Here is a 116,212-nt window from a genome sequence, read left to right as displayed (position 1 = left end):
TTTAGAGACCCTCGCGGGTGTTTTTAACCTGCCTTCAGCCCACGTGTACACTTTACCTGCCTGGGTCTCTTTCAGAAGCGACTAAACAACAAAATGCTTAAAGCTTAATTTGACTTTAGGTTTATGTAACAGCTGTTGTGTTAATTGGAGACACACAGTGTTGCAAATCCAATGTTTCTTTAACTCGTTGGTAAGAAAATCACACCTTTGGAGTTACACAGCTGTAGAAAGTTAAAAACTGAGCACTTTTGAGTGGATGATAAAGAGTTGGCCTGGTCGTAAAATACCAAGCGACAAAGTATATGTGTTTTTTTTTGCTTGTTTGCTTGGTGCTGAAGTCCCACCAAGAGCACACAAAAAGTCATTACAAAAACCATAAAATACCGTAAAAGAAGCTTTTGTTAGCTTTAGAAAGAGCCAGATGAACTGTAAGAACTCTGTCAAACTACAGTACTGTGCTGTAACGGCTATCAGGCGCATAAGTATAATGCTGTCAACTGTTTAGCTGCTAGATTCCCAACTGGAACATTATCACATTTTCACAAATGCCTTGTTTGATGATTTCAATTTGAACATTTGCATTTACATGACTTAGTTTATGGGACCCCATTACTGCTGTTGTAGGCCGTGACGCTGGAGGAAGGGTACACCAATTTTGATCTTAATTAGTGATTTTTGGCTTCTCAAAATTAAGCGAGCATGATTTAGTAATACTGGCTAACGTAGTTGAGACAGACAGTCTGATGTGCTCACATTTACACCTATAGGTAGTTTTAAATCACCATTTAACTGATATCTTTGGACTTGAGAAACCAAAGTGCTAACCACTGTACCACAACGCAGCCATTTCTTGATGTCTGTGTAGGTTCTCAGGCATCCAGGTTGTGTTGGTCTTAGGAGCCTGAAAAAAGAAGACAACTGGACTTCTTTACGTTTGTGAAGATGCTTCAACCCTGATCCAGGAGGCTTCTTCAGTTCTAAAACAAAAAGTGGCGACACCTTGGACTCTCCAACCCCTACTGGGGGTTAAATACCTGGGATCTTTTGTTTTGGATCTGAAGAAGCCTCTTGGATGAGCATTGAAGCATTTCACAAATTTCAAGCTCCTAATATTTCTAAAAGATAAATGTTCTTTTTCATAATTTAACTCAGGATTGTCAAACATAAAGCCTTGGGGCCAGAATTGGCCAGCCAAAGACTCTAATACGCCCCATTGGATGGCTTTGGATTTTGCATTTGCATTTTCTTGTCATGTAGAAAATACTCAACATACTGATGAAATTGCTCTTCTTTTTCTTATATTAAGGCATCTCACTGATTAAATGTGTAGCTAAACCTTGTTACACTGACAGAAATTGGAATTTCACTGGTCCGGATAAAATCAAAGTGCGTTGTATGTGGCCTGCATTATAAAAAGACTTTAACATCCCAGTTTTAAATGTTATCAGCACACTCGTGTTTTCTTATGTTTTTGTCTGAATGCTTTCATGTTGTATGGAAAGGCTTATAGAAGGCATAATTCTCATTATCTACCCATGATGATATATCCCATAGCATATAACATGAGCCAAGCCTCGTGCCAAAGGTGCAGTATAGACATGAGCAGCGTCTATGAGAATTTTATTAAAAAGTTCCAGACAGAAAATGATGCTCTGCACAAATATGCGTGGGATACACATAACATCTTGTGCATCTGTTCAGAGTGCATGTCCGCCAACGATTCTCTTTGCAGACACATTAAAAAAAACAAAAAACCAGTGAAGGCAACGGGCCTGTTGGCAGCCATATTGGCTGAGTGATTTATTACTTTTCTCACATCCACCTGTTGTTTTTCATGGGGCCTAATTAGAAGCCTGCTGTGTGTGTCATATTGTAACGTCAGTCAAACAAGCATGGAGGCAGTTGTGCAAAATTTGCTTACGCCCAAAATAAACAAGGTAAGAAATATTTGCCGTCTTAAGCCATTTGAGGTGGGGAATATTAAAGGCTTATCTCGCTTTTTAATGTCCTAAATATATCAAGAAAGATATTTCCCTCCTTTTCCCCTCTTTTCTGCCACTGTCCTCTCTCTCAAACAACCCATCTTTATCGCTTCGACACATCTCTCTTTCCTCTCCTTCTCTCCTTCTCTCCTTCCCTAGGCCCTGCAGATTGTCACTGTTATTTACCAAATATAGTCTGACAAAGAAGTGGGATTTTTTACTGATTGAAGATCAAAGTAGCAAAGTCTCCTCCTCGAAGCCCGCCCCTTCTATTAGCCGCCCTTAAGAACAGAGGAAAACATCAATTTCTCGCACATCAATGGCGGCTTCATAATCAATTGAAAAAGACACTTGTATGGGGATGCAAATCTTATCTTTGTCTTATTAGAGCTTTTAGAAGATGCATGTCGGGATTTAATGTTATGAAATAAAAGGGGGTCGCTTTTTTTTAATCTAAAGATGCAGAGGCGTTAGTAATGGTCGAAATCAAAGCCCAGAGACTGTGGTAATTACTGGAGGAGTTTGGCTATCCTTATTAATATTGATCAAATATTACTGTGATCTGATCTCTGGGCTTATGATGAATTTGGAAGGTGGTTAACGAGCACAAAGAGGAACGTGGCAAAGCAACAACGAACAGATGTCCATTTTCTTCTGGTTGGGATTATGACCATAAATGGTAGAAAGACCAGCAGAAAAAAAAATCTTATTTTCTTTTTAAAGTAAAATTATTTTCACTCACATTTTTCTCTTATTCCTGTATTCCTCCATGTTGCCTTAAGTCGCAACAAGGTGATGCACGCTCAGGCTGGTTTGAAAACTGGAAAAAGACAGTTGTGTCAAAGGGAATTCAAGGTTGCTTTTTCATTGACCTGATGATGATGTGCAGAGCTTTCAAATGGCCCTAAATAAGCTGATGTCCTCTAGGCAAACGGGATGCACAAAACACACTGATTCATCCACCAAGAATGCTGCAGATGATCACAGAATGTTAAAAGATCCTCATTTTGAAGTGTAAATAAGGCCGGCTCAAAAGTGTTGCCGGTAAGGGCACAATTTCTACAAAATATATCCCAATTCTAGTAAGCTTTTTTTTCACGTTAAGTCATACTTAAATGAAAACCAAAGGCATGATTTCATGCCCTGGAATATACATTGTAGATCACAGGGGATTGTGAAAGGTGGAAAATTCATTAATGTTTATTTCATTTAAATTCATATATCGAAATCCTCCAGCTATGAACACATAAACAAAAGAGTGAGGGGGCTTTGGAGCCACCCATGTGGAAAGCATTGATTGCTGCTTGCTTGAAGCCTTCAGGAGTCTATTGGACATAAAACTTGAGGCCAATTGATTTTTCTGCATTAATTTCTCAATTAGGATCTTCGAGAAGACCACGAGGGCTGCAGCCAAAACACTCCAGTTGAGGCTAAAGCATGAAGCTTTGGGGCCTTATTGTTGTGGATGTGTGTTTGTGTATGTGTGTGTTGGCACTGTATCTAATGTACCTACCACAGAACTATCTGTGTGATTATGAAGGATTGTGGGATCAATTTTCAGGAAAAATGAATACCTGAGAGGTAATCAATATTTGAACCAACTGTGCCCTCAAACTTCATACACTCACATCCCTCCATCATAGTCAAACATTAAAACAAAAGACCGACAGACCTTTAAGAGCAGCTGTGAGCGTACAGTATGTGTCATGTTGACAACAAAGAGCATTTAAACAAAGAGAGGAATTACACAGCTAAATATGTACTTTGGTATATTTGGTTGCCCTTGTTTCTTTTTTACCTTCTGTCATCTGCAAAATAACAACTGTTGAATTATGAGTGGGTCTTAACAATCAGGGATTTCGTTAAACATCCCTGTTTGACTAATGCAGTGAGGTCATGATAAGTTAAAAAGAAAAGAGATGCAGAATGTGAGTGTTTTGTTTTCTTTACAATTGGCTTTAGAGGTTTAGATTTTACTTAAATGTGTTAAAAACTTAGAACCAGATTAGTGCCTGCTTTAACTCTCAACTCTCAGTACTGTACTTTGAAGCATAGTACTGTGGAAAAGTCTTGAGCTGCCCCTCATTTCTTTATATTTTACTAAGAAAATGGGAACTACATGCAGGGATTTGCTGAAATGTGTAAATACAGTATATAAAGGAAAAACAGTTTGTACAATTCTAACAAGCTTGAAAATCAATATTGGTATGACCACCTTTATTCTTCAGCACAGCTTGAACTCTCTTAGGCAAACTTTCTTCTAATTTCTTTTCTTCAGTCTTCAGAAATAGTTCTCCAGACTTCTTAAGGATATTCGAAGCTCTTCTTTGGATGTTGGCTTTAGTTCTGTTTTCTGTCTGCTTCAGTAATGTTAAGGTTCGAGGCCAATCCATGACTCTTAGTGTTCCACAGTGTGTTTTTCTACGCAGCTATGCTGCTTTTACTGTGTTTGGGATCATTGTCATGCTGAAAAATGAAGCTGGTGTCAGTCAAACACTATTAGGATGGTACATACATGGTAGATTTTAAGGTCAAAGCAAAAGCATCCGTGTTCACAATTCTATCAAATTCGAAAAGATTCCCAACACTTTTCTTTAGACATTCAGTTTTCTGGCCCTCTTAGGAGATTTCCAGTGACCTTGTACATATTGAGAATGATTTGACCTAATCACTCCATAAGACCTATTGCCACTGATTTTCAGTCCACCTCTTGTGTAATTTGGCATAACTCCCTTTTTCTCTTCCTCAAGAAAAGCTTTATGACAGCCACCCTTCCACTGAGACCATTACTAATGAGGCTTTGGAGAGTAGTAGATGGACTGAAGGGTAACGTGCATTTCTCAGGTCCTATGTCAGGTCTCTGGTCGATTTTTCTCTTCAAATTTTGCACAACATGTCAGATAATATTTTCACGGACCGGCCTTTAAGGTGTCGCGATTCACAGAAGATCCAAAATCAAATGATACAACCAAGACAAAAACTGTGTTTTTTTTGTAAATATAATAATAAATGCGAATTCACTGTGTAATTGTCTAACTTTATTAGCAGCATCCTCCTGAAATGCGCCAACAACACTGAGAGTGACATCCTCCGCCCTTAACCCTCTCTGGTCACTATGGTAGCGCGTAAATATTTCTTTCAAAATAAGACGCACAACTACAACACGAGAAAAGACCCAGGGAAACCGAGTTAACGATAAAAACCCTGAAAACCATAAATTTCACACCCGTGGCTCAACTCTCACGGCCCGGTACCAAGTGACTCACGAACCGGTACTGGTCCGTGGCCTGGGGTTTGGGGACCGCTGGTCTAAATTATAATTATAAATTATATAAATTATAATTATTGTGTCAAGGTTAAATGGCTAAACAAAATAACATCTGTCTGAAAGTGATCAGGTACAAGGACTGGACTAAAATGAGTGAAAAGCAGCCAATGTCCAAAGAAAAAGTTTGAAAAACTTTAAGAAAGCCTGGAGAACTATGGAGAAAGTCTGGCTCCTTATATGTAAGATATTGTATTAAAAAAAAACTAATGGGTGATTCATGACTTTTGCACAGTACTGTATGTGTAATCTATATTAAGATATTTTTTGACAGCGTGGTAGTGCAGTGGGTAGCGCTGCCACCTCAAATTAAGACTGTTTCTTGATTTGAACCTGCTGGACAGCTGGGGGGCTCTCTGTGTGGAGCTGGTGGCTGCATGGTTTTTCCTCAGGCGCTCCGGTTTCCTCAGGTGTAACCTGTCTCCGACGGCTGGGATAGGATCCAGCTGCCCTACGACTCTAGCTGGATAAGCAGTTAAAAAAATGGATGGATAAATGAGACTTTAGTGCCATTTTATGAAAGTTTACTTTACAAAATATACATGACAACAATAATTTCTAGAGACAAACACAATATATGGTAATGATCAGTTTATTAAGTCAAAATATTAACATTATAATATGGAAAACCACTGAAAACTTTGCATAATGAGTGCTTTTACTTTAATTGCTTGTGATTTTTAATACAGGATTAAAAAAATTGTTTGACATTATGCTACTTAGTAATGACCTAAATACTTAATGCAGTTGTCTGGCTTATGTCCTTAGGAACAGGCACACATAATATAAGGCTCTAAAGTGTTATTTAGGTGTATAAGATTTAAATTAAAAGAATGAGTCTTATAAGTTAGACTATTACTGAAGTCAAGATAAAGAGAAGATCAAATCTTTTATTTGCCATTTGCACACATACACTGGGTCTGGGAACACAGGAACTCGGAGTCAAATAAATACAGATGTATATATACACAAGTATAAAACAAAGGACACACTGAGGTAAAGTAAGGTGTTTTATTTAACAGATAAAGATACGAAAAACAACATGTCAAGTAGTTTCAGGTAAGAATCTGGAGGAATGAGATGTAAAATGTGTGTTCCAGTGTTAGATAGGGCACAAAGGAGTCCAGTGTAATTACATAGAGACTAGTTAAAATGGTAATGGTTTGTACAAAAGCTTCCCACCCTCTACTTATATTACTCACAGTTTTAAACAGTCTAATAAAGACTGGATTTTAGCGCATATATTTTACAAAGCGAATGCAACCTCAAGTAAACAAAAGGGGTTTGTATACACGACAAACAGATTTTGGCTCAGACCTACATGATATTCTTGCGGTTCTCTTGTTTTGTGTGTGTAGATACCGAGAGCAATATGTGACCACCAAGATATGAGCCTTCGCATCAGCTATAACCTGCTCACAACTTAACCTTGGATGATGTTTAGCTTTCTTTTGACTTGTATTGCACAAAGAACGCAGACTGATGTCTCATTAAGCGGCTCATCTTCCACTCTGTTAATGAAAACATAGCCAAATGAACACGCCACGGCTCTGATTTATACCGAGAGGCGACTCATTTCACACAAGGTCACGTCTCCATTGTCTCGCTCGTTAATAACGGCGCACGTTAAAGATGCAATGGGTTCTCTGTACTCAAGCTTTTTCCAAGAATTTATAGCATTGAAAGAAAACCCGTCGCTTCTTCATAACTCTGCAAATGAGCAGTAATGTCAAGTTCAAATGGGCGCTCTTTATGTGGGTCTGTGGGTTGGTTTACTGCAAAGACGTTTAGATAATGTGCTACCAAAACTTTGTCTTCAATGAGCATAAGTCCCTTGGATATCTTAAAAATAGCATGCATACACAAGACAACAAAAGTTTGCTGAAAACTCGCACGCAGTCACACAAAGGCACCTGTTTCCATCATTTACATAACCCCCAAAAAAGGTCAACTTGCCCTTACTGTGATTTTAATTAACGTCCCATTGTCAGGAACATGAAGAAGGCACAGTTCCCTCTTTTTCCTCCTCTTACAATAAGGCCCTCTGCTTCCTGTTTGAGGAAGCACCTTCTATGAGACTCTCCCTCTCTTAACCAAGAATCAGAAAGAGTTTCTCCTCATTAAAAGCGCAGAGATGTCAACGGTCCTGCTTACAATACCATTAAAGAAGAGGGAGTCCTGGTGTTCTTCAGAGGGATAAAGCAGGACTCAGCAGGGAGATACTTTCTCCACATTTGTCCTCTTTTACTTTTTCTTTAGTGGTGAAAAACATGAAGGTCACAGGTTAAATTTGTTGTCTGACTTTTGCTTTAGCAGCTCGCCAGCTGACAAGGTGAACACCTCAAATTCATCAGGATTTTGCCGCCTGAGTGCTTATGTGCATCGTTGCAGGGAGGGCCGTGCTTTTAAGAAGAATGCCAGTGGGCTTTACCCATCTGTGATTCCTTTATGCAGGCTGTCAGTGATTTCTGTGTGACAAAGGCTACTACATGTTTGCTTTGCATTACATATAAACTGAATTCACAGAAGATCCATTAGGAAACACATGAATGACATGAGTCACCTGAATCAGCCTATAAACATCTTCTTCGGCTACCTAAAGCCAGTCTGAAAATATTACTTAACCACCAACCGATTGGCTCAAACACCACTGACCTTTAAGCAACATTTACCAGCCAGCAGCGGCTTGGCTTGCTCCTCTCTGCAAGATGCTGCTCTGATGGACAGGTGAACAGTGTGTGCGTGTGCATGTGCGTGTGCATGTGTGCAGCACAGTACATAAGTTAGCTCGTCTAACAGGTGGATTCCATGTTTAAAGAGTTCAGGCCCTGCCTCGGACCTTGATTAATGGCTATCTCGTCCATTTCTGAAAATCGCTCGGCTGTTTGTTTTGAAGGCGACAGGAGACAGCTCACGTAGCTGGCCTAATATAGTTCCCATGATGCTGGCTGCGCGGATGAGTTCTGGAGACGCTCAGCTCCTGCTTGAGTCCGGTTCCTCCAGTAATATGAAGAGCAGTGTGCCTACATTCAGCACACACGTCCAGTCTGTTAGCTTGCAAACAGACTGGACGTCTGTTTGCAAGCTAACTCCTCGTCCAATTTTTTTTTCTTGGCAAAAATAAAAATGAAACTTTTTTACATCCTCAGGTTTGACCTGTTCTGATAATTGAGTCACAAACTTTTAACCTAATGAGACGCTCGCCGAGCTGTTTCTTTTATTACTCTCGTGGGGGTAATATTGATTTGGATGAGTGCAGAGTCACAGGCAAATTCATTATGCTATTATTCTTGTTCTGTGCTGTCATCACTGAGATTTGTAATGTGGGTTATAAACACAGACAGAAATTGAATGCATTAAAAAACAAAACAAAACATTGTGCTTTTTATACTAATATGTTCCTGCAAAACACGTCCCTCAGACATCAGTGACCTTCAGTGAGCAGACGCACTGGATTTCTTCTTTCTACATTGATAACAGGTCCTCTCTGTGAAAAAGACATAACCCTCAGCCCTTAAAGCTTTGGTCAATATAACTCTCTGAGCGTTTTCCTTCTTAAATTAATTTCTGAAGGATTTATGAATGGAATTCCTGTATACAAAGCTTTTTTTTTTCTCTCAAATAAATTGTCCTATTGTGTCAAATGATTACAGTGCTGAGGGGCAAGGGAGCAGAGAAACTCCTTTTGTACATTTACAATAAGAGTGAAAATAAATATATAAATGTATATATCGACTGTATATACATTGTGCACATGAAATGACTTCATTTTCAAGAAAGCGGCTCTTTCCTCATCATTTGCCACGTTTTGATGTATAGAATATAAACCCCCCAATCCATCCAGTGAGTAATTAAAAGACACAGAAATGCTTAGACAACAGCCATGCACTCAATCTGGCGAGCACAATGAGAGGAAGAGTGTTCAAGAAAGCGGGCTCAACCATTTGCACACAAATGCAAGCGCAAACTAGATATTTGTTGTGTGATTTGGCTTTTAGCCTAAAATAATATACAGCATTAGACATGGTTTTCATAATCAGGTAAAACAGACATCTATTTCTCCATCCTGTCCATTCTTTAAAAAGAAAAAAAAAAACCCCAATGAGGACTATTAGTATAGATGTAATTACGGCTAACTGCAGTATTATCCCGGTGATAGAATTCATGTGAGCCAAATGCCAAAAAAAATGCTCCGCAGCATCTTTCTCAACAATAGAGGGAATTTGCAAATGCACATGAAGTTAAATGTTAAGTCTGGCTTATTAACAAGTAAACAAACCTCGTCGCAGGAATAAATAAGTTACCATAAAACAGCCTGCTTTTTTGTGCAGGAAAAAAAGGAGGAAAATGTCCAGCGTTAATATGTTAATCAGCAACGAGAGACCTTTTAGTGGCAACGCAGATGCATGATGGGAAATTAACCGTTTGACAACGCAGAGCATGTTCGCTGCATGTTGCTCGAAAGCAGGCGACTATTTGCTGTGATGTCTGAGGATTCGAGGACTCTGAATCTTTTTAACCCTCCTCCTGTTGTGTTTTTAAGACTGGGAACAGCTGTAGACAAACTTTATTTAGCCGCGTACATGTGAACACAAAACCTATGGGATATTTTTGTCTGTGCAGGCTGTACATAAACCAGTACAGCCTAAACACATGTCAGTTTTTACTTGTGCAGCTTCTATTTGCTTTACACAAACATGAAGCATATGTGCAGGGTGGTGGTGGGGATTGAGAAGAATTATGAGATTATAGTAAACAGTAACTCCTCTTCATGAAAGCTCTTTTCACCAAAGACTGTTTGGACTGGGTAGGCCATTTAATTATTCAAGCCACTATTTGAAAGCAAAGGAGCAAATTAAAAGCAAAATGTGGACTACTACGTAAAAAGCTTCTTGTGTGTGTGTTGCAAATATTGCTGCATGCGTGTATATTTCAAAGCAATGTCGTGTTTTGTTCCTGTAAAGCAAAAGCAAAATGATCAAAGCATGCATTATATACTTTTAATTTGACATTTAATTATATTAAATGTGTGTGAGGGAACATTAGTGTGATTAAATCTGGGCCAAGTTTCATTTCCAAAAGTGCCAGTTCAAAAAAAAAAGAAAAGAAAAAAGGTCAGAGTGCGATCATGTGATCAGGCGCAGGTGATGCTTCTGACTTCCTCCACGCGCTCAGCCAAAGGAGGATGAGGCAGTCTGCGTCTGCACTGAACGACAGCCACAAGGATGCAGAGGTGAAGATGCCGGTAACAAAATAAATAACAGCGACAGACACTGAGTGTGCTCCCGCTCCATCATTCAAGGCAGCGGCGGCAGCAGCATAGCCTATCATTATGATATTAAAGGGTCCTGTAGATTAGAATCACCAGGGCGGCATCAGAGGCAGGTGTCCCCACGGCATGCATGATAACATGCTGCCAGCCCCCAGTAAACTCTCAGGTACCTGCTGAGGCAATCCGGGGAGAGGCCAGCTTGGATCTCCTCTGCTTTGGTCTGGTCTGTGTGGGCTCAGGTTTGGAGGGCCCCGAGCGGCAGGGTGCCTCTTCTTCTTCCACCGGCTGCCTAAACACAGACACACTGGATGAGAACCACAGACGGCAATGCCTTCCCCTTTTCCTCCTCGCCCCCTAACACTGCTGGCTGGGCTGCAGCCAGCTAACACAATCACAGCTTTCACCGCATCCAGATAAGGCACATCAGTGATCACCGAGCGGAATCGTCTGCTTTCATGGTGCTGCCTGGTCTAGGTGAGTCAGGCAGGCAGATTCACAGCACAGTGGTGCTACGCTGTGCACATAATTCCCCATCAGTTCTGTTTGACAACACTGCTGAGAGCAGATACAGAGGAATTAGCGTCATAATATTTGTTTTTATGCGTCTTAGAGCGTGATGACATGAAACAATATTTTTTTAATCAGCAATTCTGTGGCTTGTTTTTTTTTTTTTTTGATCTCACACTCTTTTATTTTTGCCTGAAAGGAGCCATGTTGCAACAGAGTGTAAGTGTCACCTGGATGTATGATGCAGCTCTGTTTCTTGCAGCTATATTTAAATTTTTTTGTGCATGTGTGTGTGTGTTTGTGTGATTACTCCATCAAATATTGGCTGTGAGAGAAAATGCATTTCCTGCCTGATGAGGTTCACCTCCCCCTCCTACTCATTTACCGATATGCATATATATAGATATATATATGTATATCTATATATTTATATATAATATATAATATAATATAATTTCTTTTGTTATTTAACGCATACCCTTAATGAATCAATTTTATTTTGAGAAAACTGGTAAACATTTTTCTCTTTTTTAAAAAACATTTTTTATAATAATTTTATGCAATGGCTTTTAGATGATAAAATCTATAAAATCTAAAAAAAATATGTATATCGTCAAATTATAAGCAGTTCTCTCAACTTTCTTCCTAATATATGCATATGTGTAGTCTGCAGTATCATATAGCTGTCTGTGGTTGATTTTCTGCTAAATAAAACGCAGAATTGGAGCATCTAAATCTGCATCAGTTATTTGTGTCCAGCCTGGGTGCTAAAAGAGAAGAGAGAGAGAGAGAAAAATAAATAAATATATGTAGTCAGTCTGTGCTGCCAGTGAGGAATTCAGGTTAGTCCCAAAGGACATCACACCTGTCAAGAAAGCAGGATGCAATAACACCCTCCATCCCAAAAAATAGATCTGAGGAAACATTATCTAATATGATGAAAAATAGATCTAAGGACCTGACAAAGCAGATAAAGTAGGAAAACAAGGTCGGAGTAATAGCTTTTATTCTGCCTTGATGGGCCTCTAGTAGTTAGTATGCAAACTAAGGACAGATCCAAAAGTAGGTTAGAGAATCTGAATGTGAAAGGATAGGATTGGAGGGGATAAAAAAATAAAACTTTAATTTCAGCTATGATCTTAACTTTATTTGGCCCTAGTGTGGCAGACTGGTCGGGAACAGAGGAGTCAAACTGGTTGCAAACAGCCTGAGGAAGTACCCTCTTTTCATTTTTTTATTTTCATTTTTTCTTCCTCCCCCCTCTGGGAGACCGCCCATATGTGCGTTTAATCCACATTTGCAAGCAACTCCTATCTTCCTCCTATTTTACCATCACTGTCCTGCTCCCAAACTGCCTTTTTCCTCCTCACATGCTTTTTTCACCGCAGTCGTCCGCCGGCTTCCTCCAGCCTCCATCTCTCACTATCTCTCCCCTCCCTCCCTCTCTCTCTCTCCTTTTTTTTCCTCCTATTTATGAAAACGTCACTTCAAGTCCCTCCCTGTTTGAATCTCATTAGTTTCTTGTGTGTTTCTCCCTGTCAATAATCCTGAATCCAGACTCTCTCTATTTCCATCCCTCTCTATCTGTCAATCAGCGCCGCCTTTGAACTGAAAACCACTCCGACCAACTTCAACTCACTCAATCCGAGCGGCTCGGCTCCTTCTCCGGCTTCCTTTTTCTGCCAAGATTCCCTTCTTTTTTAGTTTTGTACCAACCGCCAGAGCTTTGGAAAACGCCAATACAGACCCCAAACTTAAACTCGGACTTTTCTAGATCACCGAGATCAAGGTTTTTTTTAAAAACTTTTTTTTTTTGGTTTTTTTGTGCCCCCTTGTCTCTTAAAAAAAAAGAAAAGAGAAAAGATTTTTGCTCGGGAAAAATGCCGCAGCTCAACGGCGGTGGAGGGGACGATCTGGGCGCAAACGATGAAATGATTTCCTTCAAAGACGAAGGGGAGCAGGAAGAGAAAATTTCGGAGAACTCCTCGGCAGAAAGGGATTTAGCAGATGTCAAATCTTCTCTTGTAAACGAGTCGGAAACAAATCAGAACAGCTCGTCGGATTCAGAGGTGAGTTCAGTCTGTTTCTTCGCATGTTAGAGAAAAAAAAATCGGGGATCGATCGTCCCCCCGGCGCTGTTTTTAAGTTTAGGGGCCTACATTTACTAACACTGTAACAGCGGGTGGACTTGGAAAGAAAGTTAACTATCGCCCTTCACCGTCCGCTGTGCTAACTTTAACGCAATCCTTGTGTTTCATTGCATTTCAAGGCGGAAAGACGGCCTGCGCCTAGATCTGAAACTTTCAGAGACAAAACAAGGGAAAGTTTAGAGGAGGGTGAGTTTCTGCTTTATTGTTCACTCTTGTTTTTTATTTTATTTCTACCTACAACATGACATTATATGTGCCTGTGCCTCCGCCTTTTATTATGCAATTGCAATTTTTTTGCAAAAAAAAAAAAAAAGTTCTCAAGGCCACTTTATAAAAAAAAGTTTTCTTCTCTCCCACAACCCCCTCTTCCCCCCCTCGCCATGTTAGCTGCGAAAAGGCAAGATGGAGGGCTGTTCAAGAGCCCACCGTACCCGGGCTATCCATTTATAATGATCCCCGATCTCACAAGCCCCTACCTTCCCAATGGATCACTTTCTCCAACAGCACGCACAGTAAGTTCATTTATTTACAGCTTGTATGTGCACACACACTCGTCACACACACACACACACACACACACACACACTGACTCCCCGGGTTAGGCGCCGAGGCAAAGGCAGACGCGGAGTGTTGTCACCCTGAAGTGCAGCCGATAAAAATGCAGAGCCAAGTTTTGCAAACTCCCCGTGAAGTGTACAGTACAATGGCATGCATGCGTGCCCGCACGCGGCTCCCAGCCCGTTTGCCCTGGTCAGAAGCTAGCATGCTAACAGTGCTAAAGAGCTGCAAGTGGGTTAAAATAAAAGGAGAAAAGGAAAAACAGAAATAAGTAGGTTATTGTTATATGTCAGCTTTACGTGCACGGCATTTTTACCAATATTTTAGCAACTTTTAAATCAAATGCACAAGCCCCTGTGAAAATTTTATTCTCCTTGTTATAATTTAATAATGATTATGACATTATTATTGTTGTTATTATCATTATTACTACTAAGGGTCTGCGTATTCTCCAGGCTTACAAGTGCATGTTTTTACTCTCCTGAATAATGCAGTTGGCTTGTGTTTGCATGGCCTCATCAAAAATGCCCTTTTTTCTAAATGCAACACCATGCATGAGCATTCAGGCCTTTATATAGCAGCTTTTCTGACACACTGTAAGCAGGGGAAAGCAGTGTAAAACCACACAAATAAAATCAATATGCAAATTGGGTTGGTTTTTTTTGCAGAGTGATTTGCACGTGTCAAAACCTGTAAAGACACTATGTAAAAGATGCATGCGTGATAGCTTTCCCCCCTGAAACATCAAGCAGTGCATTTTTTTCTTTTTAATTTAATTTTTTACTTTTTCTAAATATTCTTTCAAATGCGTGTGTATATATATACATATACAGACATATATATATATATTTCTATATGTTTGAATGTATGGTGTGATTTACTGATAGGAATTGTGTGAGACTGTGCTGTTTTGCATCTGCACTGCCTTTGCTCCCAGCGAGGAATCCATGGCAAACATGTGCCATGCAGTAAACCCATATTTATAAATAAATTCATGTTATTTATTTAAACACAATCAGCCATGCTGTAATTATGCCCACTTACTCATTTGCTCAGCACCTCGCCGGTCCCACTGGGCGATGGCAATCCTTAAGCAGCATAATTTTCTCAACCATGGGTGTTTTTTTTTTTTTTTCCTTTTTCTTTGCCCCCCTATTTTAAACGGTTGCAATTACAAGTCTGCGCTTTAGGACCTGTCATCTCATTTTACAAGGTTAAGGCAAAGACCAGGCATTAGGAAATGTGACCCTCCAACACCCCCCCGCCGCCACCACCACCTCAGCTCTGCCTAACGAAACTGATATTTGTTACCTCTTTTTTTTTTTTTGTGTTCTCCGCACACCTTGGAAATCAACGCACATCTGACACACAATGCCTTCTTTTGTGTTTGACACAAATTCTGCTTTTGAGTTCAACATGATCACCCATGGTTTCACATGAAATATTTCTTTTGCTGCTTACACAGGTTCTCTCTTTGCGTGCGTGCTTCTTTTGCACATAGGAGAACATTTTGCCATTCATTCTCTCTTAGTCAGCCAGCCTTTTTAACGCTGCTGGCTGGTATGTGGAATTAGTCACTCATTATTCTCATCAGCACTGACACAAACACACATTCACAACAACACGCATGATTTGAAGTGAAGCACTTCCTTGTTTCGATGGCAGAGTTTTGTAGTTTGCTGTCACACACTACTGTGTGTGGAGCGCTCGTTTCCTTGTGCTTATGCAGCAGTTAGAAAAGCAGTAAACTGTGTGGTATGGCTGGAGGATGCTGCGGCGAGACCGTATTGACCTTTGCCCTCTTAATGATGCCCTTGAAATACTATTCTCGGACATAATTGAGGAAAGGAAAGATTTTTAATTTTTTTTTTTAAAATATATGCTCCCAGATTTATTTATTTATTTTTTTATCTGTTGTTTTCCTCTCTGTGCCGCTTTCCCTTATTTAAGGAAAAGTCATTACAAAATCTAAAAGAAGGAGGTGCTCGTTTGCAGATGATTAGGAAACCTTTATTACAGCTTAACCTACTGATGCACCTGGACGTGGTTTTTGACTTATGGTGGTCTTCCTACTGTACTGCCTCGGCCCCCTCTTGTCTGCAGCGCGCTGTGTGTCCAGCCATTAGCGCTTTGAAGTCAGCGGTCGCTGTAATATAAATCTATTAGACTTAAAGCTGGCATAAATAATTCACCTGGACATTGATTAGCTGTCTTGCTCCCTAACATGTCATGTAAGGCACTGAATATGACTGCTAGTATCATTAGAATGAGACTTTCTCCTTCATGGCATGAAAGGCTTTGATTCTCGCTGCTTTTACCTTCGCCTTTTCTTTTTCTCCACTCGGTTTTGGTGATGCTGCGATGCTGGTTTTTCCTTTTGCCTCTTTAAAAATTATATAAATGAATACAATTGATTGGAAGTCTTACAGGCTAAATTCTGATGGGTTTAAATGTTTCCCATCAGCTGGCGGTGATTCTGATCTCCCTGGACGTCTTAACTTGCTTCACTTATTTAGTGTTTGCATGACTTAAGGAGGGGAAAAAAAGATTTCTTGCATGTGGCTATTACGATAGTTTGTCTGACCTCTGGGAGTCATAACCAGTGAAAATTTGTTTTTCCTACCACCTAAGCCCAAGGAGGCTCACAATTTAGTATCATTTAGCAATTTGACATGACGCTGTGCCCGGGCTTTAAAAGCCTTCCTGCCCTCGTCTCCTCCTCTCCTTTCCCTGCCGTCTCCCTCCTCCCTGAACCTCACACAAAGGCCTACTGGATCACTCGGTGCAGGTTGAATTGCAGAAGTGGCCTGGCTAGTTCACCCTGGGTTTTCTATCTCCTTTCCCCCTGTTCCCTTTGCTCTCTTCCTTTCTTCCTCACTACCTTTTGTTTCCTGCCAATGCTAACACTAGGCTTTTTAAAAAAAGGCGGCGGGTTAACTCCCGGTGCTGTGGGCTAATATCTACACCTCAACAGGTCTGTGGATGCAGAGGCTGAGGGAGGGAGAATGGGATCTGGGCGGCCAGCTCCCCTGCATCGGGGCTGCTGGGCCGTAAATCCACTGGCTTTATTTACTGCCTCGCGGACTTATGAATGTTAAGATATTTGACGCCACCCCTGGCCCCATAATTCTCCAGGCCTGGAGACTTTTGGCGGAGGTTTTGAGTTTCGACGTATAATTACGAGCAGTTTAAAAAAGAACGAGAAAGTGCACGGGGTGGGGAGCAAAACGGGGGATGAAGACACAACACTGTGCATCCAATACTGTGTTTAGAGTGGGAAGGGAGGAAAATAAGAAAGACTCTCCGAGAACCCGTGATGATTCTACTACAGGGCGGTGAAAAGGCTTTGTGTGGTTGAAACAATAGTTTTCTCCCCTTTTTTTCCTCTTTTGTTTCATTCGTCTAGTCACGCCAGGACTGCTCATGTTGCTGCACATTCACCTATTTTTTTAATAAAAAAACATAAATCTACTTTGATACGGGGGCCGACTCGGTCTTTTGTCTTTTTTTATTTTATTTTTAAGGAAGAAATAATGGAGGATTTTCTGGTGAGATTATTATAATCAACACGCATAAGTGCACACCACCTCCTTTGTGCTCACGTGCACACATTGCTGTGGCCTGTTATCTGTTATAAATGACACAGACAGTATCTTTCCTAAACATGGCAGCAGCATAAGCATAACAATGGTATATCATATGGATTATGTGTGTTCGGCTGTTGTAAAATGGATTTTATTTTTTTGTGGCCGTGACAAGGGGGGAAGATAGTTTAATGCGGATTTAAGGGATAGGGCCCACACCTTATCAAATTGGCTTTACATGTTAATAGGGCCTAATTGGTGTCCGTGGGGGGTTTGGTGGCACGACGTGGCCGCATTTTGTGCCTCAAGCTGCAGAATGCACTCCGAATTTAGTTGGAAGGTTGCGCTCCTTTTGTCTTGCAAATCACTTTTGTTTACAAAGTATGGCGGAAGCGGCTCCCGCTCACTCTCTCACTCACTCTCCCCCATCTCTCTCTTCCTCTTCTGCATCTACTCCCTCTTTTCCTCTCACTCGCTCTCCGCTGCTTCTCTCATCCTAGGCAAGGAGAGGGGGAAAAGGAAAAAAAGGTCCTTATTTTTCTTCGACTCAATAAACACTCATAAAAAAAAAAGTACAATCTGCTTTGGATTTGAGGAGTTAAGTTAGAGAAAAGGGGGAGGCGGGGGTGGCTGGGAAGCAAAGTTTGGCACCATTAAACTAAAATTGGGGTCTGCTAGACATTAGCGGTGCACAGCACATTCTCAGAGCTTAATTAGTCCGAACTGTAATTGTTCATGGTCTGCCAATAGGAGTAATGCTCAGAAAAAGTGGAGTTGCACTAAATCGGCCCGGGGTTTTTAAAACAATAAATCACTCGCATATTTGTGCCGTGATTCAAATGGAGGCTCGACCTCTCCCATCTCGACATGTGGTAAATTGTAAAGTCAATGAATCGCAGATGTAGGGGTGGGGTGGGGGGATTGGTGATGGTGCTGAGGACTCAGAAAGAGAGCGAGAGAGAGGGAGTACAGTAAGGTTTTGTTAGTGCCTGGTGAATGAATGGAAAAGATTTGTGCAGTAAATATTTACCTTTTTATATATAAAATATAAAAAAAAAATTCTCCCTGCTAGCGGGGCTTAATTGTCTAATGCTGATGATGTTGGCAGGCTGAGCCGTGTGAGAGCTTACGCGCTCGTCGATCTGTCACTCCGCTTGAAACACCACAGAGGCAGGAGGAAAAAAAAATCAGTCAGTTTGTGGGGTGTGTTTCTAATCAGATTTTAAACTAGTGCGAAGGGAGTAGTGGTTCCCTGGTGGCAGTGTGAGCTGGGTTTGGGTGTAGCAGCTGCAGTAAAGTCTGGTTTGGAGCTGAACCTTTTTTTTTTAAAATTAAATCATCGACTTTATTGCTTTTAATGTAATAAAAGCTAATCTGAGGCCTAATTTTGCCTTCGATGTGACATTATGCCTGTTAATCATTATCAATCTGGATATATATATGTATATGTTTATTTTTGCTTTTTATTCTTAAAAGTGAATTAATCCATTTATCCTAGTTTCCGTCAGTGAGCCACCAACACTCTGCTTTTCTGTGTCTGAGCAAAGAAAAAAAAAGGCATTAGTTAAGCAGCTGTGCACTGGGGTCCCTCTTACCCCAGCCCCCTGGTGTAACCCCCTTCCTCTCCCAGTTTACCCCCACCCATCCAGCCCCACCTCTTTCTCCAGTGCATTTCTATAGAGCTGAACACAAAGATACTACTGTACATCTGGAATGAAACTTGTGTCATCTGTTTAAATATATGCTAGCTCCACTCTTGGCCCACAGGGATTAGGGCTCCCTCAAACATGGAAATTAAATTATTGTGTGTGTGTGTCCATGTAGCCACACTTAAAATCTCTTATCTGTGTATGTTACCTTATTTTAGCTCAATGTACCCCGGTGAACAGCTCATCTTGCACATCCACAGCATTGTGGGCAAGTTCATGCTTAATATCAAAAGCAGTGTGGAGATATATGCTTGAGAAGCCAATATTTTCCCATTTTACTTCTTCCTCTTACAAAAATATTTGCACTGTTGGAATATGTTACCAACAATATACGCCAAGTTCCTTTAAAAAAAAAAAAAAAAGCAAAGAAAAACAAAAAACCTTTACTGCCTCTTTATGGATTTTAAATTACTGAAGAGCAGCAGGGTACAAATGCAGGTGTTCCTAGGATGGAATGAACTTCTGAACTTATATGGAAGTGGCGATAAGATAATTAAAAGTGGTTGCTGGAAATTTTCTTAGCAGTGTTACTTTGCTGCATCCAGCAAAAGAAGATAAGGTTAAATGACTATTGATCGCATCTTTTTAGATATGAAGGTTATGGGTAGGGCTAGGATTAGCTGCTTTCAAGAGATGATTACCTAGAATTGGTATTTTTATTTTTTTCTATTTTTTAAAAGCATCGTAATTACAAAAAAACATTGGAAATGTCACTTTTTAACAAGGCGGTGGATGCTGTGTATGTGCATCCAAGAAGGAAGCCACAGATTGTTTGTCATATTCCTTTTCCTCTAAGTTCATTCATAATGGGACCAGAGTGCTCCAGTAGTCAAATGAGTTCACCAGTAGCTGAGTGGGAGGGGAGGGAGGGGCTCAGAGAAAAGCGGGAAATGTGTGTTAGGCCTCTGTCTGTGTGTGTGTGAGTGAATTGGGACGGTGGGGGGGCCTGGGGGTCGACCGCACAAAAGCTGTCTGAATAGAGCGCATAATTGCTGTTAATGCCAGGGCAATGAGAGCAGCGACAGTTCCTGGCTAGATGTCCAAACAATAGTGCCCCTCGGCTTCACATTTATCTTCCCGTTTGGAGGAATGAAAAAAAAAGGGGGGGGGGAAAGAGAGGAACACAGATTGGAACAGGAGAGTTTCAGTTTTCATTCACGCCTGACGAACAGGCATGTGTTCATGTGCGTGGTTCGCGTCTCTGAATAAACCCCCCTCCCGCCCCGCCGCCCTATCTCTCGGCCCAACCTCCACTCCACGTTTTCCCTTCGTGCTTCCCATTCTCGTCGTCATCAGAAAATATTTGCCTTAAAAGCTCTGGGTGAGAAGGCCGCCGTGACGCTGGGAGGAATTCTGGTTGCTGTCGACCTTCTGTTTGGATTGCGGCATGTGTTTGGGAGGGGTCAAAGTGCACTGGCTCTGACATGCTTTTCGTTGACGAACGAGCTTCCCCTCTCACCCCCTTTTTCTTTCTGATGGGGAGTGCTTGAGTATCCATTGGAGGTTGTTTTGTTTTTTTTCCGTAATTCCAGCTTGTGTGTGTGTGAATGCAGGGAGGAGGTGCCAAACTGCCATCACAGCTCCTAATGATCACGTTGGGCTAGATAATGACTAGCCGTGCCAGTGTGCAGTGAACACCTGTGGTACACCAGCCTTTTATGGATGTGGTACAATGTCCTGGAATGTACCACAGAAGAAGAATTTCATTCATTCATTCCAGTATCTGTTTTAAAAATACTTTCCTCACTTTTTCCTCACAAAAGTGGTGGCAGTGTGATTTAAATATTCACATCTAGATATTAAACATTAATTATACAAAAGTCTTTGTCCGGTGTTCATCCAGCCACGCGCAATATATTATGCAGATGGTTGTTTTTCTACCCAGTTTGTATCTGCAGCCTTAATGTAGTCAAGGGAATTTCAGTATGCAGATAATCTGTTCAAAATGGCTCAGATGGGAAGGAGGCACTTGTGTGTGCTAAACACATAATAGAGGAGTTTAAGGTGATAAAAGTCCAGTCAATGTATTTTTAATCTACTAATTAAACTTTTAATTGTAGCGGGATAAGCTCCAAGGAGCGTGTGTTCGTGTGATTATGTGTGTGTGTGTGTTTTGGAAGCGAAGCCGGTCCGCTAATGAGGTGATCGTCTGCTTTTTTTGTCGTCAGGAGGTGGTGGATTCATAACTCCTCGCAAAAGGTGAGGGAGGGTTTAAAAGTGTGAGCGAAATAAATGCATTTACTAATCTGCGGATTATGGCGGGATTTGTGTAAAAAAAAAAAAAATGTTGGCAAGATTATTTTAAAATGCACAAGGCTAATAAAATGTAACCTCCATACCCTGCGATGTGGTGCAACTTTAGAGTCTTTTTCTTTTTTTTCTTTTTTTTAGCTAGTTGATGAAGCAATTCCAGTGGAAAACAGATTAAGAGTAAATTCCCATGTTAACTCTTTAACCAGCTGTTAGAAACCTATTTACACACAATAATAATACGCCTCTTTTAAAGAGACAGCTGTTGGCTTGTGTACAGCACTAGATAACATTTCATGAGAACAGCTTGTCACATCCACACACGGCCTGCACATGGGCACTGAATTGCCAGTCATTGTGCAGGTGATGATATTTGGAAGTGCATATATATATATATAAATACATATAAACTTCTGCTTTTGACCAATTTTTAAATAATAAGATGGATTTTTAATTTTTATATGGCATAGCATATTTTTTCCCCATTATTTTCTTAATGGCTTCAGTTTTAAAAAAATAAATCCCCCCTCCCATCCCTTCCCTGGCATTCTCAGTATTATGTATTCATCCGGGCTCCAGTGAGAGGCCAGTGTGTCACCAGTGTTCAGGGTCAATTCCAAAAGTGCACAAATTGACTGGTGGAAGTGAATTGTCAATTGTCTTTCTCCCTCGAGGGGTCAGAGTGAATGGAGAGGCTTGTTTGGACAACTGTCCCGAGGTGAGATGTGTGGCCCTCTCTGTCCAGCCAGAGAGGATGGACTGATGAACGGACAAGAGAGCGGGGAAACGATTGAACAGCAGATAGGCAAGACGACGCTGTGGAGGTAGAAAACAATGCAGTCTCGTCCCCCTGAAATCACAGTTTTGATTGAGCGGATTTGGTTGGCAACTCTTGATGGTATCCAGTGGAGGCACTGACACAATAGGGAAGTAATTATCACAGTCTTCCTATAATAAAACCAACACTGAATGACGCCTGGTCTCTGTGTTAAATATTAAATCTATTCCCATAACTTAAATGTACATAGTTCTGCACGGATACTGAAAATCAGGTTATTCCAAAAGTTTATTTTTTAATTTTGATCCCAGTAAAACTCAACTAAAGTCCACAATTCATTGATGGATCAACACGTAAGGCAAGATATGTCTCTAACTATTTGGATAGTCATATGTATGACTTTTGCATGCTCTACTGTGTGGGTTAAATTGTTCCGCTAAAGCGGATCTTTACTGTGCGATTATTTCGAGAACTATTCATTTTATTCTTAGATGGAACCTAGTTTTAGTTTACTGTCCATTGGCATGCAAACCAAAGGTTCATTTTATAGATTAACTTTGAACCTGAAACCACCAGTTCAGCCATAATGAAAGTTGAGATTAGAGGCAGGCATTACTAAGCAGGTTTGGCCTTTGTGTCATGTGATGCACGTCACAGTGTACTTTAGAACCAGAAGGTGTTTTATCTTCACTTTACTGCCTCCTCTATCTTTATTGGCAGCCACACTTTTCATATTTCGTGTACCAATAAAGATAAATTTCCTGCTTTATCATTACAGATGGCGTCAAATGGTTAAGGTCTGGCTCGGCGATGTTATTATTTTAGCTCTCAGGGTGGTCAGCTAGGACTACAGCATTCAGCAGCATGGGGAGCATTTCTGGAAGATGCAACCTGTTTTGCATGTTGTATAAAAGCCCTTTGTCTGTTGTGGATGACCCTTGCTGTTGTAAGGCCTGTATCTGTCTCTGCTCAGGCAGGCAGGCAGGCAGGCCTGCAGTGAGGATGCAGCAGCTGGCCTGGGCCCAGGCACAGGAATGCTGTGTGTGCTGTTTAAACACTGGCTTGTCTCAGTGCAGGCCTAGAGGACTGGAGGGAAGGAAGTTGCAGCATGTTTACATAGCTGAATTGTCCGTTGCCCCCCCCCCGCCAATGGCTGATACACTTCTGTTCAAACATCCACAAGTGTGGAGATGACCCCCGTTGATGCCGGTGTTCACAGCTCTGCCTTAACACTTACTTCTTTCTCTCTGAATGTGTGTGTGTGTGTGTGTGTGTGAACACTGAACACTCATAGCCAGTACTTTCTTCCCTGCTGTGGGTGTTTGCTGTTTTAACCTGGAGGCTTGGATAATAGATAAAAAGTGTTATAAGGGAGCATTTATCACACTGAGAATGGCAACAAGAAGAGATATTCAGACAGATGAAGCGATAGAGGGGAACCTCATTGCTTCAACCAAGGTCCTATCCAAGCAGGGAGCCAGCCATTGACATACGGTGGAATTGTCATCTAATTGTTGTTTGAATTACCTGTTATGATCCAATGACAAATCTCTCACACTCTTGCCATCAGAGCGGAAAATGCATCCGGGGATTGGCATGATCTTTGTGAGTGTGTAAACCTGGCTTCAACAAGATGGATAAATGCAATTACTGGACAGACCTGGAGAGGAGAAAATCCATTTAAAGCCCGTAAAGCTAAGCAGGGGCCGTGCTTAATTCATTTGGCCAATTTACGGGTGATGTACGAGTGTCAGGGCACATTAGTCAGGCGGGGGGAGAGGTGAGTGTATACTGGCTCAATGGGTTGGGTGTATTTTCTTTCTTTTTTGGGGAGGGGGGGCTTTTTGGTAGCAGAGTCTCCTTGAGACCGGGTTCCATGCTTTCCTCCAGACAAAGCCAGTGGAGCCTGGACATGGAAATGACAAAAAGATGCACTGAGTGGGAGGGAAGCGGGATTGCTTTGCAAATGAGGTGGGGAAATGTTGCTTTGGTCTGCTGGGCAGCAGAGTGAGTACCGGCATGCTTTGCCATACCAAGAGCTCAATCAGGTGCTGTCAGCAACCCTCGCGTCCTACAAGTTAAACGACTGATTTTTATATAGAAGTGTAAACGCTTGTGACCAGTGTTGTTGCCTAGTTTCTGTTTTTTTTTTTAGTTTATTAATAGTGCCTTTGCAAACACTTTCGCAAACACTTTAATTTTAGTTAAAGATAATGAAGGAAGAGCAGACTAAAGCGTTAGAGGGCTCTGTTCATTTTGATCCCTGCTGACTTTGAAACTCTCTCTCAACTCTTTACTTTCAAAATGAGTTATAATTACATTGTTTATCTAGACTGCAACCGGTTCACCTGAGAAATCTTTGCTTTTGGCCTGTGCAGTGTTTGCCTCAGCCGCTGGCAGTCTCATCCGTGTTACTGTTATTATTTTATCCTGGAGGCACTTTAGTCTCCCAGTGCTTACATTTTTATTTCGTCTGTGCTTCTTGCGCCGCGTAGACCGACTTCTGTTTATCAACTCTTCCAGTGCATTGACATTAGACGTCTTTACTCTGCTTAGTCTGTTACGCAGCCATTGTCTTGGTGGAGCAAAACCACTCAACGGTTACACAAGCTGAGTGGTATGCAAAAACAGTGGTTAGAGCCTCGCCGGGCGGGTGAGAGGCGTTGAGGGAAGCTTTGGTTTACGGCTTCAAGCCGCAGCCTGAATCAGGGCAGGGTTAGCTATCAGACAGAGAGACATGTGAGGCTAAGACCTCACTCACTATGATGCAGATGCTTTTTAAGTGGTTGGGATCACACTTAAGTGCCTCTTGGGTTAGTAGATTTGGATTGCCAGAGTGTATGTGTGTGCACTCGGTGTCAGGGAAAGTGTGCGTTAGCATATGTCACCTGACTGCCAGGCAGCCGGCCTCGGGAAACCAGAGTTAGTGTGAATGCCGGGGCTTGTCAAAGACAGGTGCCACCACTGCGGCCCATGCCTGCCACACAGCAGCTGGGAAAAGACTGCAAGGCCCACGGTCAAGTGTGGGCCATTGGGAGATCGCATCAGGCTAGAATTCCAGATCAGTGGGGGGTGAAATGGGCATGCCTCCCTGCAGTACTGTGGCTTCAAGGGTGATGTATGCATGGTGCATAGGCTTCTCTGTTCACTTTCTGCAGCCAACACTGTTTAAAGTAATTAAATAATTTGTAGGTCAACTTTCCACTTCCTTCAAACATGTCTGTTGCATTGCTCTTGATGATAATCTAACACCGAAAGACATGCAGTGGGTATTTGGGGTATAAATTTTGAGTTGCACATACTGGCTACCATCATGTCCCCTGCTCCTCAGCCCCTTCTGTAAATGTCTCTCGACTTCCTATAGCAATGTGAGGATTGGTGTAGTGTTGTGGCTCAGTGGTGCAGCTTCTTTCCCGAGCACGGCAACTGGAAGCCTCCCCCCGTCATCTCGGGGTATCGTGGGGTTGTGGATGTGCCTGGGAGTCATCACTGTAAGTCCTCTGAGCCTTCTGGGGGAAGTTTCACGGACCCTTTCTTCTCATTTTCTGCACTTGCTTTTGGGATGACTTTGAGTCCTGAAAACTCAAAATCCTGTGCTGTAAATATGCAGATGTAGTCATCGTTTTTCCCTGATCCGCCTGCTCGCTTCTTCCCAGATGCCTGCCTCCCCCGTCCTCATGGGAGAACAACTGCTGGTTGCCATCTATAGGCCAGTGGAATTCCTCACCCTGACTCAAGAATAATAATATAAAAAAAACGTGGAAGTTTTCTATATGCTCCTGCAGATCATTTTACAGCAGTGCCTCTCAACACAACTGTTCCTAGTTAGTGGAAACTTCCAGACTTATTACAGTCACCAACAGGGCAAATTTCTTCACTACCAGTGCTTGTACGTTTAATGCTACATGGCTTGGGGTGACATTATTTAAGCCAATGAGCCAGTCTGTCCTTGTATGATATGTTAAATTTAGAATTAAATGCTCAGCTGTAAATTATGTAGTCTCCTGGCATGAGACAAATAGTTTTGGTTTAATCTGACACCCACAGGCGTAAGCGGGAGTTACCCCAACTAGGCTGGAGAATTTATGATCATGCCGGCCAGAAGCCATACCTTTTTTGGCCCAGAACCAAAGTTTGGCAACCGAGTTTACATCAGTGGTTGCCATTGCACATTCAGAAATGATCTCAGTGAAAGCATTTTATGCATGACATTAATGAGGCCAGTCAGCACAGTTAATTTGCTGTTATTTAGCTCTGCGGTCGTGTTAAATCATAAACAGGCCGAGAGAGGCCTCACTGCTAACAGTAAGTGTTGAATAAGGGGTAAAACTCAGACCTGAACTTGAGGGGAATCTTGATTCTTGGCTAGGTAGCTCAGTTATTGGAGCTTCCTGGCCAGAAATTGAGATTCTGCGGTTTCAGACGCTGGGAAAGTTAACCTCTAATTGTTCGCAGAAGCTATTGGCAGGAGGAGCTAAGTGATGATGAGTGAGGCATCGACGGGGAACACGGGTTGGATGCTGAGATGAGACAGCTCACACTTCCCGGTCAGGGTTTTTTTTTTTTTTTTCATTAGGAAAGAACTTGAGCCCAATGGGATTCTCCCCAATGACAAAATGGTAGTCCTAAAGGGGGAAAGAAATGAAGAAAACCCAGCTCTTTCTTTCTTGGCTCTGTTTTAAGAGACAGACACTTTGTTCACGTTTTAAATTGGCCTTGTCATGCGGTTTCCTCCACTGGGCTGCTGGGAGCTGACTGTTTCCACATAGGCCAATGTTCTGTACCAGTTTTGGTTTCGAGAAAAATAAGCGTCTGTTTTTTGTGGCACTGATCGCTGTCGTATTAAACTTGGGTTTTTTGTTGCTTTTTCCCCTCCCCAAAAGCTAACACAGCCGTGCTTGTATTCTTCACGCCTTATATATTTTTTTTAGTATTATTATTATTATCTCAGTTGCAGTTGCTTAACAAGAGGCACATCAGCCTCTGTCCTAACACGGCCACGACCCTGTAACCTCACCCCCGACCCCTCTTCCCGCTTGTACTACAAATCTACTTTTTGTAGTGTTTTTCTGCGTGCCACATTTTCGCAAATAACATCAGTAATCATTCAATTGGGCATAAAGTAATTGAGAGGCGGCCTGCTTGCCATCTGTCTGGTGAGATTACTACTTTCTGTGTAATTAAACGTGTGACCTTGCGGCCATGGAGGGAGGTGCCAGCGGGCGAGCCACTGCCAAAGAGCCAGGCTGTCTTATTTGAAGTCAGAGGGAAGCTGTTGGTGAGGGTGGGAGGGAGAGAGAGTTGTGCGGTTTTAAAAGTTTAGCCCAGCTGCTAAAGATAGCACAGGTTGATGTGAGTTGAGCTTAAGCGGCAGCCTTTACATGGCTGCGTCCTGCGTGTGTCGAAGCCCAAGCCTCAGTCAATTTTGCAATTCTACAGGAGCCTTGTTGAAGTCAGCATGATCCCTGTGTGCATACAGTGTAACCAGGAGAGGATAGAAAAGCAGGGGTCAGAAAAGTGTGTGTATGTGTGTTTCTGTGTGTGCTTGTGGGGTCAGGATGGGCTGAATAGAGACTGCTGTTTTAACTCTGATTTTATGTGTGGTTTTGTTTGGACTCCTGAGGTTTGGTTTCCTTTGGACAGTGTCCAGAGACTACAAGGCCTGCTTCTCCTCAGCTTTCTTGTGAGGCCGACGTGAAGAGCCCTGCAAAGCCCTGTGATTGGATTTCAGCGCTGATCTGGTTGATTTGCGTTGTAAACAGGACATTAAAGACAGGGGAGATGGCAAACTAATGAGTCTTTGTGTCAGTGTGCATACTGCAAAAGGGTGCTTGTGTGGTTTTATCCTCTGCATCCTGCATCGCGGTGTCACACGCCCAGTTAAGAAGAGGAACTAAAACTCCTGTAGATCCCTGATGACATTCAGTATACTCATAGACGTATACATAAACACCAAATGCGCAACTGAAAGAGACATCGGCATGGTTTAGTCAGTGTGGGCTGGATGGTGTCTTGCAATACTTCCGCTCAGATCTGGAAAAAAGAAAAAGTCTCTCTTGTTCCCCCAAACAAAAATAACCGTTTTAATTACTATGGTTGTGCTATGGTGCAGCCACAGCATGGCTGGTGGGACCCAGCTGAGGTGGCACTTGCCACTGGGGATGGGGACAAGGTCTGGGCCGGCCTCCAGGGAAATTACAGGGTGGTGTGGAGGATGGGGGGGAACTGTATCCGTCCTCCAGTCCCTGCTGTCAACCCAGAGAGCTCCTGTTTGCAGCTAAGCGAGGCTCTCTCCGTTTCATCTTCACCCTCTGGAGATAATTGGAGTTGTACTGTGTGTAAACATGTTTTTGGTTTCAAAGATAAGTTTCAGTCTGAAGACCTGTATATCTGCCCGGCATGCAGGGGGAGGAAAAAAATCAGTTTTTAATTTTTTTTCTAAAAAAAGAGCAGCATTTTTAAACTGAACTTGATTCTTATTTTCTGTTTCTTACATTCTTCTTCTTCTGTTTTCTCCCTAACCTCTTCAGCCATCTCCCTTTTCTCTTTTTCCACTACCCCTCCCCTCCCCTCTCTCAGTATGTGCTCTGATTACCTCTCCAAACTGGCAATAAGTTGATTGCTTTACAGAGATGATGTAAGCCTCTGCCCTAGGGTACATCAGGTTGGATTTCTCCCGCTTTATCTTGTAAAGCCTAAATTAACAGCTGGTTTGGTTGGAGTTCTCCTGGATCTGACTAAAGGATTAGGCTTGGTTCTCATGCAAGTCAATCCGGTTTGATTTATTGCAGGTCTATCAAAAAAGATCAATGGGAGTCCTTTTGAAAGTAAATCCTTAATCGCTCTTTGCACTTACGTGTCATCATTGTGAATTTTTTCCCTCCCCTCTGTTTCTTGCTCCCTTCTTTCTCACTCCCTAATTCTTATTCTTTCCTTACACCACTGCCTGTCTGTTTTTATTTTTTTATCTCCTCCTATACCCCACCCAACCCAATCTGCGGTAGCGTTTTGCACTTGTCGATGGTATCATGGTGAATTGCTAGATAGATTTTCTCTCTGTTCTCATTAGTTTTCCATCGGGGCAAATGCTCGCTTTTAAAGCCTCAGGTTGCGATTGCGAATGAAATATAGCCAGTATAGCTTGGTCTTAACCCAAACTTGCCCCAAGTTTTTTTCTGTATAAGACCCATCAGTCACCTTTGGCCATAAGTAACAAGGATGCTGAAGAAATCAGTGTTTGGTTCTCATATTCTCTTACCCATCTGGGGTTAAATTGGCCATAGATATAAAAGTGAATGACAGGTGATTTGGAAATTAAAGCTCAGTCGGACTATTAATCCCATTTGCATGTTATGGCTGCTGTTTGCATTTGGCACTTTTATTATATCTGACATTGCTGCCTGGTTCCAGCTAATCATCAATGCTTTTGGCTCATTAGTATCCAGGAACTGAAGATCAGAAACGCTTGAGATGTTTTTAACTCAAATAATGACGTATCATCCTTCACTTCCCCTTTGGATCTCTCCTGTCTCATGCTAGCGTTGAAACATTTGCTAAACTGAATGAATTAACTCAATCCTAGCTCTAATTATGGAGCACTGAATGCATTTTTCCTGCATATTCACATACGTCTGTGCTCACAAAATGATATGCGAGTCGAACAACACCCTGCAGCGTGCGGCGTATTTTCTTCCACACTTACGTAAATGGACATGGCAGCTTCTGCTATTTTTCCGCCCAATCTCTCTCCTTCACTTTCCCTTATTTCCTCATTAACAGGGCTCGTTATGTATTAAATATCATCCTCCTCCTCTTCCGCTAGGCTAATTTTCCCCTGCTCCGCCTCCATCGATGCCTTGGCTCTCTAGGAATCTGTATCTTGAAGGATGCAACCAGTATCACTGACAGGAAGACTAGATGGATTGGCAGACCCCCTTTGATGGTGCCAGTGATATGTAGGCCTTCTCCTGGCCAACATTCACATTTATCTTGAGGATTTTCCATGTCTTTAAATATATTTTTGCTCTGACGTATGACTGATGTGATCAGTGTCAAATTCAGGTGTATCTGCTTGGCATGCTCTGTGGCCTGGTTGGCTGTCAGACCTGGGTATGGAGGTGTGGGAGGGGCTCTAAATAAGGGAAGGGGGTGGGGGGTGGAGGTTGGTGGGTGGGTGGGGGGAGTTGGGTGAGATCGACGGGATACGTGGGAAGGAAGGGCTTGCTGTCAGCCAGCTGGACCTCTTAATCCTACAGCCTTGGGGAAAGGGTGTGTGCGAATGTGTGTGTGTGTGAGTGAGTGTGTGTGTGTATTGTGTTTGTCTCGTAGAGATTTGTCAATTTTAGCACACCTCTGCTCGACTCTTTGGCCCAGCTGAGCCCACAATCGCGCGTGCGTGCGCTTGGTAGTGTGTTGTGTGAGTGTCTCTGCTCCAGTGAGACACAACCAGGATTTCATGCACGCTGTGTTTACTGTAGTCTTCGCTTTAACAGCACACTGTATATTTATGTCAAGACGACACAGTCTCTCACCCCCTTGATGTTGGAGAGGAGCTGGTGGTTGGTGCAGGGTGGAAGTGTCTGTCTGTGTTTGCACGTACACGCATGTGTGTGTTGAGGGTAATTTTTGTACTGTGTTGCTGGTTGAGGAGGAACCCGTGGATGGGGGTGGGGGGGCAGGACACTGCCAGCGCCACTCACTCCAAGCCTTTATGCCCAGCCCTGCGAGCATGAAGCATCTCTAAAACTTGTGCACGCGCGAGCTCCATCCCGCTCTACGTCATTTTGTAGCTCGCTGTCTGATTGCGTCACCCCCTTGTCATTCATTAGACGCAAAACGCGCTATTTAACCAAATTCCATGCAAGCTTCCTCTTTCCCGAGCACCCTCTCCTGCTCTCTCTGCCCCACTCTCTCGCTCTCTTTTGGCGTAGACTTTTGCATATATAACAGGCTGGCAGGCTAAGAGCTTGGGACTTCCCCACGCCACACTCCAAGCCTTTGATCCTTTGCTTTGGAGGTAACATCAAAAGGAGAGGCATAGAAAGGCAGCTACTACTGTGAAGTTCAATGTTCAACTTGATGGCTTGGCTGAGGGCTTTTTTTCCCTCTCTCCTCCTCCTCCTCCCCTCCCGCTTCACCTCCCTCCTCCCACCGCTCCCTCGATCCCTTCGCTGTATCCCTCAGCTGACAAAAACACACAGTTTGTAGCCAAGGGTTTTTTTAATTTATTTTTATTTTTTTATTTTTTTTATTTTAGTGCCTCTGACCTCACCTCCATAGAATGAGAATCTGACATAAAACAAGATCTCAACCCTATAAAGAAAACAAAAAAACTCAGCTGTAGAGAGGGTGTACACAAACATTCAGATGTTTCCTTTTTGACGCCGAGGTAAAAGGCGCTTTTCCAGCGCCAGGTCCTTCTTTTTCCTCTCAGTTTCTCCCACTGTCTGTGTGGGTAACATGCAGCAGCAGCATCCCTGTATTGCACCTTGTTGCGTCAATGCCGAGCTGGGCTCTTTGCTGCTAGGTTAAGCAGCAGGATGAGGGCAACATAGCGTATTGTTTTCTGCACACCCTCTTTTGAATGGATGCATCCTTAAGCTTGATTTAGGGTCAGTGCGAACTGCCTTTGGATAGCTTTGAAAACCACTCCCCTGCAACTTATAAACATTGGACAGTGGTTGTCAAAGTTGCTTGCTCTCAGGACATGGGAGAACAGCCGGGCATTTTGCTTATTTTTTTCGTCTTACAGCTGTTTCTTTTTGCCCTGCCTTTGCATGCGTCTGCCAGGGATGACTTAAAACACATTTGATTTCCAACAGCACGCCTTGAAAACTTGTTCCGAGAGGTTATAACCTGACCCTTATGCTCTACCTCACTTTTTCTTTCTGATTTGCAGAAAAAGAGAGTGCCAGAATAAGCTCAGAGGAGGAGAAAGACCTGTTTTCTGCTTCTTTCTTTTGGTTGTTTTGTTTTTTTCATCTTCTCCTTTGCAGCGTTGACATGTGAAGCTTGCAATCAGCCGTTCACGGAAAAAACAAACGATTTTCATAATGAACGTCTTAACCGAGTTTCTTATGCAAACTCTGTAAATTAAGGAAGAATCAGACGAGGCCGTGGCCTTCCAGGTCAAAAGCGGGCTTTTGCTGTGCTATTTGCAACTGTATTTAAATGACACAGACTTGATAAAGGCGATCTAGAAAGCTGAGATGCTTCACTAAATGCTTTTTCGTCCTTTATGAGCTTCGTTGTCTGACTGTGCCAATTAGCAAAGGCGTGTGGCCTGCTTTCCCTCTCCTCTTTTTCTCTTTTTCCCCCCTGTGCTCCATCTCTCTTTCTAGATAGATGCTTTCTCTATCATGCTCCTGCACACACACACACACACACACACACCAAGCACACATTTGGTGTATCATTAGCTTAGTGTGCGGGGAGGCGTGCGAGCCTGGGCTCTCTCCTGCCTTATCTCCATGTCAATCACAGCGTGTGTGTGAACATCAGTTGTAATGATCTCCATCCAGCCTGTCGGTGCGTGTTAGCGCCTGGCTTCCCTCGCCCCCGGAGCAAGCCGTTCCCTAGCTAATAGATGCAAAATTAAGCTGATCAATAGATGGCCTCAGCTCATTATTGACACGTTATCGTGGTGTGGGATTTTTGTGTTTGTGTGTGTGTGTGTGAGAGTGTGTGTCCAGGGGTTTATATACAGTCAGAGATGCAAGACAGGATGAGCCCACCCCCAAAAAATTTAAAGTTAGCTTTCTTCTCCAAATGGCTCAGACCACTTTATCTCAGGCCTGCAATGATATTGCATTAAGCTAATTTATTCTTACTCTGTTTTATGCATTTTTTGGATGCTAAAGCCTCTACTCAAAGCGTAATCATCGGCTCAGTGGTAGGAAATGAGATGGAGACTTTGCAAAGCGCCATATTAAAGATTCATCAATAATTGGCATGTGTGCTGCTGTTTGTGTTGCGGGGGAGGAAGGTGGAGGGGGCTCTTATGGACAGATCAGCACGTGATTGAGCTAAGTGGTAATTAACCATGAGAGAGGTGTGTATGTTTTGGTGTGTGTGTGCACATCCTAGAAGATGTATGCGCTGTTGCGTGTCAGCGAAGGTGGGAATGCTGAGGGTAAGGTTGGCTGACAGAGTTGATTTGGAGGTGAGCGTTTGGGGCCATGTGGTCAGGTCATTGAGGGATGGGGTGTACGGAGGTGGCGAGGGGTGTGTGTGACACTAGCCCTAGTCACACAACCGCCTCCCCTGACCCTCTTCAAGTCTTATTGTCTCGGAAGCATCCCCCATTTTAATGAGCTCCAATAACCAAGTCCTTATTACTTATTTATTCATTAAGCCACTGTGGCAAAGCGGCAGTACCCCACTGTGTGTGCGTGCATGTAATTGCTCGTGTGCATTTGTCTTCCGTGCACAATATCATAGTAAATACCATGTTTCAATGGCAATAATAAGTTTGATTAAAGCTAATTAAACCTAAAATAGATTAGATGAAAGCTAATGATTTTCCCCGCTTGTTTGGGTTACGAATCTATAACCTGAAACCATATTTGAGATTTGAGTTGAAACCTTAAAATCCTGGGCTTTAGCTCTGCTGAGGGAGTATGTCTCATGAATATGGAGGCTGAACCGCTTCAAGGTGCGCAAGTGTGAAAGAGACATGAAACAGACTAAATGTTTGTTAGTTTCAGATGATTCTTTTGTGAGGATTAATTGCCTGTTGGTATGTGCGTGTGATGCCTTCAACATAATGCTTTGTGATTGATGAACGCGCGTAGGTGGAATTGTGTGATAGCGTGTAGTGTTTTCAGAATATCGGAAGTCTTTGTGAAGCCTGAGAGTGTACACACTCGCTCCCTCTGAGGCATGTTTCATAGCTTCCCTATATCCAGTCTGCCGTTTAACTAATTCATAGTGAACTCTCGAAGAACAAAACCAGACACCCAACATCAAGGGCAGCGTTCAGCTCTCCTCCAGCACAATACCAAATACAGCATTCTCCAGCAGAACGTGGGCGCTGCAATCAGCTTACTTTTCTCCCGTAGCAGAGCTCAGCTGCTGTTCACCTTTTTAACTCTCCCCTCTGCAACCTTAAGCCTGCTTCCTGCAAAGGTAACATATGAGTTGCCCAACCTCTTCTTCTCCTAGCTCCTGCCCTGGCCTTGCGTAAGGGGCTCAGACACACCCAGGCCTGCAGACATGCCCGTTCACCTCAAGCAGCTTCTCAGTAGGTCAGCGTGTATGAGACTTCAACTGGCAAGGCCCTCATTGTTTTGTCGGACCATTGGCCCCTTCTGCCACTGATCTTCAAGGGTCTTCAACAGATTACTATTAGAAAATGATGCTAAATAAGTTACAAAGAATTCCTGGTTACTGGAACTATCTAGACTAAGTTAATATTTACACTGGGTGTTTACATGGGTTTCAGCGAGGTTATGTTGTCTTAGGTTTATTCACAGAGCTGTGTTTTGGTAACTGGACTGTTTTGAAGTTAAAGACACATTTAGCCTTTGTCTTGTCACTTGTTGGCTTGTGAAGTCCAGTTTGTATGAATCTCGGCCTCTTGGTCTGCTGGAGCCTGAAGTGAACATATCTTGTAAGTGTGGGGAATAAATTTATGTGGCGATATTGTATCGATACAGAGACAACAAATATCGATATTTCTTAAAATATATTAAAACACTATGGGAATACTAAGGACAGAAAGACTGTTGCCATCTGTCTGATTGAGTTTTTGTCAGCGAGCACAACTCAAGGGGACTCGACTCAGCTGGCTTCCAGCTGGTTGTATTCTTGTTATATTCTTTTAGAATAAAAGTGTAATACTAAAATATGAATTTCTGTCCTTTTAAACAGCTACAAATGTGTGATTTTCGCAGATTTCAACAATTCAGTTGTAGACTGATAGCAGACTGACTCCATCTTATGGCAACATTTCTGGCAGGGTTGAGTGACAGTGTTGGTATGCTTGATAAATGACAAAATGACAAAGTTGGATTGTTTAGTTGTTGTTATTTTTTAACAAGAAGTTTAGCTTTGAAGAAATAATTTAAAATTGATAAAAGGCGATAAACAGCTATATACGTATTACAAAACTCAGCTAAATGTTAAAGGGAAACAACCCAGTTTGCTTGCCAACCAAATGTGTTAACCACTAAACTTTGGAACCTGTATGTTTTTGCTGTAAAGTTGAGCATCTTAACTTTGGAGTCTTCGGAGCTTGGATCCAGCCTCAAGAAGCCATTCAAGGAAATCCAGTTTTCCCCACTTACGTGTTTGTTAGTTTCATTTTTTTTCGCTGCTTTGCTAGTTGATTCATCAGACATCCAAGATTATTTGATCTTCAGCTTTCAGGAGAACACAAACCTGTAATTCCAGTTACCTTTGACTTTGTACATCTGATATGCCATTACACTGTTGGCTAATGTGGAGGGACTTGTTCATCGTGTTGATCTGATAGGGCGCCCGTCGTTTGCTGTTGAGGTACAAAAAAACCATGCTTGACGTATACTGCCTAAACTGAGCATTAAGGTATTCTTTCAGCTTCTACGGTGTGAACTCTAGAAGATATCAGTTCTTTCTAGTCTGCCTGAATATCCCACTCTGTTAATTGATTAATTTAACAACCCTAATAGGAGAAAGTAAAATAAATCAATTACGATTCATTCACTGAAATAATCAGAGCTTCCAGGCTCATAACAGTTTGTTACCCCAGTGAGTCTGGAAGTCAATGAAAGCACCCTAGAGCCTATTTGTGTCCAAGCAAAGGAAACGAAAAGAAGTGGAAGAGTCACTGAGAAAGATGAGCAGCAGGAGGAACACCTGAAAGAAAAGGCATTCTGTCGCAGAGCTGGATGCTAAAGGTGCCAGAGTACCTGTTCATTAACTGGCCCGATGGAAGACTAGCCATCTCCTGCTGGCCTTCACCCTTCATGCCACTATTTATAGAGCAGCCAAGAGATACTCTTAATGACACAGGACAGTGTTAACTGGGGGGGAGGGGGTGCAAAAGTCAGAAATGGAACGGTGTTTACTTTCTGAGAAGAGCTGAGAAGTTGGCGTATTTTAGAATGCTGTCATATCATCCTCACACTTCCTTTGAGAACTTTATAGTTTCATCCAGGTAGTGTTCGTGGCACACTTTCCCCATCTAATTAATTGAATGAAGTGAATGTAACTATATTTTCTAGTCTTTTTCTTATGTCTTCTCCTTGTTTTTTCCACTTGGAAAAATATGTCTTCTGTGGCTTGTGCAATCCTTTGAAACTCTGGTCAGTCAGCTGGTGTTTGAACAGCACATTTGTCCACACCTGCTAAGCAAACAGTGATGGAGCATAGCCATACTTATCGCGTGACCCAGTGTTTAAAAAGAGTGAAACAAACTTCCAGGACGGACCTGATAAAAAGAAAAAAAAGACGAAGAAGAAGTGTTCATGGACAAAAAAAAAGAGTGTTAAAAGCTGAGAAATGCTCCCCCTTTTTCCATCATAGACTACAGTGCTTTCTGAACTAATATAGAACAATAGTAGTTTCTCGTTTCTACAGCTTCATTGTAAACGGTGAGCAAAGTCTGAGCTGGGTAGAGAGGCAGGAGAGGTCATGTGCACATTCTACCCTTGTGGGAAAAAAGGCTTATATTAAAGTGTCAGGGCGAGTTTTTCTGCAAGAAAGAAAGCGAGTGAGAGAGAGAAAGAGGAGGGGAGTTTGAGGTTTAGGTGGAGATTGTTGGCAAAGGGGGTAGGAGGTAAGGAGAGGAGAAGGGAGGTTTTGGATCAGGTCGGCAGCCCCTGTGCTGTCAGGGCCAGTGGAAACCCCAAGCGGTTCTGGCTTTGGAGTAAATATGGGCCCAGCGGACCCCTTCCCGCCCCAGGGCACACAAACCCCAGGCCTTCCCACATTTCACTTTTATTTTCCTGGTTGCAAAATGCCTCTGGCTATCAGATCAGGTGGGGTGCTTTTTTTTCCCCCTTTAATATTTACTCATAAAATGTGCATTAGTAGAACCAAAGCAGCCATGATGGACCCTCTTGTGTTGGCTAACTTTCTCTCAGTTTTGTCAAGGAACTCTTGCGCAGGTCTCTTTACAATAAACACGTTCCTCCTGAAAAGACATGTGCTGTATGCAGAAGCAGACACAACAATGGATCATGTAACAAAGTGGGCTGGTGGGTTTTCTTGGTTGTTTTTTTTGTTTGTTTTGTAACCAAAACTATTTCAAAGACTCTCCTTTAAGCTTTTCCTCTCTGTTGCAGAGAATCACTTTCTCCCCCTTAATAAATTACGTGTGAATAAGCGTGCGTTTGCTTCTTCTCCTGCACCTGTGAGTGAGGACAAAGACTGCCAGCATTATCCGCAACAGATCAAGACAATATGCTCAGCTCTCGTTTTTAAAGGGATAAAATTGTAGTCAAACTGGATGGACTAATCTTTTAAGCTCAGTGCAGTTTACTCTGTGCAGCTTTGAATGGGCTCCTCTTACTAGCCTTGATCATTTCAGACTTAAATAAAGCTCTTTATAGTAAGGGGTCTGATTGGTGTAATCTGCAAGCTGTCAATCCCATCTCTGAGCGCCCTCCCCGAGGAGCTGCTGGCCCAGTCGAGCGTGGCATGTTCAAATATGGGTGAGCTTTGTTTTTCAGGTGTGAATCAGTGAATAAGCATGTACAGTATGTTGGGATTGGAGGTGGGGGGTCATGTATATCTGTTATCTGTATATGTTCCCCCCTGATGTCTGTGTAAAGCTGTCATATTTGTGAAATGAGGTGGCCACAGATGGTCTGAATATCTGCTGGAGTCTAGAGCAACACCCAGCATCCATATGCTGACACTAAAACCCAGGCTGCTGCCTTTCTGTCTTTTACATTACTCACATGGCTGAAATGCTCGATGGATCCCCCATTTGTCTCCTGTTCCCCATCTGGAAAGTAGACCAGCGTTTGGGAGCCACATTGGCACATAAGGACCTCTGTTTGTTTGATTGGTCTCGAGCCCTCTGCTCTTAATCCAAAACAAAACGAACAAGCCGTGCAGTGGCATGTGATAAAAACATCAGATGGGGGGGGGCTTTATAGAGAAGAAGCTGGTTGTTGACGAGAAACAGACAGAACAATCCTGCTCGTTCACACTAAAAAAATTATGAGTAAGACTTCCTCTTCTTCTTTGTCGATATCTTATATTGGCGTTGGTCAAATTTTAATGGGCTGTAGTAAAAAAAAAATGTTTTATTTTCAGGAGGATTTGGGTGTCTGCTGTGGGTACTGGGAAGTGGTGTTTGAGGCCAAATTGCTTCTGTGCCAGCTTGTTGAATTGGTAATGACAGTGGTGGAAGCTGGTGTGAGCTCAGGATGCCCGTTCATTTGTCTCTAGGCTGCTTCCTTCCCCACTACCATGAGCTGTGACACGGTACCAGGGCCCTAGCTTGTTTTCCCTTCGATGACAGTCAGATCTGGGTTAACACTCTGTAGCTCATAACATGTCAAACCTGGGTGTAGTTGCAGTCAGTCACAGACTTGGGTGAGTGGTTCAACATGCAAGTAGGAAACACCTACTCAGATATAGTATAGTAACAAAATATAGCTAAAACAAGTAAAAGGTTATAGAATTAATCATTGTAAACAAGGGGGGGGGGGGGGGGGGGGGGGGGGTTTCCTCGGCGGTAAGGATATTTCAGGTCAGGTCAGGTCATGTGTATTCAAAAGGAAATTGTTATTTCTGTTTAGTGCAACTTATATTTGGCAGCATGACTGTTTTTACCTACAGTTGCACATATGCGGTAGGAAAGAGAGAGACAGCTGCAACAACACAGAATACAGGAGTCCTCGAGACAACAGAGTTGACTTTGTTTGAGACAGAAAGGGTATAAAAAAAAGAGTTGCGGATTAGGTGGGTTGCAAAGAGACTTGCAGATATGCAGCGTAATAGAGCTTAAAAATGTTCTATGTGTGATTTACATATTGGATTTGAAGGGTATCAGCTGAGCTGTCAGCTGATGTGGGCTTGAACCCCACTTTGACTCTGTGGCAGGTCTAAATCTAGTGCTGTGTTTGGTGTTGGAGTTTCGGAGAGTCAGACATCAGCCAATTTCAAGGTTCTTGGACTCTGACAAGTTCTGGCAATGAAATGTTCCTGTGCTCTTTTATAGACTAAACCTATAAATTGATTGCATTAAAAAAAAAAAAGCTTACCTAATAAGCTTACGTAATGAAATTAATTGTAAGATGTAGCCCTTGCCAACACCCTCCAGCCCCCCCAATTGCCAATCACCAATTGCCTCCTTGTTCTTAGGAAAGCAGCAGACGACCGGAATATCGGGACAAGCGAGAGTGAGTTCATCCCTCTGTTAGGATTTAGAGGACTCCCTTGTCTTTCACTTCATCAGAGACAATTGAGTCATTCAGATCCCATTGTGGGGCTGGCCAGCTGAGGAGGGGTGCAGGGTAGTGAGGAGAGAACAAGAGGGATATTGGGTGGGAAGACTGAAAGGGAGAGAGGAGAAGCCGTATGCTGCATAACCCAGAGCAGGAGCACAACGGCTAGGATGGCTCTTACAGGGTGGGGGTCTGTCAAAGGGGGGCTTGCTAGTGTTTGTATGTGTGGGAGGGAGGGGAGGAGAGACAGACGAGAGGAGAGAGTTATCCTGGAATGGAGCAATTTGTCACATTGGAATGGCTCTTGAGTTACACGGGGGGCCCCCTCATAGCAGGAGAGTTTTCAGGTCGCAGAGTTGGGAACAGGGAGGGGCTTGGAGTAGCAGAGAGGGGGTCAGAGGTCACGGCCTACTCAAGCCCAGGCAGCGTGTCCGTTAGCAGGGCAGACGGGCCTGCGGAGAGAGAAAGAGAAAGAAGGAGAGGGAGGCAGGAGGCCAAGAAGGGGGTGGTCGGAAAGTCTGGTTCTTGCCAAGGCTCCGTTTTCCTCTGCATGCTTATAAAATCTGCAGGAGAGATTAGTGTGTGAGAACATTTGCAACAGCAGAGCTGAAGTGGAACCACTTGTCAGGGCATGCACTCCCAGCACCCTCCCTCTCTCCCTGCTAGACTTTTGGTGTCTCACTACCCCATCACCCCACTCTGGAGTGTCACCTTCACGGTCTTTACCCACCTCCTCAGAATGTCCCCTTGTTTTAACCTCCCCTGGCTGCAGCTGTGTTTGAAAATTCGAATGTGTGACCACATGTACACATGCGCACGGGATGGCAGGACTTTCCCATGACTGGATTCACAATTCCTCCAATTTCTCCACCACTGCCCTGTCCTCTCGCCCCTCTGGCACCACTGGACGCTGTCTTGAATTACCTCATACATGACAGCAGCCCCGTCACTCTCCTCCTTCTACTCCTTGCCTTTTTTTTTTTAGTTTTTCTTTTTTTTTTTTTACTGTTACAACACCACCCTTCTCTCCTACTCACCCCCCTTCATGGCAATTAATACCCAGTGTAGGGGGTGCATAAAAAGCTCACAAGACTTCGGCTCTGGAGTTTTTATAACCATTCCCTTTTCCACTCTGAGGACATACAAACAAGCATAAACAAACCCAGCTTTTTAGCAGTAAAAGCCATCTTTGGGTCATAAATGAGTGTTAGCTGTGGAGAAAGACCAGGCAGCAAACTATTTTTTTTCCCAGTACAGGCTATAACCGAGGACATGGAGTCAATAACTCCCTCCAGCGTCTATCACTGGCAGACACCCCACAGTGAACCCTTCGCTAATTACCACTGATTTAGACACAGTCTCAGGAAGGGTCGCGACACGCTCACTCTCACCAGCACCGGCACACTCTCGCACACATGCGCACGCACATATCCTCAGACGTGCCTGAGCCGTCACTTCTGCGAGATGGCAACACAAAGAAAGCGGATGCGTACCTTCGTCGCTGTGCGAGCGCTACCACACAATTAAGCTCGATCTCTTCCACTCTGCATAGATTGTCCTCGAGGAACAGATAATGCAAACTTTTTGTCATCATGTGCCAACATGTGATCATGGGTGTAATAATTATATATAAATATGGAGAAGAGACTGGGAAGAAGTGTGATTTAAGAGTGTCCGTGGCACTGAAGTTACAGCATTTGACTGTTACTCCTCTTTGGTGTTAGTTAGTCCCAATCCCAGTGATTTCTCAATGGAATTGAAGCAGATATAAAGCAAATATTCCAATGTAACTGAAATACCCGTTGTTATTATGCTGCGTAGAGCCCCTGTTGTTCCTTCCTTCACAGCTGAAACAGTTGCTGTGACCTCTTTCCCTCGAGCTAGGTGGCTGTGACATTGATAAGCAGAGTCAACACCAAGCAGTTGGTGGCTGAGCAAGCCACAGTTTACTGTGTGGTCAGCAAGAATTTATAAATTTCGTACTGCTCTTGCATGTTTGAGCATTTGCAATGTTTTAATATGACTAAATATGCACATGTCCAGAAAGTTTCCACGGTCATTTTGCCAACAGGTATGAGCTAATACTTTTTAAGGTCAACGTATGTCATCAAATTACAAAGGATGCCACCAAGTTTATTACCCGGACAGATGTTTCTCTTGACCTGTGTTTCTGCTTATCTGTGTGCGTGTGTGTCAGAGAGAGAGAGAGGGTGGGAGAAAGAGACAGACTGACTTCTGATAGAGGCCAAGTCAATCATTTATAAGTGCAGTCAAGAGGTTTAGTCTTAGACGAGCGTGGTGGTGAGACGCCATGCTCTATCCACTTTATGGGTTCTAATAAAATGTCTGACAACAGTCACATTTATGACATTAGGTCATCTTAAAGCCATAAGCTGCGTACAGTGCCAGCCCTAACTCGACCTTAACTCCAAAAATGTGTCACTGAATCATGTGTCTGCTGCTTAGTTAACATAAAAAAAAAAAATTAAAGATAAGTAGAGCTCTAAACCTGCGATGGAGCCTGGTTACCACATGTGTGCTATGTGTTTCTGATATGATTTGGTTTTGCTGCTGCCACTGCTGCTGCTGTGGACTCTCGTGTGCATGCTTGACCCATCCTCACCACCTTCTACCATCCGCCTTTAGATCTTTATTTGCGTTTCCATGTTTTTAAGTTACCACATCCATACACTTGTCAAGAAATGTCGTCTCCCCCTTTTTTTTGTCTTTTTTTTAATTTGGTCTTTTGGTTTTTGCTTTCTGCATTGTTAACATGTTTTGTTTCTTTCTTTCCATTCTGTTTCCTTTCTGCCATTCAGTACCTACAGATGAAATGGCCCCTGCTAGATGTTCAACCAGGAAGTCTTCAAAGTAGACAAGCACTTAAAGATGCCAGGTCCCCTTCACCGGCACACATCGTTGTAAGTAATACGCCGCTCGGTCCTTTATCTCTTTCTTCCCTCATTCACGACTGACGGAGCTGAACAGAAACAAACCCTTGGACTTGAATACGCATAGCTGTTTGCATTTACCCTTAAACACAGTCACTAACCACCCAGTCAGTTTTATATCAACTTTTTCTTTTTTGTGCGGGTGCACGCTTTGACAAGGGCAGTTTCGTGGGTCCCAGAAAGCAGAGGTTTTGCAAGTGCGATCAGGGGCGGCCGCTGTGGCAGGTGCTGTAATCTCAGGGAAAAATGATAACTCCCGGGGCAGGCTGAGCTGGCTGATGGTGGAAAAACTGGTCTCGTGTTGACAACTTTCATGAGAATAGGCTAACGCTGGGCTGCTAATACACCGCCTTTGAGAGAAGTGTGGGCGTTCCTTCAGCATTGATTACCCTACCCATGTAGTTGGAGGAGTACTCTGGAGTTGGCTGGACAGCCATAGGGGCATATTCAGTACATGCACATAACAGAGCATCTATCCCAGGCATGTCAATATCTAAGAGGCTAGCAGTTCTAGATTGAACAGTTGAATATGAACTTCATAGTTAGCCAAAGGCTTAAAGTTTTCAGGAGGTCAGCGGAGAGGTTGAACATGGGGAGGTGTACGTATGTGGTCACAGGGTTAGCGAGCCAAGAAAATCAATGAGAGTAGGGATTGAGCAGAATTAGTGAGGTGGCCATCAACGCCCTGGGCCGTTATTGGCACAGTTGTTACTTTTGTTTGGAGTGCATTAACTGTTATGAAAATGAAAATTTAAGAAGGAGAAACCTTCCAAGTTTGTATCCTCGTGAGTATCTCCTGTGGTAATGGCTACAGAGTAACCCCCCCCCCTTTTTTTTTGTGTTTGCTGCACAGTTGTCATCATGACTCTGGAGCTCACGCCAAACTTAGTAAGGATTTTTGTCACGCAGATTACACTGTCAAGACACAGTGTCCCTCTGAGTCACATATGACATTTGATCAGTTCACTTACATTTATGGTGTGTAGTAAATACGTGCTCGAACGCTTGCTGAAAAGTTGGCAAACCAAAGCCTCTTTAGTGTTTTTGGCTATTTAAGTTAAGCACAACATAGCTTAAAAATAGCAGGACTTGACAAGGCTTTTTATTTAAAACAGAAACCCTGTCAAAAGTGGTCTTCAAGACAAAGAGCCAGTGATGACAGTGTTATTCTGAACAAAACAAGCCCAGCTAAGGCCCTCCTTATCTTCGCCTGCGATGCTAGTGTTATTTTTATACCAAAGAGTTCAGGGGGCCTCTTCTTACTCTGTTATTTTCGGAGACGCTGAGAAAAAGAGTCCCAACTTCTCTGAAGTCATTAAACTGGTCGTAGGCAGCAAACGCTGCAGGTAAATACTTGAGGTTTTATCCTGCTATGAGTCATATGGCTGTAAATACCACCTCACATACGCATCAACCCGTGCAGCACAATTCACGTTTCTTCCCCGCATGAAGAAGTTTAAGGACAAGAAAAAGCGCTGCAGCTCTAACTTTGGAGACTCTGGGGGTGACGTCATGCTGCTTTTCTTCTGTAATAAACTGCTTTAATTAGAGACCTCATTTGGCTGCTAAAATGATCTATAATTGCAATTAAAGCACATTTTATAAATGTAAACATCTGATTTTTAGAAGACAGAGTAAGCTCCATTACAACGCCACACAGTCAGTCAAGCATGAAACAGTAATAGGCTTGGAACAAAAAAGGCAACACCAGCTCAGAAAACAGAAATTGGCTATGGGGCAAAAACAAACATGAAACAAGAAAGATGGACAACCAGACTGATGGAAGAAATAAGCTCGCAACAGTGAAAAGTAGAGACCGTACCTATTGAGTTACACCAAAAGATAAGAGACATAAAGACATAAATTGGTCATAAGTAATAGATCAGGGAGATGTAAAAGCAAAATGCATGAAGAGAAGCGAAGCCGTGGCCAGATCAGTTTTCTCCCAAGTTTAATAAAATCCTGGATCATTTTATGCCAAAGGACACTTTAAGGCAGTAAAGTGGGATTAAATGTAACAGAAAATTGCTTCTTTAAAACAAATAAAGACGAATAAAGTTATGTTAAAAATAGGGATGCTGCAGTTGTGACATTCTGAAACAGGCCGTATTTTATTTTCTCGTTTATCTCGTTTTCTTTTAAGCTGGTGGGCGGAAAAGAAATCCTTATTATAAACATTTAGCTCTTTTACATTTAGCCAGTACCACAGATAAACATTGGACACTGTAGGTCATCTAGTTTGCAGATAGCAGCAACATGTACATATGTTCATCCAACATAACCCCTAGTAAAAAGGAACCGTTAAGCCTAGTGTGGGCACAGATGGGCTTTGAGCATGGATACAATTTAGTTTGGGACTAAATAGGTGATTTCTGGCCAAAAATAATAGTGAGCCTAAGCAACCTTTTCCCAATTCAATCTCCTAAATGGGTTTTTACAGGGCTGTGAGTTGGATTTGATAATTAAAACCTCATCTGAATTCTAAATAAACCTTTTGGTGTGCTTTTTGCTTTCTTTGGGCTTTACTTGTAAGCAGAGAGCCAAAGAAATATCACATTGCAATAGTGAGAGCGCTCTTAAACTCTTAGTGTGATTAGTACCGACAGTGATCAATATGGGAGAATATATTGTAATATCTGTGGTCATATTGCCCAACCCCAGTGTGATCTGTTTGATAGAGTACACAGGCTGGTAAGATCAGAGGCATTGCAGCATGGCTGCATAGGCACACAACTGGCTGTTAGTACAAGTGATGAAATTGAATGTGAACTGCAGCTTGTATTGTTGCCACTCCTTCCATCCTGCTCCAGCATCCACCTCTGACTGAGAAGGAAGTGTGATTGAATGTTTCCCTGGTTTGCATCATATCGGCTGTCATACATATAGAAAAGACAGATAACTGTGTACAGCGTAGTGAATTCCAATGATAACCCCACGCGGACTCCCACAGGTGTCACTCATCGGTCAAGCCCTTTTTTCCCCCTCCTTCTTCTTCTTCGTCTTCTTTTTTTACATCTACAAGATGTAGGTCTGCAAGATCTAGTACGTGATCCCCTTATCAATCAGTTGGGCTATAAACGGTAGCTTCTTTTTGTTTACAAATGCAAAGAAACATTCAATCACCTTGACTCTTCTTATCCTGCTTCGACAGTGATAAGAACCTCTTGATTGGCCTGTCGATAACAGCAATCTGAAGCCTGAGTGACCCAGAGACAGTTAAAACAACAATATAAAGACGGAGAAAGAAGGAAAGACATCGATGCCTGCAGATAAAGCCTCTGAGAAAGTTAAGGCACAGAGAGATGGGCAGGGACAAAGATGCAGACAGATGGTGTCATTTCTGTCTGGAAGGCTCATTCGAGGTGGAGCACTGGAGGATCAGCCAAGAAAAAGAGGAAGTGACCTCACGCCGGCTGGTCTTTCTGAGGGCACGGTGTATGCCCCTGTTTACCATGCCCTCAAAGGGGGGCACGCAGGACTTTTTGAAGTGCCTGACCACCCCGCAGGCAGCCTCAAAACCTGCCGCTGCTGAACTTTCATGCCATTGGTTGAAAGTTATTCAATATTTATCTGCCTATTGATGTGTATTTCTAGAGGGAGAGACTCCAAGAAACATTTTTATGCCTCACACAGCTCCTGAGGGAAAGATCATAAACAGTCCTTACTTTGTCAACTTGCCTTTTTTATTGTGAGGGTTTAATTTGACACTGTGGTCTTGAAGACTGTTTGTGCACACTTGGCTAGAGGAAGTAGCCTGAAGCTGGTTGATAGGTTTTGGAGTAGATATGCGTGACTTAATCAGTCTTATACTTTTATTTAGATAGGGATTATTGCGTTAACTGGTAACACAACATGTCACAACATGAGATTGTTTTGGAAATCCACCTCTTACACAGCATGTGTTGATGGCATAACAGTATTGCCGTAGCTGAAATCCAGGCTCATGTTGGTAATGTCATGGCATCATTTGTCAACTTTCAGAAAGTTTTTTTCTTCTTTTTTCTCAATTTTAATTAATCCAGTACCAAGAAACCAAGATATGCCATTCTAATTGAATCACATTTCCTAATTTGCTATTCTGGGAATGGTGGGTGGGCATGTCCATGTTAAGAGCATACGCACACAGTCTACTTTCTGACATCCACGTGCACAATCATGCACACGCGTACACAACCCTAGAGTTTAGAGTCTAGTCCTGGACGAACAATGTCTCCATTGTTTTGTGGGCTTTCACTGGCAGCAGGGGACGGCTGGAGTGTTAACCATTTCCCGACTGCACCTCGCTGTGTGCCATTGTGTGCGTGTGTGTGTGTCAGAGGAAGTGAAGCATGGGCTCAGGGATGAAGAGAAGAAGGGCACTCGCTCCAAGTGTATGGTAATTAGTGTGGAGGAAGTGATGGAATCTGGGCATTTTTACGGCTTGTAAGACCTCCCACCTGAGCTTTTGCAACTGTTGAACATGCGTATTTTACTCCCATTCGCTCTCACCGGTTCTATACTAGAAGGAGGCTGGGAAGAAAATAATACAAAGTGACATATTTTTGATATTAGGTTGGGGGGGGAAAAGCAGCTTTAGCCATGCTTTCAGAAAAGACAGACCACAGTGGATTCTTATTATAGTCGTGCGACTGCTGCTCAAGGTCAGCATTAGAAAGAGACAGGATCACATTCACCCTCCTTGACCACTTCTCTGTCCATTTTGAGGGAAGAGGGATAAAGGGAGCTTCCTGTGGTCTGAATGGGCCATGCACCTGGGCTGTCCAGACAATCGTCCAGGCCTCCGGGAGGCCTAGCCTTCTCTCTTGTTAATTAGCGACCCCGTGGTCAGCAGCCACCACCCACAAACTGTCCATAGGCTTTACCCAGCGCACTTTCTCTATCCTGGCTTATGTCAGCCTTAAGCTGCTTTTTCCTTCTGCATTTAAGCCTTCTTCTAAATAACCTCTTCTACTCCACCCCACCTTTTGTCTTCTTTTTGTTCACGTGCATCAATCCTTGTCCTTCACTGCACATCTCAAACATAACAAGTAATTTTCATCTGATTCTTTTATGTGCAAGTATTTTCTTAGTTGAGTTTACTAATACTAATACTGCATTTTGTCATTCTATACACCAATATGTAAATCCAACTTAGCACGTGACACCACTGAAGATTCCATCCACATAGGCTAGTTCTTCTTGGCGGTGCCGTCCAGCTCTCAGATTAGAGACAGCTGTGACTGTCCGCTGTCACTCGCCGTCTTCTCCAGACAAGGAGTTTGTTCAAGGGGTCACGCTTACATCATCGGCTCGGGCCAAAATCTGAGGCAGTTGAGACATGGCGTCAGGCCCGGGAACTGTGACAATGAAAATGAGAGCACCTCAGTCATTGTATCTGTCCAGCAGTCTGGATGGTGGCTTGTTCCCACAGACAATCCACTCAGTGTTGGCTTAGTCAGCAACAACACCACAACAAAGCTCAGAGTCTTCGTGCTCCTAGGATTTGGAACATAACACCTTAATGTGTTAAAACACCTGATAACTTGTTAACAGGCCACCTAGTGAGAATACAAATTGTTAAATATTTAATTTATTTTGTCAAGTGTGTGTATTAAATTTAAAGACATAGTTAAGTGTCTCGCCCTCTTGGCTCTTTATCTCCAGCCCTTATTTTCTTCTCCTCCTGTCCTCCATAATCCCAAACTTTAAGGCAAATTATCGATCTTTTTAAATGTGCCAGTTTAACCTCTGAATGCCTCTTAAAGAAAAAAATCGGTATTTGAAAACCTAGTAATGTAGTTCACAATTTTAATGCCTATATCAGAGAGGTAAAAACACCTGAAAATTCTGCTCTGGGGACTCAAAGTCGCCATCATTTTATTTCAGGCGTAATTTGTTCTGCCATCAGTAAAAGCACGACTGGTGACACCTTTCATCCTGTCGCCTGTTTGCAGTTAAAATATTTTGAGCTTTTGCCAAAATGGTGGCGACGCTAAGTCCCCAGATCAGCTGACTGCTGCTGAACATATGTGAAGGTGCGCATGCTGAGGAGATGAAATGTTCTACCAAAGTGAAACACTGTTTGAACAACCAGCCAGCCAGTACTGACAACTGCGTAACCCCGTGCCGAGCCAGTGTTCTCCCATTCTCTCCGAGTAAAATTAGTCATAACGGGGCCGAGCGTGCACCCAGGAGAAAGCTCAGCCAGCAGAGATGAGGCAGTTGCTTAAATAACTAAAAGGCCAGGGGGATGCGTTATTTCCAGGGAGAACACGTTGCTTTCTGCATAAAACCTGGCCGGCTGGGATTGAGTGCAGATATCTGTGTGTTCGTGTGTGTGTGAGAGTGTACGAGTGAGAGAAAGAATAGATGAGATGGAGAGCTGATATAATTGTGTGACTTGGGAACGTCCATCTTTGCCTTACAGGGGCCCTTCCGCTGGGAATTCCCCGGACAGTCAGATCTGAGCCTTCACCAATTTCATTTGGTGAGAGACCTTTGAATTCCAAAAATATCTTCTTGGATTTTATTTTTGGTTGATTCCACACACAAATTAACAACTGATAATTGATGATTTAAAACAACAGCAACAAAAATAAGAATGAAAAATGAAATCCTGGTGATGATGATGATGATGATGATGATGATGATGATTATGCTTTGCTGTTTATTGCGCTAATTCAGTGCTGCTGCTCTAATGCTAATGTGCTTTTTGAATGTCTAAAATGCCTTCATCCAGGAGATGGTACCGGAGGGACGGTGCTCAGGCTTCATTCTTTTACATCCATTTAACTTCTTGGATTTTCTTTTCTTTTTCTTTTTCTTTTCAGCTTTGAAAATGTTTTTGCATGTGACTGTTTTTACTTTCCAGATCTTTCTAGTGATAACATTTTTTTAAAAGAGGAGTAAGAAAAAAATAATGCATGTTTTAATGGGTAACGTCCTTTTTAGATGTGTGGCAGGGTAAGACCTTTTTTATGGGGGTAGCCAGGTTGAGACTAGTATGCAGACTACCCTGCATACTTTTTATTGTTTTTATTGCTGTTTCAAATAATTTTTATAAGGTTATTGGAGTTGAAAATATGATCAATTGGATGAAATTGCAGTTCTGTTTGTATATGCAAAACTCCTTTGCCGGCTTCATTTTTGCTTGTGTGGGTTGGCTAACTGTTTTAGACACTGAGGGCAGTGGGTACCCCTGGCCACCCTTAACTCTGCCACTGTCTGTGCACTTGTTTTGAATATTGAGAGTTTTCCTTATTCCTGGCATTTGGGTCCAGATTTTATCAAAGAGCAGCAACTCATTGGTTACAACTTCTGTGGAATCTTTTTTAAAGCTCACAGGTAAAGTTAGTCCTGTTTCTACTGCAATGCTGACATTCTGAGGACATCGCTAAGCCTTGTTTTGATTTGCTTCAGTCGGGCATTGGGAAGTCAGAAAGAGGCTGGCATTACGAAGCCCATCAGAGACGTCTTAATCTCCTCTGAGACGTCCGTGGCTCTCTAGATTGCTTACTTGAATTGTTTGACTAATCAATTGCTTGTTGATTTTGCACACCATGTGCAGCCTTTGTTGTTAGGAGGGAAAAAACCCCAAACATAGCCCCTTTAAAACAGGCCGAAGGGAAATCAGCTGTTAATGTGGTTAACATTCCTCCGTCGACGTTGACACGATTCCCCCCCCCCCCCCCCCCCCCCCCCCTCCCCTCTTGTACAAGTGCCTTTGCTAGAACTTGTTTGACAAGGTCTGTAAGGATCACTGTTGGGTGTGCCTGTCTGTCTTTTTCTGTGTGTGTGTGTGTGTGTGTGTGTGTGTGTGCTCGTGTCTTACAAACAAATCTTTGTCTACAGGAGTGTGTGTGCGTAGTGTCCTTGTGTTTAAGGTGTGACTTATTTAGATGATAGATAGTCAGGTTATGATATAACTTTTATGTGAGTGCATTCAGGAGTTTGACTCTATTTAACCCTGAGCTCTGACTTTCAGGCTTTCAAGGAGTGGATCGAAAGCCCCTAACTAAGTAGGCTTTGGAAAAACATGACAATCAAGTCAGAGTTTATTTGCACAAAGAAACAGGGTCAAGGTTCAGGAGTAATATTAATGAATAATCTTAATTTACAACAAACCAATCCTCACATGCCGCCAGTCGGGGTGTGCTGGCGTTTGAGACATGTCCTCAGATAGGACGATCCCTGGTTGCATTTCTGTGGTCAGCCTCGCGAGTGACAACAGACTCAGCGTCTCGGTACGCTACTGTATTAACACTGGAGGCCGTTTCACAGAGAAACTTGTTTTGACAGAGCTCCAGGTGTCTCATTGTTAGGGATGACATGGTTCAACAGATTTACCAATTAGCACCGGGTTGAGTGCGCAGGGTGGGTGGTAGCAAAGAAGAGGGGAGGGAAGAAATGAAACTCGGAGCGGTGGAGGGCGGAGTGAGAGTCGGACGAGGCGGATTTGGCCACAGTGATGGAATGAGGTTTTAAGTGAGTGGGGCGGGGGGTGGTGAAGAGGGGGTGACCATAGGGGAGGCAGGCCTGAGTAAGGCGATCCTTGACCTCATTTCCCCCCCCCCCTCCCCGCAGTAGTAAGGAAAGGCCTGAGGTTTCAGCCGAGCCACAAAGAGGAGGGAAGAGGCAGTGGGAGGGTAGCAGTGGCTCATGGCAACTTTTCAGGAGTTTGTGGCGTTTCTCTTGCAGACAAACTCCTACCTCTTACTTCTGCTGCTAACACAGGTCCATCTGCAGGAGTGGCAATTTCTTTTCGCCGCACCGCCTCGCCGGTTTGCTGTTCTCACTGTGGTACGAGGCAGAATTGTGCGGGATTAAACAAAATGTTATTACTCCGTGCTGTTATTACTCTCACTAACCCTCTTTGTGTTTCCTCAGAAAATTCTGCTCCTTTTTTTCCAGGAAGTTTGGAAGTGAACTTTAGAGAACGGGGTGAAGAGATTTAGAGAATATATCCCAGGGGTGGCCTGCAGAATTTAGTGTTTTTTGGCTCTTGATTGTTAGCACATGCACACACATACACAAATTCTTTGTAGCATGCATGTTGTGCAGGTATCACTGCCCTTTTTTTAGTTTTAAAAAAGCGGGCGGTTGAATATATATATTTATATATTTCTCTCCCTCTCTCTCTCTCTCTATATATATATACACACACACACACAACTAGTGAAGGTGTGTTTGCAGTATTGTGCTTCTTTCAAAATGACAGCCTTCTGTAGTTGAGAAAAAATCACTTTTCAGAGGAGCATGCCTTTTTTTTTGAGCCACAACAAAGAGAAGTCAGGCTTTTTCTTTATGTAGGAAACTGTCAGTTTACAACAACAACCAGACTACAACAGGGGCAAGTAGCAAAGTTGGGGAGCAGCTGTTTGTCTGATCCTTGAGTCAGCACAGGCATGGTGTTTAGTATATATTACTGTTTAATATCAAAGACTTGGACGTACACTTAAGAGAAATCTGGTAACTAGAACCTGGATCTACTGTCCTTTTCCTTATATTCTCTCATGCTGTCAGAATGATGGACGCTTGTATTTAAAATGGCCAAATTTTCAAATTGTGAGGGTAGCGTATGGACTTCAGACTGCTCCAGAGGGTGGGTTTTAGACAGTTTTTTCCACTCTTATCTGTCAGTGATGTCAATGAGATCATATATCCCAGCCAGCCCTGGCGCTTTAGGGCTGTGGAATAGCCGAGGGGCCGGACCAAGGCAGTATAAAGCCTTAATCACGCAAAGTTACTGTAGTAGAGCCTGCAAATAAAACAATATGGCATTGGAAATTAAATTTAGAAATTATAATAATAAAAGCAGTGGTAGGCGTATTTTCTTGTCTCCTAAACATATACCATTTAATTTTCTTACTAAAGTCTTGAAGTAAAATTTAAAAACTTTGGAAGTTTTGCCAGTTTTTCCCGCCCAGATATTTAAACCCTTTATTAGCAGTGCTGATGCACATAAGTTGTGGCCTATAGAGCAGAAAGACAGAAGGCATCTGAGACAAGCAACATGTACTTAAAAGATTTAATAAATGCAAACAGTAATCAGAAAGCAATCAATAATCCAACTACAGAAGGTGCTTCAAGGACATAGGCAATGAGTTATTGTTGCCTTCGTCTTTATAAGCCCCGGATCACTGTTGTGGCCTCACAGATATTTCTGGTTTTATAATGATTTAGCACGGAGTGATCCCACAATTGCTTTGGCAACTGTCTGTTCTTTACATATGAGCAAGCAGCTTGTGATTGAGAGTGATGGAGACAGCTTTTTGGAAAGGCCAAGGATACAGGGACTGTAGCGGGGAAAGATGGGAAGGGGTTGTGGGGTGTACGAAGCCCCGCCAAATTCCCCAAAGAACAATTTACAGTTATGGATGAATACACTGTCGCAGTCAAATTTCGACTCGGTGAATGTGTATGTGTCGGAGACGGTGGAATGCTGAGTGATTCCAGAGAGCACTTAAGCTGCCTCGAATTCAGTTTTCTCTCTCCCACCCGCGTTATAACAGGAGAGGGGGCTTTTCTTTTGGAGTTTGCAGGGGTAAACACGGGGTATCTGCTTTCTGAGTCATTTAGCATCGTCCTCCGTCACCTTCCTCATATATCCTAAACCGTGTTTCCTGGTTTGTCGGGGCAGCCTGAACGAGACTAACCCCCCAATTTATTTGATTTGTTCCTCTCTGCGGTTCCAATGAAGACCTATCTGAACTTTTCTTGGATTTGTTTGGCTCTGGTTTTGATGTGCGGGTTGTTATTTTTTTCCCTCCGTCTTCCAAGTGCGCGCAGTCGACAGTGTCTGAGTACCAGGCCTCGCTTTTGTCTCGGCCCGGGGAGGGAATTTGATGTGATGCTTATTTTCCTACTCAGTCAGTTTCTTTGAGTGTTTTTTTTTTATTTTTCCCCCTCTGCTCCTGTTTTCCCTTTTTTTGTTGTTTTTGTTTTTGTTTGTTCTAATAGTCCTCGAAGTTTGGGACACTTCTTTGAGGCAGGTGACGCTGTGATACGACTGCTTTTTGCATAGCTATGCAGGTGTGAGCACGCTTTTGTATTTATTTATCCAGCCATTCTGAAACGTCTGCTCTAATTGAACGGCCCGTTAAAGACGTCACTGGAATCAGTCAAGTAATAGCAGGAGGGAATGATGATGGGGTGAAAAGGAGAGCTGCATTGTGGGAGATTAAGGAGGATCATCTTCCTGGAGGTTTTTGGATGAAGCGAGAGATGGCTCAATACTCAGGGTATTGGCTGCTTTTCATGGGAGAGAAGTCTAAACTAATGTGTCAGACCGCTTTTTCTCATCAGCGAGATGTGCTATAGATGCCCAGCGCTGGCTAGACGGTGCCTTTCGAAAGATGCAGAGAAGTGCATGCTGGGAAAAGAATAAACAAGCTTGTCACCAAAGTTGGGAAGAATCCTTAGTGCAGCGCTACTGTCAAAAAGCAGCTTCCAATTCATACATTATTAACATTACCTAAACGCATTATTTGTGTATTTATTCATTCATTTGTCTTGTTAACATCCTCCTGGAGTAAGATAAACAGCGCGGCCAGACTGGCTGCGTGACAGTTGTGTGTGAGATTTGAATAAAAAGCCCGGCAGCGTGATTGGAGTGAGACAGGAGCCCATTCTGTGGACACCAGACTTCCTCTCCAGGCTCATTAAGGGACAGTAAGGCGATGATGTCGAATCGGCGCGCACTTTACCGGCCTGCCTTTTTCTTTGAACAGCATCGCCCTCTTATCTGCAACATGCTCTGTTCCTCCATAACAAGACGCTCGTACTCCCGTGCACGCACACGCTCAGTCCGTCTCTCTCCCTGTCTCCCTCACACACACATTCTGCCTACATACACACTCTTCGTACTTATTTAGTTTGTGTAGACAGAAAACTCTTAAGTATGTGGCTTGTCCACAGAATTTTGGCAGCTTTTGTTGTATTTTCTCCTACGCTATCGAAAAAGCCCGGTCCTTGTTTTCTTTTTCTTTTCTTTTTTCTTGCACAGACATCACAAATGGATATTTTAATTGGAACTTTTGGCACTGTCTCCATCTTGTGTTGGAATGGCAGACAAGTGAGTGGCTGGCGAGGCCGGGGCTGGGCTGATTGGTGTGTAGCGAGGCGTGCCTAAATCAACTGGCAGCATGAATAGCTTGCTTGATTCTCACTGGCATTCACTGGAATCCATGCCTTCTTTCCTTTTTTTTTTTTTTTTAAAACAAGATCCTTTCTTTGGAAAAAAAAATAGTGTGGAATAACCAACAAGGGAGAGAGAATACCTCCTGCTTCCTTGAAGCATGACTTCCCTTTTGTTTTGCTGGTGCAATTTACTTGCCTTTATGCCGACTCACTCCTTGAATCTTTTGTGCTTTTTGTCAGATTGAAATGGCTAACTCGTGTTGTTGCTGCTCCCTGGCCATAGATTCATTGACTTCACAGCTTCATGTGAAGATTTTTTTTTAAATATGTGATAATAAAAACAAACATTTCACTGCAGCGAGATATCACTTTAGTCTTAATGGTTTCATATTTGAAGTCTAACTCAAAGGAAGTGGCAAGCCTGTTGGGATTAGTGTTGTTGCAGCCCTGATGATGATTAAGAATATCTGCTTTTTCAAGTGGTTTTAAGGCTTCAGACTGTTGCAGAGTTTGTTATGACTCCGTTACGCTGCTTTGTGAAACTGTGACGTCACGCTGCGATCTCTGCGCACCTCTGGGTTCAACGCCGAGGATTAAAGCAGTTAAATAAAACCGATAAAAGCGCTCAGTGTGGTTGATTGTCTTGTTATTTCTTTACTTGAGCAGTGCTAAACCCATTACTCCCATGCATGAATTCAATTACAACAATTCGGAAATAATTAAAGCAGTCCACTCACAATTCTGAATTATGCCGGAGATTAAATAAGCATATGTTTCTAGCGTCTCGTTTATTCATTTATATTGGAATTTGAGGAAGTGTCCACTTCCCGAATTCATGGAAAGTGAATAGATCACCAACCCCAAGTGACAAGCTGGGCTTGGTTCCTGCTCCAGCTTTGGCTTCACTGCAGCAGCTAATGCAGACCACATGTTTGAGCCTTGTTGCATCTGCATAAGTATACACCTGTTTAAACTTTGGACAGTCTTTTAGCCCCAAACAGTAAATTCAGGGAGACTCACGCCAGAGGTAGAGCGGCTGCAGAGCCGGGTCAGGTTGGAGTCATTGTAATCCTCCTTGACATAATGTAGTCTTTGTATTTGGCAGGGACGGTGTGCATGTGTGTGTGTGAGGGAAGAGAGAGAGAGAGAGAATGCAAGACAGATTATGTGTGTGTGTGCAGGTGGGACTGTGTGAGCTGTATACTTTGGGCATGCAAATAAGTGTTTTTGTGTATGTGTGTGTGGTATTGGCCCTTTCTCTTCGAGCTGGTAGTCAGTGCTGTGTAATTACCTGGCTGTCTGCCACCGAGCCCCACTGGAGCAAAGACAGAAGTGAAGCTGGGTCTTACACAACGAAACGCAGCAGCTCGCCCTGAACCACAGGCTCTGAGTTTGTTCATTTTGGGTTCTGGACACATTCTGTCTTTTGACACGCAGATGACAAGTCAGGGGTGATTTTGAAAGACTACACTTAAAATAAAAGCCTATGAAATGAAACATTTTTTAAAAAAAAAACACTTAAATTTCCATAAAATATGTTATGTCAGAAAAATCTCCACCAGAACTTCCCATAGCCCAGGATGGCACCTCCAGATTACCTGTTTACCCAAGCTATTCAGTTTTAATTAATGCAAAACAGAAAGACTGCAGATTCTTAAACTGAAGATGAAAAGAAAAATCCAACAACAACATGGAGGATGTTTTTGCTTTATAAATTAATTAAATAGTTCATAAATAATGAAAATTCTCGATTAGTTTAAGCTGCTACAGGCCAAAAAAAGGTTGTGAAATGTTGCTACAGGGGAAAAAAGCGCCTAACTGACAGACACAGACGGAAACGAGGTGGGGGGAGCAGCCAATATGAAGCCAGGAGAAGCCACAAGACAGATTTATAGCACTGGCATAAAGAGCATATCTGAACTTGCATGTGACTTCTCATTGCTCCAGCAGGCTGTGGTGCTCCCTCTATTTGCAAAGGCCAGTGTCCTAGGCGCACAGGTGGGCACATGCCTGTGCAAGCACGTGCCGCGACGTCAGCCTGTCCCGCCATTTTAATTGTTATATCTCCTCAGCCTTGATATGAGCAAAAAGGGAGGCCTGATGGGAGACTTCCGGTTTGGCGGGTCGTGTGATGGCTGTGTAGGATAGTTGCTCCCGACATTTTTTCTACCCCAATTTACCTAACTCGAAACATAAAAAGTTTGGATTTATCTTTGTGGGGTACTATACCAAGGAATAGAAATGCCCAGAAAATCCAAGAAAAAGGATGTAGGAGAACGTACTGAAGCGGAAGAAGATGCTTCGTCGCAAGCTAGCAGCAATATGGAAGAAGACCAGCAACCCGATGCTAACGCCACAGCGAAGGACCACCCAGCTACGATGGACATGATATTAAAAGAATTACGTGCTTTTAGAAAAGACACAAATGATCAGTTTAATGCTATAAGGGAGAAGGTCGTCGGCATTGGTATAAGACTCGACGAAGCAGAGGGACGCATAGACGTAATGGAGACTCGAATCCAGGCCTCGGAGGAGCTGCTAATTGAAATGGCAAATTTTCAGTTGCGATGCGAATCTAAGCTACTGGAATTAGAGGGACGGTCACGTCGCAAGAATCTTAGAATATATGGCGTGAGGGAAGGGGAAGAGGACAAATTTCCATCCGTTGTCAATTTCGTAGAGGTTCTATTTGAAAAGACAATGAGTCTCTCCCGCCCCACGGTGTTGGGAATTGAAAGAGCACGTGGCAAAAAACCCCCGGAAGGAGCCCCTCCACGCTCAATTGTAGTTAAACTCGCAAGTTATCGTAACAAAGAAGACATTATTAAGAAGGCCTGGCAGGCTAAGGGCTTCAACTTTATGGATTCTAGGATATATGTGGACAATGACTATGCCCCGGAGATACAAAGAAGAAGAAAGGAATATGCGACAGCGAAGAAGGTGCTTAAAGAGAACAATATTCGCTTCCAGACGCCTTTCCCGGCCAAGCTAAGGGTGTTCTACAGAGAGGGAATTGTGACATACAACACGGCGCACGAAGCGACTACCGATATGGTGAAGAGGGGATTATCGGTAGAAGTTGTGAAAGACAGAGACTCATTCTTGGATCAAATAAAACAGCACACTTGGCAAACAAGTACGAAGAAGAAAGGTGGAAACTCTACTCCAAAGCTGGGTTTCAAGGAACGCCTTCAGATATTTAGGCACCAAGATGACAGTGGATAAACAGCAAGTGTGTGACGGAGCACTATACTAGAGGTAAACTCAAGAATATTGAGACCTAAGATGAACTGAGAATATGAATTTTATTTCGATTTACTTGTTTTGTTATATAATTAGTTAATCTTATAAAGAGGGCATATAAAATTACATTAAAGTCGGGTCATTTATTTGCACAATAAGTTGGACCCTACAGACCACTGGGCTTTCGGCCTGTGTGCCGGAGAGGGCACTCTTCCACAAGTGGACAGAAGAGTTTTTCCCTCACCAAATATAGCTAATATAGCGATTATGTTTTTGGAAGTCAACATGATTATATGTTTTCGTTGTATAATGTTTTTTTTTTTGGGGGGGTTTTTTTGTTTTTTTCTTTTCTTTTTTCTCTTTTCTTTTCTGTTTTGGGGGAGTACCTTTCGATCTTTGGCTATGTACAGAGATTGGAATTATATAAGGTCGTACATCAATGCCCTGTAAGGTAACTAAAATAGTGTCATTTAATGTAAATGGTCTGGGGAGCCATATTAAAAGAAGTAAAATTATGTCAAAAATAAAAAGAGAACAAATAGAAGTTGCCTTTATACAGGAATCTCACTTATCGAAGCTCGAACATGATAAATTAAAGAAATGGAAATTTAATCAGTATTCCTCTTCCTGCCCTCAGAGTCCTAAAAAGGGTGTGGTAATTCTAATCTCTAGTAGGTTAAATTTTGAATGCATCCAAGAAATCAGTGATAAGGAGGGGAGGTTTGTGTTAGTCAAAGGGTACCTGGAGGGTATACTGATTACTCTTATATATGTATATGCTCCCCCAGGATCAGAGATAAAATTTTTCAAAAAGGTTTTTGAATTGATTGTTGGAGAGGCACAAGGTACTCTGATTTTGGGAGGAGATTGGAATGTTCGCCTCAACCCGTCCTTGGACTCATCAAACCCACACGCTCCGGGATTGAATAAAACAACCAAAAACATCAAATTAATCTTAAAGGACGTAGGGCTCATAGATGTATGGAGAGAACTAAACCCCAACAAGAAGGATTATACCTTTTTTTCTCACCCTCATTCATTTTATTCTAGATTGGATTATTTTTTTATGTACCAAAAAGATTTTAGCAGGGTGATCAATTGCAGGATAGGAGTGATGGATTTATCAGACCATGCCCCATTGTACCTGGAAGTAGTGCTTGGATATGAAAGAAGAGTTACATCCTGGAGATTAAATACAAGTATTCTAAGCACGATGAAAGAACAAATTAGTCAAGATATAATAGATTATATAGCGGAAAATAATAATGAAGAAGTTTCCCCAAGTATTCTATGGGACGCCCTAAAAGCAGTGATAAGAGGAAAACTCATAGGTTACAGCGCTAATTTAAAAAAGAAGAGAAATGAGCATTTAAGAAAACTCCAGACACAACTACAATATCTTGAAGATGCCCATAAAATAAGCGCAGTTACAAACTTACAATTAGAAATACAAAAGAAGAAAAACGAAATCGATGAAATTTTTTCAAGTGAAATACAAAAAAATATGTTTTTTTTAAAACAAAGATACTATGAGGTAGGAGGCAAATCTGCTAAATTACTGGCTTATAAATTAAAAAAACAACAATTAGAAAATACAATATATAAAATAAAGGACCCTCAAACAAATAACATTGTGTATAAACTTGAAGATATACAGTCAGCCTTCCTAAAATTCTACAAAGAACTATATACACAACCTAGAGTGGATATTAAAGGTATGATATCTTTTTTAGATTCATTCGACTTACCAAAGTTGAATGAAAAACAGAATATAACCCTAATCAAGGACATATCTGAATTTGAAATTAAAAAAGCTATTACAAAATTGAAACCGAATAAATGCCCAGGCCCAGATGGATTCCCATCAGACTGGTATAAAGAAATGAAAGAGGTACTGATTCCTTTGATGAGAACATCATTCAACTATATTTTAAAGACGGGAGTAATTCCCCCATCTTGGAATGAGGCTTCTATCTCTATAATAGCTAAAGAAGGAAAGGACAGGCTTGACTGTGGAAATTACCGCCCCATTAGTGTTCTTAACCAGGACTTTAAGATATTTACATACATTCTTGCCAAAAGAATTGAAAATATTCTTGTTCAGATAATTAGTTTGGATCAGACTGGTTTTATTAAGCAGAGACAAACGCAAGATAATGTTCGCCGAACACTACACGTTATTGATTATGTTAGGAAAAATAAAATTCAGATGGTCCTTACGAGCTTAGATGCAGAAAAGGCCTTCGATCGGGTTAATTGGGAATTTTTATACAAAGTCATGGATAAATTCGGATTCCATCAATCGTTTATCAGGATTATACAAGCATTATATAAATCACCAAAGGCAAGAATCAAAGTTAACGGGGCGTTTTCAAATGTTTTTAACCTACAGAGAGGGACACGTCAGGGTTGTCCTCTAAGCCCCTCACTCTTTGCTCTCTTCATAGAGGCCCTGAGTCAAAGTGTAATACAAAGCAATACTATTACTGGAGTCAAGATTAGGGGTCGAGAGCATAAGATTTCCTTGTTTGCTGACGATATTTTGATTTATTTGACAAATCCAAACACTACTTTCCCCAAGCTATTGTCACTTCTGGAGATCTTTAGTTCAATATCAGGTTATAAACTAAATATATCGAAGACTCAGATATTAACTTTTAACTATGAGCCCAATTATGAAATTAAGGCTAAAGCCAATTTGAAATGGGAAACGGAGCAGATGAAGTATCTTGGAGTAAATATTACTAAAGATCTGTCTAAGATATACAATGCAAACTTTAATCCTTTAAGTTATAAAATAAATGAGGATATTAAAAGATGGAATTTATTACCATTTTTAAATTTTGAATCACGTATAGATACAGTTAAAATGAATATCTTGCCCAGGATGCTCTACCTATTCCAAACACTCCCTGTAGAAATAACTGACAAACAATTTCGGGAATGGGACAAAATAATCTCTAGGTTTATATGGCAGGGGAAAAAACCACGGATTAAGTACCAAACTATTCAGTTGGCTAAAGACAAAGGAGGGTTGGGGTTCCCATGTTTGAAAGACTATTATATTTCTGCTCAATTGAGGACATTAGTGTGTTGGTGTAATGTAGATTATCAAGCGAGATGGAAAGAACTAGAAACAGTGACCTTAAAAGATTCTCCAATTCAGGCAATTCTAGGGGATGTGACACTTATTAAAAAACAAATTCATCAAGGAAACCAATGGATTAACCTACCTTTAAAACTCTGGTTACAATTTCTTAATAAGAATGATTGGATTGAAGAGGTTAGGATTTTAAGATGGTGCGCTTTTGACAGTGATTTTTTACCTAATGAATTAGACGTAAGATATAAAAAATGGTCTGGACAAGGTTTAACGGCATATTGTATGTTTTACGATAAGGGAATTCTTAGGGACTTCCAATCAATAAAAGATCAATACCAGTTAAGTAAAACGGACTTTTTTAGGTTCTTACAAATTAGGCATCATCTATATAATTTTATACCTAAGAGAACAGATCTTTTTTCTTTACCTGTTCTGAGTATATTTGTCAAGGCTTATCAGGCTGACACAGGCCTTAAGGTGATTTCAAGATTGTACAAGGGTATACAAGAGGTTAAGAAGTGGAATACTACCTACATCAAAAAAAAATGGGAAAATGAAACAAATATAGCAATATCAGATAACATTTGGTATGAGCAGTGCGCTTTTCAGTGGAGAATTTCTAGTTCTAATACATGGAGATGTTACGGTTGGAAGAGTATCTGTAGGTTTTTTATTACCCCTGCACAAAGTAAACATTATTTTAATCACTCTAATTGCTGGAGAAATTGTGGGGCCCAAGGAGTAAAACATTTTCATCTGTTCTGGTCTTGCCCAAGGATCAACATTTTTTGGGTATTGATCCACTCTGAGTTGCAGATTATTTTTGGTATGCAGCTTCCCTTTAATTGGGACGAACTTTTGTTTGGATATTTATACTCAGTAAATGTAGATAAAATGTCTAAGCAGTTGTATGGTATCCTGAGTTTGGCTGCCCGTAAAATTATTACCAAGAAATGGCTTAGTGTGAAAATTCCATCACTGGGTGATTGGCATGAGACTGTACATGGGATGTTTAAAATGGAAAGAATTACCTTCATTAAAAGACTCCAGTTTGATATATTTAGTGAAATTTGGGGTAAATGGAAACACTACATCCGGTTAAGGAGACCCGATCTTGTTTGAATCTCTGTAACTATATATGCCACATTTCTGAATCGTTATGTGTTTATATGTATATGTTAGTATGTATGAGACTACAAGTGAACACATATGTAAGTAGGTATGTGTATGTATGCTTAAGAATATGGGTGTGTGAGTGAATATGTGTGTGCGAGTACATACACACTAGAGGGTACACCCGTCTGTTTTTCTTATTTTTATTTATTTATTTTTTTATTATTTACGTCTGTTCTTGATTATATGTTTATTTTGGATTATTTGTGTTTATATAGGTTGTTTAATAAAAAGAGAATAACAAAAAAAAAAAGGGAGGCCTAGGTAAAACCTGGCACATCAAAGGCTACCTCCCCTAGTCTTACAAGTTGCCTGTCTCTTTGGAGGAGCGCAGGCTTTGGAGAATCAGAAAGGGGTATTGGAGAGGCGGTGTGGATCCCCGGCTTGAATGAGTTTGATGGACTAATTGTAGCCCCCAGTGGACACAGGCACACATCACAGAGGGCTGGCTGAGTAGGGGAGCAGAGGCTGCTGCTGGAAAGTGTTCCTGCTTAGCTTTTCCCTCCATATCTGGATTTTTGCACTGTGTCACCTTTGATTGCGGTGTCCTGTCTTAAGTAGATGGATGCCATGGATATTCCAGTCCCTCTTTTTCTCCACTGTTCCTCCATTTCAGTCCTGCCTTTCCTTCCCTTGCTATAAACTTAAAAACTTTTTGTGTTACCTCACACAGCTGGAGTGTTTTGTGTGCTCACTTTGACATCCTCCATTGGAATTAAAACCTTTTTCTCTATGATTGCATCCATCAGTGATAGCACTGCATGCTGGCCTCTGCATTTAATAAGCCTTCTGGCTGAACTGTAACACACTGCACAACAAAGCAAACATTGCACACACAATGCCTTACTACCAACAACATTACCAACTGGCTCGACTGTAGTGGTGATCAAAACAAGGGCCTCTCTGTAGCTTTGAACAGTTTTCTTTATTCCCTATCTGCTTCAAAAAGAAATCAATAGCCAAAACTTTTGAGTGCATTTATCAGCTTTTCCTCCCATTGCTCTTCCCTCCCTATCACCAGTTTGGCAGTTGTATATTATGCCAAGAGTAAAGCACAGTTAAAAGGAGAAAGGCACAAGGAGATGACACCAGCAAGGAAACAGCTTGTGTTGGGTAGGGCCTTGGCTGGGAGAAAATCAATGGGAGGGAACACTTCCATACACGGAAATGGCACAATGGGAGGGAGAGGAGGGAGTAAAGATTCTTTCTTTCTTTTCTTTTTTTAAACTGAAAAATGAGGCATTTGTTTTTCCCAGGGAGAGAAAAAGCAAAGACGAGGAGATAAAAAAAACGGAAAAAAAACCACTCTTCTGAACATCTTTTGAAAAAAAGCCAGTTCTTTGGTGAGGTTGAGTTGTGTGGTTAAGGTGTGTTTTATCCAACTGTGCGGAAGCGTGTGTAGCTGTCTTTCAGGTTTCTTTTTAGTTGAGGCGCAGAAAGACTACTCATGGCATGTTCAAGGGCACTCAGTGGACACAGATGCCCTGCAGGAGGCGGAATTATGAATACAACATGAGTAAACAGACACCTACATATACTATTAAAAATAGTAAGGCTAGCACTTGGCAAGAGACCATCTTTAAGTAGTAATTTGAGCCGGTCCGTAGCATTTCAGCCTTACTCTTCCGAGGGTCATTGATAAAGACTTGTTTTAAAATAAATAAATAATTTTTTTTTTTAAATCGTCTCTAATTTGCCTGATAGTGGGATGATTTGCACATTGGCAGTAATGTATTCCTGTGTGCATTCCTCCAGTACAACCGTTTTAGTATTCAGTTTAGTGATAAAGGATTTTTTTTTGTAACACAGCAGCTGTGAACAAAGAATACAATAGCACACAAACTTGAAACACAATTCCAAGCCTGAGCCTTGAATGCCATTCAGACTTCACTGTGACTGAGCAAACCCATTCAGTGGGAGTACGCGGCGGTTGAAGAGATGGTATCAAGTTGCCTGCAGATGGAGGTCAGTGTGACTGGCACAGTTGGCACCTTGGCAGAGCAGCAGTGTGCCGCAGCACTCAGCTCCGCAAAGGATGCGTCGACTGAAGGAGGAGGGGTGGGGGTGGGAGGGGGGGGGGGGGGGGTGACCGGGGAGCGAAGCGTTCTTCTCACTTCTCCTTTTTTTTTATTGTCTGCGCTTCCTGTTTTGAAAGCCATTAAGGAGCAAATTTCCTCACAGCGAGAGGGGAGATGAAAAGGCCCGGTCTTTTGAAACATGTCCAAGCACAAATGTGAAAAAGAGGGGGAATGATAGCTATCTGTAAACATCTCTGTCGAGGGGTCGACGGAAAAGGAATTGTGAGGGGGGAGAAAATGATACATTCATTTGTGTTCTTCTTCTTCTTCTTCTATTTTTTTTTTTTTTGATTTGCTGATGAAAGCGATGCTGCAGTTTTTGTTCCAAGCCAGCTGTATTGCTCTTTTCACTGCCACACTAATGTATCAGGGCAGAATCGCATAACTACACAGCCACCCCCCCAACCCCTTTCCGAAAATGCTTTGTGACATCTGCATCCACACATGTCTGCATTCACTGTAGCCAGTGAGTATTTATAGATGAGTTGGTTTTGTCATCCATTGATCCTTGCAGGTTCTCTGATCACAAAATTGCGCTTCTAAGCGGCGTTTGTGCGCCATCACAATGGTAATCTCTCTGCATTTGAACAGAGGTTACCTGCAGAAGCGGACTTGATCCGGTGCTTGGCTTTTTTAAAAAAGTCCAACCTAGTCATAATTGCCACAGCTGTCCTGTTTAGTTGGCATACAGTGTATTTACACCAGTTTCCCCTCAGTGGTGCTTGCCTAGTTTCTCAAGAGCAGCGATAGCTTGGTGCTGCAGACTCCTCCTCCCTCTCCTCCTCCTCCTCCCTCCTACCCCTCACTGCCCCCGAGCCTGGCCAGTCTGCGCCTCTTAATAAAACCGACAGGCTCTAATTGGGCTTAATTGCACCCTTCGGGCGTCGTCAAAAGGAGTGTTGCTAAACAAACTGCAGGGTCTGCAAGCAGGCCAGCCAGTCTGCGGCTGCACATTGGCCGCTGAGCTCATGCCTCCATGTTATGCGTACCGATCGCCAGAGCTCGCTGCATAAAATGCACAGCGCATGTGAGCGTTTAATGGCACATTAGCAATGTGCATGACTAAGCATCAGATTTAATTGCGTGGGTGTGCGTGCATGCGAGTTTGGAGCTATGCAGCAAGCCATTCATTCCTCTCGGTGAGCCAACTGAACAAGAGATCACAAGTCTGAGAATCTTATGCATTCAAGTAGGCAGCGTCACCTGACTGTGAACCTCTCAGCGCTCTCTGCCGCTAAATCGACACCGACAGTAAAACAGAGTACGTCTGTGTCTTTGAGGAAGTGTCTACAACTCCAGGTGTCAGAAAAGCCTTTTAAATCCCCGCTATTATGAAAACCCCTACCAAACAAATCCCTGTCTGCCTTTCAGCTATGTAAGCAAAAAGATGAAGTAGTGCTCTACATCCCGGTAGCACCACCTCCTGGTTAATGGACAGGGGCGGCCATGATACTGATTTCCTTTCTGAATGTGGTCTGATTCGGAGAGGTGGAGCAAGGCGCTCGCCACATGGGCCTTTGCTGGGTCACTGACCACAATCGATGGAGAGCTCCAGATGCGATTGAGTCATTGAAACGGCAAAGCCTAACCTGTGTCTGTGTGTGTGTGCGCGCGCGCGTGTGTGTATTAGACGGCAGCGACCCTAAAGCTGCAACCCGCTAGGAGAGAAAAGACAAATCAGTGAGCACAGCACAGCGCTAAAATCCTCCTGGCTATTTGTTCCCCTTCTACCCTTTGAGCTATTTACTCATTACAGCCTTTCACAGCCTGTTAGTCTTCCCGAAAAGTTTCGGAGTTCCAGTTTGTTTTGAAGGCGTGCAGCTTGAGACGAAAAAATGCCATAAACAGGATCGCTTCTATTATGCAGCGTTACGCCAGGAAAGACACGGGGAACAAGGCATCCACTGTGTTTTTGTCCAGAGCTTAAAAGTCGTGTAATGATGCAGTGGCTGAGCTGGAGGCCCCATAAAGACTGGAAGGGCCTCATTTCAGTGGCCTGCTGCTGCTCCAGTGCCTGACTGGCAGACTCCATCACCGCTTCTTTTAGGAAAAGAGGTAGAGCACATAATTAAGATATACAGCCCAGGGTGGACTGAATATATAGACTGAAAATATAGAGGAGCAGGCCAGTCTGCCTCAATCACAGCCTGTGGTTTAGTGTTTGGCTGCAGATGGTGCCCAGACCTGTGTGTGTGTGTGTGTGTGTGTGTGTGTGTGTGTGTGAGTCTGAGCAGTGTGAGCAGCATGCTATAAAAGGCTGGTGAGTTGAGCCATAGCCTCTCTGTGTGTCGGGGTCACAGCGAGCCAAACTGTTTGTGCGTGTTTGTGAACACGTACACATACTCTGTGCGGGTATTCTGTGTATTTATTTGTGTGTGTGTGTGTGTGTGTGTGTGAAGGATGCAACCCTGCTCCCTGACCCAAAGTTCTTCACCATCCCATCTCTCTGTATTCATACTGTTGTAATATACAATCCTGCTGTCTGGGGCAGCAGTGTGCATCAGAGAGGACACCTCTTCCACTGCCGGTGTGCACACAAACGCACACACGCACTTTGCTGCTCACGCCTCAGTTGTTTCAGTGCTTTGTCACTCTCTAATGATAACTATCCATCAATGGTAGGGGCGTTGCTCTTGGAAATGAAGATGGATTGAATTAGCGCTGAGTGTGCTGGCCGCTGCGTTGTGGCGGCAACCCGTAATTACACTGTCAGGACCATTGAACCCCCCTCAACAAGACACTGAACTTAACACATTTACACCAGGGTTGATTACAAGGTCTTTTAGTCTGGGCAGATTCAGATCATGTAGTTTCTAATAGCAAGTGAAAGGCCCAGTCATTTGCAGGAGATTAGTGAAACGGTGTGATGTGTGTGTGCGTGTGTGCAGCGGTTCCCTTGCGCTGAAGTGAAGGCAAGTTGCTGCGAATTTACCCTTATGGTTTGGGAAGTTATAACAATAGCAGAAGCTTCATGCAGTTTCATTGTCCCGTGATGAGCAAACACATATGGGAACGATCATGTTCTGAGCTAGCCTGCATACTGGAGTGAAAAACCTGATAGAAAAGCACGCAGCTGGAACTGAGCCTGAGTGGGAAAGGGGAGTCCAAATTGAAACTGCTGCATACTTTGAGGGTAAACTTGATATGTGTACATGCCAGGGATGCTGATATTGAACCCATTCACTGCCAAATAGCATTATATTTATCAGTAGCATATTCTTGTGTCTTATCAATTATACGCTGGCTAAATGCTTAAAGATTGTGTTTCTTCTGGCGCAAAAGATCAAATAAATAACAACAAAAACCCAATAAATGCAACCATAGTTTTCCCAAGGTTGTTTATTTTAAACACTGGCATTGGTGCAAGCCTGACAGATGCAAAAAGTTGAGTGTTTTTTCTTAACCACAGTCAAGGCTGAATGCCAGAGTTTGAGACTGTTTGCAGTTTATGGTCGCAAATATTGAGATGTGCAAGCGTGCATTGCCTCAGTAAACATCGTGTTAGGAATATTAGGGATATTACGCCATAGATAAATGCAGAATTAGCTTAGACGACAGATGAAAGCTCTTCTTACACACTGTTGGAGAACAGAAAACCAAGCGAAACCCAACTGTGGTCTATGTGACAAGCAACCACAGTGAATAAGTACAGTGTGCAGCCTCATATGATTTCAGATTTTTTTTTAAAAAAAGAAGCCGCAGAATAATATTTTGCTGGTACTTAGCTTTTAGGTATCTGTGAAATACACAGCAATAATTGCATTCGTTAAGTTACACACTGGTCTCAGAAGAAACATAAACACCGATGGCGTTAATAGTATAGGCAAGTAACACAACTAAAAACAACCAACCTCCACCCCCTCCACACAGACCTTCGCCAAGCTTCACTGTATTTCTCCCTGCACCCTGGAACATGAAAATTGGGCTGAAGTGTTTGTTATTAAACACGTCCGGGGGAAACTCCAGGAAATGGACTTCATTTCATATAGAGGCACATGACTCAGAGGATCTTAGTGAACCAATTAACCTTACCTCAGCTCATTAAAAACTCTCCTTTCATGGCCAGAAGCAGCAACTCATCTGCTAACACGGGACATGAAAGCACAAATTTGTCCATCCAAAACTCTTAAAAGTAATTGGGAAGGTAGATACGAAGGGCCGGTAATCTAGTGACACAGCCTAAGTTGAGTGAAGTGAAAATAGAGGTGATTATAGGGCGAGCCGAAAGATCACGCTCATGATCTCATAAAAAATCTGAATGTAATTATCAGCCTCGGAAGTGTGCAATAGATCTTAAAATTACCCTTCAGGATTAAGGCTGTTTCGCTCAAGGTCACAGCGAGGTAGAGGGGGCATCCTGAGAGCAGCGGAGGCTGGAAGGACAAAAACGTCCTCTTCACACAGTGGAGATCAGCTGTGCCTCAATTATGCTGGTGCCAAGAGAGAACTTAAACTTTAGACATAACATCATTACTGACTGACGATATTACACATTTTCCTGCTGTTTTTCTGCAAGATGTGTTCCTATGAAAGCACGTAGTCTGCTTTGATTTGTTTTTAGGGGCGCAACAAAATATTTTTTACTTCTGTCAAGGTAAGATAGTGTTTTTACCACAGCGGTTACATGTTTAAGCTTAGCTCAACACACGCCATTCTTGTCCGAGGATTTCGCTTTCGATCTCATTGAAAGTCCATTTGTGTTGCCCAGCAAGAACATTAATTTTTTTCCCCCCTTGCACATAAAACATTATTCTCAGGCCTTTGTTGAAATTATCTAATGGGTTAATGGCATTGAGAGTACCCATTCAGCTCTTTCCACGCTCGCGTGCCTGCCTGAGAGTGTGTGTGCATGCCTTGGCTCACACTGTGCACACTCATCTAACCACATGCAAACAACCAATCTCTGTCATCTGCATCAAAATAATTACAGAGAGATAAACACACCATTTGACCATTTTCACAGTGATCTAATCTGAAGCCGGGCTGTGAAAGCGCACGGGGGAGATGATCAAATCCCCGCTTAATGGAACTGATCACTACTGTGTGTTCAACATTCAGCCGACAGCCGTGTTACAGATGCATCGCCTCGTTTTCCTCTGCGTTTAGCATGCCGGCTTCGCCGCTTCAGCCATGTCTATTTAGAACAGAAATAAAGATTAAAATGACATTAGGAATAAATTAAAATTTTGACTCCGCATCCCGTTTTTCTTGGCCGTACATACCAGTTTAGTGTGAGAAAACAAACGCAAGGCCTTTTGTGTCGAGGTCAGGATTGCGATGAACTCTTAAGTATACTGGTTACAGCCCTATTGCTCCAAGCGTTTCCATCTCCTTTTAGCTAGAAGGCAAACGGCATCCGAAATCTGATTAGCCTCCATTACAAAGAGTGATATTTTCATCCCGCCGATTCTCGGCACTGCGTCAGAGCATTCGGTCACTTTAATGCCGGGAAAAGCCTACTCTTCTGACAGATAGTAGATATTCCCAACATCACTTGTTTGGACATTTATGTCTTTTATGACATGGAATAAAAGACGGGCAAGAAAATAAAAAGCTACTAAATAATGTCAAAAGATCAGAAATCAATGGGCCGGAGGAACGTGATACGCACATCTCCGTAAGCGACTGGCCCGCTCCCCCCCTCGCATTGCGAGTGTCTTTCCACAGCCACTAAAGTTGCTTTTGTTCACCCCCTCGGAGATGTAACTCAAGCATGAGGAAGCCGTCTGACAATGTTTGGATATCGGCAAAAAAATAGCCTTTTACTTAAAGGTTACCGGCCGAGGTTTATTGAGTTACATGTTCATCAGTGATGGGAGGCAGAGGAGTTGAGCCATGAGAGAGCTTCTTCATTAATGTGTAGGTTTGTATTTCACATTTTGATGTAACTGTGCTGTGGAGTAGCAGGAAATGATCAATGAGGCTGTGGATAAAATGGTTGTGATTTGTTTGTTTTTTCGTTTGTTTTTTTTAATCGAAATTTATTACATTTATTCAATGTAAGTCTATTTTAAAATATAGTTTATAAAAAAATGCAAATGTTACTTACGTAATTATGCTACTTTATTGTAAAAAAAATTATTTAATTGTAGTATTATTATTATTATTATTGTTGTTGTTAATATTTAGATGATGCATTCTTAAATTTCATGATAAAAATTGTTTTATTAATAAACAGCGATTTTAAGATTTCTTTAAAAATAGTCCTGGATGTATCAAAAATATTTTAAAATCAAATTTTATAATTTTTTTGGCATAAATGAATATAACTGCAGAATTCGTGTGACAATGTTGCTGCAGGACAAACAAAATGTAACAGCACATTTTAAATGGTGCCGTGTAAATTAAATGATAAATGCTCGTGTGAAGATTGATTTTGAGAACTGATAAATACAAAAGAAAAGCCCTAGCGTTTTTTCCCCGTAAAGCGTTTTATTCCTTTAATCTGATAATAGCTCCCCTTGTAGGGTAAAAAATAGATACTGCATTTATCGTCTAGTATTTTTGTTGGATCCGTAGGTCACGGGCAGGCTACTTTATCGCCTTCTTTTTTCTTCCCAAAGAAATGTTGGACTCCTTTTAAAGTAATTTCTACGGGTTAGTCTAGAGGTTACAGTATAGGGTTTCAACTTCTGTGGGAGTTGTGATCTGTTCTAATGAGAAAAAGAAAATGTAGCACCACAATGCTTTGTGTCACCCACTGAGGCTGAGAGATAGACACAGGATTTAAAAAAAAAGAAAGGGAAGAAAAAAAAACAATTTCTGGACATTTCTAGGAGATAAATTTAATTTCTTTGCTATTTGGAGGTCTTCTTTGAAAACGCAATTGTAATGAACACATTCAAAACTGGAGAATAGATTTACCCTCGGCTTCAAATAAGGCTGCGTTATCGGACTCTGTCATTCGCTCCTTCCCATTTTCGAGCTGCTAATTGATGTTTTTGATGTTGGCGAGAAAATTGAAGAAAATGTCATGAGTGAACCGGCGCGGAAGTTAATAAGATTGACTTCGTTGACTGAATTCACAATGAGCGAAGGAGAGGCGTGTAATGGGGACTGCTGCGAATTCGTCCGTCCATCTGCCGAGGGATGAAATTGACACCGAGCGCGAATGGGCCCGTAGAGGTCGATGTGGAGGGAGGTAGCATTTGGGATGCCCTGTCTGTCTTCAAAAAAAAAAATAAATGAAAAAAAATAAATTTTTCCCCTCCCTTCGTAGCCGTTGGGTTTTGGTTTGTTTGTCTACTGAGTGGAGTGCATAAGCAGCTGCTTTTCCAGAGGGCTCCTTGCCCCAGCTTTTCTGTGGCGTCGTCTCCCAGGGCTGTTCTTTCCTCGCACCAAACAATGCTACTTCTTAATGCTGTTTTGAGTCTGAAAAGCTGCACAGCTTTATAAAGGTTAGATTAAGATCTGGCTAAAAGATGCACCAATATCAGTTAGGGTCATTGCATATGCTTGGCCAATGTGTAGCCGAGCCTGAACTTAAATCCCCTTAAATAAAAGGATAGAAGCACCACTGGGGTCGCGCCATCTTGAGCCATTTATCGAGCACTGGCTGATAGCCGAACGGAGAAGGATAATTTCTCGTGTTGTCTCTCCTAAAGTGAATTTGCGCTAATACTCCAAATATTTGTCAGAATTTGGCAAAGTTTAATCAATTTAGCCGTAATTTTAAGGTTTTTATTTGTCGATGCGCTAATGTTCAGTGTAATGGGTTCGCCGTTTTTAATTGGAGTACGGATTACTTGAGTTTGGTTCAGTGCTTCTGATTATTTTTCCCAGCCTGAAGGGGACTGAGCTAAACCCCTAATACGGCCAGTACCCCTAAGCGCTCGTCTTTTTGAAGACACCAAACAAAAAAAAAAGAAAAAAAAGTGGCCTCTGCTAGCGTTCGGCCCTCCGAGAATCGTGGTTAAGGGACATTATTCTCAGAATAGGCAATTAATTCCGCTGGCAACGATCGGTTCGAGCGACTTCCCCCACCGCCCCTCCAAATGCCCTCCTCTCCACCCTCCACTCGCCATTTGAAATGCTAACACAATGAAATATTTTTCTATTGGTCCATGTCCCTCGGCTAAGCCACCGCCGCGGGCAAAGAATTTCATCGACTGATGAGACCACAGGCATGCCCGATAAAAAGGTTAACTGTACGTGACACGCACTCCAAGTAGCCCGCGCTACCTTGAACTCTCAAGTTCTGTAACTTTTATTTGACTTTTTTATTGTTAGCGAGTGCGGGCTGTGTGGCCCGGTGAAGCAGTTTGAAAACGGGGATAACGTGACGTTTTTCAACAAAGTAATTTTCTCGTTTTTTGATTGCGCTTTTTCTGGGTCGGCATTTTACAAGCAAGCTTCCATTGTCTGGTTATTCTTAGACAGATTGTTGTTGGGTTTTCTTGTTTTTTTTAATGAAACGGAAACGAGCTTTAATCAAAGACAGGATAACTTTACTTGTAGTGTCGGACAGTAATTATTCCCTGTGAAGATTAAAAAGACAAATTTAATCTATTATTATTATGATTATTATTTTTATTATTGTTATTGTTTTTATTGTTGTGGTCTTCCATTGTTTTGGATTTTACCTCAGCTTGGCTTTGCTGTGTGTGAGAATAAAGAAAGATCCAAGATGGCACATTTCTTCCACCTTCAGGGGTAGGCAAGGTAGACTGCCAGAGAGTGGGAGGAGGATTCCAGGCTGTTTTCAAATTGTTAGTAAAAGATATATGGGCACAGAATAGGCATGGCTGCTGAAATACCCCCCAAAACCATCTTTCATGCACATAAACACACATGCATACACACCGCGCGCACACACACATACACACGGAGTGCTGTGCGAGGACTGAGGCAGGTGGCTCCCCATGGCTGCAGCTTCATGACAACATGCCATTAGAAATAGCAGGCCTGTTGATCAATCCTGCCGACATGACAGCTTCGCCGCGAGGCCTGGCTCTTTGAGTGCCGACGCCGCGGCAGCTCCCTCTCCCGTTTCTCCCCACTAATTGGTGAAGGTTTCTCTTATATATGCTTTTGGCACAGTGCTTTTTTTCTCCTCCACCTCCTCCTCCTTTTCTTCTTTTTCTCTCTCACTCTCTCTTTTTTTGTGCTTTTTTAGCTTTCCATTCTCTCTCCCACCACCCCTTCCACCCCATTTTATCTCTTTCTCTTTTTCTCTTCCCTTCTTTAACATACTGTGATAAACAGACGCTATATATTACATAAACACACGCACACAGTATAGGTAGAGTATATATTCTAGGTATGTAATATTTTTTTGTTTTTCAGTTTAACGTTGTCACAGTGGAAACGGTAACTTTGGGTGAGATATTGCAAGTGGGTTGAGTAAAAGGAATGTGTGTGCCGCGGGCACTGTTCGTTCTGTATTTTTTGCGGGACTTTTGGAGCTGGGATTTGACATTGACTCTAGGCAATGTGCATCAGTACGAGATACACAATGGGGATAAACCAGAAAAAAAAAATTAAGTCTTTGTCAGGTGAAATGAAGGAGAAACTAGGCCTTTGATATAGTTGCATTTTTAATTGCATGGTTTGTTTTGACAATTTAGGCAATGATGCTAAAAATACTTTATCCATAATCGAGTTACGCTGTCATTTACGTTGTCCTCCTTTTTTTTTTTTTTTTTTTTTGCTTTTCAGAAACAGCTGTGTAGCAGAATCCATATTTGTGTTTATTTGATTTATTACCTAATCCCTTTCTTTCCCATCAAACAGAATTAAGTTGCAAAACGTCAAAACAATTGTCAGGAAATGGCTGCGTGCTGCTTGCTGACTTCTCGCGGCGCACGGGGCTGCGTTCTAATTCCGCCAGCGTTTCGCCGGCACATCACTCTTAAACGCCACCCACTCTGAATCTCTCCCAACTAAATAAATGAGGGGGGAGATAAGCACACATTAAATGTTTAACTGTCTCGCATTTGTCATCTGTTTTACCCCTCTTAATTAAACAGACGCAGCTTAGCCCCGGCACTCCAAGTGCAGACACACTCGCGCGCAAGCGCACACACACACACACATACACACCCCTGCCTTTGAGCACTGGAGCTTGAGTGCAAACACTGTCCTCCCGATGATTAATTTAGCCGTTAATATTTATTTTACTTGATCCCGCTAAGTTAGCAGCTCAGTGGAGGGCAAACCTAAGTTTTGTAGGCTGTTTTGTTGCAAAATGATGAGAGGAAACAAATAGGATTTTATTTAGTTGTTGCTTTTTTTCCGTATTTATTTCCTGTATTTTGTCCTGTAATGTTTTTAGTTTGTGGAGATGAGGTGGTGTTCTGTGGGCCGGCTGTGGTTTGTGTCTGCTTCGGTATATTGTAGTGATAAGAGTGCATGTTGAAAACATTAACTACTACCTCCACCCAGTGGCACAAAATGAAAAAAAAAGGCAGGTGTGATTGGCAGCACACAATATTTAATGTAGTGGGAAGACTTGCCTTAAGCGAAGAGGGGGATGTATTCACCACACAATAGTACCGCTATCTTCCACTCTGCATTGTCTCTCTCATCGTCGACCTTATTACATGCCGTATTTGGCATGAAGAATCCCCTTCTTATCGACACTGAATTTTAATGCCATTGCGCTTAGATGGCCGCCTTAGTCTAGTTGTTGTTTTGACATCGTATTGCATTTTTTGGTGTTCGTGTGTGTGTGTGTGTGTTGCTTTATTATGATTTCTCAGTGAATCAGAAAAAACATCTGTCTGCACCACTGTGCACTACTGCGTTCTCCATTGGTGCGATTGAACACTGTGTGCCAGCGGTGCTTTGCCGGTTCTTGGGGCATCAACAGATGTGGAAAGGGAAAGAGAGAGCCGCAGCCCGGGCCCGGGATGAGTGGGAGAAGAGAGGAGAGCAGAATTGGGGGTTCCTCTGAAGCCCCCTCTCCAGATCCGAGGAGCGGAGCCGGGATCAAAGTGGCTTGTTTTATGTGGCTGGTGCAACACTTTGAAGTCCCAGAGTCACCTACAGCACTCACTTCATCAAGTTCACTAGTGTCTTAATAGCAGATCAATAAATTTCAAAGTCAGAGAGTTAATTTGATACTAGCGCTGATGTGATCACGCTGGGCCACAGAGCTGGCTGCTCCGCTCACTTTCGTCTCTCCCTTCCCTTCTCTCCTCCTCACCTAGATTGGACCTGTTTTAGGCTCTCAACTTGAATTAATTCGCAGCGTTTGGTGCCTGTTTTCATAGACGGCCTTGTGTGAACACTTAATCAGTGTCTGTGCCCTTGTCACAACAATGAAAAGATTGTTTTATTAATTGTAATTTAAATTTGAGTCATTCCCTTCCTTGCACTTATTTGAATTTAAAGAGATGTATGTTTAAAATCTAAATTTGTTATGTTTTTAATTAGAAATGATTTATTAGTGATGCACATTTGAAATTTTGATTCTTTGATATTTTTAGCGATACGTGTTTAATTGAGATAATTATTTAAACCCACAATTAATTAGATTTTTTTTTAAACTAGGTTAGCTTCCTAATTTTATTACATTTACAATTTTTAGCCGGTGAAATCAAACATTGAACAATCTTGCAAATTAAGAGTTTCACATTTTTATACTAAATTATATGTATGACACACATTTAGTTAAATTTCAGATTTAAAAGTAAATAAACTGGTAAAAAAGAAAAATCTAAAGAATTATTTCCAGTTTTTTTTAAAAGCGACATAATTTAAAAAATACAATAAAATAAGATAATGCCGCGCCGACGGCTTTTAGAGATCGGGCGATTCGGGATGAAGCAGCGCTTTCTCAAGCGCGCTATTCATCTCAGAGAAAACCAGCACCATCTGCATTCGGTGCCGTGATACCAGTGAGTTGGTGAGGCCGGATCAGCTCCTGGAGAACAAAAGGCCAATTTAGTATGTTCATCTAAGGGTTACTAATGGTATTAGGTAGCCGGCAGGGTGGTCGGCAGGGGCTCGGCGCTCCAAGGTGAGCCCGCAGCTTGACCCCTACACTCACACCAATTCACTGGGCTGCTGGCATTAGTGCCCCACATCTGCCATTTTTTTGTGCGACTGCTTCTGTGCCTTTTCGCTTTATTTTATGGTTGTGTTCTTCAGACGACAGAAAGTAACAGAAAATAAGTTTTAATTGGACCCGGTAAGAATTTGTCCGTTCCCCCGATTGAAATGATTGAAAAGAGAAGAGAAATCAGATAATTGTGGGGAAAGGAAGGATGCTGCTGGGAAAGCTGGGCATGGTGCCGTTCAAAATTTACAATACTAAGAAAAGTGTTTTGTATTTTTTTTAAAATCATGCAAAAGGTGCTTTGGATACAGAGGAGTAAAGAAGATGATGCGTCATCTGCTTAATTTTTCTAGACACGTGTTAGTAGCAGTGATATTTGTTGAGGTAAATATTTCAACGAGAGCTTTAAATTTACTAAATAATTCCGATGAGGATTTTCATTGGAGAAATGAAACCAGCATTATTATTATTATTCAGATAATAATAAGAATTGTCACACGTTCGATGAAGGTTTGGAAAATTGTGCCGGGAGCCGTAGTTGCTGGTTGTGATGCCGTTTCAGTGGAAAGCGGGCGGCGAAGCAGGGGAGAAAGCTCCGGGATGGAGCTGGTGCAGCGGGTGGTGCTGATGCAGGCTGCCTGTGTGGTCCTCAGCGGTCGGCGATCTGCCGGGCTCTGCCGAGAGAGCCGGAGGTCCCGTGTTTTAATTATTGTTTCATGTTAAATTTATCTCCAGCGACGCTTACTCTGAAGCGCACGCACGTCTTATTTTTTTCTATGATCAAAAGAAAAAAAAAAAGGTGAAATCCAGCTTTTATGTATTAATAAAGATACCTGAGAGAACAAATGTTTTTCACTCCAAAAAAATATAAATCTTTGAGGTAAAATTTTGTCTCCTGTCATCGAAATTAGTTGTAATTTATAAATCCAGTGCTTAAATGATTGTAGAAATTGAGCCGAAATATTTCTATATTCCTCTCTCCTTTTTTTCTCGAGGTTCCTGCTGTTCGTGCACCATGAAATCTTGCTTCATTAAAAGTGTATTAATCTTGTCTCGTCTCATGGGAGGTACCTTAAGATGATGTTGTGTCTTTTTCTTTAAATTGTTGGAGGGGAAAAAAAATCTTCCAGATTTGGTCCCTGTCAGTCAGAAATAATTGTGTGCTTAATCTTGTCCCTGATGGATGACTTGGAGTTCAGCAATGGGCCAGCTCCAATGACAAATACAATATTAATATTCATTAACTGCTTTGACAATGCTAATTTTGATGCAGTAGTAAAGGGCCTTCCAAAGTTAGCGGCCAAAGCATCAGAGCTGAGCAAGGTGGCAAGATAATTTGTGCTGCTTTACTGAGCTGAAGGCTTTTAAAGTCTTAAGCAGGGGGAAAAAAAGGCTAGGTACCACAAACAAAATAAAAGAGAAAGGGAAAAAGTTCAGACGCATTGGAAACCAGGACTGTGGAAGTAATACGATCAAGAGACGGCTACAAAAATTTGACACCTCCAATGCTGCATCTTTGAGCAAATATTTTTTTTATTTAAACAAAATCTTGCAACAAAAAAGGAGCACAACATGGTAAGTCAGCACATTCTTGATTTTTCTCTCTTTTTCTTTTTGTTTAATCTTTTTGATCTTTTCAATTATCGCCATTTGAAGATCAATAGTAATTTTTTTTCTGCTGTGGTTAAAAGGCTCACAGCGGTGGTATAGCGGATGGTCGGATCACGGCTTTAAGAGTGGGCTTCCTCTCTTCAAGCCACCAGTTGGCCGGGTTGAATTTACTATTGCCAGCTCTCCTGAAAACCGTCCACAGCTTGTATCCATTTATTTGTATTTTTGGGTATTATTTTAACTGCCGTTGTTGCCTTGTTGTCTGGCAGGTTTGACTTTGGAGTTGGGGCTCCTTTTCCCCCCTCAGTTGTCTTAAGAGAGTTCAGGCAGGAGAGTTGGAGGTGCAAAAGCTGTACTACAGTGACAGGCTCTTTTGGTGATAAATGTCTGTTTTTTTTGTCTTTTGTGAGACTGGTTTTTTTTTTTTTCTTCCCGGGGCTTCCTACATCAAAAATTGGGGCTACCGACGGGCAGGACTTAGGGGCAACGTGGCTGCAACACCACACACCCTTTGCCCTGGATCGGAAAGCTTTCTCTAGCCTTTTTTCCCCCTTTTTCTGACACTTCTTCTGCCCGGTGTTTGTGTTTTTGATTTTGCATTTAATTTAGTGTGACTAGCAGTGAATGGAGCGTGGCTAGTTTTGGGGATTAATGACATGACGAGAGACACCCCGCTGCTTGAGTTTAGCCAAGTTAGGGCAACTCCTATAGACAGCACTCCACTACCTTTATGTCTTCCAAGCAAGCTGAATGAAAGCTTTTCTTTCTCGCCCTCTTTTTGTTGTTCTTTCAACTTATCAAAGAAAGAGAGATGGACACAAAAGAGCTTATTAGGGGGGATATGAAGATGGGCAAGGGGTAAAGAGGGAGTCCCGGACAGACGCGGAGAAGAGCAGCGCAGCCTCTGAGTGTGCGTTTGAATGCGTGAGGTGGCTGAAAGTGAACAGCCAGCTCTGGCCGCTCGCTCGCGGTCCTTCCCCCCCGCTCTGGGACCCGAAGGGCTGCCGTCCTAAATTCGCTCCAGCATTACCTTGGCTGTCGCCCGGTCCTCCGGCCGCTGTCTTATCGGCTTAACCCATCGGGCTTTAGCGAGGGGCTGCCGTAGATGAGGTGCTGCCCCCCAGTGGATTAGTGGCTGACATGGTGGTGGGAGTCTGCTTGGAGTCTGTGCACTACCATGAGTGCCAGCATGCTTGTTTTAACCAGGAACCGAGCAGCATCTCAAATACAGCTCTTTTAAATGGTAAGACTTTTCAACATTTTAATTACAGCTGTGCTTAATTTTCTGGTGCTTGTTTGACTTTAAATATCATGTTTTGGTTGAATCTATCCGTGGATATTTTTCTGTGCTCCGTTTGGCAATTTATAACACTTATGTTGCTAAGTGACAGATTGACAATTTGGATAATGAAAGGCACTGTTTGATTGCTTTGTCCTGACAGCCTGACAGGGGTGCATTATTCTAACACATCAAACCAAATACGATTCTTATTTATTGTGTGCTTTAAAAAATAAAATGCTGCTATTTCACGTTTTAATTCATGCATGCTGTTATTCGTATCGAATCAGTTTTAAAATATATATTTTATTGACGTTTTAATTTAAGTAAATCTGATCATCGCTCACATCAGCTGTTCTCATTCTTCTGGTAATATTAAAAAAAATCTGAGTCAATATTTAATTTGGATTTTGTGTGTTTAAAAGAATTTCAATTGTTTTTACTCAAATAGAATTTTTTGGAAATATCATAATTATACTGTAATTATTATAGTAATTGCTGAGGACTTTGAAGTTGGTGCTCGTGCATTTTGCCTCCGATTGTTGTGATTTATCAGAGAAAACAATGAACTGCTAAGGTCATAGGTTGTTTCATTTCCTTGTTTTGTAAAACTTTTTGTCCGTCATTCTTTTTCTTTTTCCCCCCTCGCACACTTTTCGGTCTCGTGCGAACATCTTAGACCGTCGAATAAAAAAAAGAGGGTTTTTAAAAGTTTTTTTTATCCTCCCTGTGCTCTCTTGTGTTGTGGCGTTGATGCCATTGTGGCCGGATGATTGGGAGCTGTCCATCACTTGCTGGCAAACTGGCAGTTTACTTAAGAAAGTGCACGTGGGACAAAAGGAGATGGCAGGAGTGTGGCGGGGCGGCTGAATGGATGGAGGGCAGGCAATTAGCCACCGCCTTGTCGGAGCTCTTTTACTTGTCAAGCTGGAGCCCCGGCGCTATTGTTCAAGTTGTGTAAAGGACATTCCCAGGGCTTTGTTTTGGCTTTAAGGGCCTCAGGAATGCCTGCTGCAGGCCAGGGGAAGAGCAGGGTCCTAACAGCAGCAGAGAGGCTGAGCGAGTGCAGGAGGAAAAGAAAGCGAGAGCGTATTTTGAGGAAAACAAAGTCTCTGTTGTATTAAGAAAAAAAACTTTGCAGTTGTTTCTGTTGCCAGCTTTTAAAATGCTGTAATGAGAAGCATTTGTGTTTTCATTTCTCTGACCTCACTTCCAAAAAAGAAATTATTGCTTGTTTCTACATACAAATTTTCTCACTGTAGTTAAACTTTATTTTTAATTTTTTTATTGATATTCTTATTTAGGTCATGTTAAAAAAATTGAATAAATGTGACATTTATTCTATAAATATTTAATTTGTCATGGTTCTTATTCAGGTCCAGGTGTTTAGATAATTAAAATAAGGCAAGCCTAATTATTATTATAGAACGCAAAATTTAAAATCTCTTTAAAAAGTGTGACAGCTTGACTTATTACTTTAAATAATTAATTTGTTGCACTGAAAAAGAAGTTTTCCTCAACATGTAGCATTTTTTTTGTTTCTTCTCAGTTTACTAAACTAAACTTTACTAAACTTTTTATATTTCCTCTTCTCTTATTTTTAGTCATGTTAGGATAAACAAAATATTTTTGGATATTTCATTTATTTATTTATTATTTTATTGCTACACCCAAAACTAAATAAATAAAGCGAACAAACAGCATTGCAAAATTCTGGAATGTTTTTATTTTCTTTTTTTAAATAATAAATGAAAAGTCTCGTTTGAAGGATTTCCCTTTTAAATACATCTCGTCTATTTCTGCAGTGGATGGCACATCCTTTTGAATTGCTCGGGGGGGGGGGGGAAATCTTGACCACACAAAGCTTATTGTTTGGTTTCAGTATTCAGACGAATAATGGTCTTGAAGGTGAAATAGTTGCAGAGAAAAAGGAGAACAGGGAAGAGAGGGCAGTGAGGAGGGGCTCGAGGCCTTGTTCACATGAACCTTGAATTGAGTTGGAAGGAGGGAGGAGGGGGGTTAAAAGAAGAATTGTTCTCCACTCTAAGGTATTGTTTAGAGGAAAAAAAGTAGAGCGGGGTAGAGGACAGGAACCAAAAAAAAGAGAGAAAGATTGCAACGAAAGGTGCCACGTCTGTGTCAGAGTGAAGACTTTCTCTCCCTCTCCTTGGTTTCTCCCCTGGAAAGTGGGCATGAAGAGGGGACTGTCAGCATCACACAGATAAAGTGACTGTTGGCCACACTTTGCTGAGCCTGCCCTCCCTTTGTGGATGTTGTTGTGTCTTGTTCCTTTTTTTTCCTCCACTTTCTATCTCTCTCTCTCTCCTGCTCTCTCTCTCCTCTTTGTCTCCATCTCTCGCTTTGCTCGCTTTACCTTGTAGCCAAAGCTTTTCAAACTGCCAGTTCGTCTCTGGGCATCCTGGAGGCACAGCAGAGCCCACACACATACACACACATACTCTTAAGAAACACATACACAGACCCAACGTACAGCAGGGATTTGGGTAATAACTGATTTTGTGTGTATATGTATGTGTGTGTGTGTTTGTGAGTATTTTTTTCTGGAGTATAGCTAGTGGGAAGACTACTGCGGTGCTGAACAACTGCTCAGAGTAATTTTTCCTTCTCTCTGTCCACATTCTGGCTTTCACTTCTTATACTTCTTGTCACCGGCATCAAAACTTTCTCTGACAAAGAAGAGGAGACTGGTGGCCGCAAAGAGCAAGTGCTTCTGTGGTTAGAGTGAAGGATTTTGGGGGATTTTCTTTCCTCTTTTTTTTCCTCCTTTTTTTTTGAGCAGGCAGATGTGGGTGGGTGGGTGGGTGGAGAGGATTTGGTGACTGTGTGTTTATGGGGGGGGGAACTAGGCCTCAGACCCTGAGCCTGCTCTAGACACGTCAGGAGACACGCACTCTAATGTCAAAAACCTGAGGGAACAATGGTCAGCTGGCTGCGGCACCAAACGCAAAGCGAGGGGGGACGACAAACACATATGCACGCTCGCGCCACACATGCCCGGCAATACACTCGCACACAGTGGAGGAAGGAGTCAAGACAGGAACAGACAAAGGAGGAAGAGAAGAAGTGAAGGAGAGGAGCGGCCAAGGAAAGTGAGAGGGCTTTTCCCCGGCGTAGACGGGGAAGGAGGAGCTGGGGGGGGGCCAGGTGGAAGAAGAAGGAGGAGGAGGAGGAGAAGGCAGGGGCGGGGGTGGGGGTGGAACCGAGGGGGTCATGTACCCGCGGGATGGAGCTCCAGCCGGGCCGGAGGAGACGGGAGCCAAGGCAGGAGTCCTAGGCCCCGGGCTCTCTCTCCTCCAGCAGGTGGGCTGCTGGCACCTCAATCTGAGCAGCTGGGTGAGTAACGCTGCTCCCCTGCTTCTTCACTGTCTCTGCTTTTTCTTACCACTGAAGGGTTTTAACATTGTTTTGACAGGTAGCTGTTGTGGTGCAGGCCGGTTGTAGATAGGTGAGGGGAAAGGGAGGAGGGGAGTGTTTTTTTGGGGGGGTGGGGGGGGGTGGGGGGGTGGCTGAGAGAGTGGTGGTCACTTGATTTTTAAAAAAAAAGCCTGTTAGAAATACTTTGACGTTAAAAACTCGTGCATGTTCGTGTGCTTGTGTATGTGCATGCCTGACCTTGATCCAAGACCAGTATCCCAAATATTTTTATTTATTTATTTGTTTTTTGCCACACACTTGTGAGCATAACTTTAAAGCCCACATAATAAACGTTATAAACAATGTGCTTAAATTAATTAAAAAGGCAATAGACGTGATTCTCTCAAGAGGAGAATTATTTACTTGATAATATTTGATCAAACTCATGTCTTAGCTGTGAAATGTAAAATAAGATTTGGGGCAACCTCACAGATTAACATATTCTTTTGTTAATGTTGCCATTCAATTCAGATTCTAATTGCTCGGCTTTCTGATGAAATTCTTAGGGACTGATTGCATTTCAAAAGGCACAGTTCAGTCTGGCTCTTAACGCCGTCATACAATATCACCTCTCAGAGAAGCCTCCTTTAACTCAGGTATGTGAGTTCAAGAGGCTGTTTACACTGAAAAGGAAGAGGGGGAAAAAAGCTTGAACACACGTGTGTCTAAGAGGATGATTTGTCTTCACAGAATACAACAGCTCTACCAAAATACCACTTCATATTTAAGCTATTTGTGCGCAGTTTTATTTATCTGTGACATATCAGAACATGTCCTTTCTGCGATTCTATTTGATGTGCCGACTATCAAAGATGGGAAGCAGAAGGAAAAAAATAAATGATGACGAATGACTTGAGTGTTAGTGAAGAGAGCAGGAGGAAGGGGAGCAAAGGCTCTGGCCCACATAATATTTTTGTTCAGCGCTCTGATCAAGCAGTCAGCATGTCACTGCAGCAAAGTGAATAGATTAACTTTTAAATATACTGTGGTCTCGGGAGCCTCTTGCCCTCGGAGATGCATCTTCTCTGCAAGAGAAAACTGATCAACACCTCCATATCTGCTTTTTAAATCACCCCCCCTCCCCCTTACAATCCCCAGGTTCTTAATATTTTGAGGAGTTTTCTTCTTCTTCTCCTGCTTCTTCTTCTGATTAACCAAAAAATTATTATTTTTGAAATGTAGCAGAGTTTTAATCAGCATGTTATCCTGGAAGGTCATGGCTTTGATAAGCCTGTAATTTGTCAGAGCATTTCATATTCCATCGCTGCTAATCTCTAAGTATTCCTTTAGATTGTCTGCTTGAATCTGAGGATTGATTTGGCTGAGTGCTACGAGGACTAGCGTGTGTGTGTGTGTGTGTGTGTGTTTGAACATTCATTGGTATGATATGGCGTTTGCTTAGAGATTAATATCTGTAGCCTGGAGGGGGCACTCTATGCCTCCCAAAGGAAAACTAATTCTGTGTAAACAGATTTCAGCAGGACAGCATCGATTGATACCAGATGATTAGATTAGTGGCAGCACCGTTTGTACTTTGTTTGTTTTTTTTTTGTTTTGTTTTGCTTTATATCAAATCATGCGCACACACATCTCCCCCCTTCCCACTATTGCTGTTGTGTTGTTTTCTGTATGGTGTCACTCCATGTGATTTGGATTCCGGCCACTTGCGTGTTCTGGGAGAGGCAGTGTGCTCTGGCAGCTTTTTCTGCTTGCTTTGGAATTTGGAGGACCCCAATCCATCACGCCACTGTCATCCCCACGTCCCTCACCCCTCTCTTCCCGGTCTCCCTTCCCTGCCCCGGCCTCACTACAGCTCATTAGCGCCCTGCAAGCTGTTGTGACAACTCATCATATTATGACATGAAGCAGGGAGACAGAGGCTCTAGCCCCCTGCCCAGCCACCCACTGGGCCCACAAGGTCGCCACCTTCACATTTGGGGCTCAAATTGGCCCTGCAAGGTCCCACCAGGCGGAAATGCAAGGCCAACAGCTTTTTCCTGTCTGGCCTCCACCTCTCTGTCCCCCTCCCTTTGTCTTACTCTGTCCTGCTGTCACTTTATTCCCCCCCTGACTTCTCCTGTACCCCATCTCCCTTCCAAAAGGTCTGACATCTGAAAGGCTTTTCACTGATGGAAGTTACCAGCTACTATATATATTATATATAGTTTTTATTTATGCACTTGCTGAAATGGATTGAATTTGCAGGAAGAGGCTGATTATGACCCTATTAAAACATGCAGGCTTCCTGTGAGCATTTTAACCTCACATCTGGAAGAAAGAGGAGCGGATCAGAATAAAAAAAAGAGCCAAGGCGATATTAATAACACAATCAAACGCCAACAACTGCTGCTTCTGTTTGTGTCTGCTGGGTGGATTTCAGCAGCAGGTGCCATATCTGTGTCCTGGATGTGGAAAGAGTAAACGTGCTCACTGATGTTCGCACAAGAGGGTGCCCTTAAATTTTACTTCAGGCTGTTTTGAATGCGAAATCTCTTTCTCGAGCTTGCGAATCAGCTCGTCACATCTGCAGAGCGGCGCGTCCGTCTCCTGCTATATTTGTTTATTTTCACGACATAGGTGGTGGGAAGGATGCGAGTCAGCGGGGGTGTAGGGGCAGGAAATGTTCTTTTCTTTTTACCCCTGGCTTTTGTGGAGCAGGGAGAGTAAAGCCTCCCACGTCGCCTGCTTTTTGTTTCCCTGTGTGGGCCCTGTGCGGCTCAAGCACCCAGCAGCCTGCTAGACGAGTCCTGGGCCTTGCATTGTCCCACAGTGGGCCACAGGGCAGGTGCTGGGCCTCTTTTCCGCAAGGGACCACTGGGTACTGTCTTGACGTCAGCAGGAAGTTATGATGATTGCAAAAAATGCAGAGTGTGCGTATTAGCTGATGGAAGAAGGTCGATATCAGCTGACTGATTGATGTAAGCAGGATGTAGATAACACAGTGGGGGCTAGTTTGACCAATTCTTGAGTCCTCAAACTATAAAGGCTTCTTTTAAAGGACCTACCTTTAAAGTCTTGCAACAAACACCAAAACTTGAGTTTATGTTACAGTGTCCTTTTTCTGGCTTCACGTTTTTCCACCTCCAGCAGGCAGTTCAGCCTACTGCTATTTGCATCACTCTGAGCTTTTCAGGAAAAAAAAAAAGAGGACACTCTTATACCACAAGTGACTGTGATGTAAATCGTCTGCCCTCTACTTCTCTCCCTCCCTCTTAGTCCCATACACACCCTCTCTAACACCCTCTGTCTAAATGTGGACTCAGTGGATGGGCATTTTGAACTGTCTTCTCAATGGCTGGGGTCCCTGGACAAAAGAACTCATTTAAAAGTCCACTAAAGCTTTTTCAGCGCAGAGAGTTGAAGAATTGACAACATTCTTTCACATCATTACCCGAGGGAGGAGCGGAGAGACGTGAAGGAGGAGGTTAGGAGGTGAGCGATGAGGTGGTGGGGATGGGGGGACAAAAAGAGGGAGAGAGGGAGAGACCGAGGCCGTCTTCTAGCATTCAGCTGCCGACTCATCGGCCACATTCAGCAGCTGCCGTAACCTCTATCACGATTGTTTTTTCCACCTTTTTTTCATCCCTGTATTCTGGGTGTGCAGATCAGATAAGGATTCCCTAAGCAACAATGAGTGCCTTCGTTTGTGTTTCTTTTTAACGAATCCCATTCCATCTATTCACCCCTCCAACCCTGACACACAAACACACACACCCGCCCCAAACCCTCTCTCCCTTTTCCCATCCCTAGCCTTTTCAGCTCAGGGCTGTGAATGAGTCCCAGGAGTCTCTCTCTGCCTCCCTGGAGTTCTGCTGGGGTTCATTAATCTTTCATTGGGACCACGGCAATAGGGAATGCCCCCCACCCCTCTTCCACACACACTCTTCCCACTCCCCCAGCATTGCCATTATAGAATAGAGGTCTAGATGGCCATGCTTGTACCAACCATGCAGATAGACAGCTTTAACTACCCAGTGAAAATTTAGCACGGGACTCTGAATGGGCTGTTGCTGCATCGGGCTCTCACACAGACACGATATTAACTTCAGCCTCAAACAGACTGGGCGGATGATTAGTTTGCAGCATTAATCTCTGCTCACATTTGTCTTGCCCTGGGCCTGTAGCTTTGCATTTGTATTGTCAATGAGCACTGGGCAGCTGTGTATCTTATGCATGTATCCCCCCACACACACTCCTCCTCCTCCCCTGCCAACATCTAGTCCCATTAATGTTTTTCAAAGTCTTTTGGAAATGTGCCACAGTGGAGCTTTTTTCTCTTTCTTTCTTTCTTGCATGGGTTAAAGTCACTAATGAGGGTGTGTGGCCTACGAGAGAGCAGACTGAACACACACATACGCACGCAAGCAGCTTGGTGTCTCACTCCTCTCCCCCTGAACATATCATCCATGTTATGATAAGCCTGATTAGTGCTGCTTCTTTGACTGCTGAGGGCAGGATAAGGATGTGTGGGTAAAGAGGCGAGAGCAGCCTCTGCCACCAGCCTAATCTACAGCAGAGCTCTAATCTGGTTATCTTGTGGTTGGGGACTGTGTGTATTAGTCTGTCCCCAGCCCTGGCCTGATGAGAGGGGGGCTGAGCTCCGGTTAACACAGGGGCCCACGGCAGCACACCCCTAAAGCTCAACTGTAATCTTTGGGTAATTGAAAAAAAAAAAAGGGGGGCCTGCGCCACTTAGAAGCACAAAGAGAAGATTACATAGCTAAAACTAATTTGGCAAAAATGCAGAAATGGATTTACGGCCCCACCTCTTCTCTCCTAACCCTTTTATTACAATACACCCATACCCTCCGCGAACTGGGGCCCTGGGGGAATAGATAGAGGGAAGGGGATAGCAGAAGGAGGCTCGAGAGCTGAGCGGAGAGCTGCTAATGACTGTGGATATACGCGCGTGCTCCCTTGATTTTTGTGGTTTACAGATGATCGATTACTTCACTTACAACCGTGGTTAAAAGTGCCTCATCACACATCAAACTCAAATGTGAACAGGCAACCCCACAAGCCTCTTAGATTGTGTTACCGAATTCCAGAGTGACACCACAGAAGTGTTTTTAATTACAAACCATGCTATTTTCACTGTGGTTTGGTGGTTTGGCGCCTTGAGTATACCCAGAATTTGATAGCTCTTCTTTGGAGAACTTTCAAGTTGTAACTCTATGGCAGGCGCCTGCAATCTTTAACTCACATCCCAAATATTAACATCCTCGCCTCTTTTTTTTCTCTCTCTCTCTCCCCTCCTTTCCTCTTTCTTTATCGCTGTCCATCTTATCTTTCTCTGTATCCTCCTCCTCTCTCTTGTCTCTCAGTCTAATAAGGTTCCAGTGGTACAGCACCCCCACCATGTGCACCCTCTCACGCCTCTGATCACCTACAGCAATGAACACTTCACACCGGGGAACCCCCCACCTCACCTACAGACAGACGTGGATCCCAAAACAGGTACGGTCCGGAGTGTTTTCACACAAGTTTAACTGGCGTGCGGAGACGGGCGTGCTTGATTTCTGCTCGAAACACCTTCAGAATTAAGTGCACTTGTTTTCCAAAAGCGACAGGATGAACCTCCCGAAAACCCAATTATGTTCCGAACAAATTAACAATAAGTCTCAAGGGGTGAAAAAACACATAAGCTTCTCTTCTTTGATAAGGAACCACAGCTCTTTGAACAGTATGTAGTCGTGTTCATGTCACACTTTCAATGCAGGTAACGTGAAAAGGAATGAAACAAAAAAAAAAAGCTTATTTTATCCATTAATTGCTCATTTGATGACTTCATAAACATGACTAGCACTGTTTACAAGATACTTAATGTAGGACAAGGTCAGCTCAAGTGCTTCTTATTGAAAACTGCTGCTCTAATTTGTTTCTGATTGATTCAGCTATCATGCTCACTAAAATTGTTTGGTTTTGATTGAGGGGGGTAAAAAAAAAAGGGCCTTACATTTCAGAACAACAACCTTGCAGAGTGCCTCGTAAACTTCTCGTTAAACGTGGAATTCAGTAAACAGCCACCGCTCTAATTGCCAATGCTCAAAATAATACTGCCACTGTAGTGGGAGCTCTTTACTTTTAAAGACCAGCAAGCACACAGTTTTCAACTAAGTGAACAAAACCCCTCGGTATGAAAGATTTACACAGACTTTTACAGGTTTTCTCCACGCCTGCTTTATAGCCTGTTGATCCTGCAGTCAGTGTCCATGTTTATACTCACAATTCAGTCTCCTACATTCATTCAGCGCACTTTTTTTAAGGCAATTTCATTCATTTCCACGAGCATCTTGACCCAGCACTTAATTTTGCTAACTGTCATTCAGCCCGTCCTTTCAGGTTAATGCATTTTCAGTGTGCTGAATAATTTCATGCTTTTCAGAGGTCTCTGGTGGATTCACTTAGTGTTTTAGGTAATAATGTTCCCTTATTATGATGGCCCTTACAAAGGGGAAATAATGTGCCAGCTGCTGTTTAATGTAGTGCTTAATGGGGCTGCTTAATTGGGCACAGTGTTTAATTAATTAATGAGCTATATTAGGTCTTGAGCGTTGGGTGGCGATGGGATAATTTTCCACAGGCTTTCTTTTTTTTTTTTTTTTAATAGAACTCACTTTTGGTATAACTGTACTCCCAAGAAAAGTTTTCTGCTTTGGAAAAAAGAGTCCATACGTACCATAATTCCTCAAGAGTCAGATCCTGGATGAGCTAAATCAGCTGGGAACAAACACCAGCAGAAGCCAACGTCTTTAATCTATGAAGATTCATCTGGGTTTACGTTGGCTTTGTTACCACAGGCCAAAATACCTGAAGCATCAGCTGGATGGGCAAAAAGCAAGCTGTGTGGAAGAAACGCACATCAGCCAGCCAAAAAAAGAAAGAAATAAAAAATGTCCCCCAGTTCCTGGTCTGCTGCACATAAACCCCTCCCTGCCACACTTTTACACTTGTCTAGTGTTCCCTGTTTGAAGTTTGTCATGAGAGAGAAAGTTATTTTTACTGCTGGCTGTGTACGAGACCTTTTCAAGGCATTCGTTCGGGGCAGCTTGTCGATGCAGCTCCTTCGCCTGTCAGCTGCCACAGAGAGTAAAGGCAACACCGTGGATGCTGTGATTGCTCGGCGATGCCCTCAAAAAGAGCTGTCCTTAAATTGGATATCTTTGTCACCGTCGGTGGGTGAAAAACAAAATTTGCTGCTTGTTTTATGCTAAATCTGAGGATCACTTCAACGAATGGAGACTGATGATCGGATATTGGGGTTTGATCGTCACTGCGTTGTACTTCTGGTAGCATCGAATGTAAAGCTAATTGACTATTAATCTGATTTAAATCCAGAAATATTGAGGTGAATTTGAAAAAAAGGAAGCTCTTAACTGCTTTGTTTATTCACGTATGTAATAACTACGCCCATACAGCGAGGACTGTCAGTGTAAATCAGCGGGCAGATTCAACTGCTAGCCTCATATTGGCAGCTCTTTGATCAGATAGAAAGCTTTAATTATGATACTATGTTTTGTTAACTTCTAAACCGCAGTCATTTTATATCATTAATCTTCTGAGTCACCAGACAAATGTGACAAGAATCGTGTTGGTGTTTTTTCCTCACCTCTCTTCCCCTCTGCCTCTTCCAACACACTGTGCCGCTGTGCCGCCTCAAAGGCCTTTGATCAGGAAGTGTGATTTAGCACTGTGTACATTCGATGCAACAAGCCCTCTTCCTCCCATCTGCACTCCTGTGATGTCTGCCCCGTTCATATGTGAAACTGAACAAAGAAAAGATCCCAGCACTGACAAAGATTTTGGTTCTCCTCTCTCTGTCATCGTCTCGTCCTGTCCACCTCCTCTCTCCTCCTGTCATCTTCTTTTTCTACTTTTTCTTCTTCCACAGGAATTCCAAGGCCTCCACATCCTCCAGATATATCTCCTTATTACCCACTGTCACCTGGCACTGTCGGCCAGATCCCCCATCCGCTGGGATGGTTAGTACCACAGTAAGCAAATCCTTTTTTTACTTCTCTTTCATCTTTATTCTCCTGTGAGTTGTGCGGAAAGGCTAGAAACATCTTCATGCTGTGATGATTGCTAAGCATAAAGGTGCGCATCAAGCTAAACCATTAAAGAGTGGCACTGTAAACAAGAAAAGTGGATATTACCTTTCATACATTTCATTTATGGATTTATGGACACAGTTTTAAAAGCTTTCTCTGTCTCTCACTGGCCCACCAACTTCCACACTCGCTGCTTAACCATAGCAGCAGCTCCTTTAAGCCCTCACCAACCTCAACTTGCTATTTTGTGTCAAATACTATTTTGCATGTCTGTGTATGGTTCAATTAGATTAATGAACTGTGATTGCCCGTATTTTACCCACAATTCCACATAGGGGCTCTCCCCTGGTAACTCTTGTCAACACTTGTTAATATGACAAAAGGCTACAAATTAAGCTCTGTTAATTTAATGTTTTCTCACCGCGATCTAAATACCGAGAGAGGCCTTGAGCGCAGCCATGGCGCCCTTTGATTTGCTGCACTTTATTTTGGTATAAATTTACATTCATTATTGTTTGTCTTTGGATGTGTAGACCTCAATTAGTGTGATGGCTCCATTAAAGAGACCCGCGCTTCGTCTTTAATTATCACAACAAAACACCTAGTTCCAGCTTGGGGAGGAACGGGGCCCCACTCTGTCGACACAGAGGGAAGGGTTATGAAATTTAATTAGCCATTGCTATCAAGATTTGTGGCATTCAAATTGTTCAGAGTTTTCCTCCCTTTGATCTGCGCTCTACAATCCCCTAGATTTTTGTCCTGATCAAATGAGAATAAAGAGGCCCACGGTGGGGAGAAGTGAGAGACAGAGGGCTTTAGCTTCTCCTCTTCCATCAACTCTGTTCCTTTACCTTTCTGTCTTTCTTCTTTTCTTCCCTCTTCTTAGGCAAGGTCAACCTGTTTATCCAATCACAACAGGGGGTTTTAGACACCCCTACCCAACTGCGCTCACTGTCAACGCATCCATGTCAAGGTGAGTTAAGCCCTAAGAGCTAAACACGCTTGTTCTCATTTGCTTGTACCTTCACTGGTGTGTGTTTGTGTTGGCTGTGAGGGCAATGCGCAAGCAGCACACACACACACACACACACACACACACACACACGCACGCTCATGTGCACAAACAGTGAGCAGAAACTTCTCCCTTAAGGAGCGCTCCCACTCCCCCATCTCTGTTCAAAAGGCCAATTCTCCAGTGTGGGGCTTCAGCTAGCATGCTCAAATATTAATTATATTTATCATTTTCTAATGAGGCCCCTGAAGAACATTTACCCCCGCTGCATGTCAGGCTGATGTGAAATGAGATGGGGCATGTCCTTGCTGTGAGTTTAAGCAGGCAGACAGATAAACAAACAGCAACACTTTGAAGAGGACTACGTAATATAAGCTGGGGTCTGACACTTGGCCAGTGCTTTGGTCCAGTTCATCTGCTGCTCTGGACATTAGTGCACCCATGGGAGGGCATTGTGTGTGTGTGTACTCGTTGCCATCTTTTATACATGTGTATCTATTTGTCAGTCAGCAGTTAGCTACTTATTGTTCCCCTGAGGAACGCATGTCTTCTCTATTGTGTGGGAAGTGACTGTAATTAATTTAGGATGCCTGAAAACCCCATGATTTGTGGGTCTGGATGAGTCAAAAAAGCACCAAGACAGAAAAACAAACAGCCTCCCACTCTCTCCACTCCCACTGCTCCTCCCTCCTCCCTCTACATGCCCCTGCAGCAGGGGACTTTGGACGGCGCTGGTTTGGAGTCTAGGGATGAAGCCAAGCTTTAGTTTAATTACAGCCTGATTGGAAAAGCAGCTCCTGAGGGCGGCTTGTTTAGACCTCTGTGACATTGATGGATCATGTAGATGCAGGAAGGGAGCAGTTTCAAGAGGGAATTATGTTTTGTGAAGCATAACCCTGAGAATAAAGGGTAGCTTCATTTATAGGCTAACCTAGACGGTTTACTTCAGTTTTTTTGCATCTGGTTTTTTAAAATTCTGTCTTGCACCAATTTTGCTTTCTCGTTGGAACGATGTCTGCATTAGAGTCAGATTGGGCCCCTCACAGCCCATCCCCAGCAAGTCTCAAGTGCAAAGGGTCAGATGGTGGGTCTATCCAGACATTGGCATCTGGCAACAGTACCCAGCCAACTTGGGCTTTAAGTGACTGCTAATTTGGTCCCTTAATGACAGCCTCTACATTGTGATCATCTTATTTCCAGTGCGGCTAATTGAATATACTGGCTGGGGTGTGGGGGGGGACTGGCCATGGGGAAGAGCTAATGCCCTGTGATGAGGCCCCTAATTGAATTAGTATAACTGAATAGATGGAGGGCTCTGGGAGTTCTCTGGTGAATGGGAGGGTTTAGTACATCACCCCCCTCAAAATGAGGGGAAAAAAATGTACTAGCTGACAAAATCTAGTAACAATTTGTCTAATTGTGTCAGCAGCATAGCAGAATCCCTTCATCACAGCCTGCTTCAGCTTGTTGGTTTTGTTTAAAGATCAGGCCACACTGCTGTGATAGAAAATCTGAGAGAAAAGACATCCTGGCTTGTACTCTTGTCGGGAGTTAGGTCTTTGCAGGAGAGCGCTGCTTCATATCAGTCCCGGGTGCCTTAGCCCGAACTGAATTAGGATTCAAGGAATGAATCTGGTACCTCGTAGTCCCCCCCCCCCCCCATGAGCACCTTACACCTAGGTCCTGTTAAAAAATACATTCTTGTAGGAAGGGAGGAAAAAGAGCCAAGGAGAGTAGAGACAGTCAGCGGAGCAAATGAAAGACATTATTTTGATAATAGGGTTGGAGCCAGTGCAGGTCCCCCATATTGTCTGTGTGCGTGTGAATGTATGTGTGACAGGTGGGTGGATGTAGAGGCCCCCTTGCCCCTTGTGCTTAAGCCTGCCCTTTGATATGTTCCCCCGTCATCCCACTCCCTCTCTTTTCCTGGTTAACGGGAGAAGCGCACCGGCCGGATCATTATACATTAAACAGGCACGGGGGCTATCGCTTCACACTGGCAATTAAATGGCACTGGCTGACACTGGGCTTGCTGCGCCGGTGACCCCCCCCCCCCTTTCCCACCAGCCATTCTTACCTTTGAGATTGAGACGTAGGAGCCCCGGGGTTGGGGTGGGTGGATGGGTGGGGTCTCCAATGCATCTCCCTCTCTGTGTTGGCTAAATTGGTCCAAGGCGCTGCTTGCTGCTGATGAGCCCGATGATGGTGATGATGATGCCCCCATGCTTCAAAGGGATGGCCGTCATGTTTAAACCATAACCTGGGCCGTGCGGTGGCAGCAGGAGGAGGGGTGGAGAGAGGAAACGAAGGAGCGTGGAGGTGGTGAGGGGACAGGGAGGAGTAGAGAAGAAGAAGAGAGTAGAGAAAAATAGATCTTGGAACAGAGGAAATTTTAACAAGTGCACAGAGAGAGAAGGAGGGAGGGGTGAACAGGGAGAGAGGAAACGGGGTGAGTGAAGAAAATGCAGCAGCCTTAATGATGGGCGATATGCAGCCACTGCTGCCGAGCTCCCCATCATCGGATGACATGGCACAAACACCAATGTGTCAGTGATGAAGGGAGAAGAGGGGAAAGGAGAAAAAGAGGGAAAGAGTTTGAGGGGGAGCACTGGCACTCCCCTGAGATGGCCTCCAACAGAAACTAGTTGTTCCTGGCGAGTTTATCCTCATCATTATATTCTGGCTCGGAGCCATGCAGCCAGACACTGCTGGATAATGAGCTGCTTTAAAAAAAGAATTATTTCTCCTTTTTCTTCTCCTTCATCATCCTCTCTTCTCTTGAATTTGTGTGTGGTCACGTGGAACTAAGGCACCATGCTGTAAACATACACATGAACGTGCATGTTCAAATAATCGCACACAAATAATTATTGTCATACATACACTGGCGCATACAGAACAGCAGAGTCTTATGGCTGTTCTAGCCGGTGCGAGCGATTTTTATAAATAAGAGTTTTTGGCCTCGATATGTGGCACAGTTGGAGATGATGAAATGATGATAGGAGTGCAGAGGGATGAAGATAAAAATGTCAGTGCTGCTGACAGTGCTGAATAGGCAGAAACGAATGGGGAGGAAATAAATACAGACCCAATACCGGAGTGTATGATAGAACATTTTCATCTAGTTTGCAGAATTCCTTGATAAGAGATAACACTTCAAGCTTTACCTCTCCCAAATCTGGCATTTTCATATCGTTTAACTGGCAAAATGCAATAAACTGAAATCTTTGATCGCCCCTTGTTATCTACAGCTGAATGATGGAAATAGTAATTGCCAGTAGAATCGTATTTGGAAACCATGTGCACACCTATTGTATATGTCATTTGTTATAGATGGCAATGACATGTGCGTGCTGAGAAGTTCTCAGCTATCGAAGGCATTAAACTATGAAAACAGGAGTTCAAGGAGCCCTCAAGTCCTAGACGAACAAATTAAATTGGTAGCTTAACATACCATCGGAAATTAAGAAAACAAATGGACAAGACTAGCTAAAGCTGCGGCTAATAAGCTTTTAAGAGATAAAATGTGTTAAGAATGACATGGCCCTCAACAACAGTCCCAGTTTCTTAGGGAGCCATTGGGAAAATTAATTGCACAACACTAGTTAACAGTATTAATAAACAAAGATCATTTTTAGCTAACATATAAAATGTTAGCTAACATATAAAATGTTAGCTAACAGCAAGCTAAGCTGTTAGCTAAGCTAAATTAGCTAAGCCTTTCCTCTAAACCTGTGTTCTTTCTGTTGACCAGCAGGAGGCGTTACAATTTTTTTTGATTGTCTCACATTGAGCTGTGGCCTCAGTAAAACATCAGTTACTGGTTTTATGTCTTACTGAATTCAGCACGATGTTTATTTTTTTTCATGTTTGTCCCAGTAGTTAGAGACGCATGATAAAGCTACCATATAAAGGATCCAGTATCCCATCAAAAAAATGGACTGGGTGTAGTGTGGATTTGTAGTAATTAAGCAACAGAAAATGACCTTTTTACTATTTTTTAAGCTTTAGTGACTGAGTAAACTGTCATTTTGAGTAGATAAGTCTATAAATGTTTATTAATACTTAGGAAATTTTCATGTGAATGTTTGTATTTAGTGTGGCTAAGGGTCAATTCCATTTCTGTGAAAGAAACTGAAAATACATGATGTGCTTTGACGTGTAGTCTTGTGTGTACATGTGCTCCATCTTCTCATTTCACCTGTGTTCATTCTGACGATTTACACAGTCTTCTGTCCTCTAGGTTCCCCCCACACATGGTGCCCCCTCACCACAGTTTGCACACCACGGGCATCCCTCACCCAGCCATCGTAACACCCAACGTCAAGCAGGAATCCTCGCACAGTGACATCAGCTCTCTCGACAGCTCGTGAGTAAACTTTCTCCTATTACTGACTTTTGGTGACCACTTGGAGATAGACTCTGCTCATCTCACTGCTCTCTGCCCCATCACAGGAAACAGACAGACGGTAAAAAGGTAGAAGAGAAAAAGAAAGAGGTCCACATAAAGAAACCTCTGAATGCCTTCATGCTCTATATGAAGGAGATGCGGGCCAAAGTGGTGGCTGAGTGCACACTCAAGGAAAGTGCTGCCATCAACCAGATCCTGGGGCGAAGGGTAAGTCCTACCAGCTTATTCGCACAAGACATTCAGCCATGCTGATTTCAATCACAACATGGCTGTAAAGGGCCTAATGGGATGGAAGAAAAGAGTCGTAGTTAATGATGACATACTTTGGGATTTACAGAAAGTACACAACATGCACACATTCTTCTATTTTTATCTCTGTTCTGGGTGAAAATCTCTTCTTTCTGTGCCTGGTTTCTCATTTTGCAGTGGCACGCCCTATCGCGGGAGGAGCAGGCCAAGTACTACGAGCTGGCCAGGAAAGAACGACAGCTCCACATGCAGCTGTACCCAGGCTGGTCAGCACGAGACAACTATGTAAGTTTTTAAGTTTACAAGTCGTATTAGCCTCTTCTTTCCCCCCCTTTTGCTAGGTCACATATTCAAGGCCATTTATTTTTGCTTTTTTTTTTCCTTTCTTTGCCCCACAGATCAAAATCTGTTCACAAAAATGCTCTGGTCTTAAATCCACCTTATCATGCTACAGATAATGACAGTCCAGTAAGGAATAAATAAAGGATGCAAAGTACCAAGTCTTAGTATTAATTTGAGTGGGTTTATCAGTATAGAAAGCATTTAGAACACAGCCCCCCCCCCCTCCCCCAGGGAACAAAGGTCATTTACAGACATATGTGAAGTCAAACTACATTATATTTAAAATATTGTGCAGTCTGTAAATGCCCGAGGTCCCTGGTCCATAGTCATCAGCAGATGCTTTGTAGCTTCCCTGGTGGTGCTCTCCCTGCCCTTTACTGCTGCAGCCTTCACCTCATGACTGCTGCCATGCCTCTTTGCCTTTCCAGTGTTCAGAAAGTGGAATTAAGCCCAATGTGATTAAGATCAGATTACTGACCTGGCCGTTCCAGGGTGTTTAACTTCTTCCCCCTGAATTGCTCTGGGGTTGCTTTGGGTAAATGTTTAGGTTTGCCATTCTGAACGGGTTTAGAGGCATTTCGGAGAATCCTACCACACTAAATGCTTTTGTATACTTCGAGTTGCTTCTATCTGCAGTGAAATCATCAGTAAATGCCACTGGCCAGGTTGATATTTTGTCATTATTCCACAGAACTTGGTTGCACAACTCAACCTGTTTCTTTTTGCATGTGTTTTTGTGGATTACCGAGGGGTTCAACATCATGATTGCTGGCGGTTACATCCTGGAAAGCATCCTCGGCATTCAAACATTACTTGCTGACATTTAAAGTTCGTGAGCAAGTAAATCTTACCTCATAAAAACGTGACCAGGGTGCTCATTCACACCTGCTTGTCTAATAGGGGCTATAAATTAGTCCTCCAATCTGAAAGAGTCGTAGTTGGTTGTTGGCGAGTTTTACCTCTGTGCACATGGGTTTTCAAAATATACACATGTGATTTTGGAAAGACAAGTACCTTAAATGCCACTTTACATGGATACCTCAAACCACCTTGAACTACAATGCTCGGTAATGCTCAGTGAGCTTTGAGCCACGTGAGCAACACATAGCTGCCCAAGAAGTGCAGTATATCCCACATAGCTCTTGCTATGTCATTGTAAAACTACTCAAATTAAAGCTGAGATTTTAAAGTGTGAAATGTTTTGTAGCCTGGATAGTTCGCTCTGACCCACGCATACCTGATTCTCATCTTGGGATCAGTCTGACCACTGCAGTCGCCCAACAGCAGCCTTGAGAAATCCGTCTTCCAAATAAGAAGTGCGTCGAGATGCCTAGGCATTCACAAAACAGAGGAAAATGAAACAAAAGATTAGAGAACAAGAAGAAAAGAGCCAAAAAATAGGGAGAGAGAGGAGGGAGAATTCTGGTCTTGGCCTGCAGTGGCTGCTGCAAACCGGAGGGCAAAGACAGAAAAAAGGCAGAGAAAGAATGAATGAATAAATAAGTAAACACGAAGATGAGTGCTATTCTCTGTTTCATGTTTTGGGCATTCTGCAATATAATAACTAAGGTTCCTGTCTGTGTCTATTTTTTTCTTTCTATTTTTTGGCGGCTAACCAACAGGGGAAAAGGAAGAAGAGAAAAAGGGAAAAGCAGCAAGCAGAGAGCAATGGTAAGTGAGCTGCAATTATCTCTCATATTAGAAGAGCCCCATCATGTGTCAGGCAGATGTGACATCTTGCAAGATAAAAGTGTAGCTGGTTTTTTTGTGTTATGTTTTTTTTTAATTTTTTTTATTGTGTGTGTATGTGAGTTATATTGCCTGGCTTTTTCTCTCTTTATTTTTTTGGTATAGTTGCTACCCAATGCAATATTTAAATAGTAGAATTGCTTGTAAACCCCACCCCTCCCTCCTTTTTCCAGTTTCCCTTGCTCTCCCTAGCTAATAGCGACTGAATATGCATGACCCCCCACAGTCCTTCTCACCCCCCCTCCCCTCCCCTGGCCCTTAGCCTTCTGGTATTGTGATATGTTACGAGAATGTGAGGTTTAAGCATCGTGAGAGCCATTAACTTTGACAGTGTTGTGTGCGTGTTTTATATTTACTTGCCTGTGCCCTGCAGACGGACTGCACGACTGTACCGCGTGCGTGTTTGCGTGACTGTGCATGCGTGTGCTTGTTGGGCCTACCTCCCCTTCCCATCGCCTGCTTCCTTGCATGCTTTTATACCAACTTGAGGAAAAAACAAAATAAATCACCTATATCTTAAAAATTAAGGAGGTTTGCTAAACCTGTGATTTTCATTCATTCATTCATTATGCGTTTTAATTCTGATGATGTAAGGAGCAATGACGACTTGTTCTTATGTATTTTGCGCTCGTTTTGGTGACGGATTTCTTCTTGAAGGCCTCTCTATCTGTTCTTTTTTTTTTCCAGAACGCAGAGAATATTTTCCAAACCCTTGCCTTTCACTCCCTCCGATTACAGGTGCTAATGTCATTTTGAGTATTAAATCACTAACTGTTTTATTTTCCTTCCTTTTAAAATTATGTATACATTTATATATCTATATCTATCCATTCATAAATGTGCAGTGAGGCAGGTTTAAGCTTAAATCCTATATTTTGAAATATGCTCTTTTTGCTTTGTTTGCTGCTTTCTTTTCTTCAAAAATGTTGCCATTGTTTATTTGACTTCAGGGTAGCTTATATTTAATTCATTTTACACTCATTTACTGTTGCTATTTAGCTCAAATTACTATGCAGTATGCTTGAGGACCTGGTGATATATATATATATATATATATTTATATATAAAGCTAGATTATCATTATGAAGTATGACCTGAAGGCTGTAATGTCAGGGTAAACCTCCTTAATCTATATGCTTCAGTAGCTGCACTTTTGCCTTTCCTATAGGCCAGCATGAGTTTGGCCCAGCCTCTGTCGAATAAGTCTCTGCTCAGACAAAGCCTGGACTCAAACGCTTCCACCACAGCGTTTTGCTGTCACTCAGCTCTATTTCTGATAATGACTTGATTACTGGGTAGAGCTAGCAAGTGACTGGCAGCTGTTCCGCAACAGACCGCCAATGCTGATGGAAAATAATCAACTGTTTGATGCCAGGTCTAAAGAGTAGATTCCCTCTCCAGATTCCAGCCTTTTTAATCCTTCCCCTGGCTAGGGCTAACTCACGACTGTGCTGCTCCAGCAATCTGCTACTTCTTCCTAGTTCTGCCACCTTGACCTCGTCTCTTTGAAACCGTAGTGCGCTGATAGCATCTAACCGTAAATTAATCCAACCTGCATTTGCTCCATTTATACCCCTCTCAGCCAAATCGGTCTTTATCTTCAGCTTTAACTCCAGCCAGAATTTAGATTATGCTACTGAAAGGTTTCCACTGTTAACATCCCGATTGGATAATTTGCATGCATTTTGATTTTTACTTGTGTTTGAAACTTACTAATCGAGTTCAGCCCTATCTTTAAAGGCACACTTGATAATGGCTTTAAGGGGAATTATTTTTTCTTTTTCTTTTGGGTGCGGGGTTTTGATTTCTTGCAAAATGAGCCACTGCCAAGCTTCATAGATTCACTGTTTTTTCTCCTTATTTCTCTCCTCTTTTTAATTTCTGTTCCTTATTTTTTTTTTATTGGTTTTGGTTCTATTGCTCCTCTCTGCTGGCTTCCCTTCCTTGTTGCGGCATCAGACCTGAGCGCTCCTAAGAAGTGTCGAGCGCGCTTTGGGCTCGACCAACAGAATAACTGGTGTGGCCCGTGCAGGTGTGTATGGTGTGTGCTTGCACTGGCCAGGGCCAGGTGAAGGCTGGGTCACTCTACGCTGGGACTTCCTCCTCTCTTTTATGCTGCTGCTTTTCCTTTCTCTTCGCTTCCCTCCCCCGTCTGTCCCGCCAGGCTATTATGACCTCTCAGCTTCCTCCAGCCACACCCTGCCGGTCTATCTCTGGGTTCACCCTATTTGATTTTTTACCTCCTGTTTGGGGAAAAAGGTTTTGCGTACGAGTGCTTGTATGAGTGGTGTCTGTGTGTATGTGTTCAAGTTGCAAAGTTGCAGGATGCACAGTTACAATGAGCCTTACTGAGATTAATCAGAAGTCCTAAACTGGCAGGTCGGGGCTTGGAGGTTCTGGAGCCTGATGGCTTGGTCAATATGGAGGACATCCCAGTGTTGCCAGCCTAAATCTAAGCCCTGGCTACATGTTTTTGTCTGTGCAATGACGTGTCCATTTTCTTTTTTCTTTCTTTTTTTTTCCTTTTTGTCTCTGTGTGTGTGTTTGTGTCTACCTCTTTGGCTAACAGATGCAAATACCCCAAAGAAGTGTCGTGCCTTGTTCGGGCTTGACCAGCTGAGTTTATGGTGCAAACCATGCAGGTATAACTCCTGTAGTAGCAATGGGAGGAAAGACATCCACAATGAGCATCTTCTCCTTGATTACTGGCTCAGATGTCTTGCTAAAAACACGTTTCCATCACTGTGGTAACAGATGGAAAACTTCTCAGCTCCCCTTTTCCTAACTGAGAAGTTTCCTACTCCTCTAAAGTCAGTTCAAGCCAAGTGTCAGAAAATGGATTTCTAAATAAGACTTCCAAATATTTTATCCAAACACATGTTGAAAGATCATGGCTCCTAATGTGATTTAGCAGAACATTTCTGACCGTCTAAGCTGCTACGATTGAAATCCATTTTCTCTCCAGGCAGTGGATAATTCCCTCCCATCCTAAATGTCATGTATGTCCTAATTGGCACTCTTTTTGAATAACACTGTGATGCTTACAAATTTAGCCCTGCTTTCTCTGAGGGCCTGCTCAGTGACACTCTTTTCTGTGCCCTCTTCCTCCTCCTTCTCCACCTCTTCTTCCTCCAAACTCCTCTTCGATAACCCTTACTTAGTCCCTACCTGTTGTCTTTCTGTTCTGACACAAGCAGTCTTTGAATTGGGAATATTTTCATGGTAGGTATTTGTTTCTGCTAAGTAATACCCTTCTTTGTGTCTGGCTTGCACCACATCTTGCCCCACTCTTTCTCTACACATTTCATCGCAGCACATTGTCTGTTTAATGTTTCATTTTCACTGTTTCTAAAACACAGATGAGCTTTAAAAAAAAAGCCAAAATTTTGTAGCAAGATGAACACCAAAAGGTCATTTTTCTGTTTTTTCTGTAACCGTTAGCTTCCAGCTGGCCCCTTCCTTTACAGCTGACACACACATTATCAGAAACATGGCTTTATTTCTAATAATAGCACATCATGAGATCAGGAGACTGAAAAGTGCAGTAAATCAGCCTTCATTTTAAGAGCAGAGAGGTTAAAAGTTCTCTCTGGGCTCCATTTCCTAAAAGATGCATCTGCTATAATTTCCCCCGAGACAGAGAAATCAATATCATACACGGGCACATACCATAAATCAATATGTCTGTTAAAAAATGGATATTAGCTCATTTGTTGCAGTTTGACAGACAGTTATCGAGAGCGGGGCGCGCATGTAGTAGCAAAACGATACCTTTTTACGCCCGATCGATGCGCCGTGCCGTCCAAAAAAGCTACAGTATCGGCACAGGATGTACTTAACAGCCTCATCCTCACTCTTTTCTGCTGTCCTGGTGTTGTGTGCTTGCACTGTGTTGACTTAATCAGAAATGCATGCCTTTTTTCCCCCCCACCCAGCATGCGATTGTGGGCTTTTATATGTAATCTGTCGATGTCCCTCCTTCTTTTCATCCTCAGTGATCTGCTCTCCGTTTGCGTTTATGTAGATCAGAGTTAACAGAAATAAAGGTTTAATTAAACAGTAAGTCAGCGTTACATGTTCCAAAAGGCTCAGTTTTTGGTCTATTTTTATTTATTTTTTCTTACTCGACATCCCTGTAAGTCTTAAATACTGGTACTCCGCGGCCTTCGGGCATTCTTGTGATAAAATAGAGAGCTGAGAGAGAAAGGGGTCACTGTCAGGGTCAGGGTAAAGATGAGGTGGGCAGAGATTCCCCCTTAACCAAATCTGAAGCACAGCCTTCAGAGCAGAGTCACCACAGAAAAATGCAACAATCCCCTGCTCTCCTGATCACCCCCCCTCCCTTCTGTGTTTCGTTCACCGGGTTCTGCGAGTGCAACGGGCCTGGCCTCGGGACGCGGCAGGCAGGGGGAGGGTCCCAACCCCAGGCAGGAATGCAAACATGGTGCTTTGACCCCCCTCATGCACACACACACACACACACACACACACTTGTGTCTGTGGGGCAGATGCAGGGCAGTTTGGATCCTGTTGACTTTTTCGCCTCATATCCAAACTCTGTTCCCTCAGGAGAAGAGAGAGAGAGTAGAGTCTGATAGAAGTAGAGCAGTGAGCTGGGTCCAGTAACAGTTGTGTTAGAGACAACAGGCTGCAGTTCTTCCTGTAAGAACAGCAGAGCGTTAGGAGAGCAAACGCGACCACAGCTCATCTCTTTCATTCTTCATCGTCCTCATCTCTGTGTGCGTGCTTCTCATTCCCTTTCTGCTTCCTGTCCAGGCGATCTTTCTTCAGTGTCTGTCCTGCCTAATGACTTAGAAACTGACTATCATTTCTACCACCTTCCTCCTTTACAAAGTTGCTTAAATGCACCTCCAAACGTTATCCATCGAGTATTGTTTCTTTTTAATAAACCCTCTCCCCACAAATTTCTGAAGGGAAAGGTGCATTTAAGTCAGCAACAGTGCTAAGATGATATTCAGTGTGAAGCTGTGACACTGAGAGACGCTCTCTTTCTCTCACCTTGTCCTTTAGGAGAAAAAAAAAGTGCATTCGCTACATCCAAGGTGAAGGCAGCTGTGCCAGTCCTCCCTCTACGGACGGAAGCTTACTAGACTCCCCCCCATCCTCCCCCTCCTCAGTGGTTCCTTCCCCCTCCTCAAAAGAGTCCAAATCTCAGACTGAACAAATGCAACCTCTCTCACTGACTATGAAACCGGCCCACCAGCCACTCCACCACCCGCACCTCCTGGCTGGGCCTCCACCGCCATCTTTGGTTCAGCTGGAAAACTCTGCCGCAGCAGCTAGCAAAACGCCCGCCGCCTCCTCCCACAACGGAGCTCTGGAGCACCGTGACGTCTCGTCCTCGCGGCAGCCGGGCTCCTCTGTGGCGTCCTCGATGGCCCGGCCCTCGGCATCGCTGTGTCATTCCCACTCGCTCCTCCCCTCCACAGCCCCACAGCCTCTGTCGCTAGTGACCAAGTCTATAGAATAGTCTATCCTATTCTCCTCCTCCGTTTGTTTTTTTTAGCTCTGCACACACACACACTCACACAAACATCTTTCTAGGCCCTCTCTCTGCTCCGTTTCACTCGCCCTCGGTTCTTTTCTCTTTCTGTTTCTGTGCCATAAGGCTTTGGAATTTTAGGTTATGTTTTTATTAAAGTTCATTGGTCAATATTTGACCCGTCATTATCAGACAAATCTAATTATTATAAAGAAATGATACAATGAGCTGTAGTATAGCTTTGTGAATCTGCCAAAATTTTTATGAATTTTGTTTTTGTCTTTTTTGTAGTTTTAAAACAGCGCAAAACAGAAATTATCTAGTTCAGCATCCAAATGTTTAAAAAGACGGATATAAAAAAGGTAGGCTAGATTATTCAACGAGCCCTTTTCTTGAAAGAGTTGGTTCTCCTTCTTTATTTGTATTAAATACGAGCTTGCGAACCAATCATTCGACATCTGTTCAAAACTCTTGGAGGGCATGAGGCTAGCGGTGACACCTCTCTGAGGAACAACTTTAATTGTGATGTTACTTGTTCTTGTTTAAATGTACAGAATAACGGGGCGGGAGGGGATTACTGTGTTAAATATGCATTCTTCCACTGCGTTGTCTTTTTTTTCTTTGTTGTTTACCTTTGGGGTGGAGTCAGGCAAGTTTGGGTGGGCTTGAGGGGAGGTCGGGTGGGAGGGTTGTGGGTTATTAAATTCAAAATGTCACAACGCTAGGACCAGTAGTATTTATTGCTTTAGAGATTGCTTGTTGTATCTTGTATGTGTCTCTTTTTTTTCTTTCTGAATACATTGTACAAATATTTTTTCTTAAGGTAAGCAACTATACGAACGATCCATTTTTACAAGGAGGTTTTAAAAAGGCAAATCTTTTTGTTATCTTTCCTCTCCGAAAAACCTGGATTCCGCTCAGTGTACTGTGTAGATCTCATCAACAGATGTATGCACAACTTCATTTCAAGAAATGCGTCTATAAGCCATTTTACAGGAAAAAAAAAAGAAGAAAAGAAAACTTGAAACACGAGACAGTGGGTACCGCGTGTTCAGTAGTTGGAAAAGTGTCAGATGCCCTTCTTTTTTATTGCACAGTCACATCTCTCGGACTGTAGATTCGTGTACAGATTTTCCGTGCCAAAATTTTGTGATAATTTTTCCTCTGCCCCCACCCCAACCATGCTGTAGGGATCTCTTTTTGTTTTGTTTTGTTTTGTTGTTGTTTGTTTGTTTTGTTTTTTTAATTTCGATACCATTTTTTGCTGTGACGTTACATAGATTGCTATGTATGTAGTATAAATGTTGCTATAACAAATGTGTTTGGTAGCAAATTGTCAAATATTAAAATTTAAACTTAATAAAAAGACGGACATCATACTGTATAAACCCACCAGGGCCAAATTATGTATATTAGGAAGTTCATAAAAAAACTATTAAATACAAAAAAATACACAAACTGCCACTTTTAAGTACACTACTACATATAGGTAGATAGAAAAAATAGGCATGTTGATGTTGCAAGAGGCTGTAAAAAAAGCTACAAGAGAATCATCCACTCGGTGCCATTGTAGTTGACATGACGCGACTGTAATCTGTCGATTTCTTCTCTGGTTTATTAAGATGCTAATGATAAATAGTTTGAATGTTTCCTTAACGGCTGTGATGTTCCTGTTCTATTTTATGCTCTTATATTTTTTTGTTTGTTTTTTCCTGTTATTTTAAATGGTTCTAAAACCATGTTTTTTGTAATGAATAAATGTTTATGCTGTACAGTCTCTGTAGCATGCAGTTCTGTATTAATAAAAGCAACTTAGTATGTGCGCATCTGTGTTTCGCTTTTATTCTGAAAATCCCCGAACCCAGCGTCTCAGGATGGGGGTCTTATAAGGAAATCTGCCAAAAAATGTAGCATTTTATTCAAATAAAATCTCGAGAATCATCATGTCGTAATCATAAAATGGAAATATACATCCAAGCGTGTTTTTTGGGGGGCTACTTGTTTTTTTATTATTATTATTTGCTATACAAAATAACAGAGGTGTTTCGTATTCTACTAAAACAGTTGTGATTAACTTCTGCAAAACTTTTCATAGTGAGAAGGAGTAACATCACTTAGATAATTTGAACCGCTCCTCCTATAACAAGTCTTTTTTTTTTTCTTTTAAATTATAAGCCATCTTTATACTCGTTGTTTGCAGGGCAGTACATCGTGCGCAATCAGAAAACAAGATAAAACATGTTTAGAGTTGGATATTATGATTTGATGGGCTCATCAGTGACCAATCACAAAAAACAGCACTGGTTTATTTTTCTCTACAAAGGTCAACTTCCAACTAACCTTTGAACCCTTCTCTGTCCCACTACTAACATTAATGCTCCGCTATGTGATCGCTTTTCGATGTGCTTACAGTCCTGACAGATACCTGCATCTACTGGTGGATTTAAAAGCATAGGAAAGAATGTAATGAAGGATACCGGTGGATGTTTTAGAGCACAGATGTCAAACTCTTTACAATGAGGGCCACATACAGCCCACTTTAATCTTACGTGGACCGGACCAGTGAAACTCACGTTTCTGTCAGTGTGAAGATGTTTAACTAAACATTTCATCCCAGAGGTAAGAAAAAAAAAGTCTTTGTTCTACATGAACAATGAGTAAAATGACAGGAAAGTTTCCTGTAGTTTTAAATGTAATGTTTTGGGGGTTTTTTTCCTTTCTTTTTTTTTTTTTAAACAATTTTTAGCACAAATGTTCAAAGTTTTAAACGTTTAAAGTTCAAAATCTACATCCTCACAGCCATTTAGTGGGCCGGACTGTAGTCTTTGCCTGGCCAATTTTAGAACCCCGGGCCTTATGTTGGACAACCCTGTGTTAGACAGTGCTAAAGATTTGCATTACATGTGTGTGTAAATTCTGTATTATGCTATATATTTTGTATTTTATGTTGTATGTTTAGCATTTTCTAGATGTTTGTAAGGCTGCTACTATAAGCTGCTAAAGGTAATAATAATAATTATGCACTCTGTCGTGTCTCCCTTACCTGCAATGTGTTTACCAGTGCATATTTCTAATAATATTTGTTCCCATTTTTCAGAATAATTTTAAAAGAAAATCTGATTTTGCCTTGAACTCTTTGCACAGAGAGGTCAGGGTAGCTCTCCCTCGTATCCAAGATTTAATACTGACCAGACTGCAACCCAGACACAACAGCTGCTGCTTAAGGGGAAAGAAATGACACATCTGTACAAGTTCATGCATTCAAACAGATAAGAGGATATTCTTCTAGTGTTCAGGACCTTTCATTAATCCCAGGCTAAGTTAATCAGTTATTATTGCTCAGTATATGGACACTACAGATTTGAGCAGCTGACACTGATCTAGGTTCACGTTCTATTACCATTTAACTCCAAGCTTCTCTGTATTCCTGCCTGCGTTACCAACTATGCTTTTTTATTTCAAGTATCGAACAGAGTTGAAAGTAGAGTACTTTGTGCATACGTTTAAAAAGTACAGGACAGCACAAATGTGTGAGAGGACTGCAGAAGTAGTCTGGTAAGAAAGGCAAGAACTACTGTGCTCCAATCTTAACACTTCATAAGAAGAATCTCCTTTTCCCACATTGCCTGAACACATTCAGTCATTTGTGTCTCATGCAAATGGACCTCTTGTGCTAAATTAATGATAAGGTGAAACTTCTCTTATTCCCATAGGGAAATTTTCCATTCCCTAGCCTCTGTTTAACATGGAGGCCAGATTCAGGATGAGCTGAGGGCAGTGGGACCTCTGGAGCTGCAGAATCACTGACATGTAGAAGAACATTAAAAAAAGACTTTTTCTTGGTGACAAAAGTACGTTATACTGGGGCTGGATGTGTGCTCCACAATGAAGTATTGGGACATTAATGCAGATTAACATAGGGTGGTCCCTGAACACATTCAGCATTTCAACACAGTTTCAATACAGAGGTTTACAGAGGTTTGATCATAGCTGTCATTTATTGCATTGGCTTTTAGACATTTTCTTGCCATACCATCCATTAAACATCACCACTGCAGGATTTCATCTGTTCCACTGAAGTTGTGTTCCTGTGTGAGGAAAGCTGTGTACAAAGTTTCTGTAGTATATGCAGTGTTTTTTGGGCAGGGTTGGTCTTCATTTACGAGGCATTCTCAAGTTATCAACAACCACTTCACAAGGAAGAGTTTCTCTGTACGTGATTGTGTTTTTTTCCCCACTCCTTACACTGAGGAGCTTACCACTGATTTCTTATTCATTCCAAGTTTCCATGAATATACAAAATAGCCGAGCAAACAACACAAAAGTACTAAAGCTGTAATGCAGACTGAAAGCCAGGCGAAGAAGAGCTGGAAAAGAAAGGGTTCACTTGCGATCAAGGAAATGCAGGAATTTTTCTTCGTTCCCTTTGAATGTTTGCACATTTAATGCATTTGTGCAGTATATACCCTTGAACCCTGAACCGGCGAGCTACGTATAACATGGACGTGTCTGTGATGGTTCTATTGCACTTTGAGAAGGAGGAGAGGCTTTGTGTACCTGAGTAGAGAAATTAAGTGTTTTGATGTGAGTGTGGCATGGAGGAACAATGTTGAAGGCCATCGCCGCAGGCAAGCATACAAATCAGAAAACACTGCAAAACATTAAATATGTCCCCTATGTTACAACAAACAACATACAAAGACATATTGTTTTGGATGTATTCCCCTGACCCTCATTGTGGCAACAAGACAAAACTGAAAGGTTGCAGATATGGCTGCAGCATAGCATACACAACTAGTCTCTTTTATTAAGATTAAAATGGCACATGTTTTCATATAGCTTCATATTAGCGGATGAATGTCGTACTTCATGATCATAATCTCTTTTTAATCTCAGTTGGGTTCAATACAAAGTTAAAAGGGGGCTGGGGGGGTCAGTGTTCACTTTCCCTGTGCAGACGTACATTTCAAAGATGCTCTTTAGTTTGGAGCCACTGCCATCTCTGAAAGGAGTTCTCATAACACTGTAGAGGCATACAAAATTAAAAAGCCTGAATTGCATAGCTAGTTCAAAATAATATATTGAAACCAATTCCAGTGCATTGTGGCCCTTGTTGTGACCTTCATCGCATAGGAACAAACCTTCATTCATTCTTCATGCACTTGAGTATACTGCTCCCTGAAGAAAGACATCAAATTTCATAGGTTCAAAAAGCACTTGAGGAATTGTTTGGGAATAGGAATACCGAGCCAGTGGCCCCGCGTACCGTTCTTGACCGTATCTCATGGAGTTTAGATTTAAGTCACGAGGATGAACTGAAATCTATTGATTTTTGCAGGACTGTCGAAAGAAAAACAAGTAAAGGATCCTGAGGTGAGGTCAATACTTACAAGTTTGCACTCTATAGTGTAGGTGAAGTGCTGCAGTGCAGTCTGCGTGTTATCAGTGTTTTTGGTATTCTTAAACACTGGACTGAAGAAAAACGGTAGATGTAAAAGGTGTTTAATTACTGAAAAAAAAAAACCTAATATTTTTTTTGTTTATATTAGACATGCTGTTTGAGAGAAAGAACCCAATTCCTCGTAGGGTATGTGTACACATACTTGGCCAATAAAGCTGATTCTGACTGTCTCTTTCTGCATTGTTGATTTTTTTTCTTCTTTTTTTGTACAAGCAAGTTGATAAAAAAGAGAAAAGTTAGTAATCCTTTGTCTATGTCTTTAGCTTTTGATGCTGAGACCACCTTGTTTTCATAAAATCCTAACACACACTGAGTCATGCATAGACTCAACATCACCTTCCATCCTCACACTGTTTAGCAAGAATCAGCCCACTCTTTATTCACTGACAACTGTCCGATGACCTTGAAGAATAAAATGATGCACATGAAAGGTGAGCATTTCAAGACATTTTTTTCCTCTCTCTCACAATATGAAAGAATCTCTTTCATCAAATAAATAAACAGGGGCCAACAAATGAGGGAAGATTTGGTATGATTTGGTGCTTTTCCTAAAGGACTATCCCACAGTGTGCCGGCAGCAAGGCCAAGCTGAATCACAAAGACTCTGGATGCATAAAGGTGTTAACGTGTGTATCGCACAACAAATAGATTGTAACGGGGGGAAAAAAACGGGGGAGTTCCAAGAGAGAAAAATAAATTCTTTCTCGTAATCTTGTGATCCTCCTTTAAAAAAATTAATTCTGCGACATCGAACGATAAAACCAAAGGTCACAGAATCGAGCAGCAACAGAGGAATCGATTTGGATGCATCTTATGCTTTCTGTTGTTTTACAGCATCCTCACATCTACGAGTGACAACACAACGAGTCCAGTTTCTCAGATCTGCATTTGACTGACTGAGGTTGCCGGTTCGAGCCCCGGCTTGGACAGTCTCGGTCATTGTGTCCTTGGGCAAGACACTTCACCCATTGCCTACTGGTGGTGGTCAGAGGGCCCGGTGGCGCCAGTGTCCGGGAGCCTCGCCTCCGTCAGCGCGCCCCAGGGTGGCTGTGGCTACAATGTAGCTGCCATCACCAGTGTGTGAATGTGTGCGTGAATGGGTGGATGACTGGATATGTAAAGCGCTTTGGGGTCCTTAGAGACTAGTAAAGCGCTATATAAATACAGGCCATTTTTACATTTCCTAATCGACTTTTAAAGTTTACTTACAGCTCGATCTCTCCCGAGTGTTTGTTACAAAGAGCTTCTTACAAGGGGGAGGACTCAAGTAGAAACACCTCGAGACCGAGTGTGAGACAGGCGGAGTTGCCGAGAAGAAGCGCAGCATATTTACAGGTGTTACGTGTACTCGCTGCTGTCTGAGTGCAGGCTTGCGTTTCACCTTCCCAAGCACAAGTGCCCTAGTCCCTAATGATGGCGGTGTGCAGTAAGCTAACTACCCTCACAGTGGAGCGAGCCCCCAGGCTAGTGCCACATCTCTCCATCAAGGCTTGCCTTCATCCCACTTTACACTGGGCCCTTTCCAAAGACACACACATACACACACAGAGCCAATGACAAATAATTCATATTATGGCCTACCTGAAAGTTTGCCACACTACCTCATTAAGCAGCCTATTGTAACTGGCTGACATTCTCTCAGCATAATAACATTCCTTGGTCGGGTTGTTTTTGAAGTGACATCTCACTAGAGGGAAACAGAAATAAATAAAGAAATAATAATAATAATAAAAATAAAATAAAAAAAACAACAACACCCCAGTTGTGCTACGCTGTTTTTCACCTTTGGAACTCTCAAGGTGATGCAACTTTAGCTGCTAGATATCAATAATGGATCCCTGTTGTTTCTTGATATGGTACAAGGTCCAGCAATGACATATCAAATGAAGACAGAAATGTGGTTACTTGTGTCATTCGCATGGAAGGAGCAGCTTTTTCTATTTCAATAAATACCTACGAGGACAGGATGTGATAAGGACGGGAACAGCAGACACACACGCGCAGCTTTAGACTTCTTTGCATGAACTTTAATTACTAAATCATAAAGGCAAGCTGTCAGTTTATGAGACGGATAATGGCCAAGGTGAGGAGGTTTGCTGTCACACGTGGCATTGTGCATTGTATATTTAGACATGAAAAGCCGAACTTAGATTCCACGTTAGGCATGGCATAAAACAGCACAAGTACCTCAGCCTTCACCTTTTTTGGACGAGGTGAGCGAAGAATTAAGGCAGCTCGGGATAAATGAAAATTTGCTTACTTGCAGAGAGGACATTTCATTCTATGCACATCTCAAGCGAAGGAAACAAACAAAGCCTCCTCAGCTTTGTGCCCATGTGGGCTTTTCTCACACACACACACACACACACACACACACACACACACACAAGAGATAGATTTATTCGGTGTAATAAAGACACTATGGCTCAGTCCAAACCTACATATTGAGTTTGATCTCCCACTTAGGGCCGCATTGATTTTTCCTCTTAGCCACATGGTCCAGTGCGCTGCTTCTGATACGCAATGAAAATTAGTCTGTTTGAAGTAATTTGCAAAATTTACCATGGGTAAAGAGAGAGGCAGAGTAAGGAGGGAGGGAGGGAAGGAAAGAGGAGGAGGAGTGCAGGGGTGCATTCGGGGAATGGGGTATATGGCTTGATGAGGATGTAGAGTGGGGCTAAGTGAATATGCTCCTTTGATGTGCTTCGTGTTTGTGCGTGTGGCAGCAAATGGCAGCACGGCAACAATGTGGGAGTTTTTTTTTTCCGAGTGGCAATCAGTCAGTTCAGAGGCGCTGAGCTCCTGGCGAGCCTACAAGGCATGTGGCTAGGTGCTCTCTGTCCTGGGGGCGAGACAGGGAGAGCTCTGACTTAGCTCTGACTTTTCCGGGGCAACAACGAGGCATGGGAGAGGAAGAAGAAACTTTCTCAGCAAAGTGAAAGGGGAAACAAGGGGGAGAATCATCCAGGTAAGGCAGGCTTCAAGTTAAAGTACTGACGTGCACTTCAATCTTCACTTCAGTCTCGACAAGTATGCCAAACATGGATTTTGCATAAACACACAGCACTTCAGAGGCGCTCGAAGAGATAAAGATGAAGTTATTCGAATAACAAAAGGGAAAATGAGAGGAAGACGGAAGGCGAAGCCTTAAAACATGAGGAAAGATGGAAGACAACCCCTGCTAAGTTGGAATCTGCGTCTGCTCCGTCTCCCTTAGCAGATATAGCGAGAATGATAGTGGTGCATGTTCCAGTCTCTTGTAATGAAGTCCAGATGTATCAAGTCAGCTACGCTCCTCATCATCACAGGCAGCGACCTTGGGAAAACTGCCTCAGCCGTGGGCCTTTTGTCATACTCGGAGAATATAGCAGTAACACTGTCGCTTTGGGATAAGGGAATAGAAAATTCCAGGGGAAATTCCAGGTTACATTTCCCTTGATTACTTTTGAATTAATAGAGTGGTTTGCATCTACCTGTCCTCCACAGTTTATCCTGTCTCCGTGAGGGCAGTGCCGTTCAGCTAACCCCGACGTAACCTGCTTAATAACAAAGAGGCCGACCTTTAAGGCGAGGATGCCGTGCACGGCTATTAAAACGGGAAACTTTTTGTTCTATCGAAACAAAACACACCGAGCTAATGGAGGTGCATCACGATTTCACAATGGCTTGTCAATAAATGAACTGCAATTCAAATCTGATTGTACTGTGCGCAGAAAACAAAGTAGTCTATGAATGACCGTGCACAAAAAAAGGAAGAAAAAAAAGAAGAGATAAGAGCCCCGGTTTAACAATGACAATGAGAGTGATGTACTGTGTGCACTGGATGTAAAACATCACCCTAATCAGTTAAAAGTGGCACCAGTCTCTCTGCTTTTTTTAGTTGCAAGGAAAAAATGTGAGTGCTCCTTAAAATAAAACCTCAAATCCCGCTCCGGATCTCCCTGCAAGGTCCTGAATATGAGCCCGGGAGAAGAGGCACTCCTACACCCTTGCGAAATTCAACAGTCTCAATAGCTTTCCAGAGTATATACTTAAGAAGTTGGTTTTATCCCAAGGCTGACAATGGGAGTAGATTGTGTTTTTGTACTGCATATTACTTCTTATTACCTCTTTTAGCGATGGAAGATTAGAAAGCACAAGACGTGGCTGAGAATAGCAGGTAAAAACATTCCACTGAATTTCGACTCCTCAGTCAAGTGCAATGTATCACAACTTCAGTGGCGCGCGCTCCCTGTATGGAACAAAAGTGGCGTAAAAGTGGGACGGCAAGTCTCATCGAGTAGACACAATTACAGTGCCGAGGATATGCTGTGAGCATCGGATGTAAGACAAGAGAGCCATTTTAAAGGAGATTAGTGCTGACACCTCCCTGCGTCTCAGCATGCAGTGATCACACTGCGCCAGCTACTGTGTGTGGGAGGCCTTTTGTCACTTGTACCATTCAAAGTGGGAGAGGGAAAACAAGCGATGGGATGACACCCAGCCGCCTCCGATAGATCAAAACCAAATTAATAAGCCAGGATGCTCAAATTAACAATGAGGCCTCTTGTTTAACTCGGCTGCTTGACTTCCTCAGCCGAGGCACATCGACTACACAGGCACGTTTAAATCAGACTTTGGAAATAATGACTGCACTCAGCGTCACCGGAAAAAATTATTTAGGGCGAAAAAGAAGCTCTTCTGTCAACACACCTTTATGTTCAACTCTAAAGAGGACGCACACGGGATGCAATCACGACGACTCGCAACAGAAGCAGCTGATTGTAAGTTTGGCCGAGGTGGAGGCGCATTAAGAGGCCAGACATCCACTTAGTGAAGCCAAAGCACACAAGGCCCTCCCTCTGCAATAGTAATCCATCTCCATTGTTCCCCTGAAGAGGCTTGTTGAAAATTAATTTGGGCTGGTCAACAGTCAATAACACGCTCCCCAGAGACACGCAGTTTAACCCCTATAGTGCTCGATGTATTAGCGCGCACACACAAACACTCAAATCCGCATTCCTCTCAATAGTGAGAGGAAGGGATTATTGACCAATTGCTGAGCTTAATGTACCTACATTTCCCCCCTCCGGGCGATCCGCTCGCACCTCCTCCACCCACTTTTACCTCGTTGTTATGTTATCCTCTTGTCATGTGGTCTTTTATTCATTGCACCACCAGATGAGAAAATAGCAGGAACACGAGACCGATAAGGACCGCGCCAAGACAGCAACCTGATCATTTTTAAATAAGCTGTTATATGTCAAATGACAATAATTCATCTGTAACTCTAAATAGACATTTTCTTAATTCTACTTTTCTCTTAGTGCACTTCACTGTGATAGATTATATAAATGCATGAAACATGAGCTACTAATTACACGCAAATACGCAAAAAAAAAAGTCATACTATCATGTTATAACTCCAACTTTGCTTGGTATTTTTTAGACTGATTCAGAGATGAGCACTACCGAGTTTGAGAATTAAATCATGTCGGTGTTGTTGAGGACGAATGTTCCTTCGCAGAAATACAACGTGAGGAAAAAGAGAAAGGAAAAAAAAACAACAAAAAAACTGACCAGAACCCGACAAGACCACTTGTTTTACTGCTGTATTTTCATTTTAGATCACACAAAATACCGGACACTGCTGCTGTCAGCTTTGTGTTCAACCACTCACTGCAGACCATGTTTGACATTACAGACTTTTTCACATCTTTTGCTGAAGAGTGCACCGCATTTGTGTTAGAGCAGTCAGCTATTTTCAATGCTCAGCACTCAAGTTCGGCGTGTGTGTGTGTGTGTGTGCAGAGACGCAGGCATGAGGCAATCCTGCAAAGAAGAAACATAATAGTTTATACTGCCCAGTGTGTATTTACTCCCCCATAAAACAGACATTGTGATTCATCCCTAAGGGTGACCCCATAAAAAACACATTCTGTGTCTAGTGACAGACTGAGGCAACAGCCAGCAAAAGAGTTGCAACTGCCTTGAAGAAATTTAGGACACTTACATCAGGACGTTTTATTCAGCTATTATGTTTTTCAGAAGTGAACACAGTGACAAAAGTGTTGTGTGACTTCTTAAACGTAAGAACAGAATACAGTTCATTTGTATGGATTAAGAAGTAAGAGCAGGAGTCTCGATTAGGGCTGGGCTATATCATACCGTTCACGGTGATACCGGTGTAATGTTGGGCAATGATAAGAAAATGAAATATCGCGATAGAATATGGGTAAAACGCGCATGCGCAGTGCCTTTGTTTACATACGCACATGCCGGCGATGCAGAATGAGAAGAGCGAAAGTGGATCGTTGAATGAAACAGATGAACCAGAATTGGTTTGTGAAAATGCTGCAACTTCAGTGGTGTGGGACTGGTTTGGCTTTCGTCCATCAGATACACAAAAAAGCACTATTTTTGGTAGCGTATGCTAGCGGGCCGTCGTTATTACCGTGTTGTTTGGAAAATACGGCACACTTGAAATCAATCCTTTGATTTTTCTGAAAATCAAGAGTGCCCCTTATAATCCTGTGTGCCTTATGTATGAATTCTGGTTGTGTTTACTGACCTCGAAACGATTTTATGTCGTACACGGTGCTCGAAAATCTGTCAAAGTACGACTTTGCTAAGCTACGAAGCCGCACCGCTTGATGGATTGTCGGAGCATTACGGCTATATTAGGCAGGAGCCTCGCGGAGTGATACGTACTGTGCTTCAACATAATTTTACCGTACTGTGTGTGTATAACCTCTTTTTAAGTTTTGTGGATATTATACATGGTTATGCTGAGGATATGTCGGCCAATTTCCACTGGAAATGCCTTTTGGTTAAACTGTCAGCAAGGAATTTGCATTTGCACTGCAAATTTTTTATATAATTTTAATGCACATAAAAGCTGCTTGTTTAAGTGCAAAATACATTTATTTATTTATTTTTTTGCACTAATAAAGTTGAGGAGTTGTAAA

At 42.6% G+C, this 116,212-nt stretch overlaps 1 protein-coding gene across 6 annotated transcripts; it reads left to right on the top strand.

Annotated features, from left to right (window-relative positions):
* Positions 1-12,628: 12,628 nt before the first annotated feature.
* On the top strand, positions 12,629-104,452 carry tcf7l2 (transcription factor 7 like 2). Of its 6 annotated transcripts, none has more exons than XM_085361439.1 (15): positions 12,629-13,155; positions 13,356-13,422; positions 13,624-13,748; positions 42,316-42,417; positions 48,854-48,913; positions 87,812-87,944; positions 90,379-90,481; positions 91,425-91,511; positions 95,794-95,919; positions 96,006-96,168; positions 96,388-96,495; positions 98,175-98,223; positions 98,989-99,039; positions 100,261-100,333; positions 103,333-104,452. In XM_085361439.1, exons 1-15 carry the CDS (start codon positions 12,967-12,969, stop codon positions 103,790-103,792), a joined length of 1,896 nt encoding a protein of 631 aa, XP_085217565.1. In that variant the 5' UTR covers positions 12,629-12,966; the 3' UTR covers positions 103,793-104,452. The 6 variants fall into 6 exon arrangements, with proteins under 6 accessions (XP_085217565.1, XP_085217564.1, XP_085217568.1 ...); XM_085361438.1 differs by lacking the exon at positions 100,261-100,333 and adding an exon at positions 100,871-100,943 and having other exon boundaries at positions 95,779-95,919; XM_085361442.1 differs by lacking the exon at positions 48,854-48,913.
* Positions 104,453-116,212: the final 11,760 nt, after the last annotated feature.

This window comes from Diplotaxodon limnothrissa, linkage group LG8 (genome assembly GCF_057381915.1).
Source record: "Diplotaxodon limnothrissa isolate DT_005_m linkage group LG8, D_limnothrissa_male_GT1.1, whole genome shotgun sequence".
Classification (NCBI taxonomy): domain Eukaryota; kingdom Metazoa; phylum Chordata; class Actinopteri; order Cichliformes; family Cichlidae; genus Diplotaxodon; species Diplotaxodon limnothrissa.
This window is presented reverse-complemented; position numbering and strand designations above follow the sequence as displayed.

Coding starts and splice junctions, on each gene's coding strand:
- tcf7l2 (XM_085361438.1), top strand. CDS start 12,967: ATGCCGCAGCTCAACGGCGGTGGAGGGGACGATCTGGGCGCAAACGAT. Junction 13,423..13,623: donor AAGGGAAAGTTTAGAGGAGG/GTGAGTTTCTGC, acceptor TCGCCATGTTAG/CTGCGAAAAGGCAAGATGGA. Junction 87,945..90,378: donor AGACGTGGATCCCAAAACAG/GTACGGTCCGGA, acceptor CTTCTTCCACAG/GAATTCCAAGGCCTCCACAT.